We start from the raw sequence: 141,196 nt of genomic DNA, 5'->3' as shown, positions 1-141,196 counted from the left end.
AATGGCCCTCACTTCCTGTCCTTGCAATCACATTCAATAAATGTTTAGGGAACACTTAGTCAATACCTTCCACCCGTGAGGCCCAGTGCCAGCACCTCCCATCATCTGCAGCTCTGCCTGTTGTCCCGATCCTTGTGACCATCACTAGTCAGTTGCCGCAATACTCCGACCACCAGGAACTGCCCACAATACAGGCAGGCTCGGAGATCAGCCCAGACCAGAATCAGCCTCCAGAAGAGGCAAAAAACGTCCAGAAATAGCATGGTGAATGAAGGCCTAGGTGATTGGAAACTGAGGCCAAGAACAAGCAAGAGGGCCAGAGACATCGTGAGGTAGCCTGGACGTCATGGGGCCAAGCAGTGGTTCTCGGGAGTCCAAGGACCCTGCAATCTTCAGCACAACATTTTTAAAGCTGCATGGACCAGGAAAGTAGCTTGATGGTAGGGCACTTGCCTAGCAAGCCCAGGGCCCTGATTTCTATGCCTAGAAACAAAAATCTTACATAGGGTCAGCAAGATAACTCAGTAGGTAAAGGCACCTGCCACTGAGTCTGGTGACCTGAGTTCAGTCCCCAGAATTCACATAGTAGTAGGTGAGAGCTGACCCCAAGATATCCTCTGTCTCTGTCTCTGTCTCTCTCTCTCTCTCTCTCTCTCTCTCTCTCACACACACACACACACAGTGTAATCAAACTTTTATTTTGTTTGCTTTTTTGTTTTGTTTTGTTTTTCGAGACAGGGTTTCTCTGTGTAGCTTTTGCACCTTTCCTGGAACTCACTTGGTAGCCCAGGCTGGCCTCGAACTCACAGAGATCCGCCTGGCTCTGCCTCCTGAGTGCTGGGATTATAGGCGTGTGCCACCACCACCCAGCTTTTGAGAGAGGCTCTTACTATGTAACACCGGCTAGCCTGAAACTTGCTATGTAGACCAGGCTAGCCTGGAGCTCACTGAGATCCACCTGTCTCTTTCTGCCTTCTGAGTACTGGAATTAAACACCCTCACCACCATGCCACACCACTGCATTCTTTTGTGGGTTCCTCGCTCTGCCATAGAGGCACTCTAACAAACAGCCGGGTAGGGCCTAGTTAGTATGTATCCCACACTGGCAGGAGAGGCCAGAGATAGACATGGGACAGCTATCAGAGAAGCATGCACCAAAGGGAGACTAGCCTGGAGGCTCTGCAGCTCACTGCTTTGGGAAAGGTTCGTGCAGGCCCTTGGGAACCCACAGGGAGAGAAGAAGGGACAGGTCTGGAAGATGAAGAGGACTCAGGGAGTTGGACAAATGGTCCCTACAAACGGAATGCAAGCCCGATCCTACGACTTCCTGGCTATGAGCCTCCCTTCCAGGCACCCCTTACTGGCCCACGGGAAGAACGCCCATGCCTGTGCCCAGGTGTTTCATCCGCTGTCACAGTGAACACACACAGAAAGCATCTGCCCCTTAGGCAGTGGGGAAGTATCCCAAGAACAGGAGCAAGTCATTAATTGGGAGGTACAGCTGGGAGGACACCTAGGTGGCCACTCATCCTGGGGGGTCTCTGCCAGCCAGGTATCCTGAGTCCACAATGCCCATTTAGACCCCTCAGTTCCAGCCTGCCACTTCTGGAAAGCTCCAAGCTGGGAGAGGACTGGACAGCAGGAAGGCTACACAGGCTGTCCAGGCCTTCTTTCTCCTCACAGAGGACTCCACTTCAGTGGGAGCCAAACTTTTATGACACATAACGTCTAAGTTCATAAAACAACTGAGTAATTCGGTATGTGAAAATGGTCTCCATTGCTTCAATTTTACATTTCTAGAAAAAAATGAAAACAAGTCAGCCAGCAGAGGCATTTCCACTTGAGGCAACACAAGCAAAATTATTTTAGGATCCTGTAAACTTTCTAGATATGGGCAAGGCTGAGGGGGCCCCAGGTCTGCCCCATGCTAGACCACAGGAGAGGTCATGGACAATTAAACCCTACCCCTGTCTCCTTCTGAGAGGTGGGGACAGTAACCCCTCTGAAACAGGTTTCCCTGACACTGTGAGGCCCAAACTATGAGAACAAGGATGAGTGGACATGAACTAAAAGTTGTACCTCAATGTCCCCCTCTGGAGGGGAACTTCTGTGTGTGGTACTCCTGGTATGGGGTACTGTTAAGTACACCGGATACACCTATTCACATTTCCATGGCTAGGGGCTGAGGGAAAGTACTTGCCACAAAAGTATGAAGACCAGTTCAATCCCTAGTAGCCATACTTTTAAAAAAAAAGCCAACACACAGTACATGCACACTGCCTGTAATCTTAGTGCTGGGAGGCAGGGATGGCGGATCCCTGGAGCTTGCTGGCCAGCCAAGCCAAGTCCATAGCTCAGAGTTCAAGGAGAGATTTTATCTAAAAAAATAAATAAGGTGGTTGGGGTCGGAGTAAGGGTTCAGCAGTTAAGAGCACTGACTACGGTTTGGTTCCCAGAAGTCACATGACAACTCACAACCATCTGTAACTCCAGTTCCAGGAGATCCAGTGCCTTCTTCTGGCCTCCGGGAGCACCGGGCACACATGTGGAGCACAGATATACATGTAGGCAAAACACCCACTCACATAAAATAATATTTTTTTTAAATTAAAATAAAGTGGGGTTGTTGAGGAAGACACACAATGTCAACCTCTTGTCTTTACACGTAGGCATATATGCATGCACACCAACATGAATATACTTATTCAAATTTCCCCTGGAAGACGTGCACATCCAAGGAGCTATGTGAAAGCAGGCATCAGCAGCACAGAGGACTTTGGTCTGAACTGAGGTTAAAAGCTGGCATTGTGGAAGAGGCATACAAGGAAGTTGCTGATGGGCAGGAAGGGGTACTAGGGGATGAAAACTGAGCTGTTTGAAGCTCATCTCCAAGCTCTTAGGCTACAGTATGGGGGTTCAGATGGACCCGTCTGTAAAACAAAACAAAACCAAAAAAGAGTATGGCCAGGCCAAGACTGAAGAGAACCCTTGTGAGCAAAGCTAGAACAGAAGAGAGATATGCCTGTGTGGGGTGTCTCAGGAAAGGGCTCCTAATGTCTTTGTCGGCCCCTACTTTCCATTGTAGATCAGGTCCTTTAGGGTGGACTTCTGCTCCTAGCCCAGAGGCCTGCCCAATCCCTTCTGGTAAAGCTATCACCTATGGCACTGCCAGGCAGCTCCCCCGATTCATCTCATCAACAGCTCCTGAGTCCTTTTCTCTTTCATCAACCATCATTATTAGGCACCTCCTGGATGTCTGTCTAGGTGTCGAAGATGGTGTGTACCGCCTCCCATTAAGAGCTCCTGTTAACCAGGGCTGGGATGATTTACCTGCATCAACACTCATCACCAGGGGTTTTTATTTTACCAGACAGCCAGATGTTAGCATACCCATCTCCCCTGGCTGAGTGATGACACAGAAAGGCGGGCTCTTGACCATAGGAACACTCACAACCCATGGGACAGGCTGCAAAGTTTCCAAGGCTCCCTCTGAGAGGGCGCAGTAAATGCCCAGCAGAAATCATACTAAGCTGCTCAAATGGTAACATACGCATTGTCCCCATTTTAGAGACAGAGAAGCTGAGGTCGGCGATATAGTCACAAAATAAGAAGTGGCAGAGCTGGAATCTTAACCCGGCTGCTGGATCAAGAGTCTGCGTTAAGTAGTTATGCCTGGGTTCCAGGCGTGCAGCACAGGGCTGGGACTGATGGGACGTACCGCCCAGTTAGATGTTAATCTAAGAAGGTCTATCTCTTCCCAATCCCTACTCCTCAGCTGAACGAAACATGTTTCTTGGCCTGGATGTCTGAAGAAACTTCTAGAAGAAAGCCAGGGTCTCCATGTGGAGAGTTAGACTTGGCTTCAGGAAGAGGGAAAGGATCATACAGTATGGGGAACAAAAATCATTTGCACTCAAGGAACAGCGCGGTACCCCTCAAGTCTCTTGCTGGGAGAGGACGTACATTGTGGCGGGGACCAGAGGGACCAGAAGACTATCTGCAGACCATCCTCCTGCCAGTCATTCCTCACCACTCACCTCCCAGAATCCCAGAAGAAATTCCTGTGCAGTTCCCCAGCGAGCCCTGGGCTCTCCCTTCCACACCGGTCCTCCCATGATCCTCAGCACAGTCTGCCCTCCCCACGAAACTGGCCTCACAGCCAGCTGGCATCAGATGGCCTCCTTTTACAGGTAATAATACCAACGCAGCGGCCAGCAATTTCCAACACAGTTCAGGTGCCAGGCATCCTCCATGCCTCATCATTTCCAATCCTCTCCAAAGTCCTGGGGGGTGGGATTCTCTCCACTCGACGGAGGTGGAAACTGAGGCTCAGAACACCGACTTCCTGGAGTGAGGCAGCTACTACAGCAGATGGGCTGACTGATGGGCAACGAGGAGTCGACCACAGGACACACAGACAGATTCTCCAAGGAGGCAGCTGAGGCAGTTTGCTCAATCCCTGCCGAGGACAGCTCCCTGCTGTCCTCAGGAGTTAGTACCAGCTTCCTGGTGTGACCTTCCACCTCTTCTCCATCTGGCCCTCCTGTCCTGAAGCCTTGGCTTCCCTCTCCAGCCCCTCCTACTCTCCAGCTCATTTCTCATGGTGGTCCAGTGTCCCACTATCCTGCACCCCATCTCTTATCACACCAGGGATTCACACCTCTAGGCCCTTGCTCTTGCTATTCCTTCAGTCCTGGGAACTCTGCCAGCTTCCTGTCTTCTATTCCAGTAGGTTCTTTCTCCCTAGGGCAGAGAGCCCCTCTTTCCAACTTTCCCAGGACCCCTGCTTATCTCCTCAGCATTGGGCAGCACTAACCCTAGAGTTGCCAGCTCCTGGAGAGAGAGCATTTTCTTGCTCTCCCTACCATCTTCGTGCTTGGCTCAGTGCCTGGACCTTTAATAACTGTGTCCCTCCAGGTACAGGCCAATCCCCTATGAAGGCATATCTGGACCCATGTCCCAGGCATGTTAGAGGGCCATAGAAGAATCCCAGTAGGGAAATGTTCCTGCCTTCATCTCCCTTCTAGGGTGTTCTGTAGGGCAGGGAGCATCATCAGATCTCAGGCCATCAGAGCAGACTGGGGCGCAGCACCTCTGCTTGCTGCGCCCCAGCTCAGGCACACCCCTATACACACGCACATGCACACACACACACACACACACACACACACACACACACACACACACCCAGCACAACCAAGCAAGTTCCCCTCCCCACCCCCGGTTCCAGAACTATTTGCAGATATTTATAGCGCCCTCCCCCAGCCAGGAGCTCTCCTCCGCCCTGGACAGTGCAGTGCAAAGAGAGGAAGCACACCACCCCCCCAGCTCCCCAGTAAAAGGCGGGGAGGGGGCTCCCTCATCGTTCGCTTTTGCCTGCTCCCCGCTAAGGCAGCTGTAGTTACAGCTCCAGCCACAGCCCCCGCACCCGCCCAGCACCCCGACCGACCGCGCCTGGGCCTCCGCCAGCCACCGCAGCAGCCGGGGTCGGGGGTGGGGAAGGCAAAAGCTGAGGCCTCGCGCCCCCAGCCCCAAGCCGCGCGGGAGGTGGAAGGGAAAGGGCGCTGCACAAAGCACGGCTGGAGCCCTGCGCCTTGGGACGCCCCCACCCCACCCCCAGTCCAGTCAGAGGAGGGGGTCGCCGCGCCAGGCTCTGCCCTGCGGCCAGGGAGAGCTGCGGAGAGCAGGCGAGTGGGGGCAGGGGGCGCCGGCTAAGCAGCCCCCCACATCTCGTCCCTCCTTGGCTCCAGGTCCCCGGTCCCGGGGCTGCGGGCCCCTCGCGGGGGGCGGCGGCAGGGACCCGGAGGCGAGGCCTGGGGCGCGGAGGATGCAGGACTGCGGCGCGGGTCCCTGGCTCCAGGGTCAACTCACCCATCGCCCGCTGGGTCTTAGCAGCAGCGGCAGCAGCAGCGGCGGCGGCGGCTCCGCGGCCCCCGGGGCCCCCGGCGGGGAGATGCTGGCGTCCGCCGCAGCCTCTCCTCGCCCCATCCCGGGCTCCGGCGGCGGCGGCTGCGGCGGGCGCCCGGCATCGCAGGCAGCACGGCTCCGGCCCGGCCCGATCCCCGCCCCCCACCCCACTTCCACCCCGTCCCGCGGGCCCCGCGCGGCCGCTCGACTGCACCCTGGGGCGGCGGCGGGGGCGCGGCGGCGAGGCCGAGCGCTGCGCTGGAGGTGCCCGCTCCCGCCGGCCCCCGCCCCGCCCCCGCGCGGCCGCGTCCCCTCCCCCTCCAGCCGGGCTCGGCGCGCTCGGGGCCGGGGGCGCCTGGACCGCGGGCTCCCGCCGCCTCCCCGCGCCTCGCGTGTGTGCAGCGATCGGATGCGCGAGTGTGCGCGTGCCCTGCCTGTGACCGTGCGTGCGCCGGCCCACGACCCTGGCGTCCTGTGCGGGTGTGTGTGTGTGTGTGTGTGTGTGTGTGCTGTGTAAGATGGGGCTGGCCAGAGTCCGTGTCCGGCTCTGCGTGTGCGTGTGCGTGGACCTGTGTGTCTGCGTTCTGCAGCGGGTGGCAGGTCAGCCCCTGTGTGCGCGATGGACGTGTAGATAGATCCGTGTTGGGGTGTGATTGTGAGCACATTGTGGCTGGGGGCACAGGCCTCCTGTGTGGTGGTGTGCACATGGTCCTGACCACTGTGACTAAGTGTACATACCACTGTGACCTTATGCAGAGGCCTGGTGGTGGGCAAGTGTACAAGACACAGTGTCGCCGCCAGTGTCCGGGCTGGTATGTGTCTTTCTGTCTTTCTCTGGCCTCTGTACGCGGGCTTCCATCCTTCTGTCCCTGCTTCATCAATGGTGTGCACAAAGCCACCCATGATACCCTCTCCAGGTGAGCCCCCCCCACAAGGGTCGTGGTGAAGGTAATGGCAATGTGCTGGATCTGGAATTCACCCCCAGGCTTGGAGGATTTACTCTTTTTCCCTCCCTTTCCCAGGATGTTCACAATTGGCAATCTCTAGCACTCAGGTTGCCCGTGGTAGACTATTATCTACTTACTTATTTAGGTTTTTCAAGTCAGGGTTTCCTCTGTGTAGCCCTGACTGTCCTGAGACTCTCTCTGTAGATCAGGTTAGCCTTGAACTCAGAGATCCACCTGCCTCTGCAGCCCACCGCACAAGTGCTGGGACAAAATGCATGGCTTACCACACCTGGCTTGTGGTGAACTCTTTCTTCCCAAGACAAGACCTGCTCCCCAAGACTAGGTGCTCTACAAGTCTGGAATAACAATGTGCCTTTTTAAAAACCATTTATTTAGTTAGTTTATTTTGACGGCTCTCATTGTGTAGCCAAAGTTGGCCTCTAATTTGTGATCATCCTGCCTCAGTCTCCCAAGTTGCTAAGTTTGCAGGCTCATGCCACCAAACTACTTATGTCCTTTCTTTTTTAATGTCTTTGCATTTCTAACAATTATGGTATGTGTGGGTGTTTTGCCTGCATGTATGTGCACTACCTGCATGTAGTGCCCATTGGATTCCTTAGAACTGTAGATGCAGACAGTTGTTAGCAGCCATGTGGGTTCTGGGTTCAAATCCAGTGTTCTTAACTGCTGAGCCATCTTAGCACAGCCTCTAATTAGTTGTCTTACAACATTTTTGTTTGTTTGTTTGTTTGTTTTTTTTTGTTTTTTCGAGACAGGGTTTCCCTGTGTAGCTTTGTGCCTTTCCTGGAACTCACTTGGTAGCCCAGGCTGGCCTAGAACTCACAGAGATCCGCCTACCTCTGCCTCCTGAGTGCTGGGATTAAAGGCGTGTGCCACCACCGCCCGGCGTCTTACAACTTTTTAAAAGATTATTTATTTTATATGAATGTTTTGTCTGCATATATGACTGGTGCCCATGGAGTTCAGAAGAGGTTGTAAGATAACCTGGTACTAAAGTTATACATGGTTGTAAGCTGTCATTCGGGGGTGGGAACTGAACCTGAGTGGGTCCTCTTCAAGAGTAACAAGTGCTCTTAACTGCTAAGTCATCTCTTCACCCTCAATTTTCTTCTTATTATTATGTAAAGTGATTTTTTTTTTCAAGACAGGGATTCTCTATGCAGCCTTGGCTGTCCTGGAACTCACAGACATCACCCTGCTTCTGCCTCCGAAGTGCTGGGATTAAAGGCATTGTGCCACCACTGCCTAGCTGTGATTTTATTTTTCAAGAATCCAAGACAAATTGTGCTACTAGGTCAAACTCATTTCCAACTAGGAAGGGGGACCCTTTTTGTCTTATAGTGATAAAACAGTCTTTAAAAGCTTTTGTTATGGCAGAGGCAGGCAGATCTCTGTGAGTTGGAGGCTAGTCTGGTCTACAAAAGTGAGTTCCAGGACAGCCAGAGCTATGCAGAGAAACTTTATCTCAAAAAACCAACCAACAAACAAATAAACAAGACAAAACAAAACAAAAAACCCTTTTGTTATTACTGGTATGTGTACACTGGCTCAAGAGACCATGTTTATTACCCTTGGCTTCGCACACAGGTCAGAGGGCACCTTTTGGGAGCTGGTTCTTTCCTTCCACAGTGGGATCTGGGCATCAAACTCAGGTTGTCGGGGTTTCACAGCAAGTGCCCACTGGCTGAGCTACCCTCAAATGTTCCCCAGGTTTTTGTCATTTTGTTTTTCTGAGATAAGGTCTCTTGTATCCCTGGCTGATCTAGAAGTTAGCGTATATCCAAGGATAAACTGGAACTCCTGCTCCTCTGGATTGCTGTGATGAACAAATGTTCAGCAAGATGTGGTTTTCTGTGGTGCTAGAGAACCAAGTCAGAGCTTCTCACATGGCAGACAAGTGTTCTACCTGGAGTTCATCCCTAGTTCCAAGTCCCTTCATTTCTGGATGACTTTAATGGAATAGACTATTGCTGCTACAGTGTAAACGGGAAAATTATCAAAAGGTTGTTTACAAATGGTTATTTTCTTTCTTCTTTTTTTGTTTGTTTGTTTGTTTGTTTTCTCTGTGTAGTGTTGGTCCTGGATCTCACTTTGTAGACCAGGCTGGCCTCGAATTCACAGAGATCTGCCTGCCTCTGCCTCCCAAGTGCTGGGATTAAAGGCGTGTGCCACTAATACCAGGCTCCAAATGGTTATTTTCATTGAACAGGAAGCCCACCCATGGCTCCCACCTCTAGGGTCCCTGTAAGTATCAACTTTATGATACAATGCTTTCTTTTAGGGGTAGAGTCCTCTCAGAGGTCAGAAAAGGACATTGGGTCCCCTGGAACTGGAGTTAGGGATGGTTGTAAGTCACCATGTGGGTAATAGGAATCAAACCCAGGTCTTCTGCAAGAGTAACAAATGCTCTTAACTGCTAAGACACCTCTCCAATCCCACTTCTTTTCTTTTTAAATATTTATTTTTATTTATGTTTATGTGTGAGTGTGTGCATGCTGTATGTGGATGCAAGTGCCCTCAGGACCAGAAGAGGGCGTCAGACCCCGGGAACTGGAGTTACTGGCAGTTAGGAGCTGCCAAATATGGATGGGTACAGGGAATTGAACTCAGATCTTCTGGAAGAGCAGCCACTGCTCCTTAACCACCAGCCCTTGTGACACTTGATATGAGGCATTTTGCTGTGACCTAAAAACCCAATACACCATCCCTAAAGCTTGACACTCTCTTGGATTATCTATTTTTGAGACAAGGTCTCTCTGTGTAGCCCTGGCTGTCCTGGAACTCTCTCTGTAGACAAGACTGGCCTCAAATTCAGAGAGCAGCCTGCCTCTGCCTTCCCAGTGCTGGGATTGAAGGCGTGTGCCACCACTGCTTGGCTGGATTATCTACTTGTCTGTCTGTCTAGTTATCTATTTATTGTTGTACTGTAGATGGATCCCAGGACCTCCCATATGCCAGGCAGGCACCCTACCACTGAACTACAGTCCACACACAACTCCCACGGCCTTTGATTTCAATACAATGCAAAAAACACTCACATCTGCCTGTCCAGAGCCTTCAGCGTCAGCTCCCAGAATGCAGTGAGAAGTGTGCTCTCCTCCTAGCACTACCCCAGACAGTTATATGGATGACAAGAGTGAGATAGCTCTGCCTTGCCTTGCCCTGCCCAGCGCTGGCCACTTCTGGAAGCTTCTGGGGACCTGCTGTTTGCTCTTTGTCCCCCACCACCACCCTGGAGTCTGTTTTCCTGCCTTTTCCAGATTCCCAAGCTTCTTGGGAGGCCTCTGGGAGGGAGGGGGAGCTGTCTTGGTTAGGGTCATACCAAAGTCCACCTCCGTTTCTCAGCGTTTCTCTCACAGTCTGTTGGAACAGTGTGGTGAGTACGGATTTTCCCCGTCCTTCAGAGACTGGCAAGTGACTTCCTGGGCCACCTTCAACCAGGCTCCGGTACAGCCCAGGACAGCACACGCCCCACCCCTTCTCAGCCTAGGCCCAGTGGGAGGACGAGCCCACCTCCTCAGAGCTGGCAAGGAAGAGAGAGCCAGCCTCTGGTTCCCCTTCCCCAGTCACCTTTCCGTTCCTTCCCTCCGGCAAGGGACTCCCACTGGGCAGCTGGAGGCAGGGACTATGGGCTTATTAAAGCTTGGGTTCTAGTCCTGCCCTACTGTGCACCCTTGACCTACACACACAAGTTTCTTCATGTGCAGAGTAGGATGTTTACATCCATCATCCCACTGACATCAGCAGCATCTGGCTCCCCCCCACTCCAGTCACTTCCTGTGTGTAGGCAGGGAGGGGCTTGGTAGGTGGTCCTCCTCCCTGCCCCCTCCTCTGGGGACTGACTGATAGGTTTGGAGGCTGTGGGAGCTGGAGTTAGGAGACGCCCAGATACAAGATTAGCCTGCCCCTAGCATGTTACATGGTGTCACCTTACAGCGTGGGCCGCCTCTTTGTTTCTGGGGCTGTTTTGGCTCTGGGAACAATTGCAGGGTCTGTTAGCCCAGCATAGGCTCTTCCTGCTAGGCCTCCCTGGGTCACCTCACCTGGCCTCCCGGTCTCCAGGTGAGGGCTCCCTAACTCATTCTTCTCCAGGCTTTCTGGCTTCCAGAGAGCTAGCCCATGTTTCATTTAGAGAGTTCCCACCTGGGTGACCCTGAATAAGTCTCCTCTCTGCAAGGCTCAGTTTCCACTCTGGTCAAGCCAGGGCAATGGAAAAACAGTGATCCATTATTGCAAGGTATGGAATGTTCCAGAATTCTCATTCTCTCTCTCTCTCTCTCTCTCTCTCTCTCTCTCCCCCCCTTTTTTTTTTTTTTTTTGCCAGAGCTGAGGACCGAACCTAGGGCCTTGCTTTTGCTAGGCAAGCACTCTACCACTGAGCTAAATCCCCAACCCCCAGAATTCTCAGAAGCATGTGTGCTTGTGAGCATGTGTGCATGAGCATGTGGGTGTGACTTAGGCCTGTGATGTACACACACACACACACACACACACACACACACACACACACACACACACACATAGGTGTGTAGACATGGGCATGTGTTCGTTCCTGGGGAAGGGCTCAAGACTACTGTTAACTTCTTAGGAGTCAGGAACCAGATTTAGGAATCCTAGGCTCTTCAGCATCTCAGGAACCATCCTAGGCCCAGCCTCCCTCTTGCTCCTAAGGCTCCTATTCAGCCTCTGCGCACACACCAGGTTTCTATCATTATGCCGAGCATAGCCTCCCTGGGCCCCTGGTCTGCCCTTCTCCTTCTTGTCTCCCTCTGCGTCCTCCCCTCCCACTTCTCCTTCCCATCCATGGACTTTTCACCTGCAAGCGTAGCAGATAATTCACTGTGTTTGCTGTGGCCTAGCTCGTCTCCTGCTGGGAGGGCAGAGAGCTTTGCTGACTTTGCTTGTGCCCAGCACAGCCTGGCACATACACAGCAGGAGCTCCACAAACATTGCCAAATGGCCAGGAGCCCCAGGCACCCTCCCTGGCTTCTGTTGTCTACTTTTTGAGGCATGCCTCTCAACAGAAGGGTCTGTAGGGAGCTAGAAGCAGGTTAGAGCACAGATAAAAGTGCCAGCCCCTTGATGAAGGAGGCCTCTGTACTGGAAAGTTCGAGTGCGTGCGCGCGTGCGCACGCGCGCGCGCGCGCGCGCACGCGCACACACACACACACACACACACACACACACACACACCGAGGGCCAAGGTTGCTATGTGCTGACAGCATGTGACCTAGGATAGCAGTATCCTTCTTACCCTGCAAAACTCAGGCCCCTGCTCTATCTCCAATCGCAACTAGGGCACCCTAGTCCTGTGCCCCCCTGGGCAGCCCAAGACCCCCATTAGGAGACAAGCAAGGCAAGAAGAGACTGGTGAGGTGTCTGAGCAGCAGAGCCAGAACCCCAGCCCAGGTTCCAGATCCAGAGTTAGGGCTCCAGTCACCAGGTCAGTTCCAGAGAGAACACTATAGCCTAGTCTTGGACTCCAGGCTACCAGACAACAGAATGAGTGAGCCTCTCTGGGTGGTGGTGGTGCACGCCTTTAATCCCAGCACTCAGAGGCAAGGCAGGTGGATCTTTGTGAGTCCGAGGCCAGCCTGGGCTACTGAGTGAGTTCCAGGAAAGGCGCAAAGTTACACAGAGACACCCTGTCTCTCGAAACACCTCCCCGCTAAAAAAAAAAAAAAAAAAAAAAAAAAAAAAGAATGAGTGAGCCTCAGAAAAGCAAGGGATGCTGGGCAGCAGCTTAGCCTGGCCTTGGAGGTCAGGGCAGATGTGGAAACATAGTATTGGAAGCAAACAGCATCCAGGCCAAGGAATATCACAAGCAAAGGCAGGAGGTTCACTGTGCAGTGCGATCCACAGTCTGGAGATGGGATTGGGGGTGTGAGGAAAGGAAACTCAGATTGAAGACCAATGGAGCTCTGAGAAAGCCCCAGATGCTAGAGTGTCTTCGGAAAATTGATGAGCAGTGTGATATCTCTTACTGGCCCCTGAGGACTGCTTTATCAGGAGGCCAGATGACTGTGGGGAGTGGGCTGAGTCACACCAGTGTCCCCAGCACCCTTGAAGAGAAGCAGGCACACCCACTGCTGTGTGCATACGTCTGCAGACACCCAGAGACCAAGCCCTGACCTGTCCCAAGCTGCACCCACTGGGTATTTCCTCTCTAGTGCCACACACTCATTGTGTCTCATAGTCACATAGCCTTGTATACACAAATACCACATGTGCACACCCAGGACAAACCCTAGAGTCCACAAACCCTTGCTGGGCACTCCCCAAAAACCCATACCACAGCATTCCACAGGGTCACCACAGGGAGGGAAATGCTGGGAACCAAGCATGAGGCCCTGGCAGGGGGTGGCATAGAGTTACCTAGAATTCTTCTTATGTTTCTATGTCCCTCTTGTATGCACAGCAATGCCGGCTTCAGGGAAGGGGCCCCATGAATCAGAATCGGGACTCAGGCCCAGGATGCTGACTGGGGGCCCGGCCACTGCTCTCAGCTTCAGCAGCTGGGCTGGCCAGTGATGTTCAATGTCTATCCTTTTGATCACTATGCTGAACTTCACCCAGTATCCTGATGTCTCCAGGGGGATGACTGGGCTGGGTCTGAAGACAACCTCAGAAATATTCACTCTGCCTTTGCTTATCTAAGCCTGAAAACCATGGATGGGCTCAGAGGTGGCTTGTGTGGCTCAGACACTTCCGATGGCCCACTTGATGAGCAGAAATATGACATGGCCAGATGCTTCTTTAGTCCTGGTCAAGGGTCCAGGCTGTGTGAGGGTAGAGCTAGAGGAGCAGCAGAATTCATCCATGAAATCCAAGATGGGCTACTAAAAGGCCACAGGGCCTACTGTCTACTTGGATTGACCTGTAACACATACACAGTCTGACTGTAGACTGATCTCACACCTGTGAACTTGGTGAGGACTTTGGGGGGGTCACCTTCTTGGGTCCCAGCCTATGTAGCTTTGCTTGCCACATCTTTCTTGCCACATGTGGAGCTCACTCTCAAAAAAAAAAACAAACCAAACCAAACCAAAAAAACAAAAACAAACCAAAACAAACCAAAACACACAAAAGACAGCTCTATTTACCACAATGGGTATGAAGCGGTTCACTGAAATTTCTAGAACCAGTTGCCTGGGGCTGGTCAAAGCAGGTCTGGTTCTTCCCTTGGTAGTTTGGCAAAGTCATTCCCCTTCTCTCTGAGGTTCTCCAACACCCTGTGATAAGGTTTCTAGACCTTTCCACCCCAGCCATTCTACCAGTGTAGCCTGATGGCACAGACACACAATTGGCCTGTCCCTGGTTAACACAGCCCTGCTTGGCATTTCTGGATAGCCACCTGCCGATGTGGCGGCCTATGGTTTGGCACCTGGAGAGGCTTAAAGGCTCCCAAACAATTCTGCTTTTGCTCTGTTTTGTTTTGAGACAGGGTTTTTGTATCGCTCAGGCTAGCGTGGAATCCGATATGGAGTCCAGGATGACCTTGGAGTTTGAATTCTCCTGGGATTACAGGCATGAACTGCCATTGCCCAGCAACAATTGTGGTCAAAACAAAAAAACAAAACAAAAACAAAAAACAAAAAAAAAACAAAGACAAACAAACAAACAAAAAATCCCACCAAACCTCAGCTAGAGGTTGAGGTGTAGTTTACCAGAAGAGTGCCTGGTAGGGGTACACAAAGTCCTAGGTCTCATTCCCACCACCAAACCCAGCTGCACATGCCTGTAATTCCAGCACTGTGAAGGCAAAGGCGAAATCTCAAATTCCAGGCCAACCTCGGCTGCACAGTGAGAAAACATGTCTCCCAACAATAACCAGGAGGGGAGGTGCAACACCATAAAGTCAGCATTTGGGAGGTAGAGGCAGGAGGATCAGGAGTTCAAGGTCATCTTTAGCTACATAGGGATTTTGAGGCCAGCCTGGAATATATGCAAATTTATCTCAAACGAACAAACAAGAAATCAAAACAAGGAACTATGTCGTCAGTCTCAGTCTGGAGCTGTGAGTGGAGAAATGAATTGAGGGTGGGCAAGATGGCTCAACAGATAAAGGAGTATGTCAGTGTCGTAGAGTTTCTGTTGCCATGAAGGGACACCATGACCATGTAACACAAATTGCTAAACCATCTTATTAATAAAAAACATGGAGCCAGGTATTCGGGTGAAGCTGAAAGATCAGAGAAACAGAATAAGCCACAGCTAACCTTACCTTGCCAATTCCTCAGCTGGTATAGTTTCCACAACTCCTCAGACTTTAAACCTTTGAGTCCTCACCCCTGAGGGTCTCAGTTGAACTGCCGCTAAAAGCTTCTAGTTCCTGGTCCTCATATACCTTTCTGCTTCCTACCATCACTTCCTGGAATTAAAGATGTGTGTCCTTCCCAAGCAAAGACATGGGATTAAAGGTGTCTGCCACCATGCCCAGCTCTGTTCCCAGTATGGCCTCGAACTCACAGAGATCCAGGCGGATCTCTGTTCTGGATCGCTGCCTACTGAGTTATAGGATTTAAGACGTGTGTGCCACCACTGTCTGGCCTCTACGTCTAATCTAGTGGCTGGCTCTGTCCTCTGATCCCCAGATAAGTTCTATTTGTTAGAGTACAAATAAAATATCACCACATGACCACGGCAACTCTTACAAAGGAAAACATTTCATTGGGACTGGCTTACAGTTTCAGCATGCTGGCAGACACAGTGCTGGAGAAGGAGCTGGGAGTTCTACACCTTGATCCGCACTGGGCATAGCTTGAGTGTAGGAGACCTCAAAGCGCACCCCGACAGTGACACACTCTAACAAGGTCATACCTACTCCAACAAAGCCGTGCATCCTAACAGTGCCACTCCTGCAGGGAGGGTAAGGACAGTTTTTTTTCAAACCACCACAGTCACCAAGCCTGAAGACCTGAGTTCAATCCCTGAGACCCACAGGGAGAAAGGAGAAAGCTGTCACATACCCCATTGCCATCTGAACCCACACATGTCAAAACTGGTGTGGCTACTTATTTTTCTACATTTTTAATGATATGTCCATCTGTGCATGAGTATGTGCATGTGGGTCCAGGTGTTCAAGGCCAGGTGGTTGTGAGCCATCGGAAGTAAGTTCTGGGAACCAAACCCAGGACCTCTGAAAGAACAGTACTGCTTCCTTAACCGCTGAGCCATCTCTCTAGCCCCTAACACATTTTACATTTCTATGTGTGTGGATGTTTTGCTTATATGTATGAAAGTGCACTACACTTACACAGCGCTCATGGAGGCCAGAAGAAGTCACCAGCTCTCCAGGAGCCGGAGTCACAGCTAACTGTGAGCGGCCCATTTGAGTGGTGGGAACCAAACCTGGGTCTTCTGCAAGAGCAGTGCTCCCCACCCCCCGAAACAGTTCTTGTAATTCCATTTTATTAATTGTGTTTGAGTGTGTGTAGGTCAGAAGACAATTTACAGAAATCAGTTCTCTCCTTCAACCATGTGGTTCTCAGGGATCAAACAGACTCATTGACCTTAGCAGCAGGTGCATTTACCTGCTGGGCCATCTCACTAACCTGAGAAATGTTACGAACAGGAGCAGGCCTGGTCTCATTCCTCACTGGGGCCTTCAAAGGTGACAGCAAGCAGGGTAGCTGGGATCAGTGAAGCTTGAAGGGGTCCAGAGCCTTTGATTCGCCAGGGCCTGGCCAGCTTAACTTGCCTGTCCCACCCAGCAAGGCTCTGCCTGCTCTTATATCTGCCCCATGGAAGCTGTCAGCGGCAGTGGAAAAGAGTCTGCCGAGCTAGCTGCCCATCAGTTCCTCCTGTGGCCACACCTCCCACAGCACCTCTTACAGTTCCTCCCAGAACCTGGGCTAGCTGTGACTTGATTTGATCACCAGTAAGGAAATGAGAGTGACCAGAACATTCCCAGGTCTGTGCCTCCAGGCCTCAGGGGACTGTTTTCTCCAGGGAGAAATGAAGGCATGTGGTCACTCTGCCACTGGGGAGAGGTCATGAGGAGAGCAGCCTGACACCCACAGGGCAGACAGTTGAGGGTATTGAGGTGCCAGTGTGCTGAGCTGAGCTCAGGCTGGCCCAGGGTTGAGCTCTGGAAACAGGAGCCATTTCTTCTTGTTGCTTGGTTTTTCGAGACAGGGTTTCTCTGTGTAGCTTTGCGCCTGTCCTGGAACTCACTCTGTAGCCCAGGCTGGCCTCAAACTCACAGAGATCCGCCTGGCTCTGCCTCCCGAGTGCTGGGGAGCCATTTCTATCCGCCACTTGCGGTTCCATGGAGGGGAGGCAACAGTCCTATCCTACCAGTTGATGGTCCCTTCCTATGACTGCTCTACAGACAGATACTGCCGACTTTCCCTTCCACTGACTGAGGATGATGCAGATGCAGAGGGAAAAAGTCATTCTCCCTTGTCCCCAACCCACCCTCATCAAAGACACCAGGCTCTGTCGGGCGGTGGTGGCACACACCTGGAATCCCAGCACTCGGGAAGCAGAGGCAGGTGGATCTCTGTGAGTTCCAGACCAGCCTGGTCTACAGAGGGAGTTCCAGGACAGCCTCCAAAGCTACAGAGAAACCATGCCTCGAAGAAAAAACAAACAAACAAACTACCACCACCACCAAAAAACCATTTCTCCAGGGCTAGGCATGGTAGAATCCACCTGTGATCCCAGCACTTTGGAGGGTGAGGCAGGAGGATCAACAAGTGTTCTCGGCTAGCCTGGGCTACACAGTATGATACTGTCTCAAAAAGAAAAAGCAAAAAAACCCATCAAAACAAAAATCTGGACATGGTGGCAGGGGACCGTGGCATGGAATCACAACACTAGAAAAAGAAAGATCAGGAGTTCAAGGCCAGCCTAGGCTACATAGTGAATTGAAGGCCAACATGGACTCCTTGAGATGGAGGAGCGAGGAGACAAAGACAAACACCCTACAAGGTGGCTCACACCTTTATTTCCAGCACTCAGGAGGCAGGGGCAGGCCAATCTCTGTGAGGTTGAGGCCAGCCTGGTCTACACAGTAAGTTCCAGGCCAACCAATGAAAAACAATAAAGCCAGGCCTGGAAGTTTCACACTTAAACTCCCAGCTCTTGGGAGGTGTGAGGCGGGACTTTTGCAACATATTGAAACTCTGTTTCAAGAAAACAAACAATACCTTTCCCTCGGATTGAACCAGGTGCACGCTTCCCATGGAGTTTAGCCGGAGTGGCAACAAGGGCTTCAGTTGCCGGGACAGGATGCTACTGTGTGTCAAGTCTGAACATAAACAAAGATGTTGCTTGTAAACCTTTCATGGCTCTCCTCTGCTGAGACTGCCCCCTACCCCTGATGCTGCCTACCCACCTGGAGAACCAATCCTAGAAGGCCCCTATTAAGAGCTCAGCTGGAGCAGGGAGGGATGACACCTTCCCTAGACACCAACAGCCACGAGACCTCTCCAGGCCCTCATAGGAGAGTCTGGAGTCCACAGGGTCCTCAGAGCCCAGAGAATGGACACTACCCAGCAAGGGAGTGGCCCCATTCCTTTCCTGTCTTCTATCCCTCCCCTCCCCCATCAGGCTGTTTGAAGAACCCTGGAACATCTGGGCTGAGGACTGTGAATCTAAATTTCTACAGATGAGGGGCTCAATGAGGAATGCGAACCCCCAGCAAGCATTTGATTTTGCTTGTTTTTCCAGACAGGGTTTCTCTGTAACAATCCAGGGCATTCCTGGATATCATTTTGTACACCAGGCTGGCATTGAACTCACAGAGATCCGCCTGCCTCTGCCTCTCGAGTGCTGGGATTAAGGATGTGCCACCATACCTGGCTCAGCAAGCAAGTTTTATTGTTTCTCGTGGCTGTTAGGATTCTGTACATGTGCAGCTCGGGGCTTGTCTGGCGCCTTAAATTATTAACGGGCGACTGCGCCCCGCCTTAAGAAGCCACTTATGGACCCCCAGGGTCTCTCTCCAAGCTTCTCTTCCTGTGTTTCCTCTCTCTGTCCCTGCTCTGTCCCCTCCTCCAGGCCTGGATCCTCCCCGCCCCCTTTCCCTCCATTAAAGCTCTAAAAACTAATATTGGGTTCTGCTGTGGCCGTGACTCTTCCCGCCAACCCACCAGCTCAGTTTATCCATTCAGTGGCACCTCGGATTAAACCCAGGGCTATGCACACCACAGTAGACAAATATTCTACCATGAAATTCTATCCGCAGTTCCTTTATTTATTTATTCTTTTTTCTTTTTTTTGGGGGGGGGTTTGGTTTTTCGAGACAGGGTTTCTCTGTAGCTTTGGAGCCTGTCCTGGACTTGATCTGTAGACCAGGCTGGCCTCGAACTCACAGAGATCCACCTGCCTCTGCCTCCCGAGTGCTGGGATTACAGGCGTGCGCCACCACTGCCCGGCTTAATTATTTATTCTTAATCTCCTTTGTGTGTTGAGGAGGCATGTGGAGATCTGGGGACAACCTGTGCAGAGTTAGTTCCTCCCTTCACTGTGTAAGTCCCAGGGATCAAACTTAGGTCCTCGAACTTGGCAGCAGGCAGCTCTACCTGCTGAGCCATCTCATTGGCCCTATTTATTAAGTCTCTTAGAGACCAGGCTGACCTTGTACTTGATGTACAGCCAAGGACAATCTTGACATTCTGATCTTCCTACCACCACCTCCTCAGTGCTGTTATATGAGATGCTGAGTGAGGTTTGAACCCGGAGCTTTGTGCATGCTAGGCCAACACACTAGCAACTGAGCTGCATCCCTAGCATTTTTCACTAGGTCTTAGGCTGCTCTTAAACATGGGATCCTTGTGCCTAGGCTAGCTGCCTGGGATTCCAAGGGTGTATTGCCATGCCTCTATCTGGCCCTTAACTTGCCTTTAGAGATAAGATGGTGATCCATGAGGTTCATGGGAATTATCCAAGATCACCCAGCAGCATCTAGGTGAAGAAATCTTGAGTACCGAACCAAGATGGCAGACAGGGAGTCAGGCATCTGTCGACCCAGCCCTCTCATGCACCTTCAGGTGCTCATGGGTCTCACTGGCATCCAGTGTATCCTCTCTCTGTGCTTGCTCTGCAGATCTAAAGTAGAGCCAGGAAACCATATTTTTAACAGCCACCCCCTCTTGGTTGCCAACGAACTTTGTTGCGTACAACCAGGCTGGGGCCAACAGCATAAGCCTCCCCCTAGCTAATGCCAGCTGGAATGCACCTGCTCATGCCCCACCTCCCAGACGACTCTTTCCAAAATCCACAGTCAGCTATAGGTAGTCTTCTGATTCTAGCCTGATTCTCACCCAGCTTTGACCTGAGTTAGGCACTGCCAGCTCCCAGCAGTCACCCTGAACACAGCAACCAGCATTTGATTGAGATCAGTGGGGCCCTGCAGTCTTGGGCCGCAGGGGCTACCCTCATAGGCGGAAGTGGGGGTGTTAAGGGTGGTGTGTTCTGCTAACCTATAGGGTTAGCACAGTGTTCATCCTGGCACATCAATTCACCTGATAAGCAGACTTGGGTTTTTTGTTTGTTTCTTGGGAGGTCGAGAGATGGCCTGGCAGGAAGGGGACTTGCCACCAAGGCTGACAACCTGAGTTTGTCAACCTGGGCCCCACACGATGGAAGGACAGAACTGACTCCCATAGGCTGTCCTCTGATCTCCGCATGTGTGCTGTGGCACAGACACATCCACACATTGTAGCTAGAGTTTTCTCTTTGGAGTTAAGAGTTTTCCTGCCTGGCCCACAGTCAGGACAAATCTCTCTTGCCCGCCAGTCCCACGGCCGCTTAGACCCAACCAAGTAAACACACAAAGACTTATATTGTTTACAAACTGTATGGCCGTGGCAGGCTTCTTGCTATCTAGTTCTTCTATCTTAAATTAGCCCATTTCTATTCATCTATACCTTGCCACATGGCTCGTGGTGTACTGGTGCCTTATATCTTGTTTGCCATCACAGTACTCCTCAGTCCCCTCTCCTGCCTTCCTGTTCTCTCAATTCTCCTCTTTGCTAGTCCCGCCTATACTTCCTGCCTGGCTACTGGCCAATCAGTTATTTACCAACGAATCATCCACGGCAACACATCCACACAAATCAACAGACCAATGTGAAAATAAATCATGAGACATCTAATTGAAGACCAAGCCCAAATTCTGGTCAAGGTGGGACAATTTTCTGTAGATATTCCCAGTAGCCATGTTTTGGGAGGTTGGCTCCGGATAGTTCATGCTTTTGTCTATCACTGTCAGTTTATTTATTTAGTTTTTAAACAGGGTCTCACTATGTATACAGCCTTGGTTGGCCTACAGCTCACTATGTAGACCAGGCTCGTCTCAAGCTCAAGAGATCTGCCTGCTTCAGTCTCCTGAGTACTGGGATTAAAGTCATGTGCTACCATGCCTGGCTACCTGACATTTGTCTTTAATATTTTACAATGTTTATTTATATGTGGGGGAGGGTAGCCCCTTGAGGAGTCAGAAGAGGGCACTGGATTCACCAAAGCTGGAGTTCCAGGCACTTGTGGGCTGTTTGATGTAGGTGCTGGGAACGAATATTTCTGGAAGAGCTACAAGCACTGAATATTGAGCTATCCCTCCGGTCCTCACCTGCCATTTTGGGGTGTGTGTGTGGGAGGTGGGTGAGATAGAGTCTATATAGCCCTTGTTGTCTTGAAACTCATTATGTACACCAGGCTGACCTCGAACTAGGAGAGATTATCTCTGCCTCCTGAGTTCTGGTATTAAAGACAAGTTCCATCAAGTCTGGCTTTTTTTTTTTTTTTTTTTAAAGTTATATGTATGGGTGTTTTTGTCAGCATGCCTATCCGTGCATCAGGTGCACACCTGGTACCCGAGGAGGCCAGAAAAGGATGCTGGATTCCCTGAGAGACTGGATCTACAGATGGTTGTGACCTACCATGTGAGGAACTGAACCTGTCTTCTAGAAGAACAGCCAGTGTTCTTAACTACTGAGCCATCTCTCCAGCCCCATCACCCGACATTTCTTAAATACTTCCCAGGTGGTCCTAGGCTGGTGGGATGTGTGGAGCAGAACTCAGAGCTGGGCGGGACCAGCAGGCTGACAGATGACTCCGAAAGCAGGTGCTGGGAGGCAGAGGATGGAGCCGTGGAAGGTTCTTGAGCTCAGCAACACTGTTGGACCACATGCAGGACCTTCACCATGGCGGGCAGGGGAAAGAGACAGACGTTTTAAGTCCATTCCTGCCCCAGTCCCCTCCAGACTAAGACAGTAAAATTGAAAGCTAGCTCAGGCAGTCTCCAAGGGCAGAAATGGACTCAGCCAGTGGGGTCAATAGTGCTCAGAGCTGGCTGCCAGGCAGTCTGTCCTCGATGAGGCCACCCAGGATTGCGGAAATGTCAAGAGCTTGTCTGTACTCTGAGCTGGCGTCACCTTTGCGTGGGAACAAAGTTGCATGCTCATGCTGAGCCTGGGGGGTAGTTCTTGTTTGGTTTCCAAACAGGGACCCAGAAGGAAGAATCGTGAGATTCCTGTGTCATAGGAAAGATTTGGGAGCCTGGCCAAAGGCGTCCATCTGGACTTGAGCTTAGAAGCCGCTGCCCCGCGTCTGGGCCCCTAGAAGAAACTGCAGGTGGTACTGGCCCAGCACCTGTGCAGCGAGCCTCTGGCTGAGTTACTACTAGACACGGTCTGTGTCTGGTACTTGGTAGATCTTGTCTGACGCTCTTGTGACCTGTCTCAGTCCCTGGCCCACATAGCATGGCAGGAGAGGGGTGGACTTACATCTCACTGTAAGAGTGCCCAGGGCGGTTGGACTGTCCTATTAGGAAGCCATCCCTATCCTCATTTGGAGGATAAAAAACTAAGATTCATTTCCGGTGCCCTGCCCAAGGTCACACAACTGTCCTTGCATTTGTCCTAACTGCTTAACCCCTGTAAGGGGCCACTAGGCACGGACCTCAGGGCTAGGCACAGCAGTGGATTTCTGAACGAAAGCTGACCAGCAGGTAGCAGAGGAGGGTGGAGCGGGCCTCTCCCAGGAGTTGGCATTTATGCTGAACCCCGTGTGACAAGAGGATCCAGAGTACTAAGCGATCATTGTTTTTCCCTTTGAAGTCAGTGGGTGGGATCCTCTGGGTGGGCTCTCCTCCAGGTCTGCTACCCTTGTCAACAGGGACATCTGAGAGAGTCTTCAGCCTGGTGGGAGAGTCAGAAGCCATGCCTGGCCACAAGAAGCCTGGTGACACCCAAGGGTACTCTGGAGACTTGACTAAGACCAAGAACACTAACTCTGAGGACCTGACTCCAGCTGGTCTGAGCCAGGTGTTTCAGGTAGCCTAGGGCTGAGTTCTGGGAGTGTGAAAGGTACAAAGTACTCAGAGTGTGAGTATCTCTGTCTGATCTAGCCTCAGGGAAGGTGAGACCAGGGGTGGAGAGAGCCCTAGACCAGCATAGGCCACTCGCCTACCTGGCCTTGACACTGCTATCTAGCTGCTGATGTATTTCTGGTCTTAACACTGGGCTTCTCCTCAAGTTCAAAGGCTCCCAGACTCTTCCAGTCTGCCCCAAACCATCTCACAGCAAAGGGAGCCTGGGGGTTGAAAAGAACATACTTCTCCCCATGAAAACAGGTTCACATAGAACAGTGGTACAAGCTGGGCGGTGGTGTTGCACGCCTTTAATCCCAGCACTCGGGAGGCAGAGGCAGGCGAGTTCGAGGCCAGCCTGGGCTACCAAGTGAGTTCCAGGATAGGCACCAAAGCTACACAGAGAAACCCTGTCTCGAAAAACCCAAAAAAAGAAAAAAAAAAAAAAAAAACAGTGGTACCAAAGCCAGGGTCCGATGGCACAGTGCCTCAGCCCTGTGAGACAAAGCTGGCCCTGAGCAGCATGTCTCGGGGTGTTGAGGGCCACAATAGTCCTCAGGACACCTGAGGGCAGAGCTGGATAGGAGGAGGGGAGCAGACTCTGATAGGAAGCTTTGCGAATACAGCCCTCTGCTAAGAGCCTCTGCCCAGCAGAGGGGGGAGAAGTGGGACCCAGTGACTGCAGTGAACAGAGCCTAGCTTTGTTCCTGAGCAGACACAGCTTTTTAGCCTGCAGGCAGCAATCCTGAGAAGGATGAGTAAAGTCCTCGGATGAGAAGAAACATGCTAAAGATATCCTTCAACCAAATAAAGCCAAATAAAACCAACCAGCTAGTGAGGGGCAAGGCCCCTGACCTGTGACCCAAACACCCCACCCCCATCCCTGGGCTCACTCCCTGGGGAGAACAGCAGCAGGGCCCTCTTTAGCTCAGACAGCAGGCCTGTGGCAAAAGCCATGCTCAGTGGATGAGGGTAGTGATGTGGCACTGCCATTTACCAGTGTGGTAGACTTGGTTCTCAAACCTCCTGAGCAAACAGGAGGCAGCCACCTCGGTGCTTAGGTTAGGAGACAGACAAGTGACACACCATTATCTTTAGTTTACTGAATTAGGAACATGGTTCTATTTCTAGAGACCAAACAGCACCACTTTCCTAGGAGAGAATCTCCTTTGTCCCAAGTCTGCGTGCATCAGCTGAACCCTGCTCACCTGCAGGGCAGGTGGCTTCCTAGTGGAGAAGAGCAAAGAAGGCCTCTTCCTCCTCCTCTGCTTCTACCCCCCCCCCCCGCAAAGAACCCCAGCTTCTCCTGGGCACTGGGGGGGCAGCCTCACTTTAGAGAAGTGCTCTGAACGGGCCATTGCCTACAGGAGACACAGGGACGCTGCCTAGTGGCTGCACACAGTAAAAAAGGGGCTGCAGAACACCACAGTCACAAGGCCACAGATTTGAGCCTGACTCCAGTCCTGATGGCAGAGCTCAGGCAAGGGAGCACCATGGCCTGCTTCCTCCTCTGAGCACGGGGGCGGCCACGCCGCAGGCAGCTATGTGGTTGCTCTCCTGATTGGAGGCAGGAAACTTCTGTGAAATGGTCCAATGCAGGGTCTGAGCGGCGCTATCTTTCCCCTTCATGTCCAAAGACATCTTCCCATCCTCAGTGCCAGTGGCCTTTCTGGGTGGGCAAGACTCAACTTCTTCCTCCCACAGCCACCTTCTACCCTTTCAGGGGAGCAGCCAGAGTCAAGCAGCTCCACCATGGGCATGAAGTCACTGCATTCAGCACTCCCCACCACAGTCTCCCCACTACCAGCTGGGAGGAGGGCTAGTGGGCATTTGCTTCAGACTTGGCCTGCCCTCACCATCTGCACCCCGTTGGGAAGCCGACTCCCTGGGTTAGCTCAGCTGCCAGCTGGCTGTCCTGCAGGCCAGGACTCACATTCCTTGGCCAGCTCTCTCTGGTCCTCCCCAGTCCTGCTCTCCTGTGGCTGTTAGAGGCCCCACTGCTTCCCTGGCTTTCCTAAGCTTCTCCAGTGACAACCAGGGACAGGCACCCACTCCAACTGTTCTCTACTCTGGATCTAGGAGTTTAGGCTGAAAGATGGGAAGGGGACAGCCATCCAGAGGCAAGGGGCACTAGCAGGCGGAGGTCACGGGCTATTCCAGGGGAGGTAGAGGCAGGGAGGGCAGTCTTGAGGGAGCAGTGTCTGTCAGGCCTATGGTAGGTGGGGTCCACAGGACAGCTTCTTGCTATTCTTTGAACATGTCGGGAGGCACTCTTCATGGCTTGCCAGCCACCTGCAGCTTCCACACTGGGCCCTGTCTAAGGATGCCTGTGGTCTGGCCTCCAGCCGCTGTGTGGACCAGCAATGCAGTCTGCACTCAGGCAGCCGCCCAGAGTCATGGTGTAGAACCTGCAGCATGTCAATGACTCGTTGCCCACTGGTTCCACGGCACCTGCAAAGGTCAAGAAGCTTGTCCTGCCTTGGCACTAGCCTTCTGTGCCTACACAAAGTTGCGCCCAGACTGCACTCTTAAGGCCAGACTAAGGTGCTGTCATCACGCTCTGCTCGCCGTGGTCCACACTCCAGAGGCGGTAAAACTCAGCAAAGTCCACATAGGGCTCCACACGGCCGTCCTCACCGGGTGGGAGTGAGTGAGCAGGTCTGGAGCGGAAGAGGCCCCCATCGGAGCTGGAGCTGCTGCTCTGCGTGTGAGTGTTGGTGGACTGGAGGGTCAGAGTGGGGCTCTGGCTGCAGAAGAAGAGGGGAAGGAAGGATCAGTGTGGGGCAGCTGCAGCAGGGACCCCAACTTCCAACCTAGAGACAAGAGGGGTTCTTTAGCCACAGACCTCTCTGACAAAGATCTCACAAAAGCCAGCTAGATCGGATGTTCTTAGAGACAGACAAAAGGGCAAGTGTACTGATTTGTTTGTTTGTTTTTTTGTGAGAGTCTTGCTATATCGACAAGAACTCTTGATCCCTTTTAACTCTCCCAAGCGCTGGATCACTAGCATCCAATATGAACAGCCTTCAGACATCGTTTTTCCCCCTTTTCTCTACGTGGGGCAGAAGGCAGCATCTGACCCACTGGAACTGGAGTTACAGGCGGGTGTGAAAGACCTGATATGCGTGCTGGAAACCACTCAGGCCCTCTGCAAGAGCAACAAATGCTCTTCTTCACTACTGAGCGATCTCTCCAGCTCACAGTGTTTCCACAGCACCCTTAACACTACGGTCGAGGAATGCTCTTGGAGATTGAACCTAAGAGTCCATTCAGGCTAGTCCACTGCCTGCTCACTAAGATACATCCACCAGTGGCCCACCTTTCTTCTCAGAGCTTGCTATATGACAGCTCAAGGCTGGCCTAGGTGACAGAATAAGGCTCAGAACCAGCAGAGGAGGAGATCTGAGAGGCTCGGGGAGTCAGACAGAGAAGCATGAACTCTTGCCTGGCTTTGTGGACACAGCTGGTGGTTTCCTGGGGAAGCCTGGCGGGGAGGAGAGGCTACCCTGATTGTGCTGGGACAACAATCGGCTACCCATGGTTCCCAGATGTCTATCAGCCCCTTCCATCCACAAAGGTGGCTGCAGGAACAGCAGCAGCAAAGACTTAGGGACAGGAGAAGGGAGGCCCTCTGAAGAGGCAGAAGCAAACAGGACACTCCCTCCCTGCCAGCCCTTCTAATTGGCCACATCCGGCTAAGCTCTATCCATGTGGAGGGGCTGGGTGTGGCAGCTGTATTATTCCATCCATGTAGGCCTGGAATGTGGAAACCAGATCCCCCTGGAGGGGCAGGGTGGGGGCAGGGTGCACAGTCACAGAGATCAAGGGGGAGGGTGGACCACAGACCTGTCAGGCAGGTCTGCACTTTGCCTCTCCTCTCAGGCCATGGCCTCCAATCCCCAGTGCCCTTTAAACTAGACAGCCGACAGGGATGGTAATCAGTGAGAGAGCAGCAGCTCTGAGGTGCCAGTACAGGCCAGGCAATGTCCTCAACTACAGATGCATGAAACCAGTGACCGACCCTATGTTACAAGCTCCAAAACAGGAGAAAAACCAGAGAGGCTGCCCCACGGATGAACGCTGGCCCGAGACACCATCAGCCAGCTGCCTCGCTCCTTTCTCAGGCCTCCTTATCTACCCTGGCCTAAACCCCCACCTGTCCCAGGTCTAGTTTTTCGTAACACCTACTAGAACTAACGAATGTATAGCTCCTGCCTGCCTGGGTGGAAGTCCAAGCCTCCAGGGTCCCCAGGCCTCAGGGCCTCCCTCATCCCACCCTGCTGGGCCCCAGGGCTTGGTTGCACAGCGGTCTCTGTCCAGGTACCCCCGACTCTCTGCAGAGTACAGCAGCTTACTTAGTGAGGGTGGGAGTGGCTTCGTCCAGGGTGGAGGCGCTGTGGGCGCCGTTGACCATCTGGCCCTGAGAAGGCATGACGAGGGAGAGCGTCACACTGGTCTTGCTGGTGCTCTGGGCACTTGAGTAGGGCACAGAGACAGGGTACACACGGCCGCCTGCAGCGGGAGAGAGAGAGAGCGGGAGGGGTGGAGGGGAGTCTGGGGGGAAGTGAGGCGGTAGGTCTGAGGCTGCTCTTAAGTGACAAGGGCTAGGTGAGGGCTAAGAGGCACCTAGAGCCCCAGCATGGCCCTCCACCCTTGGGGTGGCCAGGGTAGACGTCCTGGATGGCAGTCTCTTCCTGGATGGCAGTGGGACCTCCCTCCAGCAAGGAAGCCCAGTGAAGATGGAGGCAGGAATGGAAGGAAACGCTGTATGCCCTAATGAAAGGGTCACTGCCTGGCTTAGTCCAGAGGGTAGTCTGTTTCTAGTTGAGGCTGACCCAATGAAAATATGGCTGCAATCACAGGCCAGAGGGACTCCAGGAACCCGGGCGTCCATGGGAGAGCAAAACCGTGCGGAGGCAGGAGCTCCAGAGTTTGCTTGTTTAAAAACAGAAGGAAATGTAACCCTGAGGACCAGTACAGAAGGTCTGACCTCTGTCCAAGCAACTTTATTCAAGGACTAAAGAGGAAATAGGGAGAGAGTGAAATTTCTTCTCAGCCCAAAGTGGTCCGACACGGTGCCAGGTTCTGGGGTGGACCATCTGTCCCCACACCTGACCTCATCCAGGTCCCATCATGCTAGAGCCTTTCTCTTTCCTATTAGGGTTGCTAAAGAGGGTGAGAAGTGACCACGCTCCTGGCAGGGCACAGGCTAGGAGGCACCCCACCATCAATGGTGGCAAGAATCACCTCCACTACCTGCCTTTGTGATGGTACTCAGTGTGCTCATGTATCAAGACTGTAGGGGTGGCCCAGGCAAGTGATATTATCCTCATTGTACAGACAAAAGGACTAAAGATGGACTTTCAGCTCAGAGTCTACACACCTGGCTGCCTGTGCTGAGCAAGGCCAGGCCACTGGTTCCACCTGCATTCCAAGCAGTGAGCTCACCTCATCCCACTCTGCACTGCCTTGAGCCCAGGACTCATCGTAGGTGCTCCTGTCTATCTAGCAGATGGCATACATACCTGGGGCTGGGGTCGGTGTAGGCTGGCTCATTTCACCCAGTGGGTAGCCAAAGTTCCTCACCAGCAGGGTCATGTCTTCATGCCTTGGGCAAAACTTGGCACGCTCCCCACCACTGGCAAAGGTGTCACTGTGGATACGTTTTACACGGTCTACCACAGCCTGGGCCACTGCATCCAGGGAGGTCTGCTTAGCAAATTCGGTGTCAATCATTGCTGCGATCTCCTGGGGGTGTGGAGGGAGAACTTGGTGGGGAATGCAGGGTGGCCCAGGGGAAGGGGCCAAAATTCCAGGGCCCAGTGTAGGAGACTTAGGGATCACTAGCCTGGCAGGTGAGGGAAGGCTCTGCCAGTTAAACTGTAATCTGAGCTTTTCAAACTGTTCAGGATAATCCTTCTGGAACACACTGAGTAGAAAAGGTGTGGGAGCCTGTGATCTCTCTAGTGGCTTCCACGCCTCTAAATGGGAAACATCCACCTCAGTGGGATTATATAACCTAACGGATGCAAGGGCACTCTGAGGACTGCTAAGAAATGCAAGGCAAAGGCTGTGACTGTGCCATCTTCCCGGAGAAAAGACCTATTCTACGTGCAAGGCATTTTGTCAGGAACTGCCCTCCAAGAAGTCTGGTGTATTCTAGAACCTAATAGATGTAAAAAAAAAAAATTACACTGAATGATCAAAAGCTCGGCAGATGTGGTGGTATATGTGTTTGTACCCCAGCACTCGAGAGGCAGACACGGGGGGATCATTGCAAGTTCCAGGCCACACACAGTGAGACCCTGTCTAAAAAACAAAAATGAACAAACAAAAAGACCAGAAGCACAAACTCAAGTCCTCTGCCTGATGACTGGCTATCACATCCTAGAAGCAGCAGCATAGGGGACCGGAAGGGAAGGACCAGGACCTGGCACTGAGGCTTGGCTGTGTCTGGCCAGCCACACCACCTGAGACAGGACCCTAGACTTCCTCTGTGAGGAAGTCACCACTGGCCCTCCATACTACAGGCCGCTGGAATGAAAGGTGAAATATAATGGGCAGGAAACCCTGGACACAGGGACTAGGTGACAGCCAGGCTTTCGTGAGCAGAGGAAGCGAACTGAGTGCTATGGGACACACCTGTGAACCCCAGAACTCAGGAGGCAGAGGCAGGAGGTTTCCAAATTTAAGGCCAGCCTGGACTACACCACTAGTTTTAAGCTAGCCTAGGCTCCAGAGAAAGATTCCATCTCAAAATGGAGAAAGGAAGGAAGGAAGGAAGGAAGAAAGGAAGGAAGCATAGCAGAGCAGAAAAGGATAAAGGATTACCTTCTTACACACACAAGAACTATACCAAAAAAAGAGGAGCAGGCAGATCTGAACTCAAGGTACAGACAGCCCCCCTCAAATGCTAGCCCAGCACTGTGTCACAGGCCTGTATTCCTTGCTACCTGAGGAGCTGGGGCAGGAGGGCGCTGTTTGAGGCCTGCCTAGTTTACAAAGTAAGTTCAAGCCTAGCTTAGGTAACTGCTTGTCTCAAAACAAAAATAAAATGGGCTGTGACTGTAACTTAGAGGCCCCGAGTTCAGTACATGGAACACATGGAACCTGCATGACACCCTGGAAGTCTCTCTGACCGCCACTGTCTGTCTGTCTTGTATCTCTAAGGTGTAGAGAAATAAGGAGCTCCCAGTGGCTGAGTAATGTTGTCTTCTCACCCTTGAGCTCCCCATAGTCCTTAGAGGGAGTATCTGCCACGTGGGAGGGAAAGGTAGTCCTAGGCCCGGTGGGAAGGGAAATGAGACCAAAGCCTGGCAGCATTCTGGGCAGCATGTCGTGGCCCTTTCTTTTCAGTTTGTTTATTTTATGTGAGTGCTCTATCTGCACATACACCTTGTGCCACAAGAGGGCATCAGATCTCACTAGAGATGGTTGTGAGCTACCATATAACGGGATGCTGGGAATTGAACTCGGGACCTCTGGAAGAGCAGCTAGTGCTCTTAACCTCTGAGCCATCTCTCCAGTCCTGTCAATGCCCTTTCTGACTCTTTCCTGAAGCCCCAGGGGCAGTACAGTTCCTATCTTTTTGCTTCAGGCCCTGGCTTTGAGCCAGGTGACAGTACTTTAAGACTTGAGAATCAGGGCTCTGGGTCACCAGCACACTGCCCATGGGTTGGCCTGCTATGTTCCACGCCACTTGCTTGCCCTACCCCACTCACCTGGTTGGCCTGCCCGGGTCCATGGGCTGCCTCCAGGGCCTTGTACAGTCCCTCGGACATCAGCACCAGGAAGCCTGTCACGCCATCCAGAGGCTGTGCGCCATGGATTTCCGGCTCGGCGATGATGGGTTTGGACTTGGCAGCACTATGGGAGAGTGGATTGAGGGCTTGGTGTGGAAAGGCCCCCAGGGGGCACTGCTTCTGCTGAGGGTAAGAATCTACACTCAGAACAGAAAACATTGGACTCGGTAAGAGGGAAAGCAGAGCTGACTCCTCAGGGCAGCCACTAAAGTAAAGCCCAGGGGCCATGAAGACAAAGGTCAGATGGTAGATCTGGGCTCCACTCTGCTTCCTGCCACAGCCACAGGCTGGTTTGCGGCAGGGCGGGGTGGGAATGGAGCATCGAGATGGCTGTGACTTCTGTACGCATTAACTGATAAGGGGAGTAGCCTCCCCTAATTTACAATCATGTAACCAAGGATGACTTTGAGCTCCTAATGTTCCTGCCTCTACCTGTCAAGTGCTGGATGACAAACCTGGACCACCACGACACCTGGCTGGGAGGTTATCTTTCAAAGGCCTGTATGTCAGCGGGGTGATGCCATGAATGCCTGTATTCTCAGTACTCGGGCAGCTGGGACAGGAAGAGGATGTCAAAGTCAACACAACATAGGCACCACTATGGGTCATCTCAGTCTGGGTCACTAGTAAGAGACTATTTTGAAATAAAAATAAATTTAAAAGCAAAGAAAAGCCCATCTTCTTGCTGTAACTTGACCTCTGCCAAGCTTAGCGTCTATTTCAGCTAAGATCCCATCTAATACCGTGCAGATGTGTGTCAATCATTATAGTGTCAAAACACTCCAGCACATGTGTCCTGTGAGGACATTTTTGACAAACACTGAGAGGAGGGAAGTCTGGGAGCATCCTCAGTGTCATTACTCAGGGGCTGCTCAGGTAGATGCTGACAGAGCCATCTGCTGGAGTCATAGTGTCTGTCACACGGCAGGACAGCAGCTCAAGGCAGGTGTGCACGGGTGGAGGGACAGACACCTTCATGGAAGCAGAGGCACGTGACCTGTCCTGACCACACTGAGCTGCTCCTTTTCATGTCGACAGAGGCAGAGCTTGTGGGTGCACCCTAGCTCCCATGACACACATAAGACATCTGGAAGCAAGACACATAAGGGACGAGCAGCCTCTGGGTGGGGTGGGTCTGCTTGGGATGGAAGGCTGCACGCCCCTTTCCGAACTGTTTTAAGTCACAGACCTCCTACCCAATGAAGTAAACAGAACCCTGCGAACCAGGGGCAAAGCTTTCCAATACCGGATATTCAGATTCTGGGAGGAGAAGGACTCTTAGCCAGGAAGCCTGGCCTTGCTGAGGGAGTCTCTGGTAAAAATGTTCTGGCTGTGACACAGTGCGGGAGTGGAACACACAGGCACTTGTGAGAAGTTCCCCACCACAGCTAGCTAGAGGTGAAGGACCAAATTCAGACTGCCTGGGCCCATCACCAATACCATGACTGGCCAGGTCCTGAATGTCTCCATGCCTCAATTTGCCCTCATGGACATGCCTGTGGGTTAATGACAGGACCCAGCACAGAGGGTCTGAGTAGGAGGTGAACAAGAGGTCATGCATAAAGGGTGAGCACACTAGACACAACAAAGGACCATCACTGCCATGGGGACTTGGGTAGCCCCAGAGGGAACGGCCCTGGAAGGGAATGGATGAGTCATCCCCCAGCTCTACCTGGCCTAAGTCACAGACAAGGACTAAGAGCCCTTTGGTCTTGTCAGTTCCTGTTCACGCTGGCACCGCACGCTGTCACGAGACCCTCCCACCAGGCTCTGTGGCACTTTTGCTGTCCTGGACTTGGTCAGTTCCCTCCTCGACCCTTGTGGGCCTAGATCACAGGACCAGACTGCTGGTCTGGGCCCACTCCACACCCAGCTCTCTGGAGGCAGAAAGTATCTTCTGGGGCCCATAGCCCCCCCCCCCCCCCACTGCAGCCTGGGATCTGTTTTGACCCCAGCTCCTCTGGTCTCACAAATGGCTGGGGCTGCGGGGATGACCACCTACCTGAGCAAGTCAATGTCGGTGTAGGCGTATTTGACCTTGTAATCCCCAATGCGCCTGGTGCTCTCCTGTCCACAGATGGTGCCCACCTGCTTGACCTTTCCTGCATCCAAACCTACCGAAGAGAGGACAACTCAACAGGCCCCTTTCTCCTCGGTGAAGAGTGGAAGGGGATGGTGATGAGACAGCCACACACTCGGTGAGTGAGGACAAAACAAAGGGAAACGTAAAGGATGCCCAGGTACCACAGAGCACAACAACCCAGTGTCCCCGTTCTCAGTCCCTAACCTTAATGGAACAACCCTCATTCAGGCCCTGCTATGGTTGGAAGGTGTCATGTCCCCATGGCCTCATGTGTCTGAACACTTAGCTCCTAGCTGGTGGTGCTGTTCTGGGAGGCTCTGGAACCTTTTAGATATGGGGTTTAGCTGGTAGCAGGACTGCAGAGTGGGCTTTGGAAGGCATAGGCTAACCAGCTTCTGGTGCTCTCTTCTCTTCCTGATTTGCCAAGATTTAATAATTAACTGTCACAGAATCCTGCCACCACTCAGCCACCATGCTCTCCCATCATGACAGACAGTATCCCTTTTTAGGATTAGTAAAAAAAAAAACAAAAAAACAAAAAAAACTCTTTCTTCAGCTACTTCTGTCAGGCATCTGGCTGCAGTAAAGAGAAAAGTAACTCAATACAGGCTTCTCCCTGCAGGCACTGTGGCACTAGTCAGTGTGGTCCTGTCTGCCTCTGCTCAAAGCCCAGAAGGCGGCCATGTCTGCAGGGCTGGGAGAGAAGGGAAGGCTCCAGCAACACTGGGATTGCAGGACTTCTCTGCTCTCTTGGAGTCTCACACAAACAGGGACATGCGCCTACTACGAGCCAGATGCTCCTCTGGGAAGCAGTTTGCATTCACTAACTCTCCAAAGGGGGTGTTACCATTACCCTCACCACAGATGAAGAGGTTCCCAAGTCACAACGGTCCAGCAGCAGATCCAGCCCTGGCTACAGGCCCAGCCCTTCTGGCACGCACCTCCCTCTCCCAGTTACCAAAGGAAGGCACAGAGGGAGCCCAGGAGCTGGCCTCCCTGTCCCCACAGGTCTCTGAGCCCCGTCTCCCCTACTCACCCAGTTGTGAAAGGCGAAAGAGCTCATCCTCATTCTCCGTGGTGTGGTCCACGTTCAGCTGTGTCACCTGTAACCCATCTACTGTAGATTTGCACAGAAGGGCCCGGTTTGTACCTGCAGCAAAGTTTGATCAAGATTAAGCAGAGGGAGAAACAGGACCCACAGACACAACAGGGAGACAAGCAGACGTCACACACCAAGGAGCACGGACACGGGGATGATTCGCCAAACAAGGACAGCTGAGTCAGTACGGAAGCAGGCTATATGTTACAGAGTGCTCAGAGGACTGAGCTTACTAAGACACTTGTCCTTAGGGACCCATACCAAGTCTTTAGATCATCACGGCACAGTATCTGTGGTTGTTGTCAAACCATTTGGGAAGAAGGGGCTCCAGAGGAGACAAGACTGGCCACAGGACAGTAACAGCCGGGGCTGGTGTAGGGCATGGAGGTTCACTAACTACTATTTACCAGCCGCTTTACATCCTGCAAGTTGATCCCTAAGGAAATCTTAAGAGAAGGAGGAAGAAGAACTGGAAAGATGGCTCAGCGGTTAATGGCACCGGCTGCTCTTCCAGAGGACCCGGGTTCAATTCTCAGCACCCACATGGCAGCTCACAACAGTCTGTAACTCCAGTTCCAGGGGATCTGATATCTTCACACAAATGCACATAAAATAAATTTAAATAAATTATCTTTTAAAAAAAGGAAGGAAGGAAGGAAGGAAGGAAGGAAGGAAGAAGGAAAGAAAAGGAGGAGGCTGGAGAGATGGCTCAGAGGTTAAGAGCACTGGCTGTTCTTCTAGAGGTCCTGAGTTCAATTCCCAGCAATCACATGGTGGCTCACAACCATCTGTAATGAGATCTGGTGCCTTGTTCTGGTGTGCAAGCATACACACAGAACACTGTATACATAATAAGTAAAATCTTGAAAAAAAAAAAAAGGGGAGGAAATGAGCCAGGGATGCCATGAGCCCTTATGGTGGTTAGGAAGAAAATGGCCCCCAAAGGGAAAGGCACTAATGGGAGTGTGGCCTTGTTGGAGGAAGCGTGTCACCATGGAGGTACGCTTTGAGGTCTCAAATGCTCAAGATATACCCAGTGAGACAGTCTACTTTCTGTTGCCTTCTGATCAAGATAAAGCTAGCACCATGTCTATCTGCATGCTACCATGCTCCCTGCCACAATGATAATGAACTAAACCTCTGAACCGAAAGTTGCCACTCCAATTAAATGTGGTTCCTTTCTAAGGGTTGCTGTGGTTGTGGTGTCTCTTACAGACCTCACAGTGACATGCATCCTGCACCAGTTCTTGGGTCCCCTGATGGCCCCTCTTCTGGCCTTAAATACAAATGTCCCTATCACTCAGCTTCCTGCTCTTTTTGAGAGTGCAGAGCAAGCCTTCACTCTAGGTAACTTCTTTCAAAAGAAGCCATGGGGCGGCAGATGTTGGGAGCATAGAGGTTCTTGCAGTCATAGATAAGCACTAGGGAAATCAGGAATGTTAGACATGCAGGGCTGTCTCCTCAAAGGAACAGACACATAACCTGTTTTCCACCCAGAAAGCTGGAAACGGAGGTACTTAACAGTCTAGACGACCTCTGTGCTATCTTTAGGGCCAGGTCACATGTGGCTCCTCCAGGCTCCCACAAACAGGACCTGACTGAAGTGGTTAATAGCCTAGGTGACCTCTGAGCCATCTGTATGCCCAAGATCATACCAGATCTAGATCCTTCCCTAGGTCCTTAACAAATGTAGTCGATCTATAGAACACATTTTCATAGAAGAAGTGACTTGTACTTGGAAAAGTTTCACTGGGTAATCCCAGCACTCGGGAGGCAGAGGCAGGGAATCCTCTGTGAGTTCGAGACCAGTCTGATCTCCACAGTAAGTTCCAGGACAGCCAGGAGAGACCCTGTCTCAAAAAAAAGGAATGGAAGAGTCCTGATATAATTATGCTTTGCTGTGCACATGGGACTGTGTTATACTTGGAAACGTCTCTCCAAACTGTAGTGTATTTAAATATGTCTAAAATAAACTGCCCGGTGTCAGACTCTAGCACAGTGGTTCTCAGCCTTCCTAATGCTGATACTCTTTAATACAGTTCCTCAGGTTGTAATGACTCCCAACCATAAGATTATTTTATTGCTACTTCATAACTGATTTTGCTGTTATTATGAATCATAATGTAAATATCTATGTCTTCTGATGGTCTTAGGCAATCCCCGTGAAAGGGTTGTTTGACCCCTAGGTTGAGAGACACTGCTCTAAAAGTTTGAACCGACGACGACAGGCTACTGAACCATGTTGAACTGGATTTGCCTCACAGGGATTCGATCATTACTCTGCTAGCCCTGGTGTTTGCAGAGAGCCCACACAGAGATGGCTCAGCAGTTAAGAGCACTGGCTGCTCTTCGGAAGGGTGTAGTTCTGTTCCCAGGACCCACGTGGTGGCTCACAACCATCTTTAACTCCAGTTCCAGGGGATCATATGCCTACTTCTGGCCTCCACAAGCACCAGGCACACATGTGGTACACAGACACACATGTAGACAAAACACTCATACACGTATCTTAAAAAACAAAACCAAAATGGATGCAATTCATGCAAAGCCAGGACATCTGCCCTTGCCCTGCCTCATCTGCTCGCCCTCCCTCTGGGACTGACACATCCAACAGCGTGAAGGGGAGACAGGCATGCAGGACGCAGGCGGGTGTGGGGCGGGTGGTGGCTCACCAACATTGGCCACATAGAGCTTGTTGTTGAGAAGGACTGCCACGACGGCCATGGCCCCTCCCGAAATCTCCCTCTCCAATGCCTTGAGTCTCTCGAGGATCTTCTGATACTGGGGTGGCAACTGGTGCTGGGGTACACCCTGCAAGTCATCATCAAGAGAGGTCAGAACAGCACAGGGCTTGAGGGCCATCTTACCAATGCTCTCCGCCCCTGAAGATAAAGACAGACCGATGACAAACAGCAAAGACACAACCAGGCTGGATACCTGGAGGACGCCTGGGAAGGCCGCTGGTGTTTTAACCTGAAGGTGATCCTGGCTCTGGCCTGAACCAGACAACAGAACCTAGAAAGGCCTTTCCTTCCACCTACTTCTGCTACCCAAAGATGATCCTCGGAAAAAAGCTGCCCACCGATGGCCAAGAGTCCCCACAGGGATACACTCACTGCCATCCCAGCCTCCCCAACAGGACGCTGCCTCAGGATTCCTCCTGCAGGCCTTCTGTGCCCGTGGGCGACAAGCGACACAGAGGATTAGTGTTGGTACCCAGCGGTACAGACAGGCCATTACCTCTGGCAGCTGGGACTGGAGGCTGGCTTTCTCAGCCAAGGCGTCATCGATGGACTCCAGGAAGCTCCTCTCTACCACATCGAAGGCCTGAAGGGACACAGGTCAGGGCAAGGGCTGGCTCAGACAATACCATCACCTCCTGCTAAATGTCCCTATGGAGAGTGACAGAGCCACGGCATCCACGGCAGATCCCCTGTGACGACGGGTGAGTGACACACATCATTTGTGCCTCACATGCGGGCCTTCCTGTCCAGTGTTTGACAAAGACCTTTAGCTGTGGGATGGGAGAAGGGTGCTACCTAGGCAGCCTGCAAAGGAATCAGAGAGGCGGGAGCAAGGGCCAAGTCCTGTGCTCAAGACCGGAGAGGTGGAAACCCTGTGCTGCACACTGGGCTTCGTGGAAACTGGGAGAATCTACCCATGGCACCGGGCTCAGAGGGGTGCCTGGTCAATGAGAGTCTGTAGTGACGTGGAGACCTCTGCTGAAGAGGCCTTGGTCAGGACCTGATGGACACTGGGGAAGCAGAAAGCTTCCCCTGGCCTAGGAGCCCCGAGGTCATGGAGAACAGGAAAAGGCTGGGGCAATTTCTCAAAGACCAAGAAGCCTTCCTGGGTAGAGGAAAATCCCAGCACACCAACAAAAGAAACACAGCCCTGGCCAGTGAGGTGTAGGCCAGAACAGGAGTGGGGATAGTTGCTGAACACGCAGGGTGCCGTCAGCACTGGAGAATGAGCACCTAACCACATCCCAAGCAAAGAAGTCACTGTAAGGACCTTGTCCCCACAGGGCCTCCATTCTCCATTCCAGGTGATGCCTCCTCCCAAGTCAGTCCTGCTACCAATGGAAAAACTGCTGCTCCCTGCCTGCCTTAGACTCCTGGGGGGCAAGGAACCCTTGCTACAATCAACTGTACCCAGAACTGATCTTTGGTAGGGGATGAAAAAGTAGGTAATCGTCAAATCACCCTGTCCACATTTAGAGCTGCAGGGCCCAAGTTCTAGAGAAGAGAGACCACTGGCAGCCAGCCCAATGCCCTTACCTGTAGCAGGACCCGCCGCACATCAGCCTCAGTGTGTTCAGTGTGGAGCTGACCCAGCAGAAGCTCTGCAGAGAGCCTCTGGGCCACAAAGTTGGTCACCCGGGTGCCATCATAGCCATTGAAGACCCCGTACAGGAAGCAGTTGTTTTCACTTCTAGCAGAGGGAGGGCAGGAAGAGGGCTGAGACCAGGGCCATGAAGGTGATGGGGAAGAAGGAACGGAACTGGGGAGGGGCTAAAGGCAGAAAAGGCTTCAGGTATTCATCTAGGCCCCACATGGTGGCCATCGTTTCACTATAAAAATGACCTGCTTGCTGATCCTCCCTCTCAGCCTACTCCATCCCTACCCCATAGCAGGCCCTTGGCTTAACTAGACATGGAAAGGGCCACAGTAGTGGTCACGTCCCACAGGCCCCACTTCACAGGCAAGCCTCATACACAGCAGTGGCAAGGCAGAATCTTTTCTTGCTCTGTCCGTACAGCAACGCCACACATACCTGAACTGAAGCCAGTTGTCCTCTGGAGGGTGGCTCTCGGTGCTCTTACCATCAGCAGAATAGCTGCGGTTGGAGGCTGAACCGACTCCGGAGAGGTGACAGAGGGGCAGGTCATCCGTCCAGCTTGGCTGCTGCTCCTGGGAAACACCAGGCAAGTGTGACAGCCCGCCATCTTCCCCAGATCCCATTGCACCTGCTTCTCCAAGTCCCACAAGATGGTTTTGCCTGGGAAATGACGCTTCTCTGAAGAGACACAAAGCTTTCCTGTTTCCGTGGTGTACACACAAACTGGTTCCCATGGAAATCCTAAAACGGCAGCATTCCCAGGTGGAAAGCTCGGGGTGGCTTCTCAGAGAGAGCTGCACTACAAGGCGGGAGTCACACTCCTCCCACAAAGGTCCTGACCATGCAGCACGCAAGGAAACCAACTGCAGCATGCTGCCCCACCGGCACAATGCCTGACCTGGGTGCAGCCAGCTGGGTTGTCTGTGCTAGAAACAGCTTCCCACGCTTGCTCTCAGGAAGGCAGCTGGGACCTGGCCTTCAGAAACTCCTGCCTGCAAGTCAGTCTGTCATCCTTCCTGATAATGGAGGCGGCCTCTACCTGTGTCCCTTCCCATCCCCCACCACATCTTCTCCAACAGCTGGGGCTTGAAGGACCACGCACACCCTTTTTCTTGTCCACCAAGTCTTCTGGGATCGCCGACTCAGGGGTCACTGCCTTGTGTACCTGTACTTCACCCTGGTCCCATCTCTCATGCCCACAACTGACTTTTATCCCCTCCTACCAGATCTCAAACCAGGATGTTTTGCACAATAACTGCAGATACACACACACACACACACACACACACACACACACACACAGTCCAAGTAGTCTTGGCCTAAACATCCAATTCTTTTTTTTTTAATACAAGATTTCTCTGTATAACCGCGACTGTCCTGGAACTCGTCCTATAGATCAGGCCTGCATCTGCCTCCAGAGTGCTGGGACTAAAGGCATGTGCCACCACTGCTAGGCAAACATCCCAACTCTTAATTTTGTAAGGTTCCTAGTGGTGGCCCCTAAGCATCTGTATTTTCTTTTATTTCCTTCTCTTCCCCTTTCCTTTTGGACGTAGGACTTAGTAGTAGGCAAGACACAGCAGTAGGAAACAGCACAATGGAAGTCCTTGTGAGTACAAGACTCAGGACTATCTGACCCCATCCATGGTCACTGGGGATGGGTTGCTTATCAGCCATGTCTTCATGTTCATATGCATTAAATTTGAGAAGACCCTATCTGGCAGGCAGGGAACTTGGTCTTGTGTGAGGCCTCAATTATACATTCTCTATTCTGCAGTTAGGAAGGATGGACAGAAGCACCTGGCTAAGGTAAACAGTGGCCAGTGTGCCCTGAGGCTCCCAAAAGCACCCTGCATATGTAGCTAAAGCCAAGACTGCAACAGCGTAAGATTAAAGACACAAACACCCACTGGAAGGCTATCGCAAAGGTCCAGAAAGCAAGTACCCACATGGCAGGCATCAGACCTATATGTAGTGCACATATATACATGCAGGCAAAACGTTCATACACATAAAATACTTTGAAAAAGTTGGAAAGTGTTTTTTTTGTTGTTTTTTGTTTTGTTTTTTTTTTAGTTTTTCGAGACAGGGTTTCTCTGTGTAGCTTTGTGCCTTTCCTGGAGCTCGCTCTGTAGACCAGGCTGGCCTTGAACTCACAAAGATCCGCCTGCCTCTGCCTCCCGAGTGCTGGGATTAAAGGTGTGCGCCACCACCGCCCAGCAAGTTGGAAAGTTTTATTGAAATATTCAACAATTACGACCACCAGATGCAATTTCTTACATGCTAATTTTCAAAGAAGGTGTAAAACAGCTGGGTGGTGGTGGCACATGCCTTTAATCCCAGCACTTGGGAGGCAGAGACAGACACAGGTGGATTTCGTAAATTCACAGCCAGCCTGGTCTACACAGAGAAACCCTATCTCAAAAAACCAAAGCAAAAAAAGGAAAAGAAATGAAAGATAAAGATGTAAAACCACTTCAGCTGGCTGCCCCAGATATGGAAAGAACTAGCTTCTGTGGCAAATTTCACCTTCTGCTATTTACATAGTGAGAAGTCAGTTTATAGACATACACATAATCCAATTTTAATTGCTTTTATACCACATTTGTCTATTTTAAGGCTTTTGTTCAGTACTTAGTGCCCTGGAGCCACTGTTGCAGGGTGTGGGAGTCTATTTTATTTTAAATGATCATGTAGTTAAGTTGATCTCTTTGGGTGTGCAGTCCTGCTGATACACTAGAGATCTGTATCTCTAGATACCTGACCTCTGGTCAGGACACAGAATGCCCAACATTCCAAATGCATTGCTGGGGTGGGAGTTTGCTCCACCTACCCCAGGCCTGGGGCATACTGGCCTGTTCTTCATCCTGTGGTTTTGCCTTTTTTTTTTTTTTTTTTTTTTTTCCAGACAGGGTTTCTCTGTGTAGTTTTGTTTTGTGCCTTTGGAGACCAGGCTGGCCTCAAACTCACAAGAGATCCGCCTGCCTCTGCCTCCCGAGTGCTGGGATTAGAAGCATGCGCCACCACCGCCTGGCAGTTTTGCCTTTTTAAGAATGACGTCTGACAGCGGGGTGGTAGTGGCGCATGCCTTTGATCTCAGTACTTGGGAGGCAGAGGCAGGCAAGTCTCTGTGAGTTCAAGGCCAGCCTGGTCTACAGAGCTCCCAGGACGGCCAAGCTACCTGTCAAAGCATGTGGTGTACAACCCTTTAAGACTGGCTTCTTTTGTGCATCCTGCCCTTGAGATTCAGCCACACTGTTGCTTGTATGCAGTAATAACTTGCTCATCTTTCCCATAGTTCTCTTTTCTCATTGTTGGACAAAGAAGGAGTCTGCTTATCCCCGCATGCTCTGAAGGATGACATTTGGGCAACATTCATGTGCAAGCTATTATCTGAGCTTAACTTTTCACTTCTTTTGGTAACTACCTAGGGTTTGAGCTGCTTGGGTCACAAACATCTACTGGAAGGCTGACATGCATGTGGTACACACACATACATGCAAAAACAAAACACCAGGTCCAAGTAAACGGATGTTTAGCTTTTTCTTTTAAATTTCTTTATAGGGCCAGGAGTGATGGTATACACCTTTAGTCCCAGTACTTGGGAGGAAGGCCAGCCAGAGCTAGATAGTGACCCTGTCCCAAATATGACAGAGAGATAGGTTGATACTTACTATTTTATGTATTTGTGTATGCTAGCAAATACCCTATGTGTATGGCTGCTCCTGGAAGCCTGAAGGGGGAGCTAGAACCTGAGGCTTGGTGAGCCCCTGGACAGGGGTGCCAGGAATAAAACTAAAGTCTTCTGGAGAGCAAACAGGGTTCCTGACTGCTCCAGCCCCTGGGTGTGCAGCTCTGGCAGACGAGGCCAAAACATCTCCCAAGCAGCTGTACCACGTGTACTTTGGCCAGCAGCAAGTACTCCACTGTGTCGTGGTCAGCACGAGGTATCTATCACCTGACTGTTCTTTACTTCAGACACTCTAAAGTATGCCTGAGCTTGTGGTGTAATTTGCCTTCCCTGATACTTAATGATACTGAACATTTTTTCAAGTGTTCACTTGCTACCCGCAGGTCCTCTCTGGCAAGCATTTATTTATTTATTTAGTTATTTATTCATTCATTCATTCATTTATTTATTTATTATTTTTTGTTTTTGTTTTTTTGAGACAGGGTTTCTCTGTGTAACTTTGCGCCTTTCCTGGAACTCACTTAGTAGACCAGGCTAGCCTGGAACTCACAAAGATCCACCTGCCTCTGTCTCCCGAGTACTGGGATTAAAGGCGTGCACCACCACCGCCCGGCTTTTTTTTTTTTTTTTTTTTTGGGTGCATTTTATTTTATGCCTCCTTTTAAACTGTGTTGTTTAACAACAGAGTTCTGAGAGTTCTTTATATATTTTATAGTACAGTCCTTTGTTGACAACATGATTTGTAAATACTTTCCCAAGTCTGCAGCTTGCCATTCCATTTATCTCATATTAGTTTTGGTAGAATAAATATAAATTTTTTTCCTATTTTCTTTTACAACTATTCATTCATTCATTCATTCATTTATTTATTATGTATACAATATTCTGCCTGCATGTGTCCCTGCAGGCCAGAAGAGGGTACCAGATCTCATTACAGATGGTTGTAAGCCACCATGTGGTTGCTGGGAATTGAACTCAGGACCTCTGGAAGAGCAGTTGGTGCTCTTAACCACTGAGCCATCTCTCCAGACCATAAATATAAATTTTTGATGATTTCAATTTTATTGATTTCTTCCTTTTACGGTTTGTACTGAGTCATATCCAAGAGCTCCCTGAGCAGCCCAGGCCATGAGAACCTCACATTCACTAGAAATTTTACAGTTCTATGTCTACATCCAAGACCTCTTTTGAATTAATCTCTGTAGCAGGAAGCTCTAGGTCAATGTCCCTCTGCATATGGCTGTCCAGTGGTTCTAACACCACCTTTGAAGATCAGCTTTCTCTACTGAGTTACCATCAGACCTCTGCTGTTTCTGGACTCTGTTCTGTTCATCTCTGTGATGCACATTTTATCCCTTCAGCTTTGTGATAGTCTTAAATTCACTTACAGTACCAGTGGTTCTCAACCTTCCTCATGCTGTGACCCTTTAATACAGTTCCTCGTGTTGTGGTGACTCCAACCATAAAATTATTTCATTGCTATAATTTTGCTAGTGTTATGAACTGTAATGGAAATATCTGAGATGCAGGACCCACAGGTTGAGAACCGCTGACCTAGGATTTCTCATACTGTATTATTTTTTTCTAAGACTGTTTTAGCTAGTCCAGATTCTCTTCTGCCTTCCCATATAAATTTTAGAGTTACTTTGCGCGCACACACACACACACACACACACACACACACACACACACACACACACACACAGGTCTTGTTGGGAATCCAGGCCCTATGGGTGGATACTCACCTGTAATTCCAACATTTGGGAAGCTGAGGCAGTAGGATCACAAGTTTGACACCAGGCTGGGTTACACAATGAGACCTTGTCTCACAAACAAATGAATAAATGATTGCAATTACTTAAATCACAGGCCAGCCTGGGGAGAACTGACATCTCCACTCCACCAATTTCTCTCTTCCTCCCTCCCTCCCTCCCTCCCTCCTTCCTTCCTTTCTTTTTTAGCTGAGGATTGAAAACAGGGGCCTTGTGCTTGTCAGGCAAGCACTCTACCACTGAGCTAAATCCCCAACCCTCCACCAATTTCTTGATCCATGAATATGGTATGCCTCCACACTCATTCATGTTTCCCTCATGGGATATTCACTTTAGTCACAATTTCACCCCAGGATATGAAGTCTCTGGGTCTCCTATTAGTCTCTGAGGACTCTATCTAAAAGTTACCACTGGAAATGAAATGGCTCAAGTTCTGCTTAGCTCCGGTGACATTAGGCCAAGTGAGAGCAAAAGGCAATCTGCTTCCTGGCAACGAAACACCTTCTAGCTCTGTTCTTGACTTACATCACTGTAGCCACATGTATTATGTGATTGTTGTGTATCTAGTTAACATACACACTCAATCTGCAACTGCTTAAAACCTATCTGCAGGCATTACTCAAAGTCCCAGGAACAACACAACACAGCAAAACAAGGAAACCAGTGGTTTGAAGCTTCCCTACTAGGGGAAGAGAGACACCAACCATACAATACAATAAATCGGCATGACAATTCTGCCAGGGATATGGGCTGTGGAGAAACACACTACAAAAACCAGACAGAAAGTGATGGGGTGAGCTCTTAGATGAGGTGGTAGGAAAAGCAGGTGACCTACAAGCCAGACCTGAGTGGCTGGAGTACTGGTCTTTCCAGAGAGTGGGACAGTATGTGCAAAGAGCCTGAGGTAGAAGAACGTACCTGACTGAAAGACACATGAGGCTGGTGTGGTGTGCACAGTGAGCACTGAGCATGAGGGAAAGCAGCTGGAGGCCTGAGGGTCTGTACAGATGTACAAACACAAGGGCACCTTTACACCAGGAGTATCCTGGGTCCTCGAGGAAGGACGGCAAGGAGGTACGTAATTCAGCACCCTACAGGCTGCAGACGGTTTAAAGTGTGGACGATGGTTTTAGAGTCCCATCTGCATTAAAGATGAGCTTAAGATGGACTGAACTCCTCTAACATGAGACAGGTGTTGGTTAAGGCTGGTTAAGTGGCAGCTCTTGAGGCCATGCTGGCAGAGGAGAGTGCTGATCGGAAGAATCACAAGCCATGGTTACCTTTTTAGAGCTTTATAGGGAGGGAGGGAAGGAAGGAAGGAGGGAAGGAGGGAAGGAGGGAGAGAGAGAGAGGGAGGGAGGGAGGACAGACGGAAGGGGAAGGAGAGAGAGTGAAGAGAAAGGAACGCACAGAGGGCCCACCCGCTTTTTAGGCTGGGCCACTGTCACAGCCTGGTGATTATTAATTAAAGACAGAATCCTTACAACGGGCAATACCAAATGCCATCTGTGATGTAGACCACCATTCCAATTAATGTACTTCCTTGGCCATCATCTAACCCACAAAAGGACAGACGGACACAGGATTCCAGGGACTAGAATCCTTTTAACATCCATACTTAGCAGAAAAAAGTAAGTATTACCCCAGCAACTAATTCAGGGTTAGAGATACAGTATTAGGAAGGCTAGTGGTGGGGCTGGAGAGATGGCTCAGAGGTTAAGAGCACTGGCTGTTCTTTCAGAGGTCCTGAGTTCAATTCCCAATAACTACATGGTAGCTCACAACCACCTACAATGAGAGCTTGTGCCCTCTTCTGTCCTGCAGACAGAATACTATATACATAACAAATAAGTCTTGAAAAAAGAGCTGGGCAGTAGTGGTGCATGCTTTTAATCCCAGAATTTGGGAGGCAGAGGCAGGTGGATCTCTGTGACACAGAGTGAGTTCCAGGAGGGCTCCAAAGCTACACAGAGAAACCCTGTCTCAAAAACAAAACAAAACAAAGTCTAGCGGCTGGGCCTAATGGCATACACCTGTAATCCCAGCACTGGGGAGTCTGAGCCCCTCAATAGCCCTCTCCCAGGGCCTGGGAAGAATCTACAACCAGCTGATATTCAAGGAACCTACGTACAGGATGAAACTCTTTCGTTTTCTCTCTCCACAGCTCCTCTCTGTTCCTTCTCCTCCCGTCCTCACCTTCCCTTCCTCTCACTGGTCCTTGTCTTACCAGCTGCCTGACTCTTACCTATTCAAAGCAAGGCTTCCAAGGTCCCCACAAGAGCATGGCAGTCAGCTTCATTTGCAACCCAAAGGGGAGTGAAGAGAGGATGTAGGGCAGATAAGGCCTGGAATAAGCCAGAAAGGGAATTTATGTGCTCAAAATATATTCTTTTTTTTTTGGTTTTTTGAGACAGGGTTTCTCTGTAGCTTTAGAGCCTGTCCTGGACTAGCTCTGTAGACCAGGCTGGCCTCAAACTCACAGAGATCCACCTGGCTCTGCCTCCAGAGTGCTGGATTACAGGCGTGCACCACCACCACCGGACTCAAAATATATTCTTTTAAGTGGTTAGGCAAAAGGTTATGAGTCTATCATAAATGTGCTCAAACTATGATCTTACAGGTGGTTAGGTAAAAGAATTTATAGAATCACTAAAGTAAAACTGCCTCTATTTTCCAAAGCTGCCATATACTGGCTGGGCTGGGTAACTCTGCTAGGAGCTAGGAATTCTGCCTCAAAGCTACAATGTACCTGGTATGCAAAAAACCCTTTTGTTCTGAGTCAGTTGCTCTGGAATGCCATTTGGGCTGTGAGAGAGGAGGGTCTGATCTTCAGTTGCACAAGAAACAAAGCTATGCTAGAGAAGAATTTCAGGTCAATGCACTGTTCTTGGAAGCATACATAGCATAACAAAAAAATCACTGCAGGAACCAGCTAATGTATACAGAAAAGCTAAAACACCACCAAGACTTCTTAAGCTATCTTGGGAAAAGCCCTTGACCTTTCCAAGCAGTAGCTGATAGTGGATTCCATACATTTTCCTGAGGCCTGCAGCACCACCAAGCCTAATTTTCTGGATTTGATCCCAGGACTCAACATGCATGTCTGCAAACACAAATACACACACACACACACACACACACACACACACACACAGAGGGGAAAATTTTTAAAGAAAAAAGCTAGCTGCTACCATGTGCAAATAAAGGACACATACTCTGATTGGAAAACCTGCCTTGGTGTTACTCAGGAAGCAATGCATGGTGGGAACCCAGGAAGATGCTCTGGGTGGGCCGATGCTGTACTGACCACCAAGGCCATATTTAGCTGATGAAGGAATAACAAACTCTCCCAAATCAGAAACCTGTGAGCGTAACAACATCAATGTACTCAGTTGGTACTTTGACCTTCAGTAATTACAATTACTGTCTGGAAACTCATACACTATATTTTTAAAAATCTCTTTTTCAGGGGCTGGAGAAATGAATCAGTGGTTAAGAGTACTGACTGTTCTTCCAGAGGACCCAGGTCCAATTCCCAGCACTTATATTGTGGCTTACAACCCTGTGTAATTCCAGTTCCAGAGGCTCTGACTGATGCCCTCTTCTGGCACCCACAGGCATTGCACACACAGTGCGCAGACATACTTACAGGCAAAGCATCCATCCACAAGAAATAAAAATAAACATTTTTTTGTGGGGTTTGAAACTGGCCTTACTGGGTAGCCATGGAACTCCTTGCTATGTAGACGAAGCTGGACTTGAACTCAAAGAGATCTACTTGTCTCTGCCTCCCAACTGCTGGGATTAAAGGCATGTGCCACCATGCCTGACTCTAAATAATTGTTTTCTTTTTAATTTTATTTTTACAATGTTGAGTCAGTAAATTCTAGAGATTTATCCTTTTACTAGCTGGCAAACAATATTTTTATCAAGACTCCAGTGCCAGTGTGCACTTACACAGTCTTTGTTTACCTTGAAAAAAGCACCCCCAAAACCACATTTACTGGTTTTCTTTTTGTATGTGTACAGGGTGAGTGTATGTGTATTCACATGTCTGGGTGTGTATGTGGCAAGGGGCTAAAACTGACATTGAGTCTCCTTGATTGCTCTCCACTTTATTCACTGATGCAGGGTCTCTCACTGAACCTGGAGATGGACAATTCCAGCCAGTCTTGTTGAATGCTGGAATTACAGGTAGGTCAACACACAGCATCTGGCTTTTACATGAGTGCTTGGGATTCAAACTTTGGTCCTCTGGTCCTTGTACAGCAGAGCTACCTCCCCCAACTGATGTTTGTTTTTTGTTTGTTTGTCTTTCCTGAGACAGGGTTTCTCTGTGTAGCTTTGTGCCTTTCCTGGAACTCACTTGGTAGCCCAGGCTGGCCTCGAACTCACAGAGATCCGCCTGCCTCTGCCTCCCGAGTGCTGGGGTTAAAGGCGTGCGCCACCGCCGCCCGGCTCTGATCTTTTCTTAACACGTTGTAAGTGTGTACTTTCGGTCTGTCAGAATGTCGATGCCAGCATCTCATTTAGTGGGTAACTCAGAGAGGAGCAACTTCCATTTTCATTAGCACACAGTGAGGCGCCTACTTTCTGCATCAACTCAACATTCAACTGGATGTGTGAATGCAGACAAGGCAAGAAAAAAGAACGACAGGGTAGAATTTGAAAATAAAGAAATAAAGCCTTTTCTCCCTGCAGGTGACATGGTAACACTACTGAAACCCCTCAAGTGTAATGCTAAAAGTAAAACAATGGGGGGGGGGGTCAAGCAGCAAGATAGGAAACACACTCCGAGTGCAGTGGCGCATGCCTTTAACTCTGGCACTTGGGAGGCGGAGACAGGGGGGCCTGGCCCACATCGTGAGCTCTAGCACAGCCAGGGCTACAAAGAGAGAATCTGTCTCAAAAAAAAAAAAAAAGGCAACATATGAGAAAGAAGAGCTTTGAGTCAGGAGAGGCAGCCAGCCTCCCAGGGGAAGCACACACCCACTGTCAGATAAAGCAAGTCCTTCCTGAAAGGTCTGGCAGGTTAGTGTCCCCCAGTCACACTCCTGTGGAAGACTTTTAAACCTACATTCACATAGTCACATGAGACCTTAATAGTCCGTCCAACCTTCCAGAGTACTGACAGAGCTTTGAATCTCACCCTGTCAGGCCAACAATCTCACACAGCTGTGAAGTTTGTTCAGCTAAAGCCTTCCATATAGCACTTCAAAATGAAGTCTAAAAAACTGCCGTGACAAAAGGTATGGGAAGTAAACTCACTTCTGGCAGAAGGGGTACACCAAGGGTTTACATTCCTTGAAAAGTCCAATACAGAGCTGAGTGTGGCGGCGCACGCCTTTAACCCCAGCACCCGGGAGGCAGAGGCAGGTGGCTCTCTGAGTTTGAGGGGTTAGAGAACAGCAAGGATTATTTAAAGAGATCCTGTCTCAACAAAAGACAAAAATCAAAAGTGCAACAACAAAAGAAAAGCTCAGTACAGGGCAGGCAAAATGGCTCAGTCCCTTGTTTCCAAGACTGAAAACCTGAGTTTGATCCCAGAATCCATCCACATGGTGGAAGGAGAAAAATGACTTTAAGTTGTCCTCTATCCTCCACATAATATTCATGTACCCCATCCCACCCCTCATTCACAAAATTAAAAAGGGGGGGAGCAAAGCGCAGTATATTGGGGCCTCAAATGAAGAGGCTTCTGGTCTTACTGCCACAATCACAGAGATGAGCACACCCTGAAGGCAACTACTTATGCCAGTGCATCTTGCTAAACAAGTCCCACTTACTTTACATTGGCCATCCTTTTGTTTGTTTTTTGAGACAGGATAACCCTGGCTATCCTAGATCTCGCTCTGTAGACCAGGCTGGCCGCGAACTCACAGAGACCCATTTGCCTCTGCCTCCCAAGTACTGGATTAAAGGTGTGCACCACCACCACCACCAGGCTCTACATTGGCCATCTTTAAGCAGTAAGTTCCTGGCCAGTTTGCCTTGGCTTACTAGTGAGATAAAGGCAAAATTTTACCCCACAGGCACAACTGAAAGCAAGCACGGGAGGCAACATTCACCTGTTGGTATTTCTATCTTATCCACCCTCCAGTCCTTGCTCCAATCCACCTTGGGAGTCACACATCGTCCTCAATAAATTATATACTTCCAATTTCACATCTGACCTCTGCCAAAGGCTGAGATCAATCTAAAAGCCATCAATCCACTTCCAATTTTATCAGTTTCTCAGATGACTTTGTTTTGAATGCAAGCTTTTCCGGTACTATAATAAGTGGAAAGCCAGTATGACTTATGGGATCTGGAAGACAAAAAGTGAAAATCTACTTAATCTACTGCTTGTCACAGACTCTGGAAGAGCAGCAAGTGCTCTTAAATGCTAAGCCACCTCTCCAGCCCAATTATCTAGGTTTTAAAAGAGATTAGCAGCTAGATCTAGCACTCAGGAGGAAAAAGTAGAAAGATAACCACCACAAATTCAAGGCCAACCTGGTACAGACTAGCCAGGGCTAGCCTTGAAACTGCCCCCTGCTCAAAAGGGGGGGAGGCGAGCTCAATGTTGCCCTTCCAGAGGACCCAAAGCTCAATTCCCAGAACACAGGATGACTCAAAACCACCTGGGGATCTGACACCCTCTTCTGGACACCAAACACCTACACCTACACCTACACACACACACACACACACACACACAAGTCTTTTTTTTAAAAAAAGAGAAAGAACAGCAATGTCATCAGAGTAACAAGAGCATAAAAAGAGCAAACTGAGCTCTCCTCTTGACAGCACTGGAGTCTGAAGGGAACTGAAGAGCAATTGCCTTCCCAATCAGTAACCATCTCTTTGCTGCTTTTCCAACACCTACCAAACCTCATGATGCACGGGCTCCAGGAGCACACTGCATAAGGTCCCAGATCCTGCTTCCAGTGGCTTCAGCATGAGTACTGGGCATTCCACTATCAGGTCACCAAGCATGTGGCCTCTGGCCACTATCATGCTATAACCTGGTACTGTTAAATGGTTGACTACTTGAAAGCCTGCACTACTCAAGTGTGATCATTTCTGGAGATGGTGCTACAAGGTAATTAATGTGCTTTTCCTTAGTAGTACAGGAAAGTTTTTTCACCTGTAGTACATTGGCCTCAAACAGGGCCTTAGGCCTTGTGACAAATGGGCAGTTTCTCCTGAACTCTGGGTGCTCCTTCAACAGGCGGCCAGTCACCTTGGGCCTCAGACACTGATTTAATAGCAAGTAGCCAGAAACTGCCAGAAGGCTGTGCCAGTGCGAGCCAGGGGATATCTGGTCCTCCCTGACTTTACCGACCCACTCAAAAGCATTCTTGCTGTGCTGTGGCTGAGTGAGCTCTGGGCGTGTTCTCCTATCCCTCTCCCATTCTGCCAGGGACTATCCATGAGAAGCATCCCCAGCGATTCTATTAGCATGTCTGCCAAGTCTCATCCTTCCTCCACACTGCTGAACAATTTTTGGAAAGGTCACATATTTGCTACTCACACAAACCACCCACTCCTCCGCCCCTGTACTAACTGATGCATAGTCTCTCCCACGTCCCCAAATGCCAGGCCTATGAGCTCAGGGGGTGCTAGCCTTGGGGAAGCTGAGAAGGGGGTGTTTCACACTCCAAGCCCTCAGCACAGAGCCATGTACACACACACACACACACACACACACACACACACACACACACACGAACCATGACTCCTCCATCATTCAAAAGAGCTGTTCATAAAATTCAACGGAAAACGTGCCAAGAGAGACCACTTCAAAGGATCCAATCCCAGCCTGACTTTGGGAGGGTGTCTCCTAGTCTTGTGACGGTTTGAAAGGTGACCCTTGTGTGGGTAGGAAGACTTCCTCACATTCTCACGCACCTTATCGAAATCAGGGGAGGGGAGGAACCGTCCCACCCGGACTCCTCTCAAAACTCTGGGCAGACAAGTGGACAAAGCCCCGTTCCCAGTTCAGGCCACAGCTTGAATATCAAATTATGGTATGAAAAGGCTGAGTGTTCTGTGGTGAAAGCAACCCATTGCTAAAGAGACCAAAAGGAAGCTTGGAAGGGAGAACAATGTCCCTGGGAAGATGGCTTAGGGTGGGGGACAGCAGTTTCTTCTCTCCAAAAACACCTGTGTGACCCACTTCTCCGAGGCCAGCTCACTCCAGGCTCCCACTGCCCTCTAGAGCTCCCGTCAAATTCTGTCTGTGCTGCTGCCAGCCTCCATGATACATGCTCAAAGGACTACTACTAACGGTGGTATGGCCTCTGCAGACCTCGGTCCTGACGGCCAGTGAGCAGCTACAGGTGACGACCTAACCAACTTGGTTCTGTTCTTCCCTGCGCCCCTCCCCAGCCCCCAGCCCCAGGGTCTGGGGATGGTCCCAAGGCCTTGTGCACACCAGGCAAATACTCTTCCACTGAGCTACATTATCAGCCCTGGATTTTTTCTTCTTCTTCCTAAATAGATGTTTTCATTTCAGTGGACAAATTTGTTTAGCAACAAGGTCTCCTGTAGCCTGACCTTTCTGCTTCTGCCTCCCAAGTGCTAGGGTTACAGGCTTGTGCCACCAACCTCAGTTTACTGAGGTGCTGGGAATCAAACCTAAACACTCTACCAATGGAGTACACCCGCCAGCCCAGTACTTATTTGAGGTACACCAGAAAAAAGTATCTAGGTAGCACCTGTGATTTAGTAAATATAATTGCTCAGGACAAATCTAAGTCTAAAAATGATTTCAGGTTGATATTCTTTTCTTTTTTAAACTTTATATCTATATCTATATAATATATATGTATATATATATATATATTTTTTGTTGTTGTTGTTGTTGTTGTTTTTGAGACATCATCTTACTATGTTGCCAAGGTTGGCCTCAGACACCTGGTCTCAAGTGCTTCAGAACTTCCAACTCAGCCTCTGAGAAGCTGGTATTACAGTCATGTGCCACAGTGACAAACCAAACCCTCAGTTCTCCTGACACAAAGGCATTCCTTCTCCAGGGCTCTTTACTCCACGTATGGCACAGGTGATGCTCAAACAGCTCCTTGGAGTCTTTGGCTCATCGGCCACGTACCTCACAGGCAACTCCATTCACCAGCAACCGTCAGCTGTCTCCAAAAGGCAGCCACACTGATATTTCCCACCCACTCTATCATCCCGGGCAAACCAATGTCCTCTCTCACACCAGGCAGATGTTCAGCAGGCCCCAGGCTTCCCCTCCTACCACTCAAACCCAGGAGGATTTTTTTTCTCTAATCAAAATCAGAAGTCATCAGGCCCCTGCTGAAACCCCTCAGAAACTTCCTGTCACCTGCAGAATCTGAAGGCTGCAGCGGCAGTCACTAAGCCAATAGAGCCTTTAGACTATGGTTGTCATTTCCCCAAGGGTTCCGGCCACTCTGGCCTCTTTGGGACTCCTGAAAACGGCAGGCTCTCAAATACTTTATCCTCTCCCACAGTCCCACCTCTACCTCCACAAGTATTGAGATGTTATCCCTACCACCCTGTTGGAAACAGCCCCTACCCTTCTGTGTCTGACTAGATATTATAAATCATACATAATCCGTGTTCGCTGTTTACCACCTGGCTCCTTCACTAGAATATAAGCTAAAGAGGGCAGTGTCCCCAGCACCTGCACAATGCCTGCCACAAGAGAACCCTCAGACACTTCAGGGGATCACTCTCGGCAGCACTACGGCAGGAGTTTGTGGTTGAGAGTGGAGGGCACAAAGTCCCTGTACTCACAGATGAGCACTAGGGAGACCAGGAATGTTAAACATGTAGGGTTGTCTCTTCACTGGAAGGGCTGTAGACCAGTTTCTGCCTGAAAAGCTGAGAATGGATGTAGTTGAGAGCCTGGTGATCTGTGTCATCTGTAGGGTCAGACCTCAGCTCAATCTCCTCTCCAGACTACTGTTTATCCCAGACTCTTCCTCCCTAGACCTTTATCCTCAGCACTGTTCCTCAGCCAGTAGAACTCATTCTTTTTTTTTTTTTTTTTTTTTTTTTGCCGAGGATCAAACTCAGGGCCCTGTGCTTTTGCTAGGCAAGTACTTTACCACTGAGCTAAGTCCCCAACACCAGTAGAACTAATTCTTAGGGACTCTGCCAAGAGTTCTGACGTCGTCACTCCTTGAGCATTACTGTGATAACTGTCACCAGGAAACTTTTTACCAAAGTTGATCTGTACTTAAATATGTCTAAAACAAATTGCTCAGTGTCAGACTCTAGAAGTTTGAACCCACACCAGTAACTAAGTCCTGTTGAAGCAGAATTCCTTCTTGCTTCACTAACTCAGATGGTTACTCTGCCGGGCCTGGTGTCTGCAGAGCCCCCACAGCTGAGGGTAACCAAACCTGGAGAGTACTGTGACAGTTCATTTAATAGTATCAATTCTCCGGGCAGCCCTTCTGGATTGGAGAAACTGCTATAAGGGACTTGGTTTTTTCAGGCCACAAAGGCTGGGTTTTTCTTTTCTTTCTTTTTTTGTTTTTCGAAACAAGGTTTCTCTGTGTAACAGTCTTGGCTTTCCTGGAACTCATTTTGTAGACCAGGCTGGCCTCGAACTTACAGAGATTCACCTGCCTCTGCCTCCCAAGTGCTGGGATTAAAGGCGTGTGCCACCACCACCCAGCCAGGCTGGGTTTTTCTTTTCTTTTTTTGCCAGAGCTGAGGACCAAACCCAGGGCCTTGCACTTGCTAGGCAGCACTCTACCACTGAGCTAAATCCCCAACCCCAAGGCTGGGTTTTTCTAAAGCAGCTTTTTCTCAACCTGTGGACCTTGCCGTGGGTCTAAGGACCCACAGTGGTTGCATATCAGATATTTACATTAAGATTTATAACAATAGCAAAATTACAGTTATGAAGTAGCAATGAAATAATTTTACGGTTGGGGGGAGGGTCACCACAACACGAGGAACTGTATTAAAGGGTCACAACATTAGGAAGGCTGAGAACCACTGGTCTAAAGTTTCCTTTAAGACCACTTTTCTTAGCTCAGTGTGGTGATGATATATTTAATCCCAGCACTCCAGAAGCAGAGGCAAGATCTCTGAGTTCAAGGCCAGCTTGATCTCCATAGTGAATTTGAGGCTAGTCAGTGCTACATCACTATGTTTGAGTCTCAAACAACCAAAGAAACAAATTCTGTACTAGAGGGATGGTTTAATAGTTAAAAGCACTTGCTTTTATTCCAGAAGACCCAGGTTTAGTTCCCAGCACCACATGGTGACCTACAACTGTCTAACTTCAGTTCCAGAGAACCTGGTGCCTCCTTCTGGCCCCCACAGGCACAAGAACACTTACATGCAGGCAAAATACTCGTACAAATAGAATTTTTGAAAAAATTAATTTAGTCAGGCAGTGGTGGTGCACAGCTTTAATCCCAGTACTTGGGGGTGCAGAGGCAGTTCAAGGCCAGCCTGGTCTACAAAGTGAGTTCCAGGATAGCTCAGAGCTACACAACTACCTTGTCTCAAATAATAATAATGAGTTAATTTAAAACAAACAAAATATACATACACAAAGCTATCAAAACACAACAAAACAAACAACCCTCTTTCCTTCAAAAGACCTTTTAAAATACCACACTGCCAAGAGAGGGTAAGTAAAATCCCTTAGCATACCTTTCTGCCAGACACTCTACCAACTTGCCAAGTATGAGCCCATTACCAGCCTATCCCACAAGCCTCACTACCTCTCAACACACAGAACTATAGCACTGAGTTGTATCTGACCATGAAGGGCTATATATAGACACCTCACACACATATTTAAGCCTGCATTTCCTTTAAAGGGTGTTCATCCTCTACCATCTTGCAAAAACAGCATCCTTTAATGCCTCTTGGGCTCTCTGCTGCCTGTCCAGGGCTCCTGATGGAAGTCCACACTGACTATGCCTTACCCACTATGCTATGGCATATGCTCCTTTTCCCAAGCTGGGCTGAGAACATAGCGAGGATGGGCAGCTGCCTATGCATCTTCCCACCACCAAGGCCCAAGAGTCGGCGAAGACTAGCCTCTTTCAAGGCCATCTGCAGAACACATATGTTGGAACTGCTCTCACCAGATTCAGGCCTGGCCTAGACACTAAGATACCCTTGAGGATAGCAGTTATCTTTACCTGCCCCTTCCCTTGCGTCAAGATACTATGTGTTAAAACCTATCCACTCCCTACCCACTTTTTTTAAGTCCACCAGCACGCAGAGAACACATTCTGGTGCTGGGAAAAGTACCTTCCTCCTGACTGGAGATCTTTGGGCTCCATCACATCTAGGAGACAGAGAAGCGATCTGACCCAGGTGACTATTCTCTGCTTAGCAAGCCAATTCAGCATGCATCATTTACTACTTTTTTCCCAGCCCCTCTTTCTCTCGAGACCACAACATATCAGTGTTCCTGGGATGCTTCCTACAATGGAGACATTTATACAAGGGCCTTGCCCTCGGGGACCCAACAAAGCAGAAAGCCAGACCTCCCGCTTCCGGTTTTACAAAGGCCTACACAGGCATACAATAGTAAAGGTCATCCCTCGCCCTCCACTCTTCGCTTCTGACCCTCAAGCGCAAGAGTGCCATTTCCCCTCATCCTTGCAAAGCCACGGCCTAGTTCCAGACCAATCTTCTCCTGATGTTACAAACACCGACCAAGCACCTTGCATGCAAGAGTGGTCAGTGGTGGAATCAACACGCTAAGCAAGGGGTCACGAGTCCCTGTCTTCAAGGAACCCACATTCTAGTTCAGGAGGCACAGACATCGGCTCGGGGATCAGCGTCCTGGCCGACCCAAAGACCTGTGCGGCTACCACGCATGTGTCACTGTGCACACGTGCGGGAAAGATGCAGGAAGACTGCCTCAAACCCGTGGAGGTCCCGACTACCGTGGAGGGGTGGCACTCTCACCTTAGAGAAAGGACTGTGAGTGAGGCCAAAGGGGATCTGGTAAACTGGGGGGAAGAACCAAAACTCCAAGTCACCACTTCTTGGAGTCACCTAAAGCTTGGGGGTATTTCTAGAAGCAGACTGATTTTAACCCTGCCTCTGCCGTTCACCAGCGGTGTGGCCTCGGTTTCCTCCTCTGTAAAAAAAAGAAGTGTCTATTGTACCTAGCTATCCTCGGGTGCTGCTGCGGAGCTTATGAGTGTGAGGCGGTCAACACAATGCCGGAGACCCAGCGCGCCTTACATAACCGGGGCTATTTATTACTACTCGTGTCCGCGCTCCGGATGGACCGCACCGCGGAGCCACGTCCCCTTCCGGCTCCAGGACGCTCCCACTCCGCAGGACCCCGGCGCCCTTGACCCCCAAAGGCCCGGACCGCAGCGCGCACGCGCAGAGCAGGCGAGGCGCCAGCCTCCCACGGGCTGCGGGCGCGCTGCGAACACCCACGGATCTCTGGGGCGCGGAGGTCCGCACCCTGCCACTTAAAGACAACCGCTCTTGCACCGAGGACACCCCCGAGCTCCCAACCCTCCCAGCCCGGAGAGCGGGTCGGTTTCCTCACACTCTGGAGCAGGCTCCTCCTCTGCGCCGCCATCTTGGAGGACCCCGCGGCGCGGCAGTCTCTCCGAGCAGCGAAATGGGTGGCTAGAGCGGCCCCGACGGCGACTCACTCCCCCCCTCCGCCCCGATTTATCCACAGCGCCCCCTGCGGAGCGGAGGAGGTGCAGCAGAAGAGCTTGTATGCAGGCGCGGTTTTCTGCTCTCGTCCTCCCCCGCCAGCGGAGAGAACGCGAAGCACCTTGGCAATCTTTCTTATTCCTTGGGGTCGTTATATGTGCATGAGATCCTATTTAAGACGCTTTGTCAGGGAGGGGGCAGGGGAGAGCGAATGATTCAGTCTACAAGAGCCTTGGGTGACTGCTTGACCTTAGTGGAGGCCACACGGAGCCAAACTAGTTGACATTAGCGTTGGGGAAAACTGCAATTCGGAATAGTTGTTAAGTGCTCAGGAGTGAAGTTTATGGACAGTAGCATGGGAGTGTGGCGTCAGCTGGCACCTGACAGGTACTGCTGGTGCTCAAAGCAGGAGTATGTTTGTTCAAGAGCGGTGCAGAAGCTGGATGTGGAGGGTCGAGTCATACCTGTAATCCCAGAATTTAGGAAGCTGAGGCAGGAGGATAAAAAGTTGGAGGGTAGCCTGGGTTAGTTCTGGAGGGGACTGACAAACAGGCTCCCAAAACTAAGACATGAGAAATAAGGTCCTTCAGCTGAGCCAGCCCCTGAAACAGGGTGTAAAGATAATGGTAGGCTGACACTCAAGACATAAAGACAGTGACAGTGATCGAACCCAGATGGGCCAGTTCAGGAGGCCATCAACGGGATGTAAAGAATGGCGAGTGACAGTGGTGGACCTTAACCAGGTCAGATCAAAGCAACCTTAGGGGACTTCCTCTCCAGGACAGCAGAGGTCCGTTACCCTCTCCCCTAGTGAACTTTTCTACTTTAAGCCTCAGACATCTTCTTCTTTTGTGGAAATGCCTGCCCTAGGGGAGGGATAAGGAAAAGAGGTATGTAAGCATCTTGCCTGCTAAGATCGATCAGGGCAGTTGATGCTTGGGTTCACTCGCTCTTTCTCGTATCTTCTTCCTTGCTTGCTCTAATTAAATTTGATTACTATGTCCGGCCTGAATTCTTCTTTCCCAAGAGCATAAGAACCAAGACTGCAGCTGGGAGAGACAACAAAGGAAGCAGGAGACCTCCCTGTAGCAGGAGACCTCCCAGTAACAACTCTGTAGCAAGATCCCGTCTCAAAACCAGTTACAGCAGAAGCACGGGGCCCAAGGGCTGAATCAGATGGAGGCGGAATGAAGAGAATGTGGCTGCAGGCTGGAGTCGGTGTTCACTTGGAGGTCGAATGGAAAGTTACTGGGCTATATATATAAAGAGACTCTGTCTCCGAAAAAAGAAAGAAAAAAAGACAAGAAAAAGAAGTTACTGGTTGCTAAGCCAGCTGTTGACATGGGCCCATTGGTTCTCTGACTACCAAGAATAAAGTTTTATGGAAACTGAATGGGGACAAAAGGGTCAAGTAAAAAGGACTATTGTAGGGCTGGAGAGATGGCTCAGTGGTTAAGAGCACCAACTGTTCTTCCAGAGGTCCTAAGTTCAATTCCCAGTAACCACATGGAGGCTCACAACCACCGGTAATGAGATCTGGTGCCCTCTTCTGGCCTGCAGGGACACATGCAGACAGAGCACTGTATACATGATAAATAATAATAATAATAATAATAATAATAATAATAATAATAAAAAGGACTATTGTAGGGGATCAATGATAATGGTTGGCTTGGCTGGTGGTAGAGGGTAGATTTTATTTAAGGTATAAAATCACTGAGGCTTGGGTATTGGTTTGGGATAGTCTGAATTGTGTATTCTTAAAGTTCAGTTCTTGGAAATGTAAACGTAAAACTCATCTAGTAGTTGGTCATGGTCATTGAGGAGATGAATACATTAAGATCAAATGAGGTCAGGACCCATGATGCAATTTGTAGTGACCAGATAACACACTTACTCCTTCAGGTGATACTCTGCCATGCCATGATGAAGCAGGAAGGCATCGGATGCAGGTGCTGTCTTTTGGACTTCCCAGCCTCTAGAGCTTTGAGCCAAACACGAGTTCCATTTTTTATATCTTATCCAGTCTCACCAGGCATGGTGAACACTTACCTGTAACCCCATCCCTTGAGAAGAAGAGACAAGAGGACCAGAAGTTCGATACCAGCCTGGACTACATGACACTCTATTTCAGTAAATAAATAATCCAGTATCAAGTAGTTTGTTAAAATAACAGAAAAAGGCCTAAGGCAGTGTGATGGGAAGAGGTGTCAGAGATCCCTGCAGATTTTTCGCAGGAGCAGGTAGGATTATGGGGAGAGAGAAGGGAGTGAGCTCCATTCTAGCATGCTGAGTTTGCTGTGTTTTGGAGATGAGAAGTCAAGTCAATGGGAGGCTAGAGCTCAGAACAGAAGCCGAGCCTGCAAAAACACAGATCGTGCAGCTGAAGGGGCAGGATGGCAAGGGTAGGCAGGGTCCAAGGAGGAGTGAGCAACAGTGTGAGAACTTTGGGAGAGGTCTGATTGGCAGATAACTCCATTCAATTTAGAAGCCCTGAGCTGAGATCATTCAGGTGGAATAGTGTGAGCTGCCATGCCTCGGGGACTGGTTGAGACTAGACATGGCGACCTCAGAGGAGACATTCTTGAGTTTGTGGATGGTGAGTAAGAGACAGGAAAGGAATCGTGAGACTGAAGGGGGACTTTTATTTATTTCTTTTCCCCAAGACAGGGTTTCTCTGTATAGCCCTGGCTGTCCTGGAACTCACTGTGTAGACCAGGCTGGCCTCGAATTCAGAGATCCACCTGCCTCTGTCTCCCAAGTGCTGGGATTAAATATGGAAATGTGGACACCACCACACCCAGCTTATATTTGCTTGTTTGGTTGGTTTTGATCCTAGGTTTTCCTTCCTTCCTTCCTCCCTCCCTCCCTCCCTCCCTCCCTCCCTCCCTCCCTCTCTCTCTCTTTTTAAGATTTATTTTATTTATCATGTACACAGTGTTCTGTCTGCACGTATGCCTGCAGGCCAGAAGAGGGCACCAGATCTCATTATAGATGGTTGTGAGGCACCATGTGGTTGCTGGGAATTGAACTCAGGATCTCTGGAAGAGCAGCCAATGTTCCTAACCTCTGAGCCATCTCTCCAGCCCCCCGATCCTAGGTTTTCTTAAGGCTTAGCAAATGTTTGCAACATCAAATTAATTAAAGGCCCAAGCAGAGAGGAATCAGTATGTTGACAAATGAAGGAAACTGAGGCATGCCAGTCTCATGGTCCCCAAGTGATTAAGTGCACAGCTCGGAATACAGCTTGGAGCTCTCTAGCTCCCCACAATTATCTCTTCACACCAGACTCCGTTTCTCCAGAGATGGTGAAGACAACCCTGGACTCAGCATAGCACTTGAGAGAATGAGCATTAAGTCAGTACCTTCTGTTTGCCAGGTTCTGAGCTTCCAAAGACTGGATGATTCATATAAGGAGGTCTGCTGCCCCTCTGTATGCCCATAAGCCATGCTCTAAAATGGGTCTTGTTTTCCCCAGGACGAACTGATGTATCACACTTACCAGTCCTAGATAAGCTTCTACTGCAGTTGCTGGATCTGAGAACCATTTAAGGCTGGCTCACAGTCTTATCATGGGTATCCAGATGGGCCAGGCTGCCTTTGGGCGCACACATTTTCTAGAACATCCCATAACTGCATGGTGACCTCCCCACCCCTGACAGCACACAAAGCAGGCAGCCTTACAGCAAGTCAGGCCTCCTGGGATCAGAGGGGGGTGTTGTAGAATATTATTTTATGATGTGTTACATGTTGGGCGGTGGTGGTGCACGCCTTAAATCCCAGCACTCGGGAGGCAAAGGCAGGTGGATCTCTGTGAGTTCAAGGCCAGCCTGGTCTCCAAAGCAAGTTCCAGGAAAGGTGCAAAGCTACACAGAGAAACTGTCTGGGGGAGGGAGGGGATGGACTTCAGGGGCCAGCCGCCCAGCTATACAGCAAGCTATGGAGTAAGAAATAATGATGGGTTGGGGATTTAGCTCAGTGGTTCGATCCTCGGCTCCACATACAAAAACAAACAAACAAACAAAAAAAACAAGAAATAATGAAAAGTATACAGAAATAGCCCAAGGGCAAAAGGTAGATTGGCTAATTTAAAATTAAGAAAAGCTGTCAAGCTTAGATGCAAGATTGTAAAACATCAGAAGCGAACTTCCGCCCTCCGGGGTTCTCTCATTGTGCTGTAAGCCTGTATTTAAGACCTCCTCTCCCTCTTTCAGAAACGGCATTCAGCATTAAAAAAAAAAGAAAGAAAGAAAAGAAAAGCTGTCAAGAAACAAGCCAAGCAGAAATCACCAGAATCATAAGCCTACACTACACCGACTGAGAACAGGTAAGCTCTCATCTCCAGACCAGCAGATCAGGTCTCTAGGCCATAGGCCCTACCCATGGGAGTCCCAGCGACCAGACAGTTACCTTTCCCTGCTCCCTCAACAACAACAACAAAAACCCAAAAACAAAAAACAAACAAGAAACAAGCCAAGCTAAGGGCAGGCATTTATAAGTAAGAATAAGCCTCCATGTGATTTATTTTGGAGCTGGTTGGTGGGCCCCTCAAAAGAGCAAAGAACCAAAAGAGTTTAAAAAAAAAAAAGCCAGGCAGTGGTGGTGTATGCATTTAATCCCAGCACTGAGGGGGATGGGGGGGGGCAGAGCCAGGCGGATCTTGTGAGTTCGAGGCCAGACTAGTCTACAGAATAAGATCCAGGACAGGCACCAAAACTACACAGAGAAACTCTGTCTCAAAGAAAAAACAAAACAAAACAAAAACCTGGGGGTTTTTGCTGGAAGGCTGGTAAGGCCTCAGGTCAGAAGTCTGCACTGAGGTCCTCTGTGCCTCTGTAGCCCCACCCCACCTGTGGATTCTAGTCAATCCCTGACCTGGAGTTCTGCAGCTGCAGCTGCAGGCATGCTTCAGGCAGATGTTGGCTTGAGCAGGTGATATAGGGACCCTAGACAACATTGAGATGAAAAAATAAAAGACTTGCTATCTCCACCCCGATCCCCCTGGATTTCCCCATTTTTGTCTAGGACCCCAAGCAGGTATTGTAGCCTTGTTGCCCAACAAGGGGGCAAGTACCACTGTCCAGGGCTCCTTTCCTTTCTGTATCTTCTCTGTTGCAGGATTTTGCCATGTGCTTGGGTGGTCTCAGTACTGGCTTCCCCACCCCACCCCCCACCGCCCAAGACAGGATTTCTCTGTGTAACAGTCCTGGCTGAATTTGCTTTATAGAGGCTGACCTTGAAACTCACCAATTGCACCTGCCTTTGCCTCCCGAGTGCTGGAATTAAAGGCGTTCACCACCACACCCAGCCAGTAGTACTGGATATATATATATATATATATATAATTTTTATGTGCATTTGTGTTTTTGCCAGGGGTGTCGGGGTCCCCTGAAACTGGAGTTACAGACAGGTGTGAACTGCCATGTGGGTGCTGGGAATTGAACTCGGATCTTCTAGAAGAGCAGTCAGTGCTCTTAACCTTTGAGCCATCTCTCCAGCCCCATACTGGCCACTTTAACAGATACATCTATTCTATTCATTACTGGAGATGGTGGATAGGCAGACATGCCTCCAGTACTATAACCAGCCCCACAGCAGCATGATGAACTATTAGGAGGGGACTGTTAATTTATAATACTTCAACAAAGGAAAGGACCAAGACGGGATGGAGCCAGTGGAGTCAAAACGTGATCCCTAAGGGATCTGGGCTGGGATAGAGATGGGATTTCACATGGCAGGGCTCTTTGGTTGTATGTATTTGAAAAATTTCAGAGCCAGATATGGTGGCACATGCCTGTTTTTTGAGACAGGGTTTCCCTGTCCTGGATCTCACTCTGTAGACCAGGCTGGCCTCCAACTCACAGAGGTCCACTTGGCTCTGCCTCCAGAGTGCTGGGATCAAAAACGTGTGCCACCACCACCCAGCCTAAGATATATTTTTTTTTCCAATTACAAAGAGAAATGAAAACAGAGTTATTTCCTCTCAGGGAGCCTACAGTCTAGCAAGGAAATAGAGAAGACTGCAGACCCTGTCATGGTGCCGTGGGAAAAGACTGGGCTTGGGAAAGCACCCCATCAGAGGTGGCACCTTCCCTGAGATCTGAAGGTGCACAGGAGGACACGGGAGTATTAGCGACATTTCTCAACGCTGTGACAAAAGTGCATGAGGAGAGCAGGGCTCATTTTGGCTCACAGTTTGGTGGGCGCAGTCCATCAAAGCAGGGGTGTTGTTATGGCAACAGGAGCATCCAGACTCAGGAAGCAGAGAGTGCTGGTGTCCAGTTCACCTTTTCCTTTTTATTCAGTCAGGGACCCTAGCTCAGGGGTTGGTGCCACCTACATTCAGGGTAAGCCTTCCTTCTTCAGCTAAGTATTTCTAGAAACAGCCTCAGTGACCCACCTAGAGGTGTTTTTCCATGGTGATTTTTTGTCTGTTTGTTGAGCTGTTGTTTTTGTTTGTTTGGAGACAGGGTTTCTCTACATAATAGCCCTGGCTGTCCTGGAACTCACTCTGTAGATTCATCGGGCTCTGCCTCCCAAGCGCTGGGATTAAAGGTGTGTGACACCACCTCCCGGATCCCTATTTGGAATTTTTAATGGATCCACTTTTCTTGTTCCCTACAGAAAGCTCTTAGGAAATTCATTTAGTGAGTGATCTCTTCATTCCTCCACTACTTTAAAATGCTATCTTGGTTTTTGCAAATTTTGCACACTAGAATTTACATTTTAAAAGTTCCCACCTCTGCGGGGATGTTCTGGTTATTAGATGCAGAAAGCTCAGCCTTGCTGAGCTCAGAAACACCAGGTCTACTCTGAGCATCTCTGTTCCCTTCCCCTCCCATGCCATCTGTTTCTATCATTTCAGTGACACCTGCGTAGCCCAACAGATTGCCAAGTATGCCTGGGACTTGGGTGGCCATGGTGGAAGTAAAGAGGCCAGGATAGAAGAATCTGGCAAAGTATGTGCAGAGACCAATCATGCACAATGAAAGGGAGGCTGAATACAGCTTCGAGGATTCTGTCCCAGGCATGCAGAAGGTGAAGCTGCTGTCTGCTCTGCTGGGGAAGCTGGGGGAGCCTTACCAAGGAAAACTTCAAGAACTTGGTCTTGAGCACATTAACTTGCAGATGCGGGACGACTACCTCGTAAAAAGCAGCTGCAAGTCCATGTGCCTCTGGTCAGAGGTGAACATGGAGATCGGGGAACAGACAAGTACAAAGTGACCCTGGAGTTGAAATGGCTCCCTCTGGTCCTAACCCTGTTTTCTTTGAGCTCTAACTAGATGGCAACATACTGGGATCATTCAGTGACATCTGGCCTGGGGCTTGCTGAAGTAGCGATTTAGGCAGCTAAGGAACAAGCATAGACAGCTACATCCTAGAAGAAAAGTAGCAGGCCCTGTTTGACATTTCTACAGTCATTGGACAAATCAGCTCCTAAAATCTGCAGCCAGCCTTGTGTGTTTTCCTGGTTCAACTCATTTGCTCATTTTATTTTTGGTTTTTTTGAGACAGGGTTTCCCTGTGTAGCTTTGGGGCCTGTCCTAGATCTCGCTCTGTAGACCAGGCTGGCCTCGAACTCACAGAGATCCACCTGCCTCTGCCTCCCGAGTGCTGGGATTAAAGGCGTGCGCCACCACTGCCCAGCTCCTGGTTAACTCTTATATGAACTCCAATCCTGGACCAGTGAGCTGGTAAAGACATTTTCTGCCGAGCCTGATGGCCCACGTTCAGTCCCTGGGACCCACATGATGGAAGGGGGTAATTCCAGCCTTTAACAAAAGAAAGCCCATGCCTTTCTCTGTGGAGAGGGGTTTGATGCTTTTGTGATAGTGGTACAAGTCTTTGGCTCCTGTAACTCCGATCATAGTTTCCACCTAAGAAGTGGTCAATATATATATATAAAAGAAAAAAAAAAAAAAGTCAATATAGATGAACTTTTTCTTTCTTTCTTTCTTTCTTTTGTTTTTGAGACAAGGTCTCTCTGTGTAGCTCTGGCTGTCCTGGAACTTACTATGTAGACCAGGTTGGCCTTGAACTCACAGAGATCCACATGCCTCTCTGTCCCAAGTTCAAGTTCTGGTATTAAAGATGTGTGTCGCCATGCTCAGCCACATAAAAACTTAAAGATGTGAAACCAAAGCTGGCAATGTGACTCAGCTGGCAGTATCTGCCTGGCATGCCCTGAGTTCAACCTCTACGTAAGCCCTGCATGCACCTGTCATCCCAGCACTTGGCAGGAGAATCAGAAACTTAAGTTCATCCTTGGGTTCACAGAGTATATAGCAAGGCCAGCCTGTATTGGGACACGGAAACCATGGGACCAGACAGGCTGGTCAGGACATGTGTAAAAGTGGAGAAGAGGCCTAAGAAGTCACCTTGTCCTAGAGAGCACCACCTGGCCCAAGGAAAGTAGGTGACAAGCCTAAGGAGTTTGAATCATCTTGGAGGAAATGGCTTCCCATTTGGTCGGGAATCTCTGAAATGTCTGAAGTAGCATTTCTAGGGTATACACATGGGACACAGCTTGGGGAAACATTACAGTTGGGGGAGCAAAGAAGACAGATAATGAGCAAGGGAGAAATCCCCAGTCCAGAAACATACAAAACATACAAGAGCAGGCTCTAAGGGGCTGGGATGTGGCTCGGTGGTATGAAGGAAGCCTTGGGTTTTATCCCCAGCACTGTCAATCAGCACACCAAAAAGCAAAAATAACTAAACAGGCTAAGGATAGAATGAACTTAACAGGAAGAAGCCAAGTCCCCAGCAGGTTTCAAAGCAGGACCAGAGGGTGGGGTCAGGTTCTGCTCATGGCACCCTGTGCCGACGCCCAGCTCCTCCTCTGTAAAAGGACCTGTCGCAGATGTTGGAAGATGTGAAGTTGATTATGCCTTACAAAGCGCTTGGCATAGCTCTAGCGCACAGTCGGGTGTAGCTCCCTGACAAGGGGATGAAAAGAAGAAAATGAAGGCCTAAAATGGCATAAAGGAGAAATGGAGGGTCTGGAGTTAACATTCTGAGCAGGGACAGATTTGTGGGCATGCCACCTGTGTCGTCAAACAGGGTCCTGCTCTCAGAAAAAGTCTGGGACTTGATTCAGCACCCTGCCTTAGCCATCCTGAGATTCTAAATAATTTTATGCACACGAGAAAGCGCATGCAGGCCCGTGTGCCCATGCTCATCTGATTTTCTATGTGGAGACCTAAGGTCTTGGGTGTTAGGTGTCCATTCCTCAGGAGCTGTGGACCTTGTTGGTTCTTTCACTGATTTTGAAACATTCAGCTAGACTGGCTGGCCAGCAAGCCCCAGGGTCCTCCAGTCACCATCTGCCTGAAGCCCTGAATACAAGCCATTAGTGCCCACAGCCACACCCAACCTTTTCTCGTGGATGCTTAAAATCAAACTCAGGTCATGCTTGCACAACAAGCTCTTTACCAAATGAACTATCTTCCTGGCCTCTGATTTTTACCTCCGCACTTGTATTTTGTAAGGAAATCCAGTACACGAGGCAGTGTGCCGATGAGCAGGGGAGATATGCCAGATGGCACTCAGCAAGGCTCAGGCCAGCAAGCGTGGTAGGTGGTGGGCAGCACAGGTGCCTCGGATTGGCCTGCCCGCCTGGCATGCACTCATGTGGCTGAGCAGTTTGTGCCCCTGTGGAGCTGCAAGGGAACGGGGAGCAAGGATCTATGGAGAGTAACCAAAGACACGGTGTTGGCAGAAGCCCGCTTAGGCCACGGCAAGAGAAGGGATTTCATGTGGAAGAGCGTGATCACGTGGAGTGTGCACAAATGCAGCTCTGGTGTCTAGGATCGGGGAGCACAAACAGCATCCCGGCAGGGACTTTTCATAACAAACAAAAATAAAAGGTGTACCTGACAGTTGCATTAAAGCCCATGGTTTGATTCAAAGAACCAAAAAGGGAAGGCTCTTTAAAAAAAAAAAAAAAACATGTATGGGTATTTTGCCTGCATGTTTATCTGTGACTCACTTGCATGCTTGGTACCCAGAGAGGCCAGAAGAGGGTGTTGGATCTTCTGGGACTAGCATTATAGACAGTTGTAAACTGCCATGTGGGTCCTGGAAATTGAACCCGGGTCCTCTGGAAGAGCAGCCAGTGCTCTTAACCACTGAGCCATCTCTTCAGCCCTGGGAAAGACTTCCTAAAGGAATTTATAACATTATAAAACAAACATCAGACAGAAATCAAACTAAAAGTTCACCACAGTGAACTATATGTGTTCTCAAGATGTTTCATCATTAACAAAGGCCATTTTACAATAACATTTTCTTTGTAATTGAGGAAGTCAAATTGCATAAGCAATTTGAGGGCTGGAGAGATGGCTCACCAGTTGAAAGTATTTACTATACTTGTAGAGGACCTGGATTCCATTCCGGTACCCACAAAGTAGCTCACAGCCACAGATAACTCAAGTTCCAGGGGATCCAATGCACTCTTAACCTCTGCACAGACTTCATACACATGATGCACCATACAGACAGACAGACAAAACATTCACACACATAAAAATGAATAAATATTTATAATTGCATTAACAAATAATTAAAATATTTACAATGAGCCAGGCATGATAGCACACTCCTCTAATCCCAGCAATCAGGGGGTAGAGGCAGGAGGACCCTCTGGGTGTTTAATGTCAGCCTAGTCTATGTAGTGAATGTCAGGCCAGCCAAAGTTGCATAGTGAGATGATCCTCTCAAAAAACCAAAACTCAAACAAAAGAAGAATCTAGTTGGAGTTAGTAAGCTGGCTCAGTGGGTAAAGGCACTTGCTGTCAAGACTTACGACCTAATTTTTTTGTTGTTATTGTTTTTTGTTTTTTCCAGACAGGGTTTCCCTGTGTAGCTTTGCGCCTTTCCTGGAACTCACTTGGTAGCCCAGGCTGGCCTCGAACTCAGAGATCCGCCTGGCTCTGCCTCCCGAGTGCTGGGATTACAGGTGTACGCCACCACCACCCGGCTCGACCTAAATTTAATCTTTAAAATCCACATGGTAGAGGTAAATAACCAGCTCCCAAAAGTTGTCCTCTGACCTCCACATATACTCTAGGCACTCTCCCCCCAGTAAATATTTAGAAGTCTATTTGGGCTGGGAATATAGCTTTGTCTGCACAGGGCTGTAGTGTATGCAGAGCCCTGAATTCTCTCTCCAGCACCACATAAACTAGGAGTACCTGCATATGCTTATCATCCTAGCACTTAGGAGGCAGAGGCAGGATCGGACAGGTAGACAGCTGTTATCTAACAGCTGGCAAAGTGTCTGTTATCTAAGTATGAGGATCTGAGTTTGGATTCCCAGCATCCATGTAAAAATCGGGCTTGGCAGTGTGTCTATAATCCTGGCTCCAGAGGTGTAGACAGGAGGATCCTTGGAGCTCTTCCCACTATTGATCGGCTAGTCTTTGCTGAATTGGTGCACTCCAGGTTCAGTGAAAGATCCTGTCTCAAAAAACGTAAGGCAGAGGGCTGGTGAGATGGCTCAGTGGATAAAGGTGCTTGCCGCACAAACTTGGCTATCTGAATTAGATCCCCTGAACCCAAGTAAAGGTAGAAGAAGAGAACGGACTTGACAAACTGTCCTCTGATTACCACTTGCACATCAGGGCATGTGTGTCAAACACACACACACACACACACACACACACACACACACACACACACACACACGAGTTCATGGTCAGCCACAGCTATATAGCAAACGTGAGGCCCGCCTAGGATACATGCAACAGTGTCTTGGAAAGAACAAGCTAACCAAACAATAGTAAACAAATAAAACGTGGCCCAGGTCAGAGGAGATAGAGGGATAAAGAAGCCGAAGCCATACTCAGGACCGACAAAGAAACAGTCGACAGCCCACTGGTGAGTTGGACGTCTTCACTTTATTACTACGTCACCAGAAGTCACCACCTTCACTTGGTTCACCACAGATGGATGGATGTCATAGAGGAGGATGCCACAGGGCCACTGGATCCACTCTGGAGAGGCTTAACCAGGTGGGGGAGGGTCTAGAGCAGGGCCCAAGGTGGGGGCCGCCCTTCACCGCACACACGCACGCGCACACACACTCACAGATATATTGTGGAGCCTTATATTATACATCTTATATATAGAAAATATATATATTTATACTATACACAGGCAGTAACGCTGCGGGAGGGGCCGGGGCACCCAGACAAGAGAGCCATGGGTGCCAGGGGGTGGGAGTGTCAGGTCAGGGTAGCACTAGGAGATGGCCAGCCCAGTCCATCCTCCGTGAACTCTGGGGACTCCTGTTCACGCGCTTTAGAGACCAAAGGGGGTGTGGATCAAGGGTAGGGGTGCCTCAGGGGTAACAAGTGGGATCTCTCGGTTACATGGGGAAAGCCTAGAACCCCAAGAGTCTCTGAAGATCAAGAACCATTAGGGACAGAGGGAGCGGAGACTGGTGCCAGTCCCCTGGGAATTAGCCCCTTGATTGCTACATCCCAGGTGGATTTGGGAGCACCCAGGCAAGATGGCCTGGGACTGCAGGTCATGTCATCTCAGAAGGCAGAAGACAGGGCTCCCAATCTCTCACTCTGTGCTTGACCTTGGATGAGACATGAGTCTCTTGAAGGACCCCGGCAGCTATAAAGTCACGTGGAACCCATATTTCCCAGACCTTCTTTTGTGCTTGACAGGGAAAAGGGGCCCCAATTCCAGCTGTGGGGGGCTGTCTCCAAGAAGAATGTGGGAGAGGAAAGCAGAGACAGTGGAGAGGGCAAGGAAGTCATGGTGCTGCTGGCCTGGGTTCTCCCAGGGCTATGCTCTGTCCAAGGAGGTGTGGGGTGGACCCCTCCCAAACCACTGAGTCAGAAGCCTGGGTCTTACTCCAATTCTCCTAGGCTTCTCCTCCACTGTCTGACATCACTACCAGGGTGGTGGCATGCATCTGGAAAAGGGGGAGGTGTTTGCAGAGGTCCCAGCAGCCCTGCTCCTGGTCCTGTAAACCTCCCCAGCCTGAGGATTAGGGTTTATAATAGACACCCAAGGCTGGGCAGAGTTTAACCAGCACTCTGCCCGCCATCACCAGCTGCCTGGTGCTGTCCAGGGAGAAACAAATGGGCAGTCCTTGTGTCTCTAGTGCTCACCAGCAGGAGTATTGAAGGCCAGGACTCCTCACCGCCCCTTGGTGGCACAGAAACACTCCTGTAGCCACACTGTCCCCTCTGGTCTGGAGCCAGTCAAGTCACCCAAGCTGTCCCTACCTGAGCCAACTGGCTGGGGCACGAGGGGTGTACACAGAGCCCCTTCCCAGGTGTGCAAAATGGAAGTCAGCAACAGCCAGCCGTCACTCAGCTGCCTGGGGTCCTCTCCCAACACTGTGGCCCCCTAGGGAACTTGGAAGACCACAGTTTGGATCCAATCTCCAATGCTAACTCTCCATGCTCACAGAGACTCAGTTTCCCCTTCTGTTCAGGAGGGGTGGTGGAGTCCCCTCCTTGACTGACTTCCCTAGGCCTGTACTCATACCATGTTTCCTACTGTAATGGGTCCTGTACCTCTGTGTGGTCCACAGGCCCTTAGAGGACACCCTTGGTGACGCCACCCCAACATGGGTACCAGAAGAGCAAACTATGTGTCCCTGGTAGAAATAACCCCAAAGCTACAGTTTCTCAGCCGCAAACAGTAGGCTCGCACTGTGAACACACTGCAGAGATCCTGTGTCATCATTAACCTCGCTGACACCCTATGACACACATAGAGCAAATCTGCCTATCTGCGTCCTGGAGGGCATGGAGTGAGATGGTGGAGACACCCATCGTTGAAGCTGACCCATAGCCCACTGCCCTGCTTCTCAAGGAACCAGCTGGTATATACCAGGACACACAGGAAGATGGCACAGACCCTCTCCCTCTGGGTTCCTGCTGTGACAGAGAGGGGAGCGCCTTCTGTGAGAATGTGTCCCCGTTGTCCCTTTAGACCCCACCCATTCTCCTCTGTCTCTGAGATCACCTGGTATTCTCTTTCCTGTGACCCAAGGTCTCCCTGAGCCTACCCTGCAGTGTATCACTGGTGAGTCATCAGGACAGTGTGACCTGCACTCAAGCTGAACCTGTAATTGAAAGCTCCTAGCCTGGCCTCCTACTCCCCCAGCCCTGAACCCTGACTGACCCAGACAAGCAGAGAGAGCACAGTGTCCCAGGCGGTGACAAGGGTGGAGTCACCTGCTGGATGGTGGGAGTCAATCACCTTAGGCAGCAAGGCCAGCTCTACGGCTTCCTCACTGGGACCTTGGGCCACTCTCCACCCCCACCTGGCCTCCCGTCTACCCAGCCATGAGCAAAGGCTCAGTGAGGCCTCTGAGAGGCAGGGACGGCCTCCACTCCTTTGGGAGACTGCACAGGAGGTTGCTGGCACACCCCCAAGGAGTTCCCTGTGGGACCTGTTGAGCTTGGAACAACACAAGGGGCCAGGGGCAGGTCTGGGGAGCCCTCTAGAAGACCAGGACTGAGGAGGGGACCCGGATGGAAGAAAGCAGCTGAGGCAGAGGAGGTCCTTGGTTTGTAGCAGATCATGGTGTCTCACTGGACTCAAGTCCTGAAGCACCGCCCCCCTCCCCCCTAACCAGAGTAACACTGAGTGGCAAAGCCTAGGTGTAGGAAAAGGAGAAAGAGGCAGGCTGGCAGGAGCTCTGTATCCGGCCTACCCTGATGTGGCCTCATCATCAGCTGCTTGAATGACCTTGGACAAAGTACTCTGACCTCTCAGACCTCAGTTTCCTCAACCATAAAATGGAGATAGCCCTGGCAATCCCAGGAGGACTGTTATATATCAAGGATTCTGGAGATGATGACCCACATCTTGTGACTGACCACACTCACCTGTGGCTGAGCCCCCTGCAGCCAAACTTCCCAGTATCTGTCTGTCCATCTATCTACCTTTCCTGTACCTGGAGCGGGGGCTTCTCAGTCTACCTTCCCTCCCCCTTTCTCCCACTCCCCAGCTGAGCAAGGCCTGCCTGGTAGGTGCTCAGTGAATGCTCAAGGACATAATGAATGACTGTGACCCCTGGGCCCCACCCTCTAGACCCTGGGCACACGCTTGCACACACATGTGGGACACCCCCCACCTGGCTCCCCGATTCCCCACTCCAGCGGCACTGGGCCTCAGTGGAGTCACTTGGAGGCTGAGCAGGCGCTAGGCAGGGTCACCTGGGAGGGGACAGGGTGTTTGGAACGGGAGCTTGGATGAAAGGACAGGGACAGGGTAGGCGGTCACTGTCACCACCATCATGGGGGCTCAGTAGCCCTGCGACTGGTAACCCTGGGGTTCAGCATCGAAGGCGTTGGCTGGATGCTGGTAGGTGCCACCCATGCCAGCAGGGTCCGGCCCAGCACTGGGCTCCACGTAGGGTGCATAAGGCATGCTGGAGTCCTGGCTGGGATCCATGTAGTCCTGGGAGAAGAGGGCCGAGTCGGCGCCAATCTGGTACCGCTGGAAGGCCAGCACAGCCTGCCCTGCCTGGGATGGGAGCAGGCAGGGGTGAGGATAGGTGGGAGAAATGGTTAGGGGAGAGACAGACAAGAGCATTGGGTTAGTAGAGGTTAGTTGACAGGATACAGATGGTTACAGATGTTCGATGCACCAAGCCTAAGGGGAAGGACTGTTCACACCCATCCATAAAGAACCTCAGAAGTCCCTGCCCCAGGTATCCCAAGCCGAGACGACTCCACTTCAGAGGTTAAGATAGCCCAAAGGCCCCACAGCCTGCTCCCAAACTGTGTTCTCAGGGCTGTTATGTGAAATGGGAGGAAAGGCTGCCTAAACCTGAGAACTACTCGCATCTCCTAAAAGCCAGCTTTTTCTTTCTCTTGCAGCCGGGCACAGTCATGTGGTTAACTTCCAGCCAATGAGGCACAGCCACATTCTATGTCCCACTCTCAGGTCTAGTACCTGGAAAACAGCTGGAGCTCTGGTTGCTGAAACACAGTAAGATGAGTGACAGGTAAGAGATAAGGATGTGCCGGGTGGTGGTGGCGCACGCTTTCAATCCCAGCACTCGGGAGGCAGAGGCAGGAGGATCTCTGTGGGTTCAAGGCCAGCCTGGGCTACCAAGTGATTTCCAGGAAATGTGCAAACTTACACAGAGAAACCCTGTCTCAAAAAAACAAAACAAAACAAAACAAAACAAAAAAAGAGATAAGGATATGTCTAATCACCGAAGGGACACCTAGATCCACTATGCAAGCCCTGCACTATCTCTCCAGACTTGGAACTTGTTTGAATTACTATTATTTGGAATTGAAATCACTTGCCACTAAAGCTAATTCTAGCGGAAACACATGGCCGGACAAGTTTGGGAAATGAAAGGAAGCAGTAAAACACGTTTCAGAAGCACAGGACTCATCAGAACCTTGACTGTCCCATACATGCTGGGTCCTGTTTCTCTCAGCATGGAGGACAGGAAAGGTCTGACTGCAGCCACATGCAGAGCAAGGATGCTGACCACAGAGACCTAAAGAACAAATCGGCTCTGCAATTCACAGAGGAAGCCTTCCCTAGACCTTGCTGGCCCGCAGCCCTAGGTCACGGCTAGGGAGATAAAGGCAGAGAGTGGGAGGACCCATAGCAGAGTGCCCAAACTCAGCCCGGAACACAGGGGCCCTGGCCTGTGAGACACTGAGGAGTGGTCAGGGCTCCCTGGAGCTGTGGTTAGAGGGCAGGAAACAAATAGGATGACCACATCCTTGAGAGGTATGGAGGCCAGGCTCTCCCTATACTCCCTGGCTTCATGATGCCTGTACAGAGGCAGGAGACTGGAGTAATGACTTCCACAGACCCTTCCAAGGGAGAGGCCGCTAGCTAGAGCAGCGGTTCTCAACCTGTGGGTCGCCACTCCTTTGGGGTCACGCGTCAGTTATTTAAATTACAATTTATAACAGTAGCAAAACTGTAGTTGTGAAGTAGCAATGAAATAATTTTATGGTCGGGGGTCACCACAACATGAGGAACTATATTAAAGGGTTGCAGCATTAGGAAGGTTGAAAACCACTGGGCTAGAGGCACTGGAGACTGTCTGTGGCTAGTCCCCTGGCCGAGTCAATGTCAACCTTGGCCGGCCAGTACAAAGGGCCACATACAGGAAAAGAGAAGGACCTGGCCCAGAGGTTATGAGGGTGGCTGAGGGACTCTGTTCAGCGCTCTGGGCCCTGCACTCCCTCACCAGGCAGCAGGCTGTGTGTAATTGCATGCTTCCAGAGCCTTCTGGTTAACTCTCTGCATTCAGCTACAGCAAGGCAGAGGCAGTTCTCTGGGGTCCGCTTGTCCCCACTGCATCCCGAACCCCCACAGAGAGGACAAGCACAGGTGGGTGCTGCCCAGGCTCTAAGGGCCCAAAGGAGGCAGTGAGGAGGATCCGAAGGCCACAGTCTTTTGGCAGAACAAGTACTGACTTGCAAGACCCACTCCCAAAGGAGGGCTTATGGAGATGCACCTTACTCAAGGAATGAATGAATGAATGAGCAAACAGATGAACAACAAAACGGACATTTATTGAGCATCCTGTGCCAAGGCTTGTGTTGGCCCTTGTTCAGCCTGCTCAGCTGCCTGAAGAAGTTCATTCATTATCAGTCAGGCTGGGACAATTGACCAAGATTTAGAGAGGTACAACAATTTACTTTCGGTCACACAGCATAGGAAAAGTGAGCCGGGCCAAAGGTCCTCCAACATTCCAGGCCAGTCCTCTGTAGGTAGTCACCCCAGGGGGATAGGAAGCTGGCCTTTCACGACACAATTATGGACAGCTTATCACACTGTCAACCCCCTTCCACAGAGGCACTTCAGACCCTCTAAGAGCTCACCCCACTTTGTAGAAGTTTGGCTATCTTTCCCTCCCTGGCCTATAGGTTTCTGGGACCAGGGACCTGTCTAATCCACACAGGCACAAAAGAGTTGCTCAATAAATGTTTACTGAAGGAACAAATATAAAGAATAAACCAAGGAAGCAATGCATCATGGGTGAGGCAGTGGTGAGCCTTAGCTGACTCCTCCAGCTAGCCTCATCCTGTCTTTCCTGTCCTAGTGGTCAGGCATCTCCAGCTCTGGGCCATTCCTGCAACTGGGCCCCGCTGGGGCGTGGATTCCCTGCCCTTCAGGGGCTATGGCTGTGCTGAGTCGGGGAACAGTGAGTTGTATTCCTCCTGGAAGGTAAGGTCCTTGAGTCTGCGTGTGGCCAGGGCTGCAGTCAGGCTCTGCCGGAGAGAGGAGTGAGGCCACTGAGCAGGTGGAAGGGCAGAGCTGCCTCAGGAAGGCCAGCGGTGGCCAGCGGCACCAGTCCGTCAGGGGTTTCCCTTCAGTCCAATCACTAGGTTCCTGTCAGCTCTGCCCATCTCAGCCAGAGTCAGGGGTGGGGAAGGCCTACTCTCCAGGTACCTTCTTCCCAAATGAGATCCTCTGGGGTCACCCTGATCTTCCTGCCCAGTCCTGAAGGCACCAAGAGCTATGGTTACCATGGCTGGCCTCTGGGAACCACAAAATTCTAGCTCCCAATACTGGGGGCTGCTAAAGGCCCCAGAAGATGGGTGTTGGGGTCCTCAAAAGAAAAAGAAGTCACTCCAGGGGGTGTGGGGACAGAGAAAGCTGTGTGCAGCTCAAGGGGTTTCCTGAAGAATGTGGGCTTAGGACAGTGCAGTGGGAGCAGGGAGGCCTTGGGAAGAGGGAGCTGCTGAGACCCAACCTCTCAACAGAAGGGAGATAACAGATATGACCCAGACCCATGCAAAGAGGGGCTGGCTTTGCTGTGGCACGTGGAGTCCTCGAGACCTTGGGCTAGCCCCACAAAGAACAGGCTCCAGCATGTTGGACCCCTAAATACGATTTCCTCCATATGCAAGATTTTTATTTTTGGAAACAGGATTTCTCTGTGTAGCCCTGGCTGTCCTGGAACTTGCTCTGTAGCCCAGGTTGGCCTCAAACTTACAGAGATCCACCTGCCTCTGCCTGGGTTTAAAGGAGTATGCCACCACTGCCCAGATTATTTTCTGTCTTTTTTAAGGAATTTTATTTTTAGGCTGGGTGTATTGGAACGACTTCCAGGACAGCCAAGGCTACAAAGAGAAACCCTGTCTTGAAAAACAACAACAACAACAACAACAACCAAATAAACAAACAAACACATCGCTAAGTGTCTGAGCCTCAATTTCCCTGTTTGGAAGCAGAGCCAATAGGAACCTTCCTCCTGAAGTGTGGAACCCCCACGAGTGAAAATTCAGCATTTGAAAAGAAAACAAACAGGGTAGCAAAGGCATGGCGTGTGTTCAGACACACACAGGAGGATCTTGAGTTCAAGACCGGTCTGGGCTATACTGCGAAGTTCAAGCCACACCCTCAGGAAACTGTTCCACATCAAGGCAAGGGTTTGCCTTGCTCAGGGAGGCTGCGCTGTGGGTGGTGCTGGTACGAGGTTCACTCCAGGAAGCAGAGCTCAGCCTATCTACTCATCAGGCCATAGCCTGGGGTGTGGCTGGGGCAAGCGGGGACTCTACAGGCTCCGTACTCACCCAAGTCAAAATGGAGAAGAAAGAGAAGGCGATGGCGGCCCGGGCTGCGTCCGTCCCTTCATTCAGAGGGTTGTCCTTGGGCTTGGAGACTTGCCACTGGTTAGCCAGGAAGCAGAAACCCACGAACCAGAAGAAGGCCCAGAAGGCTGGGGTGCCCAGGGCCAGGCCAGATGTCAGTGACACACACAGAGAAGGGGGAGAAAACAGGGTACCCAGGAACAGGGGGACCGTTCAAGAGCATGCTCCCATGCTCCCCGACCCCCAAAATGATGAGCAAGGAGGTAGAGCACAGAGAAGGAGAAAGGAGAAGGTGCAGATTGGGAATGACAGAGTTGGGGTGAGGGGTGACCACAGACAGGGCAGGTCAAAGGCAAGTAGATGCACAGGGCGAGGAGCACAGAACAGGGCCATGGGGTGGGAGGATGATGGGGAGCGGGTGGGCAGCCAGCTCAGGGGTCTCTCTTAATGCCTGCCACCTCCCTGCCTTGGTCTGGGAGGCCAGCTGCTAATGCAGAGGCAGGATGCAGCGGCCCTGCTCAGACTTCTGGAGAACTAGGGGAGGGGACATCTGGGACAAGGACAAGAGTGGCTGGCTGCACAGCCTAAGGCCTGGATCTCCACTTCCACATGTGTGCAACTTCCAGAAGCCTCCCCCCGGGCCCCCTTTCCCCCCTGCCCCCCCTTCCCCAAGCAAATGGAGCCCCTCTGAAGCCGAGATGTGTGGGCTGGATAGAAGATCAACATCTATGGGTACCCAGGGTCTCCCCGGAGCTGTCTGGGACAGAGCCTGGGAGGTACCAGCCTGCCCTTGAGAGGAGCTTCTGGGAACCCCATGGAAACTGGGGAATAGTCATTTAGTCCTAGTTCCTTCTGGAAGGTCAAAGGGTCCCCAGTCCCTTTGGAAGCAGGGCCCATAGTCCTAATCATGCCCAAAGTGCCTACCGGGCTGACTCTGGGACTCCCAAGGGCGGAAGACTAGCAAAGGGTGGTAGTCCTGCCCAGGACCAAAGGAAGGAGGGCTCCGGGACCCCCAGGGAGCGGTGCAGAAGGGCATGGAGCCCAGAGCTGACTTGAGACCCTCCCCTCATCAGCCTTGGCCCCTCCTAGAATGTTGCTTCACCACCTATACTTCAGGCGAGGTAGAAGAAGAAACTCGCCACATGCCGTTAAGGGGGACCACCGAGCAGGCTCACCCGAGACACCGATGTCGGACAGCACAGCCTTCTTGCGATCCTTGACGCTGCTGATCTGTGGGAAGTACACGTCCAGCGCCAGGTAGAGCAGGCAGGTGAGGAAGGCCAGCACGCCCACCGTCACGCCGTAGCGGCAGGCATTGGGGTTCCGGTTGTAGATGCAGAACTCTTCCTCCTCCTCCGAGTTGTTGAGGTAGCCCTCATTCACGATGGAGCCAAAGACCACAATGGAGAAAACCTGCAGGGGAGGAGCAGGTGTGATCACCGGATCCACTGTGGACACACGGCAGGGAAGTATTAAGCAGGAAGGCCAGAGAAGGAGGGCAGCTTGCTTGAAGTCACAGCACAGTTAGCATCGACCACTTCCGAACAGTGCTACAGAGCTTAGGGGCCCTGACCGCACATTCGGCCCCTCCTGCCACTGACACCAAGGGTCCCCAGGCTAGCTTGGACCCCAGAGTGGGGAACTTGGGTCCCCCTCAGTCACAACCCTGCCAATCCCAGTCCTCCAGGTCAACATCTACAGGTCCTAACACCAGCCCAGCCCTGTATTGTGTTCCTCTCTGAACTGCCTAGGGCTGTCCTAGTCTGGTATCTCAGGCCACAAGTCCCGGTCTTACCCCAGGTGAATGAAATGACAAAATCAAAAACTCACAGTGGTAACAATCCTGCCAGATGTAGCCCATGAGGCACCTTACCTACAGTCTGGACTGCACAGCTGGACTGGCAGCTAGCTCAGGCTGTATTGACCCTACCTTCTGCTGGCCACACTCCATAGTGACTGGACCCAGTGATCTGCTTCTAATAGACAAAATGTGGTTAAAGTGTCTGGGCAGAGCTGGGACTGGTGGCGCATGCCTTTAATCCCAGCACTCAGGAGGCAGAGGCGGGTGAAACCTTGTCTTGAATCTGGCCCCCAAAAGTCTGGGTTTATGAGGCCCCACTGTGCTCCAGTGGTTGCTGCGGGAAGGGCATCTACCTTCCTTATGATGAACTGCCCCTGCCAAGAAGATAAACCCCTACTGTGCTCATGCACGCAATCTTTTTTTTTTTTTTTTAAAGATTTATTTATTTATTATGTACACAGAAGAGGGCACCAGATCTCATTACAGATGGTGGTGAGCCACCATGTGGTTGCTGGGAATTGAACTCGGGACCTCTGGAAGAACAGACGATGCTCTTAACCCCTGAGCCGTCTCTCCAGCCCACAAGCAATCTTTTAATGCAAAGACTCAAGGCTGGAGAGATAGCCCAGAGGGTAAGAGCGCTTGCTACTCTTCCAGAGGTCCCGGGTTCAGTTCCCAGTACCCATTTCGGGTGGTTCATAACCATCTGTGATTTCAGCTCCAAGGAGATCTGATGCCCTCTTCTGGCCTCTGTGGGCACTGCACTCACATAGCATCCATAGACAAATGTGCACACAGACATACATAAAACAGGAATACTCAAAGGCACAAAGGTAAGAGCTTGTTGAGAAGAAGGAGCTTGGCAGAAGGGAGATGAAAGATTAACTGGGGGATATATGATCAAAGTACATCATATAAGTATGAAATTATGAAAGGATAATTTAAGTGATGAGGTATCGCTTCTGGCTCCCACATCACTCACTCCTCTCTGGTCCCCCATCCCTGCCTGCTCTACTGGAAGGCAACTGCTGTGACAAGGAGCAGAGGGACATCTCCGGCTGACAGCTAGAAGGGAGCCGAAGCCCTCCATCAGCAGTCCATTGAGTGGGGCTGGGCTGAAACCTGCAGTACCATGCTTGTGAACTTGAAACTGACGGATCCACAGTAGGGCCATCACATGAGACCACGGCCCTGGCTGACTCTGTGGCTTTCGCCGGTGAGAGACCTGGAGGCAATGACATCCACCTTAGCAGATTCCTGACCCACAGAAACTGAGACAACGTAAGATAACCGCTGTTTTAGGCCATACATTTGGGGGCAATTTATTATGTGGCAATGGCTAGCTAATATAGTAGTATCACCATCAGCAATTTGTAGATGAGGCTATTAAAGGCGCTGGTATGAAAGAATGTCCTAAAGTTGCACAACTGGTGAGTGACAGGACCGGGCTCCAAACTTTCGCGCTTCCTCCTTGGGCTGCTCTTCTTCCAGGGATGGGGAAAGCTCAGATCTCAGAGAGACACTGAAAAAGGCTTGCACCCACGTGAGGTAAGCAGGAGGCAGAAGCTGGAGGGACTGCTGCTGTCCAGTCCCGTCTACTGTGACTCTGCCTCTCTGTGTGTATGTATACGCACACATGCGTGTGGAGGCAGTGTCTGGTCTTCCTCTATTACACTCCACCTAACTTTCAGAAAACTCGGGTCCTCATGCCTACATAGCAAGAACTTACCAGCTGAGTCATCTCCTAAGCCCCTACGTTTATTTTATAAGTACTTTTATTTAATAAATATTTTATTTGCATGGATATTTGTCTATGCACCAATGCTTGTGGCGGCCACAAGAGGGTGTCCGATTCCTCCCAGGACTGCAGTCACAGATGGTTGTGAGCCTCCAGAAGAGCAGCAGCCAGTGCTCTTACCTGATGAGCCGTCTCCTCAGCCCCTACTTTTCATTTGTATATAAAGAACTATCTTTCAGGCTGGAGAGGCGGCTCAGCGGTTAAGAGCACTGGCTGCTCTTCCAGAGGTCCTGAGTTCAATTCCCAGCAACCACATGGTGGCTCACAACCATCCATAATGAGATCTGGTGCCCTCTTCTGGCCTGCAAGCATGTATGTAGGCAGAACACTGTATACATAATAAATAAATCTTAAAAAAAAGAAAAAGAAAGAGAGAGAGAGAGAGAGAAAGGAAGAAAGAAAGAAAGAAAGAAAGAAAGAAAGAAAGAAAGAAAGAAAGAAAGAAAGAAAGAAAGAAAGAAAAAGAACTCTCTTTCAGTATAAACCAGGCACGCTCTCTGCCACAGCGGACAACCCAGGAGGATTAGTAAGGCACAGATGATACGGAACAGGGAAAGAGCCAAGGACCGTTTGCAATGTTTCTTGTCCTGCCTTCCTGCATGTCTACACCATCATACAACAGTGGTCCCATTCAGCTGCTGCCTCATGACTCCTTCGAGGTCTCAGCACACTGTGATGTTTGAACTTCCCAGCATGAATCTCCGCTAAGTGGCTGCACTTTACAAGATTCTAAAGGGTGCAGATCACAACAATATACAGCAGGCAGGCAAAGCTGCACTCAGAGGACTCATGCAGGTCTTTCCTGGGGAGAAAGAACAAGCTTGAGACCACTGGTTCAGGACACAGAAGATGGTGGCCTAAATGTACATTGAAGGAAAAGTGAAAACAAACCAGAGCCCTTCACAGGGTGGATTCTGATTTGGCCATAAAAAGGAACAAAGTACTGAAATAAGCAATTAAACCAGACACAGGACTGGGGTGCAGTGGCAGACATATGCTTAGCATATATTCATGTTTAGCATGACGAGGCCCTGGGCTTTGTTTGTTGTTTTTTCAAGACAGGGTTTCTCTGTGAAACAGTCCTGGCTGTCCTAGAACTCACTCTGTACACCAGCAGGCTGGCCTTGAACTCACAGAGATCTGCCTACCTCTGCCTTCCGAGTGCTGGGATTAAAGGCGTGTGCCACCACCGCCCGGCTGTATGTGATTTCTTTTACCCACTGGTTTCCCCCGAGGCAAAACAGCAACACAGCAGAGGGTGGGGGAATGGGGGAATAAAAGTGATCACCTGGTAGGCACTAGGCAATGCCCCACAACGTGAAAACACTAAAGGCAGCCCAGCAGTGGTGGCCCACACCTTTAATCCCAGCAACTGGGAGGCAGAGACAGGTGGATCTCTGAGTTCGAAGCCAGCCTGGTCTACAGAGTGAGTTCCAGGACAGTCAGGGCTACAGAGAGAAACCCTGTCTTGAAAAACAAAAACAAAAAGAATGGAAGGGCTAGGTTTTGGGTCAGCCCCAGGACTGCTCGTGAAGGGTTTCCTGGCTCACTCACTGCCTCTGCATCCTTACCAGAGCCCACGATTTCCAGAAGGTGATTTAGACTGGCTGGCTAACAGAAAAGGTTAACTGAGACTCAGAAGGCCAAGTGACCCTCTGGAGTCTAGTGGGCCCACGCTGACACCAGCTTCAAGGGGAGGACCTGAAGAAAGAGAGGGCGGGCTGCCAGGGACCCAGGGGAGCAGGTGGTGAGGTGTGGATAGGCTAGCAGGCAGCTTTGGTGTAATTTGCAACTTGAATACAATGGCTAAGGCAGCAAGACCGAATCCATGCTGGTGCTCAGGGGAACAGCAGGAGAGTGGCCTAAGCTATTCAGTCTCTGTGCACCACCATCTGGGGCTGGCAGCTGCAACAATCCAAGACTTCTTGCAGCAAATGGCCCAGCCCCAGATGCCACCCAAGAAGCAAGAGTGGGAAAAGTCTCTTGATTGGAGAGATTTCAGACACAGGGGGTCAGACAGGCCTGCTGCATTCAAATCTGAATTCAAATCTGGACAATGGTCTTCTGGAAAAATTATCTGTAGCAGGAATCTTAAAGAGTCATATTAATAAAATCAAACCGAGGCCAGTTATTGGGGTGAACGCTGGAAGATCAGAGAAGCAGAACAAGCCACAGCTACCTCACCTTGCCTCTTATCTCTGGTGAGAAGGCTCGGAGGATAAAAGCACTTGGGGCACAAACTGGGTGACCCGAGTTCGATTCCCGGGACCCACATAAAAGCAGGAGAAAAACAACTCCACCAAGTCGTCCCTTGTCTTCCACGTGTGCGCGAGGCACACTCAGGCAGACACATCTATACCCAGGAGATGCAGTTCATTGGTAGGTCTGGTGCTTACCAACCTGGCACTTTAAAAAAAAAACAAAACAAAACACTAACCTCTCCTCTTGGGAAGGTTTGCACACCAGTACCCAGAGCAGGGCATGCCTCACAAGATTAAGAAAGAGGTCCTTTCAGGTGGCTTTCCTTCCCTGGAGACTATGGGCAAGAAGGACCGCCAGAGGCCTCTGTTGAGCAATACCTACCGCCTAAGAGATGCATGCTTCCTGTGGCCGGAAAATGTGCCACTGCAGCAGGAGCTCAGAACAACACTGGGCCCCAGTTGTCAAAACAAGGAAAATGGGCTCCCCAGAGGCTGGGAGGAGGAGCTGGGAGCGGAAGCAGGCAGGTGGAAATCTGGGCCTTGGGGAAAGCTGAAGAACCATTAAGACTGGGTCTCTAAGGGGAACCAGGTAGGGAGTCCTTGGAGAGGCCAGGAAAAAAAAAAGGTTGGAGACATGTGTCCCTAGGAGGGTGAGGAGGTCCCACAGCAGCAGCAGGCTCCAGCTTTGGTCAGGCACTCAGCACAGACTGTAGGCTTCTTGGTGCCTGGAACCTTGCAGAAAGGGACATTGAGGGTACTAGGCCCCTCCTGTGGGGAGGCTGGAGGTGGACCGTGGACCGAGGATATGGTGGAGGAGCGGGAGGGAGAGGGGCTGATGCAGTGATCAGTTGGGCACAGGCCTGATGGGCTGTGGGGTGGCCACTGTCTCTGGGTGTAACAAGGATGGGATTCTGAAGGAGCTGGGTGACAAGGCCCAGCTCTGAATCACAGAGCCCTTCCCGTTAGCCCCGCTCACTCCAACGTGTCCCCACCCTACAGTTGGAAGGTCACTTCTGGGGCTCCTCTCTACCATCTGGATACGTCCTGAGTTTCTAGGTACAGAGGCCAACTGGGCACCAGCCCCATTCACTTCTGGGGCTCCGCTCCCCCTCAGCTCCGTGCTTCTCTTCCTTCCCCTGTCACGGGCCCCTTTCTATCTTCCTTGGAGACTGTTCCTAGCACAGGTCCCACCCAAACTTAATGCTGGTCTCTGTGACAGGTTCAGGGAGAGCACACAAACTGTAGGGGTACACTATTCGAGGAGCTGACTGCGTCACACACACCCAGATCTGCACTGCATCGAGGTGGGGCCTAGAAGGCCTCTTCCTAGAGGTCAGGATTTAATTCACTTAATGGCAACTCCTGAGCACCTCATAGGTGCGCCCATACCAAAGCCACAAGGCAGGCAAGGTCCCTGTTCACAATGAAGGAGACAGACATGTATGGAAGTTTGAAACAGACCATGAAGAAGCATTAAACGCTATAAGAGGAGACAGACTGGGTGGCTGATGAAGTGAGCACTGAGCCAGGCTATATAGCAAGGACCTGGGACCAACGGGCTATCTCAAAAATGATGAACCACAAAGTCCCTACGGTGTAAACGAACTCATTGTGTGAAGAGGAAGAGGGGGGAAGCTGATACAGAGCCAGAGGAAGACATCCGAGAATTAAGGTCAGCAAGATAAGAAAAGGCTGCCCCCCCCCCCCCGGGTCAAGGTGGGTCCAGGAGCCAATGCAGACTCAAGCAGTTGAGCAACTGACCTGCTCTGACCCGTGTTTGCAAAGAATCCGCTGCGCAGCTCAGAGAGACTGCAGGGAACTCCTGAGGTAGCCAGGCTGGAAATTGGCCTGCAAGGAAGGTGCCGTCTGCAGATGTGCTCAGATCCCACATGGTAAAAAATACTGACCCGAAGGGCGGACTTGACAATAACTGGAGAGAGCGAGGTGAGGTGTGCACTGGAAAACACCATACACCCTGCAGGCCCAGGCCTACCGGTGGACAAACTGTCTTCAAGGACCTACATACAGCCTCTGGAGGTTTCCAGAGCCCCCTACAGGGTTCCCTCAGCCTCACATGCGGCAATGATCTAGATTCTCATCTGAGTGGGGACCCAGGGGTCGCTGCTCAGCCTCTCACAGATACGGGGAGAGAAAGGGTCTACAGTGTGTACTGATATATGCTCAGACCCACCAGACTGATATACCTGATCCTATCTTAGGGCTGTGCCTGGGGACTCAGTAGGTCACCCAGGCTGTGGTGGAGCCAGCACTGGCATGCCAGGCACTCTGAATCCAAACTGGTGCTCGGTGCCAGGCAGCCTCCCTGGGTAGCTTGTTAAGGCCAGATCTGTAACAACCGCAGGGAACATACAGCGTAGCGTAAGCAGACACCGGAGAACCGGAAACTAAACCAGAAGGAAACTGTATATGCATCCCGCGGCAGCCAGGACAAGGGAATATGCATTATGGTGGTTGGCTGTGCTATGGGGAAGGGAAAAAAAGGTCCTCATAGGCAGAATCTGGGGCCAAAAACAGCAGAGGACCCAGACAGAAGGAGAGGTCCCAAGGTGGGGTGCCTGACCATGGCAGGTTCAGCATGAACCTTCTCCCCACTAGCTGGAGAAAAGGGTAAGGAAGGGCTGGTGGGTGGTTCAGCAGGTTAAAGGTGCTTGTTGTCAAAGCCTGGAGTCCTGGGTTATATCCCAGGATCCACACAGTGGAAAGAGAAAATTGGGCCTTTAATCCCAGCGCTCGGGAGGCAGAGGCAGGTGGATCTCTGTGAGTTTGAGGCCAGCCTGGGCTATAGAGCGAGTTCCAAGAAAAGCGCAAAGCTACACAGAGAAACCCTGTCTCGAAAAACCAAAAGAGAAAATTGAAGCTGTCCTCTGACCTCCACATGTGTGCTATGGCAGTCATCCCTGAATACAATAAGAAAACAGAAAGGAAATGCCCAGGTGAACAGCATGCCTCTGCCATGGTTTCCACCCGCTTCTGAATCCACCCATCCCATCTTTAGAAACAGATCCCAGATGGTGCTTGGTGTAGACCCACAGCCAGCTCAGAAGCAAGCCAGAAGAAAAATCAGATTAGAGAATTTCAGGATACTGGACTGCTAAATTCAGAGATGCAGAGCCAGACACCCCAGAAGTCCTGAGCCTCTGTGACCCCTGACCTCTGTGCTCTGTCAGCATCTGGAGGGTAGGGATGGCACTGCTGCAGGGTGCTGGAAAATTCTGCACATGCTGTTCCCCTTCGAACACCGTTTCCTTCCTTATTTAATCTAACAGGAACAAGGCAATGTCTTCTCACTTTGGGAGACCCTATTAGGATGTGGTGACCCTGGCAACCTTCTGGACACCTCCTTCTTGGTGGTTCTCCCCATGAGACTCTGTACCAGCCTACAGCTCCAGAGGGCCAGAAGCCAATAGAAAGTACCTCACAGATTTGACCATTAATCTGCATTGAGACCCATACAGCCCAACAAAGTAGCTGCTACCCAATAGGACAGCTGAGGTTCAGCTGGAGGTGGCGCATGGCCTCTGACCCCGCCTGCCCCTCCAGAGCACTCCAGGACAGAGCCAGCTGTTTCCAAAGAGGGACAGATTCCAGACCCCAGTTCCAGGGCACCATGATAGCAACCTGTCCAATTTCCAAAGGGACCAAATGGCCAAGACCTGCCTGGGCCAAATGCACGACCTTAAGATCAGCTCCCCTTCCCAACCTCTCCCCCAGCCAGCAAGGGACATCAGAAGTCATTGTTGCCTTAGCAACTCCAGAAGCCCTAGCTATTTTATTATGTATTTATTTATTTACTTACTTGTTTGTCTGTTTATTGAAGGCAGCGTTTCTCTGTGTAGCTTTGGAGCTTATCCTGGAACTCACTCTGTAGCACAGGCTGGCCTTGAACTCACAGGAATCCATCTATCTCTGCCTCCCGAGTGCTGGACTAAAGGCGTGCGCCACCACCGCCCAGCCAAAGTCCCAAAGTCCTAGCTACTAAAAGTAGGTTTTTTCTCCCCCTCCCCCCTTTTTAAAAATAAATCTGTCCTTCCTTATGTTTAGGTTTATTTTTATTTGTGTTGGTATATGCCATGTGTGCGCAGGTGCACAAGGCAGCCCGAAGATGGTATCGGGTCCCCTGGAACTGGAGTTACCGGCAATTGTGAGCCACCTAACATTGAGTGCTGAGAACTGAACTTGGGTGGTTCTCCAGAAGAGCAGCAAGTGCTCTTAACCTTTGATATATTTCTCCAGCCCCTTCTTTTTTCTTTTTGAGACAGGGTCTTAACTAGGACTTGCTTCTAGTAGCCCAGTCTGTCCTTGAACAACAGTCGCCCTGACTCAACCTCCTGAGTATTGGGACTACAGGCATGTGCCACTACACTAGTCTGGAAAGGTCTTTAGATAAATGCCAGGTTTACCCAGCTAAGCTGCAGATAGCATCCGGTAAACACCTCTGCCCGTTAAGCTCCCAACGACACCTTCCTCTGGCCCTGCACAGACACTGATTCCTCAGCCAGGTGGCTGGGAGGAGCCTGGTCCTCGGCCTTTGGTGCAGGCAGCCAGACAGCCTGCTCACCACCTCAGGGCCTTCTCTAACTGAGCCCCAAGCCCCAGACGGCTAGGCAGATATCACTCGTCCCAAGTGCCCTCTACATCCTCGCCCCTAGCCTCTTCCAAGACTCCCATCCACCACTCACACACAGGGTCCCATTTACCCACCAGATCCCAGACCTGGGCCGGAACTCAACCCCCAACCAATCTGGCCACCTGGCCTGTTACTTCAGTCTCCCCACATAACTCTGCAACACTTCACGTTACCACCCTGGATCCAGGCCACCTCCACAGCTCTTCAGGCAATGACGATCACACCAGATGTTCTCTTTAAACCTAAGTATGTCCCCTGCTAAACTGACACTCACTTACCCAGGAAGTGAAGTCACCCTTCCCACTGTGGCCCTTACCATCTTCCTCTGACTTCTTATAAAGCTCACCCTCCTGAGATTATAAAACCTCAAGGCCTTTGCCCTTGGCTCAGGATGCCTCACTTTCCCCAGATCTTCCCAAGGAGGCCGGTTCCTCTGCATCTGAACCTCCACAGGAACCACACCACCCCAGGAAGCCCTCAGGACGCTCAGATCCAGGGCAGCTTCCAATCAGCGTCCTTGGTAACATCATTACATAAGTTGTTCCCTATAGCTCAATTGTTGGGTTCAGTCTCCCCAGAACCAGCAGGAAGGTCAGGAGAGGCCTGGAGGGGAACAGGAGCCAGTGTGACAGGCACAGGCTGGCACAGAGCTCCGGGAAAGAACTCAGTATCTCTGGCCGGTAGTACCACGTGCACACACAAGGTGCTCACTCCCTAAACTTACTATGAGCTGAGGCTGGCTTCTGGCCAGCATCAGGGGCTGCAGCCCCCTCCCTAGCCCCAAGTCTGCCTCCTGGGCCCTGGCCAGGAAACCATACAGAGATGAGTCAGGCTGCCAAGGGCCCTACTACAGACAAGTCCACAGCCCACAAGATCATGTGAGGGAAACAGAGAAGCCAGTACAGGGACGCGTGACAGCAGCAGCTCCGATGCCTCTCGAGCCTTAGATGTGGCCACTGGGGATTAGGTGGTAATCTTCCCACAGACTGTCCTCACGTGGTCCCAGTAGTGGGGGGTAGGCTGGCTGGGCAGGGCACAGGGGCCAGTCTCAAGGAGTGCTGAGATGTGAACCAGCATCCCCCTCCTGAGATTACACAGGGTCCCCGAAGCCTCACCAAGGGCTGGCTGCCTTGACTGGCCAGGGCTCCTCCATCAGTGCCACCTCTGCCCCTTCTGGAAGGAAGCAGTGGAGATGTCTCCACACTGTCTGACCCATCACAGCTGGGCCTAAACACCCAGTCCACCCAGCAAGGTGGGCCCTGGTGAATCCACTTCAGAGATGGGACAACCGAGGCTCTGGAGCTTCTCGGTCAGCTAGTGAGTTCCTCTCACCTTGCCAGGATGCCAGCCCCAGGCTGACACTGCCGTTTCTCCTAGCCTAGGCTCCCCTCTGGAGACATTCAAAGTGGAAGAGGCTACAGCTCTGCCATTCCTCAGCTATGGCCCAGTGGACAAGGGCGATGAGGAGCAGGGAGCAAGCTGAGGAACCCAGGAAGGCTTCACAGGGGAGGTGACAGTTCTCATAAAATGAGGGAGCAGAGTAAGACAAGTCCCACCTCACAGACCCACAGTGTGGAGTCCTCCCAAGAAGCCAGCCGTCACCCCAGCACTGGGAGCTCTGACAGATAGATTCCCTGTCCCCAAGGCTTCCAGCCCAACTCGGCTCTGCTATGCCCCTACGCCATCAGCTCCTGGCTGGTTGGTTCTTATCCTGCTAACTCGAGTGTCACCTCCCTGTCTCAAAGCCAAGGTCTGCATTTTCTCCTGGTTCTCCACATTCACCACATTTTTAACTGGATTCTGGACCGTAGTTCCCTCATTAGTGTGGAAGCCTTCATTGCTGGCAAAACACACCCAGAGTACTGGTTAAATCAGAGGACAGAGTGTCCACATCCGATGCATCTGGATTCAGTGGAAGGGCATGCAGAGGCCCTCGCTGCCAGCCAGGCACCGTGGAGATCCATTTATAACAATCAGCCACAGGATTTGGCAATGTGAAGGTCATGGATGAGCCTGACCAGAGGGAGAGGTGGGGGCGGGGGGGAGCCTGCTGAATGCTACACCAGACTGAGCACTCTCAGCCCTGCAAGGGACCAGGGAAATGGGGAGGGGGTGGCTTCCCACACTGAAGAGGGGGAAAGGACAGGCAAGAGCAGAGAGGGGAACCTGAGGGTGGAGGGGAGAAGCTCCTGATGCAGACACAGGAACTTGAGCACGTGAGAGGGACAATATCCAAGAGCCTGGGCCAGCAAACAGGGAGCTGGCCCAGGGCAGAGCTGGGAAAGGGGGCTGGGTTTAACACAGCTGTGGCAGGTGAGCGCCACTGCACAGACGTGCCAGAGCAGGGACACATAACTACTGAGGGCCCGAGGGAGAGAGACAAGAAAGTCGGGGGATGAGGGTGAGGGTCAGTGGCTCCCAGGTCTAAGGTCCGAGATGACAGGAATCAGGTGAGGGAACACACAAGAGGGCTGAGGACAAGTGGACATGGGATGTGGCTGGTGGCTGTGGCTGTGGCAGATGAGGATGAGACATGGAGGAGGGGAGGTGAAGGTGTGAAAAGGGAGAGGGGGAGAGAAGCAGGCCCAGTGACCAGTGACCAGAACTGAAGAGCGGCAGGCCAGGGGTGGTGTGTGAGATCCGGGGAAATCACTTGGAACTGGCGGGTCAGCGGGAAAGGGAGGTCTCAGGGCTGAGGGTCGTCCAAGCTGGAGGAGGGCCTTCAAGTCCAAGAGGCTTCGGAGGACAGAAGGACCCTGAGCCTGCTCACCTCAGGCCTGACAAAGGGAAGGCGGGAAGAAGAGAACGGCCCCCACTGAGTGGCTTCAGGGTCCAAGGGTTGGAGGGCAGACCAGGTTACAGAGCAATTTCCGTGAGGTCACTGGTTAGGACTTCAGAAGGGATGGGGAAGCTGAAAACCCAGGGCACAGTCCATGTCCCTTTGCTCTGTGACTGTAGGTTACTTGAGAACTCTCGCTTGTTGGGGTTCCTTCATGGTCCCAGCCTGGCCTGACAGCTTGGAGCCCTACCAGACAAAGAGCTACAGCCTCCCCCAAGTCACCTCCCTTGCACCTGCCTCCTCAACAGAGGAGAGGAGCCAAACTCCGTGCCTGGAAAAGAAGGCTGCCCCAGAAATAAGGGGGTATTGTCCCCCCTGCTGAGCTCCAGCGACATTCTGCTCTGCTCACATGTGTGTACCAAGGAGCCTCCCTCTGCTGCACTGTTTGTGTGTGTGCATACATGTGGAGGCCAGAGGTCAGCACAGGGTGTCCTCCGCTGTTGCTCCCCACTTTATTTTTTTGAGGCAGGGTATCTCAGTGAGCCTACAGGTCAATGACTCAGCTAGGCTGGCAGAGCTCCAGGGACCTGCCTGTGTTCTGCCCACACCCAGTGCTGGGGTTACAGGCACATGCTACTACATCTGGCTTTTACAAGGGTTCTAGGGATCCAAATTAGGCCTGGCACAGCAAGCATCGCACCAACTGAACCATCTCCCCAGCCTTTTGACATTGCTTCTTTAAGGATGGGCATACCATGGGGCTGGAGAGATGGCTGGCACAGTAGGAACCTTTGCAGAGGACCCAGGTTCAGTTCCCAGCACCCACAGGGCGGCTCACAGCCATCCAGAACTCCAGTGTCAAAGGATCTGATGTCTTCTTCTGACCTCCACACCGGGCACACAAGTGGTGTATAAACATACATATAGGCAAAACACTCATACATATAAAATAAAATAAAATCCAAGCCACTGTCCTCCCCCTACTTAATGAATGGGGAAACTGAGGCTCACAGAACACCTTGCTCTGATCACACAGCCACTCTGGCTGAAGGAGACTTGCCCTGTGCCCTGCTTACCTTCTCTCTGACCAGGACAGCAGGTTTTTCAGGTCTGGCTTCCAAGCGTGGCTTCTCCAACTACCTTGCTATCTGCTCTCCCTTCCTCCCTCCCTCCTGGCTTCACCTCTCTGTCCTTCTGGCCTTTCCCCCAGGCTCAGCTTTGCTTCTCTGGGTCACGGGGCTGAGGACTCACTCACCTATCACAGCAACCCCAGTTACTGGCTCTGGGCTTTAGCTGCCACCTGAAGTGGGGATAAAACTGGACTGCACACCTCTAATCCTAGACATTGGGAGACAAGAAGATCGAAAGTTCCAGGACATCCTGGAATAAATGCAAGCCAGGTAGTGGTGGTGGACACCTTCAATCCCAGCCAGAGCTACACAAAGAAGTCCTGTCTTGAAACAAGTGCGCGTGTGCACGCACACACACACACACACACACACACACACACACACACACACACACACCCCTGTCTCACCTAAAAAGTTAAAAACTGGGGCTGGAAAGATAGCTCAGTGGTTAAGAGCACTCACTGTGGTGGTGGCGGCAGCGGCGGCAGCACGCCTTTAATCCCAGCACTCGGGAGGCAGAGACAGGCTTGGATCTCTGTGAGTTCGAGGCCAGCCTGGTCTACAGAGCTAGTCCAGGACAGGCTCCAAAGCTACAGAGAAACTCTGTCTCTGTCTCGAAAAACCAAAAAAAAAAAAAAAAAAGCACTCACTGCTCTTCCGGAAGACCTGAGTTCAGTTCTCATGACTCACATACAATGGCCAAGAGATCTGATGCCTTCTTCCAGCCTCTGTAAGCACCCCTACTCACATGACATGCACACATAAGCACATACACAGATGCATAAATAAGAATTAACCTTAAAAAAAAAAAAAAGTTACACCAGGCGGTGGTGGCACATGCCTGTAATCCCAGCACTTGGAAGGCAGAGCCTGGCGGATCTATGTGAGTTCGAGACCAGGCTGGTCTACAGAGTTCCAGGATAGCCAGGGCTACACAGAGAAACCCTGGCTTAAGAAACAAAGAAAAAAACGTTAAAAATTGGCTGAAGGTAATATACAGTGTTAAAGCACTTGTCTAGATGCATGAAGCTCAGGACTACAAAAACAAAATAATAATAATAATAATAACAACAATAATAATAACAATAATAAAGCGGGGGGGAGACCAACCAAGCAAGGAAGATCTTCCCACTGCCACAAACCTTCCAGGGTCTCCAATCCCAACCATGCCATAGTTGATGATAGAGGCTAGAAAAAAGATTTGCTGCTAAGGATCTCAGGCCCCTCAGGCCTCAAGCTACACACCAAGGAAAGTACCAAAATACACATCAGAAACCCATGGGCCCAATTTTTTACAAGCCTGTGTACAGTTCACCACATCCCAGACCTGAGACATAACAGAGCAAACCCAAGAGTGGCCCAATCACAGAGGCCAGGAGGGCTCCAGGATGGACAGTCATAAATGTCAAGCCTTCCTATCTAGGTGCCAGAGCTGTGCCTAGCGCTGGGAGAAAGCAGGCTGGAAATGACAACATACATCCAGCCAGGACACCTGTCCCAGAGGCAACTGCAAGCCAGGCCTCCCAGAGACATCTGCAGAGAACACAAGAAATATAAAGCCCTGAAGCTTGGATGTTCCTAGACCTGGAGAGTCACCTGGCTGAGCTTGCTGTTGTAATTTCAAAAATGGGGGAAAGAAACCTGGCATGGAGGTACACACCTTTAATCCCAGCAGAAGCAGACAGATCTCAAGACCAGCCTCGCCTCAGACACAAAGTAAGTTCCAGGACAGCCAGAGCTATACAGAGAAATCCTGTCTCAAAAGAAAAAAAAAAAAAAAAAAGGGGGGGGGACCCCCACCATACTTACAGAACTCTCCCTGAATCCTCAAAAAAATCTATCTGGGTGTGGTGGCGCACACCTTTAGTCCAGGTGGATCTCTGGGTTCAAGGCCAGCCTGGACTACAGAGCAAGTTCCAGGACAGCCAGGGCTGCACAGAGAAACCCTGTCTCCAAAGAAAAAAGGGGGAGGTACAGGAGAGACCACTCTACAATTAAGACAACTTGCTGTTCTTTCAGAGGACTGGTATTCTGTTCCCCAAAACCTGGGAGGCTCATAATGCCTCTAATTCCAACTCCAGGGTATTAAATGATATCTTTTATCCTCAGCCCCGCCCCCGAAACCTCCCCCAGAAGGTACACACACACAGAGAGACACATAGACATCAAAAATTACACTTTAAAAACATTTCAAGGGGGTTGAGGATGTGGCTTAGTTGGTGGGGGGCTTGCCTGACATGCATGAAGCCCTGAGTCCCATCACCATCACTTAACAAAAGCAGGTTGAGGATTTAGCTCAGTGGTAGAGCGCTTGCCTAGCAAGTGCAAGGCCCTGGGTTCGGTCCTCAGCTTTGGCAAAACAAAACAAAACAAAAACAAAAGCAGGTGTTGTGGCACAGCCCTAGAGGGAGGTGGAGTCAGGAGAATCAGTTCAAGGTTATCCTCAGCTACATATCAAGTTTGAGGCCAGCTCGAGCTAGAAAAGACCCTGTCTTTTAAAAAATAAATAAATAAGTAAAGAGCAGATGGAGGCAACAGCTTGCAGTTGCTCTGGACAATGTCCCAAGCCAGCCTTCCCCATCAAGTGCAGTGTGGCCTTGCCCAGCCCCGGGGGAAGGAGCGACAGGGAAGAGTAGAGACAGTAGAGACAAGCAGGTTCTGGGAAACCCTGCTTCTTCTGTCCCACTGGGTCAAGGGGCTCCAGGGACTCAAGGTCCACAAGTTCGAGGTTGAGTGAGGCCCCGAGGCTTGTACGGTAAGGGTCTGAAGGCCACCTTTTGGAAAAAAAACAACAGAAAATGTGATCGTGGTGGTACAACCTCTACAAACCCACCAGTCTGTGTGCCGGGACCATGGCTATGGTGGAGTGCTGGGTACCAGTGGCCCCAGCCAGTACGGGACTGAGTGGCCTGGGAATCTGGGGCTATGCTCAAGCCAGGAAAGTTCCAGCAAACCTGAACAAATCGGTCACCTGAGACCCAGATCGCAGGCTCCCTTAACTCCATGGAGAAGTCTGGGGCTGCCAGACCCCACAGAAGAGGAGAGAGGACATTGGGGACCCACTCCAGAATGTGCTAAGATGTCTTTACATGTCACAGACTATTCAAAAAGATGGGATGGAAACAACACAGCATGACATGAAACCTACCCTGCTCTCTCCTTTCTTTTCCTTTTTCCCCCAGGACCGGGGTCAAAGACCAGGGCCTTATACTTGCTAGGCAAGTGGTCTGCCACTAACCACACCCCCAGCCTCATCTTAACCCTTTCTAAGAGTGAACTTCAATGGTATGATGTATCCCATGTTGTCCAATCACCAACCGTGATTTTTGTGTTATCCAATAACCAGCAGGTATTACTTTAATGATTGGGGGGGGGGGTGTCTTTTATCTTCTTTTTAGACAGTCTCATGTAGCCCAGGCTGGCTCCAACTTGCTATGTAATTGAGGCTAGCCTTGAACTCTTGAGCCTCCTGCCTCAACATACTGAGTACTGAGGTTACAGGCATGGGTCACTCACTCAAAGCTTTTTTTTGGTGGTGGTGGGGGGGGATGTTTCTCTGTGTAGCCCTGGCTGTCCTGGAACTAACTCTGTAGACCAGGCTGGTCTCAAACCCACAAAGATGCACCAGCCTCTGCCTCTAGAGTGCTGGGATTAAAGGTATGTGCCGCCACCACCACCCAGGAAAGATCAAGGCATTTTATCTAGATTTTAAAAACATGAAAGCCTTTGGGCCAGAGTTGGACTTGATCACTCTATTAGAAACTACAGGATTTGCAATCTCCCCTGGAGCAGAAATCCAGTCCTTTGGACAGGAAGACTTGGATTTGAATGCTTGCCTGCCATTCTTAAGATCAGTGAGTGGGTGCTAGACCTAATTAATCTTTTCCCTCCTGCTCAGCATGTCCTCCTTTTACCCCAATGGATACAAGTGCAAGCCCTCTGCATCCTACCAGACCCAACATGACCACCTCTATGAAGGACCTCAATTCCACAGCAGGGAGACCCTGTCCTGGCTCCCTCCCCAGTGGGACTGTGGGCTCCCTGAGCCTCGGGGCTAAGCCTGAGTCACGCTGCCTTCCCTTTGGGCCTGGCAGACTCAATAAAGCTTTGCTAAATGAAGCCATCCATCCCCGGTAGAAATGACCCAAGCACAAGCAACGCCCACGCCCCCTCACAAAGCGTGTGCTTTCCCCAGCTCCCGGCCAGGTCCCCAGGGAGGTCAGCACACAGTCAACCCACCTGACCAGGATTCCCACTTTACCCAGTGGCCTGTAGAGACTTCTGCAACTTAGGGAGTGCCAGGAATAAATAAATTCAGTGTCACAAATCTTCATGGATATATCTGGGCTGCTCGGCCCTAAAGAGTGCCGGAAACAAGGCTCCCCATAAAGGAGGGCATTTAAACATTCCCTAAGACCAGAATAAATCCCAAGCCATCCCACCCATCAGATCCCGATATGGCCCTGAAAAACCAGGAAAGGGCACCTCAGCAAGCCTAGGTCACAGCTGACTTCAATCACAACCCCCACGGGTCCCTGACCTGTGTCACCAATCCAGGCTCTTCTGGTCTTAGCCCTTTAGGAGTGAGCCCCAGATCTGCAGAGGCAAAACACTCTTCCACGAAGCCAGCCAACCCCAGAGGACACCAGAGCCCATAGGCTTCCTCTCCCTCGGGTGCAAAGCCCCAAGAGCCTCTCCCTTCAAGCTGTTTTTGATCCACCACCCCTCCAGGTTGGCGCTGAGCCCCACTCAGCTCTTGGGGTCCTGCAACCGACAGACCAACCTCCCTGCTCTCCACTGCGTGGAAGGGACCTTTCTCTAGACAACATCTAGGTGGCCACTCAGGTGTATGCTGGGGTTGGGGGTGGGAGTACTGCCGATTCATAAAATGTCAGAGCCCAAGGGGGCCTCAAGGAGGCTCCTCCCACCCCTATAAATCGAGAAACTAAGGCATGACAGAAGAAGTGACGCTCCCCACCCAGCTCGGAACTGAATCCCTCGTTTCCCTCATCTTTTCTTGGGTGGTTCCCTGCCCAAGGTCACGCGGCGAAGCAGATGCGGGGCTTGGCGGAACCCAGGTATCCAGCTCCAGACTCAGGGCTCTGCAGTGTGCCTGGTGAGCAACAAAACCTGGTTCCAGGTCCTCGCCCCGAACGCGCGTGGCAGATGCGGCGGTGCGCCCTAGCGAGAAGATCCACACCCTAATCCGCGCCCCCCGAAAAGCGGCCTTGAACTCGGGCTCCGTCCCCACGGACACGCGCGCGAGCCGAGCCTCTAGCTGCAAAACAACGACAGCCTGGAGGTCACGGCGATGGGGCTGAGGAACTCGGCGGCAGGGGCCGGGGAAGCAGCGTGCGGCCGGGATCCGTTGCACCGGCAGGGCCGCCCCGGCCAGGTGAGGTCGCGCCAGTCCCCCGCGCCCCGCGCCCCAGCCCGCCTCGCTACGTCCTTACCCACGACACGACGCGCAGGATGGTGTGTGGCTGCCGCACCAGGGTGTAAGGGTCGAAGGCGCCCCCGGCTTTGCCCGCTCCGTACGCACCCCCTTCCATCGTGGCTGCACCGTGCGGCGCCCCCCGCTCGGCGCGCGCCGCGGACCCGTGCGCGTGCGCGGCGCCCCCGCCCCCTCGCCTGCGCGCGGGCCGGTGTGGTTCCGGGCTCCCGCCAGGGGGCGTGCGTGCGCAGCAGGCGAGGCTCTCGGAAGCGCGTGCTCGGGGAGCGTGCGCTGCCGAGCGGGTCTCGGTGCCCGGCGCGCTCCTCGCCAGCCGGATGACCTACCCCCCGCCAAGTGGCACGGATCAGGGGTGTGGACAGAAAAGTGCAGACGCGTCCCCGCCTTCGCGTGCCCTCCAAGCTGTCGCTCTTCGGGAAACCCTCTTCGTTGATTATTTTGGTTTATTTATTTGCCTCTCCTGTCGCTGTCTGCCCTAAATAGAGTGAAGGGGCTCCGGTTCGACAGTACGGGGCTCACTGAACGCGCAGCTGAATCGCAGGCTTCAGGAATGACCCTCTCTAAAAAGACCTGCAGAGGAGCCTCCGGTCCCCAGGACCACCTTGCCTCCTAGCTCCATCGATGACGTCATGCATGCGCACCCCTACCTGAAGGGAACTGTAAGGGAGGCAAAAGCTGGGGTCGAGGGGGAACCACAGACCTTGTGAGGTTCCCTTCCCCCTCCGCCACCGCTCCCTGCCTCTTTCCTAAATCCAGTAATTAGTTATGTAATTATTTCTCCCATTGTCTCCTCTGCTTGTCTATGGGCTCCAGCTGGCCAGGTTTTGTCTTGTTTGCTATATCCAAAAGCCTCACAAACAGTAGGTGGTCAGTAAATACACCCTAGCCCTCCTCTTCATCATCCTTCCTCCCCCCTCAAATCCCAACACAGTTTGTCCTCAGGGCTCCGGGGTTTGTTTGTCTTTGGAGCAGACTCTCTTGTATTCTAGGAAGGCTTCTGGGACTCACCATGCCATGTGGACAGGGATGGTTTTGAACTTCCAATCCTGCTTCTTTATCCCATCTATGGTGTTTCAGGCTGTATTACCATACGCCTCTATAATGAGAAATCTCTGATGCAGCCATTACACTATGATTCTATAAAATTGCTAGAAGAAAACAAGAGAAAATCCTTGTGGATAGGCAGAGTTTTTTTCTTTTTTACTTTTTGTTTTTGGAGACAGGGTTTCTCTGTGTAACAGCCCTGGCTGTCCTGGAACTCACTTTGTAGACCAGGCTGGCCTCGAACTGAATGAGAGCCGCCTGCCTCTGCCTCCCAAGTATTGGTGTTAATGGTGTGCGCCACCACGGCCCGGCTCATTTTTTAATCTTTATTTTGTGTTAGCATGGGCCTTCATGTTTCTTTGTGCACCCTATAAGTGCAGTGCCTCGGGAGGCCAGAAGAGGGTGTGGAATCCCCTAGAACTGAAGTTACAGACTTTTGTGAGTCATTGTGTGGGTGCTGGGAGCCAAACTTGGGTCCACTGCAAAAGCTCAGTCGGTAAAGCATGAGACTCTTAATCTCAGGGTCGTGGGTTCATGCCCCACGTTGGGCGCCAGATATTGGTGAAATTATTAAGGCCACTCCACGGAGTAAAAAGGGAGGTTTATTTTGTGGGGTAACTTACAAATGAAGGGATAAGTTGTAGGGTCTGGCAAAGGTGTGGCGCAGTCCGGCGGTGTTCTCTGGAGAACTGCTCGGTCTACCTCCAGCGTCCAGGGTCCTGGAACCAAGAGAGGCCTCTCCTCTCGATCCTGGGTCTTCAGCTTCCTCCCTCAGCCCTGCCTTGTGGGTGTGACCATTACCAAAGCCTCAATGGGGGTTGAAACTTCCAGGCCAAGGCTGGGATGGCTACCCACTACAATATATATATGGTTTATGAAATGAGTACAGAGTTTAAAAGGCTGCTGCATCGTTGACAAGGTTTCAGAAGTGGGCCGACAGAAGTGCAAATAGAATCTGCCTTAATCAGATAAGGAACCCAAGCAACCTCGGAGAAGAGGGTATTGCTTTAGAGATCACTGAGAGTGAGGATGAAGCCGGAGCTACAAGGATGCCAGGACAAGCCTGGGGAGAACAGCTCCAGCTCCAAACCTCCAGGGAGGTCGACAGGCACAGGAGTCAGCCATGTCCACAGCAAGGGACTGGGCTGCGCTTGAAGCCCAGGAACAGCTATTCCGTTTATTTTTAAAGATTTATTTATTTATTTATTATGTATACAGCGTTCTGTTTGCATGTATGCCTGCAGGCCAGAAGAGGGCGCCAGATCTCATTACAGATGGTTGTGAGCCATTATATGGGTGCTGGGAATTGAACTCGGTACCTCTGGAAGAACAGCCAGTGTTTTTAACCTCTGAGCCATCTCTCCAGCCCCGTTTATTTTTAATTAAAGCTTTTTGAACATTTTATTTATTCTTTTTATGTGTATGGGTGTTTTGCCTGCATATATGTCTGGGTACCCCATATTGCAGTGCCCACGGAGGCCAGATGAGGACATTAGGTTCACTGGGACTCAAATTACAGGCCACTGTGAGCCACCATGTGGATGCTGGGAATCCACCTGGGTCCTCTGGAAGAGTAGCCAGTGCTCTTAACTACTGAGCTATTTCTCAAGACCCTATTTTTAATTTATTATTATTATATCTATTGTGTATGTATAAATCAGTAGGCAACTTGTGAGAGTTCTTTCCTCCCATTAAGTAAGTTCTAAGGATTGAATTCACGTCATCAAGCTTGGGAAGTGCCTCATATTTTTATTTGCCAGCCTTCATATTTATTTTTTTTATTTTTGAAAGTTGAACAAGTAATTAATGGGAGTACCTTCATTTTGTATTGTGTCTTCTTTGGAAACAGGATCTCACTATGTCACACTGGCTGCCCTGGATCTCTCTCTGTAGACCAGGCTGGCCTGAAACTCACAGAGATCCGCCTTCTTCTGTTTCCCCCGAGTTGGGATTACAGGTGTAGATCACTTTGGGAAGAAGACAGCAGACTATAAGGGGCTGTCTGGGGGTGCCTTCCCACCCACCTACTGCACTCCCACAGGCATCCTGCCCCAGCCAGCGGGGTCTTCATCGGGGACCTGAAGGCAGGGCCGGCGAATGAGGGGAACAAGAGACACAAAGAATGAGAGCAAGACAGGACGTCTGATCAAGCTCCAAAATTTTATTTTCCTCTTAAGGCATATATAGGCGGGGGCAAAGGGGGTGTGCAAGCAGGGAGGGGACTTCAATCATAGGTTGTTCAGCCAGCAGGGAATGTTGCTCTGGGGTTATCTATCTACTCTTGCCTAACTGTAGCACAGTCACCTGATTTCTGAGAAGAGGTTCTGGTGCTATGGAGACTTAAGCAAGGCCTAGATCTAGAAAAAGAGGAGAGAAGCTCAAATATGGCGGCATGTGTGTCAAGAGTCACTTAGGCTTATGGCTCCCATCACATTCAATGTGACAGGCCCCTGCCAATCAGCTAGGGATGGATGGATTCCTCATATGTAGTTGGCCCTGGCGAAATAGATTATGTGATTCGGTGTATATGTCCTGGTCCTGCTTCCTGGCACACAGCCCCTAAAGCTCTTGAAATCGCTAAACTGATGTTCCCTTTCTGTATGCTAATGAACCTTGGCCTCCAGCCTGCACAGAGGTTTTGGTAATCCTTATACTGAAAGGTCCTCTGGGAGGACATCCGAATAGCAACTCTACTCACCATTAGATCAACACCATCTTTGTTATTAAGCACTGTGGCAAAAGATGATAGTTTCAAATGTCTTCTGTAACTCTAATTTCTGACCCAGGTTGGCTGTTACCCTAGAATTTGGGAGGTAGAGACTGAAGCAGCGGTTCAAGGCTGGCCTCAGCACTTCAGTGGTTCAAGGCTGGCCTCAGCACTTCAGTGGTTCAAGGCCGGCTTCAGCACTTCAGTGGTTCAAGGCCAGCTTCAGCACTTCAGTGGTTCAAGGCCGGCTTCAGCACTTCAGTTCCAGTGTCAGCCTGGGTTACTTGAGACTGTCTCAAAAGAACAACAAACAGACTGGAGAGAGGGGGCTCAGAGCAAATGCTGCTCTTGCAGTGGGCCAAAGTTCAGATCCTAGCAGTCATGCTGGGTGGTTCCTAACCTATAACTCCAACTCCAGAGGGATCTGTTGCCTATAGCCTCCTTGGGCACCTGCATTCCAGTGTACATACCCACACAGAGGCACATACATATAAAATAAATGAATAAATAAATAAATGAAAAAAATTACAAATAAAATAAATCCTCCTTGTTTTTGCCTTCAAAGGTTTCCCATTAAGCCAGGGATATGACTCAGTAGGTAAAGTACTTTCATTGAAAGCATAAAGACCTGAATACCAATCCCAAATACTTCCACTTAAAAAAGTTATATATAAGCCGGGCGGTGGTGGTGCACGCCTTTAATCCCAGCACCCGGGAGGCAGAGGCAGGCGGATCTCTGTGAGTTCAAGGCCAGCCTGGTCTACAGAGTGAGATCCAGGAAAGGCACCAAAATTACACAGAGAAACCCTGTCTCAAAAAAATGAAAAAAGTTATATATGGTAGAACACACCTGTAATTCCAGAGTTAGGAGGTAGAGACAGATAAATCCTGAGGGCTTACTGGCCAGCCAATATAGCTACCCCAAATGGCTTCTGTCTCCAGGTTTATTGAAAGACTGTCAAAAATAAAGTGGAAGTCAGAGACAGGCATATCTCTGAGTTGGAGGCCAGCCTGATCTACAGAGTGAGTTTCAGGACAGCCAGGACTACACAGAGAAACACTGTCTAGAAAAACCAAACAAATAAGGTGTCAACAGCACTGTGGAGACAAGTGGATCTATGTGTTTTAGAATAGCCCTAGTCTACATACTGAGTGCAGGCTACATGGTGAGACCTTATCTCAAAAGATAAAAAGTAAAATAAAATAAAAAGAAGGGCTGGTGAGATGGCTCAGTGCTGAAGAGCACTGGCTGGTCTTCCAGAGATCCTAAATTCCGTTCCTGGCAACCACATGGTGGCTCACAACCATCTATAATGAGATCTGGTGCCCTCTTCTGGCAGGCCGGTATACATGCAGACAGAACAGTATACAAAAATAAATAAATAAATCTTTAAACAATAAAAATAAAAAGGGGCTGGAGAGAGGGCTCAGCAGTTAAGTTGACTTGCTGTTCTTGCAGAGGACCCTAGTTCAGTTCCCAGCATCCACACTGTGACTCACAACCATTGTAATACCAGTAATTCCAGTTCCAGAGGATTTGATCTCCTTTCTGATCTCCCCAATTATCTTGCAAGGAAAACACACACACCATATATACATACACATACTACTAATAAAAATAATTTAGAGGTGGGTAAGGAGCAGCATTTAAAAAATTAACTAAGCTGGGCAGTGGTGGTGCACACCTTTGATTCCAGCACTTGGGAGGCAGAGGCAGATGGATCTCTGTGAGTTCGAGGCCAGCCTGGACTATAGAGCTAGTTCCAGGATAGCCAGGGCTACACAGAGAAACTCTGTCTCAAAGAACAAAAAACAAGCAAACAAATGCTAAAATAAGGAGTAGTGAGATGGCTCAGAGGTTAAGAACACTGACTGCTCTTCCAGAGGTCCTGAGTTCAATTCTCAGCAACCACATGGTGGCTCACAATAGTCTGTAACTCTAGATGCCTTCTTCGGGCCTCTGTATGCTCAAGGCACACACAAACAGATAGGCAAAAGCACAACACTTAAATAGTAAATACAGGGCTGGAGAGATGGCTCAGAGGTTAAGAGCACCGGCTGTTCTTCCAGAGGTCCTGAGTTCAATTCCCAGCACCCACATGGTGGCTCACAACCATCTGTAATGAGATCTGGTGCCCTCTTCTGGCATAATAAATAAATAAATCTTTTTAAAAAATATTTCCTTTAGAAAATTAAATAAATAAAATAAATAGTAAATACAATAATAAAAACTAATGTGAATTGGGCTAGATATAGCTCTTTAGGCAGAGGGCTTCCATAGCCACCACAACCACCACCACCACCACCAAACCCGAAAGAAAGCCCTCTTAGGCTCAGGAACATCACGAAAGAGAAAGAAGGCAGACAAGACTGTAAGAGTTGAAGGCAGGGGTGGAGTATCCGAATGCTGTCCTCCAGGAATGACGTGGACGTTGCCATCTTAAATTCTCTGTGATTACCTGCACAAGATTTGACCTGTCACCGTTCAATTACAGGAAGAGCAGGGGAGTTCACAAACGCCCATCTTCCCAAGAGGACCTAAAGGCTGCTAAATGGTTGCTAGGGGAGGGACAATTTTTTTCAGCCACCGGAAAGATGTCCAAGCTTTGCCCATAAACAATGCCTTACCCGTGACCCGGAAGTAAATTTCTAATAAAACTCACTGACTAATCACTAACTATTAGAACAACAGGAACGACACGAAAGCTATCTGGGAAGAGGAAGGTGATCAACAGAGTGTGTGTGTGTGGGGGGGGGTCCAAAGAGGGTAATAAGGGGTATGTCCAATTGCAGCACGTGTGTAAAGATGTCACAGCAAAGTTAACTAATGCATTGGGCAGTGGTGGCACACGCCTGTAATCCCAGCACTCCGGAGGCAGAGGCAGGTGGATCTCTGTGAGTTTGAGGCCAGCCTGGGCTACAGAGCGAGATCCAGGAAAGGCTCCAAAACTACACAGAGAAACCCTGTCTCGAAAACAAACAAACAAAAAAAGTTAACTGATGCTAATAGTTAATAACATGCTAATAGCAAAGTTTTTTCAAAAGTGACCTGAAAAGAAAATCATTCATCATCTCATGGGCTGTCAACAGCCCAGAGAGAGGGGATTCAGGGCAGTGGCAGTTTTTTGAAAGTTCCTGCTTAAATCAGCTGAGAAGATTAGATGAAGTTTTAGTTTAGTTTTGTCTTCTCCTGCAGGTGCTATGTGTCCAGATTTTCAAAAAAGTATTTGTGTGTGTCACAGTGCTTGTGGAGTTAGAAAACCACTTGTGGGGTTGCTTTTGAGTCCCTGGGATAGAATTCAGGTCTTCCAGAACGTCCGCACTCTTTAAAGCCTGTGCCACCCTGCAGAACTTGTCCAGATGATCTTAGCTGGACGTTTCTGTCACCGTGTATTAAAAAAAGTCATTTCTGGCTCTACAGAGACAGCTGAGTATTGAGGACTATAGGGTCCAGCCCCTCCATAGTCCCCTCCCAGAGTCTGGGAAGAATCTACAACCTGCTGATAATTAATCTTTGGTGAAAAGAAATGAATCTAAGTACACGAAACTCCTTAGTTCATACACTTTATTATTCTGTGATGGTTCTCTCTCTACACAGCTTCTATTCTGCTCTCATGTCTAGCTCCTTTCTTGCCTGATTTCTCTCTCTAGTTATCTACTGTCCCCTCTAGGTTCTGTCTTAATTCCTTCATCTAGTTCTGTCCCTTCTAGGTTCTCATCCATCTAGTTCTTTCCCCTATCGGTTCCTCTCCCATCTCCTTCTCTCTCATCTTGTTCTTCCTCATCTTGTTCTTCCCCATCTGGCTCTTCCTCATCTTCCCATCTCGTTCCTCTAGTACTCTCTTCTAGCCCTTCAATCTAGTTCTTCCCCATCTCAGTTTGTTCCTCTCAAGTTCTTACCCATCTAGGTCTTTCATTCTCTTTTCTCTTCTCTGTTCTCTGCTCTGGAAGTCCCGAGCTAAATTGTGTAAAGCTATTACTTAATGTCCACCTGACCTAGGTGGTGTCCCCTTCTGGAATTTACCTTAAGTCAGAAGACTTGCTCATGGGGTGCTATCACTGTTAGTCCTTGAAAGTTGGGCGCCCACCCGGGCAGTGTCTCCTTGTGGAATTTAAGTCAGGAGACTTGCACGTGGGCTGTTATCATTGTTAGTCCTCAGAAGTTGGGCACCCACCTGGGCGGTGTTTCCTGTAGTCCTGAAAGTGGCTAAGGGAGATATCTGATTCCAGAGGAAGCCTTTCCTGAGGCTGTTTTCCAAATTCCTGGAATGTGTATGTCCAGAGAGTGATCAGTCAACACTGTTAGCCCTTCTTAGGGAATAGTCAATTGGGAAAACTATGAAGGCACACATGATTTTCATAATAGAAGACAGCTGATATATAACAAGTCAAGTAATGCCAAAATCTCCTTGGGATTTGGCTTCCTCTGGAGGAATTCCCTGATCCCTCCAGGTAATGACTTTGCCATAACCAGCTGAGTTCTTATGGTATATTCCTGTGGCCTGCAGCAGCTGAGAGGGTTTGCTTGCTTAGCAGCTTGGGCTTAACAGACTGCTTGGGCTCAGTTTACACATTTATGGAGGATGTGAAACATACCAACCTGTAGAGTTAATATTTACAAAGCATGTGATGTGGCCTCTGCCTGATACATAGAAAAATAAAAGCCAGGCATAGTGATGCACACCTTTAATTCCAGCACTAGGGAGGCTGAGGCTGAGAATGTCTGTGTGTTCAAGGCCAGCCTGGTCTACAGAGTAAGACCCTGTCTCAAATAAATAAATAAAATCTACAATATCTTGTGGTGAAATTTGTAATTTTGCTGGGGGGGTGTAGCTCAGTGGTAGAATGTTTAATTAGCATATATGAAGTCCTAAATTCAATCTCTAGTACCTAAAAAAATTCTTAATTTTGAACTTGGTAGTGGTGGTACATGCCTTTAATCGCAGCACTCGGAGCCAGAGGCAGACAGATCTCTGTGAGTTCAAGGGCAGCCTGGTTTACAGAACTAGTTTCAGGACAGCTAGGGCTGCTACACAAAGAAACCCTGGAAAGAAAATAAATAAAAGACAAAACAAAAAAAACTTAATTTTGATACAATCAAATATAATTACTTTATTCTTTATGGCTTGTGTTTCTAAGATCCTGGGGTTAAAAGTATTTGACTTGTGAAGGGAGGCTGGAGAGATGGCTCAGTGGTTAAGAGCACTGGCTGCTCTTATAGAAGACATGGGTTCAATCCCAGCACTCACATGAAATGGCTCACAACTAGCTATAACTCCAGTTCCAGGGTATCTGCAGACACTGAATGCATGTAGTATACAGACAAGAATGTAGGCAAAACACCTATATACAAAAAATAAAAATAATACCACCACCCCCATAGTGTTTCTCTGTGTAGTTTTGGATCTCACTCTGTAGACCAGGCTGGCCTCAAACTCACAGAGATCCACCTGCCTCTGCCTCCCGAGTGCTGGGATTAAAGGCGTGTACTACCACTGCCCGGCCGAGTCCACCACCTGGCAGAGTCCTAAGTTATTTAAGTGTTAGTTTTTTGTTTTATTTTCTTGAGACAGAATCTCACCATAAAACCTTGGCTGCCTTAGAGCTACCTACATAGACCAGATTGGCCTTGAACTCACAGAGACCTGCCTGCCTCTGCCTCCCAGGATTAAATAACTTCTTAAGGAAATTCTGCACTTGTTACCCCTCCCACTTTCTGAAATATTCTTTCTTTTCTTTAATAAAGCTACATTCTCACTCCTAAAAATATATATGTTTTCTTTATCTGGAGAGATGGTTCTGTAGTTCAGAAAACTTGTTATCCCAGGGGAGCAGGGTTTGGTTTACAGGACTCACTACTATCTGTAACTCCAGTTCCAGGGGATCTACACACCCTCCTCTGACTTTCACAAAAGCCAGGCACACCGTGCAGCACATACATACACCCTGTCAACATACCCATACACACATAATAACATGAATAAATCTAAAAATTAAAAACAAAATACGGGGGCTGGAGAGATGGCTCAGCGGTTAGGAGCAGTGACTGCTCTTTCAGAGGACTTGGGGTTCAAGTCCAGCACCCACATGGCGGCTCACAACTGTCTGTAACTCCAGTTCCAGGGAATCCGTCTCCCTAACACGGGCAGACAGGCAGCCGTGCAGGAAAAACACCAATGCACGTTAAAAAAAAAAAAAAATATATATATATATATATATATATATATATATATGAAAGAACAAAACGTGAATGGGACAAGGCATCTAGGTACTGGAATGGCAGAGACAGGATTTGATGGAGGTGTGCCCGAAATCATGGCGTTTTAAAGCAATCGATTGTTGCACTAAAATCACTGACTAGGCAGAGAGCAAACGAGTTTCATCCCGTCTTTCCAACTTAAAAGCTCGCGAGAGCAGTACATGAGCTCCAGGTAACTAAGGCTGCTTTCACGAGATTGCTTTCGATCCTGTGTAGGGCTGAAAGGGTTAGTACGGGATGACTGAATTCTAGAGGTGACGGCGTAGCGCACAGACACAAACAATGGAGCCATGTTTCTTCATTACCATCAAGTTTGGCTGCTACAGAACGCCGTAGATTCATTACATTCGGCACGGCAGCGTTTCCGAGGCTTTTTTGAACCCAACCACTTGCCGTACGGACGCTACTGGTCAACCCCAAGTGGGCGGGAAGGTGACGTACGACGCGCGTCCTTCGCCCCGACGTCCACTGCGGCAGCACGCTCGCACGCTGAGGGGGGCGGAGCCAGTCAGTGGCTTTATATAGTCTGCACGCGCGCCGGGCCGGCCTCTATCGGCGGCGTGCGGCGGCGAGATGGTATGTGAGTCTATGCGGGCTGTGAGCTCCTTGTTCTGGGCCACCTCGGCCTTCTCCGCCCCGCGTCGGCGCCATCGCGGCCTGCCCAACACGGAGAAGCCGCTCGAGGAGCCCAAGGGCCATGGCGCGGGCCGCGACGTGTGCGGAGCCCGGCCTGGGCCTGTGGGAGAGCCCACGGGCTGGGCCCAAGCCTAAAGCCCTCAATTTCAAACGGCCTATTTTGTTTTGTTTTTGACGCTCATTTTATCTTGGTTGAGCATTCGGCTGGCCTGATAGAAGGAGGCCGCCATCTTGGGTTTGCATTGGCTAAGACGAGAGCCATTGTGCGAAGCATAAACGAATTTCCGTTTTGGAAAGTGCTTCCTCGGAAGCGGGTCTCCGGAGTTCCCAGAAGCCACAAATGATGAACCTTCTGACGGGCGGACAGAAACCCTGTGCTGATTGTCATGTTCTGATTTGGCGTTGGGAATTCCAGAGGCCTATCTGAGAGCGTCACGTGGCCAGTTAGCAACGAGTCAATAAATACTAACACATACAGCAGCTCGTTTAGAAACTTTCAGTAGCGGAACTGATTATGGAAGTCCTGTTAAGGTCTATTGTAAAATGGAGTCAGAGAGACATGCTGTCCTGGGAAGGATTGATCTGAGCGGTTGAGAAGTGCCTATTGTAATGTTGGTGTTTTTCTCCTCCAGTCTCACAGGAAATTCTCAGCTCCCAGGCATGGGTCCTTGGGCTTCTTGCCTCGGAAGCGCAGCAGCCGGCACCGAGGGAAAGTGAAGAGTTTCCCCAAGGATGACCCTTCTAAGCCTGTTCATCTCACGGCCTTTCTCGGCTACAAGGCTGGCATGACCCATATTGTCCGGGAAGTTGACAGACCAGGATCCAGTATGTACAGTACTTCTTTGTCCCTACTTGGGCCTAGGTATACATTCCGGAATGGCTGATACCTGGGAAATTTGCAAAGTCAAAACATGTTCCACCTTGGGTGGTTTGTCCTATTGAGTCTGAAACCGGTGGCCTGGGTGACAGTGCCCACTTAATTAATGGTGTAATGTGCTAAGCAGTTAATGGGGCCCTGTGTAAAATCCTGTGGGTCTGGAGCTAGTTGGTCTTTCCCACCCACGTGGATGCCTGAGGGTCAGAGCCTAGTCCTCAAGTCTTGGATGAAGCATGTGGCATTTTGCCAATGCTTTGAATGCTGGGGTCAAAGGTGATAGTCACTACCTGACTTAATGTCTGTTCTAACAGCAAGCATGCAGAATGAGAAGTGTAGGGTAGATATTGTGAGCCACCTGGGAACTTAGGGCCCAGTTGTGATAAAAGCTCCCTTTGGGAGGTCTGGAGCAGTCCTAGAAGGTCAGAGAGGGCCAACTAATCTGGCAGGCAGAAAGCCTTTTGTGGATCCGTGGGAAAGCATTTGAATGTGTTGGTAGTTGTCCATCCACTGGTGTCCGTTTGCCTTCACAGAGGTGAACAAGAAGGAAGTTGTGGAGGCTGTAACCATTGTGGAAACACCACCCATGGTGGTTGTGGGCATCGTGGGATATGTTGAAACCCCACGAGGCCTCAGGACCTTCAAGACAGTATTTGCTGAGCACATCAGTGATGAGTGTAAAAGGCGTTTCTACAAGAACTGGTAAGGAGGGGAGAAGCCAGGGAGCTAGAATTTATGATCCCCCCCCCCTTTCAAGGCAGGGTTTCTCTGTAGCCCTGGATGACCTAGAAGTAACAGACAAGGCTGGCCATCCATTTGCCTCCCAAGTGCTGGGATTAAATAAAGGTGTATGCCTCCACTTGGCTTGTACTGGGTTTCTTAGTGCAAGTACATTGATCAAAGGTTTCTGGAGACAGTCATTGCTTTCTTTTGTTTTAAAGCTAAAATCTGACTCCAAGCCTCATGTTAGTGTTTTGATACTGAGAAATGGTAGGTGCAGTTAGGAAATAATAGACAAGCCTCATTCATTGAGTTTGTCCTTTGTGGTTGGAGATTGAACAGGATCCTTGACTGTACCAGACGAGTTTCATGCCTCTGGCCTTTGTTCCTGGGTCCCTGATACCATTACTGTGAGATGTTTTCCCAGGTAGAGAAAGGGAGGTTCTGGTGCCCTGGAGCAAGAGTTGTGTGTTCTGTTTGTGTGGCTTACATTAACTTGTGGACCTCTGCTCAGCTCCGCTCGGCTCTGCCCGATGAGCTCCATCCAGGCTCCGCTTGCCGGTGGAAAAGGCTCCTTAGAAGCCGGCAATGAGCCCCATGCCCACATGGTGCCAGTCTGCCTTCCTCTCACTCCTTGCAAGGGTGATGAAGGCCTGCACCGGGCCCCTCCCCCAACTCTGCTCTGCTCCTGAAGGCACAAATCTAAGAAGAAGGCCTTCACCAAATACTGTAAGAAATGGCAGGATGACATGGGCAAGAAACAGCTGGAGAAGGACTTCAACAGCATGAAGAAGTACTGCCAAGTCATCCGCATCATTGCCCACACTCAGGTGAGCACCCCTGTGACCTAGGACTAGGGAGGCTTTTTTTTTTTTTTTGCTTTATTGGCTTTTTATTCAGTTTGTCATTTCACAGGGATTTGGGGGCTCGAGGACATTCAGGTGTCTTAACAATTCCTATAGAAAGCAGCCAGTCTGCAGCTTACTTGCAGCTTAAGCATGCCTCTTGGCCAGTGGTAGTGCTAGTGCTACTCATGGTGTCTGACCAGCAGAGGGCAGTGTGGCACTTCATCTAGGCTTCCTGTGATCACCTCACCCATCAACTCTGAACCTGATGGGAGTATATATAGTAGCAAGGTGCTGGCACTGTGCTGTGATGCCAGAAGTCCTGTAGTGGCATGGTTATTGGAAATTTTAACTCATTGACATTGAAGTGATGGTGTGAACTTGGGTTCATGTATTTTGTTTTCTAAACAGATAGCTCATTACATGGATCACAGGAACCATTTAAAAATCTTCCTGTCTCAGGGTATAGGCTACTTAGCTCATTTTGACAGCCAGCCAATCACTATAAGTAAAAGATTGCTGACAACCTGATCTGAGCTTTCTCCTTTCTTCCTAGATGCGTCTGCTTCCTCTGCGCCAGAAGAAGGCACACTTGATGGAGATCCAGGTGAATGGGGGCACTGTGGCTGAGAAGCTGGACTGGGCCCGGGAGAGGCTGGAGCAGCAGGTTCCGGTGAACCAGGTGTTTGGACAGGATGAGATGATTGATGTCATCGGGGTGACAAAAGGCAAAGGCTATAAAGGTGAGCTTTAGTAGTGGTTTGTGATTCTGTGGGTGGGCCATAGGATCAGGACCTGGCTATTCTGTGATGAGGCCTTGGAACATGCTGGACACAGCACCCGAGTAACACTGCGGAAGCATTTCCTGTTGCCTTCCTTCTGAGAACAGCATCCCTGGTCAGCATGATTGAGGTTCTAGGGATTGGGGTGACGCTGTGATTTACTTCTGGAAAATAAATGTTAAACTGCCTTAAAATCAAAGACATGACAACCTATGGCCTCCACTTACTGTGTATAACATGCAGAGTTGCTGCAAATGCAAATACTTGGGGCCAAGGACTGTTTAACGTCAGACACCCATCCAGTCTGATTTGAAATATGGGGTGGTATTCAGGTCATCTTAATTCACCCACTGTGTAGTAGGTAATTCAATAGTCAATGATTTCATCACAAGTACCTTAAGGTAAATGCTAGTTGGGCACTTGCAGGGAAGGAGAGAGTTGTGCCTGGACCCTTATAATGGTGATATGTTCTCTCCAGGGGTGACCAGTCGTTGGCATACAAAGAAACTGCCCCGCAAGACCCATCGAGGGTTGCGCAAGGTTGCCTGTATTGGAGCCTGGCACCCTGCCCGTGTGGCCTTCTCTGTGGCTCGAGCTGGGCAAAAAGGCTACCATCATCGAACAGAGATTAACAAGAAGGTAAGGCTGACTGGGATCCCTGCAGGTGGGAGGCTCTCGGTACCATGGGACTGTCGGTGGAAACCTGTAGCTCCAACCCTTTCCCAGGGAGATCTTTTAAAGGTTCACATTATAAAGTGTTTCTGCTTATTAGATAGATAATTGCTGCATGGCATCGGTTCCTTGGGGTTTTTTTAAGTCAGGCTCATGTAGCCCCAGATGGTTGGTGACTAGTTGGAGAGGGCTCCAGGCCTTTGACTTTCCTGGGTCTATCCTGAGTGTTGAGACCAAAGCTTGTGTCTAGCAGTAGCAGTGTTTTTGTTCAGGTCCATCTACCTGGAAAAAACACATCTGTTGACTCATTTCCAGACTGGGTACCAGCCTAGTTGCTGCTCCACCCACCTTTGGGTCTTTGGACTGTCTCATCAGTTACTGATGTTGTGTTTGTTTGTCAGATTTACAAGATTGGTCAAGGCTACCTCATCAAGGATGGTAAGCTGATCAAGAACAACGCGTCTACCGACTATGACCTGTCTGACAAGAGCATCAACCCTCTGGTGAGTGCTTCTGTGGGATGGCACTCTCCATGGCCCCTGTGCTAGCTGTGCTTGTGCTGGTGGGGTGGTAAGGAGTGGGGTTCCAGCTGTTCTGTGATGAGGCTCTGGAATGTGCGCTGGGCACAGCGCCCGAGTGAGACTGAGGAACCATTCCCTGTTGCCTTCCTTCTGAGAACAGCTTGCTGATCATGAATGACTGCCTGTGATGCAACCAACTGGCTACACTCTTAATTTGCACTGACCAATAACTTCACGATTCTCTAGGGCGGTTTTGTCCACTATGGTGAGGTGACCAATGACTTCGTCATGCTCAAAGGCTGTGTGGTGGGAACCAAGAAGCGAGTGCTCACTCTGCGCAAGGTAAGCCTGACCTAGGCCTAGCTCATTCTGACGGAGCAAGGCCCTGCCTGAGCTGTAGAAATAAATACTGGCCTGTTTGGGGTTTGAGGTCCTGGATGGAAGAAGGGAGTCTGGCCCTCCCTCACATGGCAGTGTCCATAGCTTGCCTGAGTTCTGCCATGCTGCTGAATGTCAGTATAGTGCTTTCAAGCTGGCTGGGTGTCACTGACCCTTTTTTTTTTTGGCCATAGTCCTTGCTGGTGCAGACCAAACGACGTGCTCTGGAGAAGATTGACCTGAAATTCATTGACACCACCTCCAAGTTTGGCCATGGTCGTTTCCAGACCATGGAGGAGAAGAAAGCATTTATGGTGAGTACCTGCATGTCCCATTTTGTCTTGGCTGTTTGTTTGCCTCCTTGGCTGTATGCAAGGATATGGAGACTGACTCCTGCTGTTTGTCTTCACAGGGACCACTCAAGAAAGACCGCATTGCCAAGGAGGAAGGTGCCTAATGCCAGAAGCACTTTGCGCAGCTGGTGGGGTCTCAATAAAAGTTTTTCCAGTGACATTGATTGGCTCCTCACTTTTCTGTAGGTAGGGCAATGGTCAGTCAGTACTGACACTTCAGTGAGAGGCCTAGTGCTTCAGCAACACTTAAGACTGTTAAAATGCTTGACTTAATGACTGAAGGGCAATATGTCCCTCCTGTCTCTTCTGGCTCTGGAAGGTCTTTACAGAGCTTGGGTGACACTGGGTTGTTGTGGCAGGTGGAAGTAGGATTTGCTAGGCCTATCACTTGAGGCTTTGTCTAATGCTTGAGTGCCAGCAATATAAAACTATTTAGATTGGTACAGGTCCCCACAGTTGTGGTATGTCACACCCAATGGAACCCTACATTGAGCCCTGGAAGTCCACGAAGAAGCTGTGGTCCAGTGGTCACTTGGTGCTGTTTGGCAATTGAGCCTGAACTAAGTCCTGGGCCACTAGGGGGTGGGTGCAGCACACGGCTAACAGCCCAACTCCAGTTATCCAGTTGGCCCAGGTACATAAGATCTCAGGTTCTGCTTTCAGGAATAAAGGATTCCTGACCCTTCTGCCCACTAATCCCAGGTCCTGGTTCAGAGAACAAAGGTGGAAGTGGCAGGAGCCTGAGGGTGGAAAGTTAACAGCCCTTGTGGGGGTGGGTGGTCTCAATTCGCTACTTCCACCACTGGGCCCCTGTAATTGCCTGCCACCATAGGTGAGGTGGCTTCTGAGACTAGTCCTGGTGGTCCTAGGATTTCTTCATGTAGACTAGGCCACTCAGATCTCCCAAGTGCTGGGATTAAAGAGCTGGGCCATCCTGTCTCAAACATTTAGTAAAGCTTATATATTTAGGCACCACACGCAAGCCTGGTACCTGCAGAACCAGAAGAGGAAACAACTGGGCTTAAGGATGACTGTAAGCCCCCATGTGGGTTCTGGGGACTGAACCCTGGTCCACGTTCTCCAGCTCCTCACCCAAGATGGCCAGTTTCATGATGACACCAGGGAGGGAAGTGAGACCGTGTAGAGAAGGGGTGCCCAGTAGGTGCATAGAAGGCTGCAGTTTTTTAGCTTTTTTTTTATGCTTGGGTGGCATAGAAATCCATTCCCAGCCTCTCTACCCCAGGTGTGGCCTCTGGAAGCTGTTTGCAAGGACTGGAGAGACATGTACCTTGAGGCTAATTCTCTCAGGAGAGGCAGATGAGAAATGCAGACAGGACCGTTTGAGAAGTGATTAACAGAAAACAGTCTGGCTACCCGGTGATGGGGCCTCTCAGGCTTGAGAAAAGGATGCCTCAGGAGAAGCTCTGTAGTATGGGCACTCAGGTAGAGGAAATGGAAGGTGCAGAGGCTCCAGCCCTGAGACCACCTGGGCTCTGGTCCCAGCTCCTGAGGGAGGAGAGCCATAAAAGTAGCCTGTGCCTGCTTAGTTACCTGCAGATTCCTGATCTCTCTCTAGGACACAGCTTGGTACACAGTAGGTGCTCAGTAAATTTTGTGGAGTATTGCATCTGTACCTGAGCGGGAGTCCCCAGCATTTCTGCAGGCTACTGGGTCATTGCCTCTCCACACCCATCTCCCATGACTGTCTCTAGTTCTTCACGCTTCCCTCTCACCAGAACCCAAAGACAGGCCTCACTGGAATCCTGTGGTGGCAAAACAAGGAGTCGCATTCCAATCCTGAAAAAGAATACCTGCTGGGAATTTCTGAGCAAGTGGGAACAGGGAGGTAGTGGCAGGAGCCGCCATTGCCTTAAAAGGCATGACAAAGCCAGTGTCTTTACCAGTTACTAGGATGGCCAGAGGGGGCCAGGTGGCTGCACCTCCCTCAAAGTGCTAGCCTGGACCCTGGTGACAGTCTTGCTGGGGTGGGGATGGGTCCCCAGGCTGTCTCCTTTCCCCAGTACTACAGGCAACCTCATATCTGCCAGCTCTCAGCACGCAGCTACTTGTCTGAGATGCTTGTGGTCCCCCTACCTGCCCTGCCCTCTTCTGAAGACCTGCCTACCTTTCTACATGAGGGGCCTAGTCCTTGGTCCAGCCCCTGGCCAGCTTCCAAGAGCCTGGTAACTCCTTTTTTTTTCCTGCCTGGCCCTGAGATCTTAAGAATCTTTTCTTGCCGGGTGGTGGTGGAGCACGCCTTTAATCCCAGCACTCGGGAGGCAGAGCCAGGCGGATCTTTGTGAGTTCGAGGCCAGCCTGGTCTGCAGAGCGAGATCAGGAAAGGCACAAAGCTACACAAAGAAACCCTGTCTCAAAAAACAAAAAAAAAAAAAAAAAAAAAATCTTTTTTAAGATATAATTATCTTATGTATGTGAGTACCTTATCTGCAGGTATGATTTTATGCCAGAATAGGGTGTCAGATCCCACTATAGACTTGGGAACCACCACGTAGGTGCTGGGAATTGAACTCAGGTCCTCTAGAAGAGCAGCCAGTACTCTTAACCGCAGAGCCACCTCTCCAGCCCCATCTTTAGAATCTTCAGGGCCACTCCTTGAAGTGGGTTCTGTTACTACCCCCTGGTACAGATGCAAAGCTGAGGCCAGGATGGAATAAGTAGCATGATTAAGGGTGCACAGTGACCAGCCGTGGGGTGGCACTGCTGGGACCGAGCCCAGGCATCACAAAGAAGACCCAGATGTGCTAGGAACAGCTGCAGAGCCAAGACCAGCTGCTGGGGGGAGCAGAGAGCCTGTCTGGTGAGTATCTCCTGTGCATCACGCCTCCTGCTGACTCAGCCACCTTTTTCTGTTCCTAGAACTGTTCCCATTTCACAGACGGAGAAGTGAGGTCAGAGCTGCTACTGAGCTTCTTTGGGTCACACACACATCACTACGTGATCCCAACAGCCTACAGAAGGAAACTGAGGCAGCATGAGGCTAACCATCCCTTGGTGAATCTCCCAGCAGCAGGGAAGCCAGAGGCAGATGCTGGCTGCCTCAGGAAGCTAAGCTCTGGACCACTGAGTCCATTGCCCACAACAAGCAGGGCCACCAAGGCTCCATGAGGGATGGAGGGATGTGAGGATGCAGTCCCTTGAATCCCTCTGTCCTTTTCCCCTCCCCAAGCTCATCCTTGGGCTCTGCTTTCCTCACAAATGGGGTGACATGGTGCTCACCCCAATTGTAAGCACAGAAGAATCAGACACCACAGTGGGTGCCTGGGTGGCTATGGTGGCTCCAGGTCACTGGCTTCATGTGACTATGGAGAAGTGGCCCTCCTCCCTCTCCCCGCTTGAGCTCTGCTCAGTCTGGCAGAGGCAAGGCCGAGGGAGGATGCTAAAGATAGTTGAAGCAGCCACTTCCCCATCACCACAGTCGCCAGTTGACCCTCCAGCAGTCTGCCTGGCCAGTGCCCAGCCTGGGGCATAGCACAGGCTACGAGGTGACAGTGACTGACCTGTGCCTCTGCAGAAGCCTTACCCTGTCATTCCACAGATGGCAGTCCTGGCAGAGAGACAGCAGTCCCCATGCGCACACAGTGTGCACCTTGAGACTCATACCACCTACCTTTCTCCACACCAGTGCAGCAGGACTAAGGCTTGTTAACCAACCAAGCCAGTCACCCGTTCCTCCATGGCAGACCTAAGCCCTTCTTCTGGAGAGCTACCATCTCCCAGCTCACCACTGACCTCAACTTTAGGTCTTGCACTGGAGACTCCCAGAGGCCCAAGCCAACTGGAAGTGCAGAGCAGGTTAGGCAGGTGCTGTTTCCTTTCCTTTCTTTCTTTTTTTTTTTTTCAAGGCGGGGTTTCTCTGTGTAGCCCTGGCTGTTCTGGAACTTGCTCTGTAGACCAGGCTGGTCTTGAACTCAGAGATCTACCTGCCTTCACCTGCCCAGTGATGGGGTAGGTGCTGTTTCTAGAAGTCAAGGTTTGAGGCACAGAGCAGGGATTTGGAGTGGGGGGTCAGACCCAGGGTTGAGGATCTCTTCCCTGTAAGCACTTTATTACTCATTTCTTCCCAGGCAAGGCCTTCTGACTGGAGGGCCTTCCATGGTTCACACCTTGCATGTGTCAATGCCATTTATGAAGCACCTACGATGTGTTGGCCTCACAGCAACGTCCTTGGCCCCATTCTGTGTCTCTAAATATTTGCCAGATGTCTGTACAGCCTTACAAGAAGATGACTTAGTTCTTTTGTCCAGACTGTAGAAGCAGGTGTGTGAGAGGTAAGCTGATGCAGGGCTGGGGGGGGTGAGGGGTGGGGAGGGAGTGGGGGATGGGATGGGGGACACAGGGAACAGCTCTCCTCGACCTTATACCCCAAATGTTTTTATTTGTAGATGGGGTTACCCAAGTTGGCTTGGAGCTTACTATGTAGCCTAGACTAACCTGGAATCCTGATCCTTCTGCCTCAGCCTTCCAAGTGCCAGGGAATTTCAGAGCTTTTGATCTGATTCACAAAATTAGAGGTAGCACTTGGCATCTTAGGCAGGGCCAGCCCAGGCCCTCCACACCGCAAAATAAAATTCATGGAACCGGTCCTTTGCAGTCACCTCTGACTCAGAACTACCTTCCAGTCTTCCCTGGACTGTTCTGTGTGGTCACAGCAGCCTGAAGCTGGGCCAGTGTTCTCTGCTGTCTGCACCTGTTGCTTGTCCTGCCTGGTGTCCAGACCGGCCTCCACCTGCAGGCTGGGCTGTCTCAGAGCACTTTGTGCAGGGCCTGGCACATGGTAGGTACTCAGGAAGACAGGGCCAAATGAAGTGCCTACTGTTCACCAGCCTGAATGAGCTGGGGTTTTTTGTTGGTTTGTTTTTTACTTTTGGTTTGTTTGAGACAGTCTTGGATAGCCCAAGCTAGCCTGGAACTCTTTACATAGCTGAGGATGACCTAGAAATTCTGATCCTTCACCACAAGCAGAGAACCAACTACTATCAGCTGTCCTCTGACTTTCAAATGCACATTGTGGTACGCCTCCAACACACACACACACACACACACACACACACACACACACACACACACACACAGTAATAATAATAATAACAGCAAACAACCTGACAACAGGCAGAGAGCCAGGGGTGGGAACTAAGAGTCACCATCTCCCTGCCCCGATCCAGGTTCTGTATCTCAGTCCACACAGAGCCCTCTTCTCAAACCAGGATGAAGCTGGACTCCTCCCTGTTAGGCTACACTTGGCTTCTGTCTCATACAGTCCCATCTACTCTCATTTCTGGGGAAGCAGATGCTAAGGGAACCCCCATTTCACAGCAGAGAGCCAGGCTGAGTGAGTACCAGTCTCCCCTGGGCTCCTTCACCTGGGGAGGGAAGCAGGTGGTCCTGTTTCCTTGTCTGGATGCTTTTCTCTTTTCCACATTGGGAAGGGGGCTCACCCTGCTGACACCTCTGCAGCCCCTCCTCCTGAAACCTGCTTGAACACCCACTGCTCCAGAGTCCCCATGGGCTTTGCTTTCTAGGCTCCTTCACCCCGTGTTCTGTCTGTCCCTGTGTCTCTGCGTTTGCTGCTGTCAGCTCTGGGTCGGAGCCACACACCATCTCCTGGAGTCAGGGCCGGCTGCTGTTTTTGTAAAAGCCTCAAATCTGTTGGAAGACCGGTAGACTGAGGCATACATAAAGAAGCTGAAAACTGAATGACATGATACTGTCCCTGCCCTAAGTGATGAGCACAGCTAACTGTGCCTCGGGGCCTCCGTACTGGCTCTCCCTATTCCTCAGCCTTTCGGTTCCTTAGAAATGTGAAGAAATGACATGTCCACTCCAGAGGCTGATCCCTGCGCTCTGCCCTGCACACCTCTTCTCTCCCGTTGCTGGTATCGGCCTCTCTCCGGTTCCTTGTCACCCTGCTGCCCTACAGGGCAGGACCCTGTGTTTGGGTCCCCATGATCCAAGCTTCCAGAAAAGTGGGGGTGGAAAAGGAAGCCATTGGGAGTGCGTGTGAGAAGGGGCAGCCACCGTGACTTCCGTAAAGCAAAATTAGGAAAAGATGAAGTGAAAATGGCTTTGGGCAGCAGAGTGTTCTTTGTAACCCAGCCCAGGGGTGGGGGTGGGGGGCTGTGTCTCTGGGTGTCTGTGTGACTTGGGTGGGGGTGTGTTTCTGGAATAATGGGCTTCTGGGTCTTGGAGATGAGGGTTACACTAAGGCCTCTCTAGCCCGGATGCCCTGAGACTCCAGGGTGGTGGGGTTTGTTTCTTCTGTCTTTCCTTCCCCTGAAAGGTCCCAGTCCCAGCTCTGGTACCTACTGTGTGACCTTGAGCGAGGGACTGAACCCCTGGACCTTGGTCTCCCTGCCCAATCTAAGACCAAGCCAGGCCGTGTTCCAGATGACTCCTGGACCCGGTGACCAGGCAGAAGCAGAAATGCCATCAATGTGGAGCCCAGGGTCACTAGGTGAGGCTCCAGGAGGGCCATGGGAAAGGCTCTGGGGAAAGCTGGTCAGTGAGGAAGGAGAGCGGAACCACGGAGGTAGGTAGGCAGAGGACTCTGGGGAGAGACTAGGTGTGAGCAGCCACAGGAGGGAGCTTGCACTTCTTTCCGGGGTAGCAGGGAGCCAAGGCAGGAGTGGAAACAGCTTAAGGGACAAAGGGGCTTGGGAAAGGGTGAGGCATGAGGGCTTCCTAGAGGAGAGGGCCTGAGCATGAGCCTTTGCAAGGACAGTAGGAGAATGGTAACTGGAGTCTTGTGGTGTACTACTGTCAACCTCCATACTTGGAAGGATCAGGTCAACCTCAGCTACATAGCCAGCTTGAGTCTAACCTGGGCTACATGAGACCCTGCCTCAGAATAAGGTGGGAGGTAACTACAAAACAAACAAGAAACAACCCTTAAGCAAAAACCAATTGTAAAGAGAAGCATGCTGGTGCACTTTGGGTAAACTACTTCTCTCTCTGGTCTTAATTTCCACCTGGCCTGCCAGGTGCTTACCTGACCTGGTTTTTGTTGTCGTTTTGTTTTGTTTTTTATAACTTTTTTTCCCGGAGACAGGGCTTCTGTAGCTTTGGAGCCTGTCCTGGATCCACCTGCCTCTGCCTCCCAAGTGCTGGGATTAAAGGCATGCACCACCACCACCTGGCTTTTTTTAATATTTTAAAGATTTATTTATTTATTAAGTTTACAGTGTTCTGCCTGTATTTCTGCAGGCCAGAAGAAGGCACCAGATCTCATTACAGATGGTTGTGAGCCACCATGTGGTTGCTGGGAATTGAACTCAGGACCTCTGGAAGAGCAGTCAGTGCTCTTAACCTCTGAGCCATCTCTCCAGCCCCTTAATATTTTAAAAAGATTTATTTTCTTTCTTTCCTTCCTTCAATCCCTCCCTCCCTCCCTCCTTCCCTCCCTCCCTTTCTTCCTTCCTTCCTTCCCTCCTTCCTTCCTTTCTTCCTTCCGAGATAGGGTTTCTCTGTGTAGCCCTGGGTGTCCTGGAACTCACTTTGAAGACCAGGTTGTCCTTAAACTCAGAGATTTACCTGCCTCTGGCTCCTGAGTGTTGGGATTAAAGTCGAGGGCTGCCGGGTGGTGATGGCCGCACGCCTTTATTCCCAGCACTTGGGAGGCAGAGCCAGGGGGATCTCTATGAGTCCAGCCTGGTCTACCAAGCAAGATCCAGGACAGGCACCAAAACTACACAGAGAAATCCTATCTCAAAAAACAAAAAACAGAAAAATCAAAAACAAACAAACAAACAAACAAAAAAAGGTGAGCGCTACCACACCCAGCTCACGATTCTTTTCTTTTAATATTTATTTATTTTTATGGGTATGGTGTTTTGCCTGCATGTATGTTAACCATAGATGTGTCTGGTTCCTAAGGAAACCAGAAGAAGGAATTGGTTTCCCTCAAACTGGAGATACAGATGGTTATGAACCTCCATGTGTGGGTGCTGGGAATTGAACCTGGGTCCTACTGAAGGACAGTCAGTGCTCTTAACCATCTCTCTATCTAGCCCCTCTCACAGTTTTAACACTGTATATGCTAGGGGTAGCAATAACTGGAATCTTCCAGAGGATGAGTCAGATTCTGAATTTAGCCAGAGGCCCTGCCTGCCTGCCTGCCTGCCTGCCTCAGTTTCCCCTCTGCACCAGGCTAGGGTGAGGCAGGGAGGATAATAATGGTGGATTGTCAGAAACCATACAGCCTCAGGGGCCAGATACCAGGGATTGTTTTCCACTCACTCCTAGGAGGGTGGACCTCCCCTGCCAGGAGAAAATTCCAAACTCTGCAGGGAAAGATCTTGCCGCCCCCGTGACCACACACCCTCCTGCCAACCCCTTGGCATCTGCACGCTCCTTCTCTCCTGCGTCTCTTCTGCCTTGTGGAGGAGCCTCTCAGGTGGGGAGGAGAGGCCTCCAGCACCCTGCTTTTGCTCACAAGGGCCCTGTCTCTTTCCTGTCCCATCCTGTCTGCAGCCCAGGCTCGAGGTACGGGCCTAAAGTTCCCAACCAGCACTTGCCCTGTCTTGCTGGAGCTTGCTAGTCTGGATGGCTGGAAGGTCGGGGGGCTCCTTAGTGGAGCACAGGAATTACGACTGGGAGATTTCAGCTTCGAAGAGCTGTGCTCCCCAGATCCCCAGTCCCCAGATTTCCACGGTTCTAATCCTTGTCTGTAAGACTCCGAGCTTCTAGACTTGGCCAAAAGGTCAAGAAGAGAAGCGACACCAGGCTTCTGAGAGTGGTCAAGTCTCGACAATCTTGGAGACAGAATGGAAAATGGTCCAGCACTGGGTGGTCCTGGAGTTCCTGGGTTGGAAGAACTTGGGTTAGAATGTTTGCAAAGGCATTGTGGTTCCGGGGCCACGCTGCAGGTGGGAATGGATGATGCTGGCAGGCCAGGTGCACTGGTGTGGGCGTTGGTGGCAGCCTGGGTGCTGACAGCGGGGCAGGGGCTGTCATCTGAGCCTATCACACCTGGCCCTGACCCAGGGAGGGGAGTGACAAGGACCAGGGGCCCAGAGACCAGAAGGGAACCTTTTACTCGCTCAGCCGTGCATTTGCTCACTTGGGACCTTCCTCCTCCTCTCTTTCTTAATTTTTAAAGAATATTATTTTTAGCCTGACAGTGGTGGTGCTGCACAGCTTTAGTACCAGCACTCGGAAGGCAGAGGCAGGCGGATCTTTGTGAGACCAGCCTGGTCTACAGAGAGAGGTCCAGGACAGCCAGGACTACACAGAGAAATTCTGTCTCAAACAAACAAACAAATAATAATAATTATTATTTTATGAGTGTTTGCCTGCATGTCTGTATATGCAGTTTGAGCATGCCTGGTGCTTGAGAAACCTGGAAGTGGGCATCAGATATCCTGGGACTGGAGTTACAGATGATTGTGGGCTACCATGTGGATGCTGGGAACTGTACATGGATCTTCTGGGAAAGCAACCAGTGCTCTAACCTCTGAGCCATCTCTCCAGCCCTTTCTTTCCTCCCCCACCCTCCCAAGACAGGGTTTCCTCTGTGTAGCTCTCAGAGATCTGCCTGCCGCTGCCTCTCAAGTGTAGGAATTAAAGGCATGTGTCAGCACCATCCAGCTTGGTTTTTGTTTGTTTGTTTTGTTTTGTTTTTTGCTTTGTTTTGAGATAGGGTCTCACTATGTAGTCCTGACTGTCTTGAAATTCAATATGTAGAGCAGGCTGGTTTTGAACTTACAGAGATCCACCTGCCTTCCACGTGCTGGGATTAAAAGCTTGCACCTGGACCCTTCTTGCCACGGATTGTACTATGACTGAGCATGCTAGAACCCTTTTGGAGACACTTCTGAGTAAGTGGGGGCTGAGGTCCAGCCAGTGGTGGGTTAGTCCTTGTCCCATTGAGGGCAATGCAACAGGGACTTTCTAGGGTCAGCCGGGAGTCTTCCTATGGGTCTCATATTAATCAACACTTTTAGGGGTTGCTCTTTTCCTGGCTGTTGGTGTCTGATTACAGTGTGACACCCACATCTTGTCTGCCTCTCCCTGGGGTTGTCATTGCCTACCTCTGCTACATTCTATACTTGCCTGTCTTCTCAATGCCCCCTCAACCTTCTAAGTGCTCCCCTGCTCTGGGGGAGCACCCAAACATCTTGGCCCCACTTGGGCTCTGCACAGGGCTGTGGGAGCTGGAATTTGGAGCATCTCCTGGCATAGTCATACTGTTGCATCCTGCCAGCCTGCTGGGGCACCTCTGCTGACGCCGGGCCAGGAATCCCTCTTGATTACTCCCCACAAACCCTGGGGCAAGAGGTTGCTGTGAGAAGGGCTAGGCAGAGGCTGGCAGTGGGGATGGGAGCAGGGAAGAGGAAACTATGTCCTGGAGATACTTGGCAGGTGAGTTGGAGAGAGACGGGTTCTGGCTTTGTCCCCTCACCCTTACCTACTCGTTCACCATTCCAGACCTTCCACGGGAACAAATTACCAAAGCTTGAGTCCTCTGTACCTTTCCATGGAGTCCATGACATACCCATTCCACACATTATTGAACATTTACATTCTGGGCCTGCCCGGGATGCTGGGATGTAAGCCTGAGAGACAGAGAGAAACCCCATCCACACAGCGTCATCTTCCATGGTGAGAGCACCCCGTATTGTGGAGAAAAGCACTTAATGGGAAGATATAGCCAGGGGATGCTGGTGTGGAGAGTAGACAGGACCTGCTTCATGAGGGAGATGAGAGCAGAGGGTCTCCTGGAGGAGATGCCTTGCCGAGGAAATGAACGATGGGGTTGGGAGGGAGACGCAAATGCCTGGACCAGTCCCAGAGAAAGCATAGAGCAGGCAGAGACCCGAGACTGGAAGACAGAGAGCCAGGCAGGATCCAATTTTTAGGTTTTGTTTTTCATTTTATGTGTATGGGTGTTTTGCCCTGAGTTTATGTCATGTGCATGCTGGTGCCAGCAGAGACCAGAAGAGGGTGCTAGATCCCTTAGAACTGGCATTGTAGATGGCTGTGACCCACCACGTGGATGCTAGAAATCAAACGCAGATCCTCTGCCAGAGCAGCCAGTGCTCATCTTAACCATAAGCCATCGCTCCAGGCCCATCTTTTAAGTTTAGGAGGATTTGGGGGCTACTAGGTGGAGGATGGGCTGGGAGGAGATGGGGAGGGGAACAGGGTACATGGGACAAAGGAAGAGGATGGACCCAGGAGCGACAGAGGTGGCCGCTTCTGGAGGTCTCTGGAGAGAGAGAGGGGGGAGACACAGAGAGACAGAGAAAGATTGCCCTGCACTTAGCTTGGATGTGGGCAGAGCTGTGCTGGCTAACGTCTGATCCCTGGTGGGAGGCAGGAACCTGGGTTTATAGCATTTGCCATGTACTGTGGCGTAAATACAGCATGGTATAGTTCAGTGCAGTTCCCATACCTGTAATCCCAGCACACAGGAAGTTGAGGCAAGAGGAATAATAGTTCAAAAAAAAACCCAGCTATGGCGAGATTTTGTCTTAAAAGATAAAAACCTAAACTTAGTCAGGTGTGGAAGGGTGCACCTGTAATATTTATTTACTCATTTATTTTGGTTTTTCGAGACAGGGTTTCTCTGTGTAGCCCTGGCTGTCCTGGATCTCACTCTGTAGCCCAGGCTGGCCTCGAACTCACAGAGATCCACCTGGCTCTGCCTCCTGAGTGCTGGGATTAAAGGCGTGCGCCACCACCGCCCGGCTTATTTCTTTACTTTTTTACTACTGATGTGTTTGTTGACACACACTTGGCCCTGCCTCTGCTTACTCAGTCATCCAGCTGTGCTATGATGTCACCAATGGGGAGACAGTGACTTCAGGTGGGGTTTACCCTGCCCCAGGCTCTTCTGGCTCAGTGCGAGGAACACTTCTTCCTGGGAACCTTCAGGGGCTATTCTCCTTTCTGACCATTTAACTGTAGCTTGTACGGGGGTAGGGACTGTGGTCCAGGCCCTTCTCAAGCAGACCTGGAGCACCTAGAGAGCAAGGAGGACAGGAGTCTCCAGGGCAGACATGGACTCTGTCCTCACACCTGTATGGCTTTGTACAAGTCACTTTTGCTCTCTGGTCCATCCCAAGAGGGTGCTCTGTGCTCCTCCTAATGAAAGGAGTCAGGACCCCCGAACCAGAGTACATGGCTCTGGAGCTTGAAGCAGCAAGTGATACTGTCAGCATTGTGGATAAGCATTATGGATGACTGGACTTTCATGGCTTTAAATGACACCCATGCCCAGATAGTACACTGCTCTCGTCTCTATCCCAGTCTTGTGGAACAGCCCTGGCTGTCCTGGAACTCGCTCTGTAGACCAGGATGGCTTCAAACTCAGCGTCCTGGGCCCCTGCTGCCTCTTGCCGCCTCTCAGAAGCTGCCCTGGGCCCAAACAGGACAGTAGCTTCCTTTTTTCCCCCCTTTTTTTCTTTTGGATTTTCTAGACAAGGCTTCTCTGTGTAGCCCTGGCTATCCTGGAACTCACTCTGTAGACCAGGCTGGCCCCAAACTCACAGAGATCTCCCCACCTCTGCCTCCTGAGTGCTGGGACTAAAGGTGGGTGCCACCGTGCCCAGCAGGACAGTAGCTTCCTGGTGGCTGGCACTGCTCTCTGCTGGCTGCTTAAGTCAGACCACAGTGATATCAAGTGCAAACATAGTGACATCTCGCCCAGTGCAGAGAGTCAAGGGGGATGGAGGATCATGTATACCCCGGTGACCTCTCCCTTGGGCCCCATTTCTGTGAAGGTCAACGGAAGTTGGGGCTTCTGGTGAGAGAACCGGAGTGGATGCCCGTGGGTCAGGGGTGGTTATACTCATAGTGCCGTCTCTGGGGTAGAAGCGACACGGACCAGTTTTTTCAGGTAAGTGGAGTTAGAAAGAGACTCATCAAGCTGAGCGGTGGCGGCGCACGCCTTTAATCCCGGCGCTCAGGAGGCAGAGGCAGGTGGATCTCTATGAGTTCAAGGCCAGCCTGGGCTGCCAAGTGAGTTCTAGGACAGGCTCCAATGCTACACAGAGAAACCCTGTCTCAAAACAAACGAAAGAAAGAAAGAAAGAGCAGTTTTGATTCTTCTCATCCCTTCCCATCCAGGCTGCACACATATCTGTCAGAGATGGCAGTTGACAGACCTGAGCACAGGAGGCCCATGATGGGGACAGGAGCTGGGGGACACTGGTGTTGGGATGGGTGCTAGGTGGGAGTACTAGGTGGGGGAGGGAGGTGAGTACTGGGGTAGGTGCTGGGCGCTATTTGCTCCCAGGTGCTGCATATGCACTGGGTACTAAATGGGCCTGCTTGTGGGGCGGTTCCAGGCAGCTGCCAAGTGCTGGAGGGTGCAGAGTGTTGCTATTTTACAAGGTAGTCTAGACTGATAGTTGTTTTGTTTTTTCAATTTTTCGAGGCAGGGTTTCCCTGGCTGTCCTGGAACTCACTCTTGTAGACCAAGTTGGCCTTGAACTCACAGAGATCTGCCTGCCTCTTACTCCCGAATGCTGGGATTAAAGGCATTTGCCATCACTGCCTGGCTCTGATTAGTTTTTTTTTTTTTGGTTTTTCGAGACAGGGTTTCTCTGTGTAGCTTTGCGCCTTTTCTGGGAACTCACTTGGTAGCCCAGGCTGGTCTCGAACTCACAGACATCTGCCTGGCTCTGCCTCCCGAGTGCTGGGATTAAAGGCATGCGCCACCACCACCCGGCTTTGATTAGTTTTAAAGGAAGTGAGAAGAGTTGAGACTATCCACTGGAAGGGAATCCAGGGAGGGAACTGTAAATTCGTGGGCTCTTGGAACAAAGGCAGACATATTGGCTAGGTCAGCCATGAAAACATAATGAGACTGGAAGGGTAGGGGGCTTGATGGCTTGTGCTGAGTGGCCTTTGCCACCTGTGGAGTACTGATCTGACCCCATTTCCCCAGTCCCTAAGGCGGGGCAACACTGCCCGTTCTCAGGTGTCACTGATCCTAAGTGGAACTGTGTCTGCACCCTGGCCAGGCTTGGCATCTGCTAATGTGTGGATAACTAAGCATGCCTGTCCTGGCCGGCTTGGCAAGCCTGCCCCGCCTCAGTGTGTCAAGCACTTCCAGCCAGGCTTGATTGGATCCACTTTCTTCTCTGACTGCTCCGAGGACCTTCCACCCCTACATTGTTCCCCGCAGGAGGTGGAAAGAGCGTGGGCTGGGGATTCACGCTGTTGACCTGGGCTAGATCTCAGCTGCTTCCTTTCTGGGTGGCCTTGGCAAGGGTTCCCCTTCCTGAGTCACACTCCTGGTCTGTAAAACAGAGGTATGCACACGTGGGCTGGGTTGTGGGGTCGCCAATGGCCGGTGAGGCAAGAGGTACAGGGAGCCAGCCTAAGCTGGCAAGAGGTCATCCCCAGCTGGGTGGGAGAAGGCATAATTGGGAGCAGGGGGTGGGGTGGGGCAGTGTCTAGAGTTTCTGGCAGTCTGAGTTGCCTGCTGCAGACCACTTTCCTTCTCTGACCTTTGCTTGGTTCCCAGATAAAAGGCATCACTTGTCTTTTGGGGTCGGGAACTAAGGGATGGATGTTGGGACTTGTGGGGCCCCACCTGGGAATGGGAGGATGTGGGGAGGTGTTGGAGGCCGGAGGCAGCGGCAGCTCAAAGTGTCTGGGGCAGACAATGGGCACTGTGTGCGGGGCACGGGTGGGGCATTAGGGGGGCAGAGTGACACCCTGGCAGGAATGTGCCAGGCTTGTCTGGGAATGCCAGCACAACATTACTGCCCAGGGCTGGCTTCCCTGCGGTGGGCTCCCTGCTCTGGCAGCCCAAGCACGCAGAACACTGTGGGTCAAGGATCAGAGTCTAGACCAGCAGAAGGGAACGTGAAGGTGGGGAGAGTATGGAGGCCTTCCCAGGTCCTCCCAGGCCTAAAGCCATTTCTCTGCATCTGGGAAGAATAACACAGGGAGAGGCATCAGGGTGGGTGTGCTGCCGCCTGGCTGAGGCACATCAGTCAAGTTCTTGCCTCTCTCTGGGACTCAGTTTACCGCCTGTGCAAATGCCCTCTGATCACTCTGTGGGGTCCTCTGGTAGCTGAACCACCTTCTCAATTGATCTCCCTCTTCCCTGTAGAGTGGCAGCTTTGCCTGCCATGACCACCACAAGTCCCAGGGCTCACCCACGGAGTGAGAACATGCTGCCTGAAGGCATTTTCCTCTTACTGAGGTGAGGTCTGCTTGCAGCTCCTTCCCCACAGGGCCCTGGGGGATGGGTTCCCACGGCAGACGAGTGGGCAGACAGGCTCTTTCTGCTGGCTTCTCTTTGTCCCCTTCCCTGCCACGCTGTAGTTCTCTGGTGGCCTTCTTCCCTTCTTCCCTTCCTAAGCTTTCTTCCCGCGGAGGCTTGCGTGTGATTCCCACCTGGGCGCGATGCCTGCACTTGCTTGTTCTTCCCCAACCACCAGGCTAGACCGTTCTCATTCCTGTCACTCTATAGAGGGGGAAACTGAGGCCCAGGGACGCGATGGCAGCTGAGGTCCGACAGCCGGAGGTGCTGGGATTTGAACCCTTGTCCTTGGTACTCCTGTGCCTGGATCTTGGTCCTGATGCCACAGTCAGTAAAGCTTAGACAGCTCAGCAGGTAACACAAATGACCGGCCCCTGCCAGGTCCACGCCCTGGTCAGGGCCTCCATCTGATGTCTAAGGAATTTCCTCTTCTCTTCAGGGCAGCTGGATAAAGGAGATGGGTAACCTGAGCCTGTTTGCTTAAGGCCACATTTTGGGGTCAGGGAGTTCAGCCAGGGTCTGGAGCCTCTGGGACAGTCCCTGTCTACACCAGTGGGGGTGTCCCTCTTACTGTCAGGGGAGCAGACACTACCCTTCCCGGGATTCCCCAGCCAGTGAGTCCAGAGGTTGTCTCATGAGCCCCCAAGGTGGCCCAGGCTGCTGGATGACTTCATGGGTCTTTCCCACACCTGAGTCACTACAGCTCACAGACTGATGATGCTATGGTACCTTTGGAGGAATGGGAGTGGGGTGGGGGTGGGGTGCTGGGCAGGTCTGGCCTCTGCTGAATAGAACAGGGGAGACAGAGGGAAGCTGGGGGTGTCCCAGCTGGTGTAGTCTAGGGAATTCCTGTCTCTCTCTGGGCCTTAAGTCATCTGTGGTTCCCCCACCCCACCTCTCTGCCTCCTAGATTCTCCAACTAGGGCCTGTGGCTGCACCAGTCAATAACAGAGAACATGCCTGTCTGTCTCCTCTTGGCCCCACCCCCTTATACAAGTGGACTGGCCTGGGGGAGAAAGTTGACTCACTCTTCCCACGTGAGGAAAGGGCCATTCTGTCTTCTCCAGGGCTTGGAACTGAACTTGGCTGCTAGTCTTAGAAGAGAGTAGGTTGCCAGAAAGTGGAGTCGGGCGACTGTCACTGAATACCTAAGTATCAGGTTCCTGACATCTACTCTGTAGATGTTGTTTCCAATCCTTATCCCAAATTCTCAAAAGTGAGGCCCGGTTGAATCCACAGCACCCACGTAGAAGCTAACAGCCACCTGTAACTTCAGTTCCAGGGGATCTGACGCCCTCTTCTGGCCTCCGAGGGTGCCGCGCCTACATGGTGAAGAGACATAGATTCAGGCAAAGCACATAAAAAGAAGTCTCTAAATTCTCAAATGCACATAATGAAAAAATGCCTTTTAGACATGTAAAAATAGCTTAGTCAGGAATCTCACTATACCCAAGGCTGCACCTGATAACCAGAACTCACTCAAGATGACCAGACACAGTCCTAGAGCCCCATGATGCCCACTGGACAGTATACATAAGCAGAGACCAAGAGCAATGCTCTGCTCTGCACATCTGGAGAGATGCTACCTTGATCTGCCCTGCAGCTGCACAGTCTCCCCCAGGATCCTGACCTGTGAGTCAGATGCTCCTGTTAGAGACTGGACCTGACCTTCAGCCAAGATATGTCACATAGGTGAGCAGCCTTGGGGAGTTAGGCTTAGGACCGTAGTTAGGAATTGAGAGTGTGAACCTTGTGTGATGACTGCCAGCATGATGAAATATAACTTTTGTTGTACCAACTCTGCATAGCTCATGACACAAAGCTTCCCATGTCTCACTCTGTAGATGTGGAAACTGAGGTTCAAAGGGGAGGAGAGTCACGCAGCCCTGGTCCAGTGAGGTCTGCCCAAGGCCAGAGTTCTTGTTCTTGGTTCCCTTTGGTCCTGACAAAGCAGCAGGGGCTTGGGGACAGGCAGGAGGGGTAGGGAGGCAGAGCTGGTCTCTCTCTACTCTCCGCTCCAGTGCCATGGTGTCCAGGGGCTCCAGTAGCTGAGTAAGCTCCATACCCCCTTCCATGTGCCCCTCACATTGGTTAAACGTTTTGCCCACTGCTCTTGTAAATCTTTAAACAGTCTGATGACTAATTACCCTGAACCAGGGGTTCACTTGAGAGCACCTGGTGCCTGAGGCCAGAGTACTCTCTCCCTTATACCCCAGACCCCCTCCCCCACAAATCCCCATCCCCAAGAGATACACAGACATGGCCTGCCAGATGTATAGAGAGATGTATTGACACTGCCTGACAGATGCAGACATGGGCCTGGCCATCATGGTCATGGAAGACTTACTCTGTTCTGGGCTGTGGGCCACAGCAGCCCTGTCCACTGTAACCTGTCCACTTGACTCAGCTGGCTAGCAAGCGTGACAACCCGACTAACCCCTGGGACCCACAAGGTAGATGAGAGAACAGACTTCCCGAAGTTGTCCTCTGATCTCCATACAGGAGCCACTGGAGAGCTCTCTTTCTCACCAACACATACCCACACAAATAAATAAAAATTCAAGATGTGGGGGCTGGAGAGATGGCTCAGAGGTTAAGAGCACTGGCTGCCCTTCCAGAGGTCCTGAGTTCAATTCCCAGCAACCACATGGTGGCTCACAACCGTCTATAATGTATTCCAGTGTCCTCTTCTGGTGTACAATGCAGGCATACATGCAGGCAGAACACTGTATACATAATAAATAAATCTAAAAAAAATTCAAGATGTGTTTTTTTTTCTTTTTTTTTTCTGAGACAGGGTTTCTCTGTAGCTTTGGAACCTGTCCCGGACTAGCTCTGTAGACCAGGCTGGTCTCGAACTCACAGATATCCACCTGGCTCTGCCTCCCGAGTGCTGGGATTAAAGGCATGTGCCACCACCGCCTGGCTCAAGATTTGTTTTTAAAAATTCAAATGAGAGCCTAACATGGCAGTGTATATGACCATGATCCCAGAATTGGGGAAGTGAAGGCAGAAAGATCAGGAGTTCAAGGTCATCCTCAGGTACAGAAGGAGTTTGAGGGAGGCTAGCCTGGGCTACATGAGACCCTGTGCAAAAAAAAAAAAAGTAACTCTCAAAAAACCCCCAAATGGTCAGGTGATAGTGACACATGCCTTTGATCCCAGGACTCAGGATGCAAAGGCAAGAGGATCTCTGTGAGTTCGAGGCCAGCCTGGTCTACAGAGTGAGTTCCAGGACAGCCAGGGCTACACAGAGAAACATTGTCTTAAAACAAAACAAAAAACAAAAACAATACCAAACAAACCAACCAAACAAAAACCCACCACTGAACTGGGCATGGTGGCACACACCTTTAATTACAGCACTCAGGAGGCAGAGGCAGGTGGATCTCTGTATAAGGTCAAGGCTAGCCAGGGCCTCATAGCTAGAGCTGTTTCAAATAAAATGAAACAAACAAACCCCAAGCCTCAAACAAACTAACAAAATATGTGCTCCCCCTCAACAAAACAAAACAAAAACAAACAAACAAAAAAGACCCAAAATTCTAACAAGGAGCTCATGCACTTGGCAGGCTGAGGCAGGAGGATCACTGGAATTCAATGTCAGTCTGGGCTACAGAATGAGATCCTGTCTCAGGACATATAAATAAAATGTAAATGACGGACATAGCTCTGGGGAGAGTGTCTGCTCCCTGTGTGTCTGGCCACCCGCCGTGTGAGCCCCAACAGAGCAAAAAGAAAAGAAAGCCCCGACAGGCTTTCCCTCCACGCAGAAGAGAAGGTCCAAGGACCGTTCAGGCATGTGTAGTGGGCCGACTAGGGTCCCCCAGGTTCCTGCCTGTCCAGTGCCTCAGAATGTAACCTTATTAGGAGTAGGGTTGTTCTGGCAATTAGAGGAAGGATCTCAGAATGAGGTCATCCTGGGAAGGGAAGGACTGAAATCCAGGTAGTGCCCTTATGTGAGGAAGGAGTGGGATATTTGAAAACCAACCCAAGGGAAGGAAGCCACGTGGAAAGAGGTAAAGGCTGAAGCTGAGTGGCCAGAGCCACCAGGAGCAGGGAGAGGCCAACTTTTCCTGAAGTCCTTGGGTGCAGCACCCACTTGTCAGCTGCTGGTTTGGGACATCCAGTGTGCAAAATTACCATAAATGTCTGCCGTTCAAGCTTCTGTGTGTGGTCACACAGGAAACCAGCGCACACTCCGTCACCCAGCCCTTCCCAAGCCGGCTGTGTTCCTCAGCTTGCCTACATAGCTGTTGAGTGCGCATGGAGGCTTGTTTATTTTCTGGTGTGTGCATGAGTGTGCATGTGCACACGTGTGTTTATACTTGTGGATGTCAACCTCCCCTGTTGTTCTTCAGACACAACCTTGCAGGAATCCCTCTACCGCAGCCTCCTAAGTGCGAGAATGATAGACATGTGCCACCATATCTACCTAGCTTGACCTAGTTCTTTACCTGCTTGAGATATGTGAATAGAAAGGATGCAGAAAAGGGGCTGTAGTGGAATTGGGGATTTAGCTCAGTGGTAGAGTGCTCACCTAGCAAGCGCAAGGCGCTGGGTTCGATCCTCAGCTTAAAAAAAAAAAAAAAAAAAAAGGTGGCTGTGGAACCTTGGGGTCTTTCTCCAAAGTTCTGATGAGGGCCAAGAGGGTACCCTGCCCAGTTTGAGTACCTTGTTTCTCCATCCCCTTGGGGCTGCCCTCTAGCTGAGGTGCCAGGCCAGTGCGGCCTCTGTAGTCACACAATGGTCCCTCTGTGCCCGGTACAAAAGAAAATGTGAATGGAAAGGGCAGGGGTGAGGGCAGAGGAAATACAGCTGCCTGTACTAGAACAGAGTTTTGGCCTTGGCAGAGGTCTGGGGTCCAGGACTGGGCATGAGGCTCTGGGCTAGACATTAGTTCATTGCTTTGGGGCTACCGGCATTGTCACTGTGGTGATTTCTGTTCGATCTCTCCCCCCAATTATTTGCCCACTCCTGACACTGAGAGATGAGGATCACATGACTTTCCCTGGCGTCTGGGCTCTCTTTGTAGGTGGATACGCAATGATAGTGGATAGGTTTCTGGGCTCAAGAAACTGCAACTTCAGGGGCCAAAGAGATGGCTCAGAGGATAAGATTGCCTACTGCTCTTTCAGAAATCTTGAATTCTGGCTGGAGAGATGGCTCAGCTGTTAAAAGCTAGGCTCACAACCAAAAATATAAGAAATCCTGAATTCTGCTTCTAGACCCCACATTTGTTGGCTTACAACCAACCACTTGTAACACCTGTAACTCTAGCTCTAGGGGATCTGACACCTCTGTGGGTACCCAAACACACACACACACACACACACACACACACACACACACACACACACACACCATATGCACATATAAATACAAATATATATATATATATTTTTCTGAGACAGGGTTTCTCATTGTAGTCCTGGATGTCCTGGAACTCACTCTGTAGATCAGGCTGGCCTCAAACTCAGAGATCGACTTGCCTCTGCCTCCCAAATGCTGGGATTAAAGGTATGCACCACCACCGCCCAACACAAATAAATCTTAAAAAAACAAGCAAACTGTACCTTCCACTTTTCGGCTCTTGGGAACCCAGCTGCCATGTTCTGAGGAAGCCCAGCAGCTCCAGAAGGCCCACATGGGAAGCAGCAGTGCCCCAGCTGTGAGTCCTGCAGCGCTAATGGGTTATTAGCCAAGCCAGGGCCCTAACTGATGCTACCTGGAGGAGAGGCGTCTGCTGAGCCTAGCAGCTCAACTTGCAGATGTAGGAGCCAGAAGAATGCTTGCTTTAGCCGGGCGGTGGTGTCGCACGCCTTTAATCCCAGCACTTAGGAGGCAGAGGCATGTGGATCTCTGTGAGTTCGAGGCCAGCCTGGGCTACCAAGAGAGATCCAGGAAAGGCGCAAAGCTACACAGAGAAATCCTGTCCCAAAAAACCAAAAAAAAAAAGAAAAGAAAAAAAAAAGAATGCTTGCTTTAAAAACAAAAATGAATCAAACAAAACCCGTGTGTGTGTGTGTGTGTGTGTGTGTGTGTGTGTATGTGTGTGTATGTGTGTGTGTGTGTGTGTACACAGGCTCCTGTGAAGGTCAGAGAACAATCTCAATTGTCATTCTTTATTTTCTTTTATATTCTACCTTGTTAGAGACAAGATCTCTGTTTCCACAGACGAGTACATCAGGCTAGCTGGCCTAGGAGCTTCTGGGAAAATCTGTCCCTACCTCTTCTTTCTCCACAGGAGTACTGGAATTGCAGTCAGCACTGCTATGTCAGGCTTTTTGTGAGTGCTAGGAATCCAACCCTGGGGGTTTATACTTGTATGACAAGCATTTTAACCACTGAGCCATCTCCCCAGCACCTGCTCAGCCTAATATTTAAGGCCTGTATCTCCATAGCGACAGACAGATAATTGCAGTTCTAGTTGGGTGTGGTAATGCACACCTTTAATCCCAGCACTCAGGAGGCAGAGGCAGGCAGATCTCTGTGAGTTTGAGGCCAGCCTGGGCTACTAGCCTTGGCTACATATAGAGAGACTCTGTCTCAAAAACAAAAGATGGCAATTCTTCCATGGCCGATAATGTCACTATTGCCTGTAAGCTGGTGAGAGACATGGGCTTTGTGGGGACACTAATCAGTGGGTGCCAAGCCCCTCTCCTGGTCCCGCTTCTGGGTCTGCAGGTGACAATTGTAATAGTACTCACTTCATGAGTGTAGTTGAAGGTGAGATTGAAGACAAGGGACTTGGTGACATGGAAGTGCTCCAGCAATAGCCATTGTTTATTATTATTATTACTTTACTTATTGTTGTTATTCCTTTCCTTTTATAATATTTATTATTTATATTATATAAATAATATTTGTTTTTATGTTATATAAATAAATACTATTTATTTACTTATTTATTTATATGATTATTATTGTTGTCTGGGCTTCTTGTTTGATTTTCTTTTAGACTCTCTCGAGCACTAGAATTCCAGTCATGCACCCTGGCACCCGGGTCTATGCGGTGCTGAGGACTGAACCTGGGGCATGCTGGGAAGGCACCTGACTGTATCTCCATCACCATCATCTTCGTAAGTATCAGAAAACTCCTTTCTCCAGGCAAATTTTCACTGCTCATTTCTTCAGGCCCTCTTCTTCCAAGAAGCCTTCCATGGCCACCTCCAAGCACATGGCACTGGTACCCTGTGCCAGGCCCTGCAATAAGGGTCCTTCTGCATGGCCACTGCTTATCTATAGCCACCACACTGACACCGTCTTGTGGGTGGGTATCCTTCGAGAAGCCAGCCAAGGGCTAAAGTCTCAAAGCTAGGACAGAGGGCATGGACACACTGATGGGGGGCAGGTTCTGAAGATTTGATATTTTTGTTTGTTTGTTTGTTTTTTGAGACAGGGTTTCTCTGTGTAGCTTTGAAGCCTTTCCTGGAACTCACTCTGTAGACCAGGCTGGCCTTGAACTCACAGAGATCTGCCTGCCTCTGCCTTCTGAGTGCTGAGATTACAGGCATGTGCCACCACCACCACCGCCCGGTTCGATTTTTTTCCGTTGTTTTCCTGGAACTCACTCTGTAGATCAGGCTGGCCTTGAACTTGCAGAGATCCTCCTGCCTCTGCCTCCTGAGTGCTGCCTGGGCTGCCTACCTCAGAGTGTTCAGGTCTCTTTGCATATAGGCATGCTTGCTTGGGTTGTGTCAATATAAACATGTGCACACATGGATGCTGTTTTGGCATCTACAGGAAAGGATGGGTGTAGGTATGGCTACACACTACCATTAACTGCCATGTCCACGTATATACTTGTGGGCATGGGTGTATCCCCATAACGTGCCCCGATGATGGGGCATGCCTCCGTGTGCCCAGAGCCAGGCTGTGGCAGGCTAAGTGTAGCAGCTGCTACATCCAGGTTCTGCCATTTCTCATTTGGAAACTAAAAATAGCCAGTGCCCAGCCCTACCCAGGAGGCAGGGACCAACAGGCAAGCCTCACAGGACACCTCAGACAGGCTGTTTGTGGCTTTGTCCCTTCTTAGGCTACTACACTCTCTGGCCTTCTCTGCCTTGGGCTCCCATGACCTCATGCAAGCCTTGCTCAACCAGGGCCATGGGAGGGGGAAGGGCCAAGGCCCTGCCCATGTCTCGGCAGCTGGACACAAGCAAGGCCTGATAAGGTCAAGCAGGGATTGGGGTCCACCCCCGCCTCCGGCCAGGGCCAGGCAGGAGGACATGAGTCAGCACAAGGGGCAGCAGCAGCCCAGGCCTGGTCACAGGCTGGTGACAGAAGGGTCTGAAGGTGGACTGTCTTCCTGGGAAGGCCAGGGATGGGTGCGGAGGACTCACCTGACCTCTGACCTCACTTTCCAGCTCCTCACCTCCACTTGCACCCCAGAAGCCCTTTGCTGAGCCCTCCTGCCCTGCTGGCTCCCTGCCAGCTCTGGTCATACCCTTACCCTGGAAAAGTTGATGCCCTCTTTCAGAGGTGCTTCTGGCTTAGCTTAGGAAGTGCCCATGCCTGCCCTCCCTAGGCGGTCAGCATTGCCTTCAGGCTCAGGCTCCGCCAAGCATCTCAGAGTCCCCGACTTTGGGAAGTCAAGTCCTTTTCACAAACATCCAGTCTCAGGGCTTCAGAAGGCCCGGGCAAGTCTTTGGAAGCTCTGTCCACACAGTGTTTCCTCACAGGGTCCAGTCACAGGCCAGGAGGTGTCATTGTTGTCCTCCTTTACAAGGGACAAAACCACAGCGCTGTAGGACAGATGCTGGCTGGAGACTGGCCAAGCTTCCGATTCCATGTGTGCTCCAACATCCATTGGCTGCTCAGCTGTCTGCTGCTGGAGTCCTCGGCCTCAGAAGTACTGACAGCCCAAGGTCAGGGGACCTGAACCTGGAAAGACGCACAGCTAGAGCTGAGACCCTTTCTCGAAAAAAAGAAAAACAAAAACAAAAACAAAAAAACCCAACCCCCCAAAAAAACAAAAACAAAAACAAAAAACCAAAAACTCAAAATGAAACAAAACAAAACAAAAATGTTTAAAGCTGGGCGATGGTGGCACTTGGGTGGGAGGCAGAGGCAGGCTGATCTTTGTGAGTTCAAGGCCAGCCTGGTCTACAAAGTGAGTTCTAGGACAGCCAGGGCCATACAGAGAAACCCTGTCTTGAACAAAACAAAACAAAACAAAACCAAACAAAACAAAAAAACCATGTACCACTCTTGCAAAGGACCTGAGTTCAGTTTCCAGCATGCATGTGAACTGTTCATCACTCAAGCTCCAGGGGACCCGACACCCTCTTCTGTCCATCAAAGGCACTTGTTCTCACGTGCACATGTCCCCCTCTGACCCTATTATACACATGATTAAAAATAAAAAGTAAAATTCTTTGGTTTTGTTTTTTGTTTTTAAGACAGGGTCTCATTATGTAGCCTTGGTTATCCTGGAACTCACCACCTAGACCAGGCTGGCCTTGAATTAACGGTGGTCCACCTGCCTCTGCCTCTGGAGTATTGAGATTAAAGGCATACTCTATCACCACCAGGCTGAAAAATAAAATTCCTTAAAAAGACAACTGATAACTGAACACACTGCTAAGTGCCTGAGCCTCAGTTTCCCTGTTTGGAAGCAGAGCCAATAGGAACCTTCCTCCTGAGTGGGGAGGCCCCATGAGTGAAGATTCAGTATTTGAAAAGAAAACAAGCACAGCAGCAAAGGCTTGGCGTGTTTCATAGCCATGCCCTGCGCATCAGGGCTTTGTTCAATTTATTTTAAAAATGTAATTAATGAATCTTTTTTTTTTTAAGATTTTTTTTATTTATTATGTATACAGTGTTCTGTCTGCATGTATCCCGCAGGCCAGAAGAGGGCACCAGATCTCATTACGAATGGTTGTGAGCCACCATGTGGTTGCTGGGAATTGAACTCAGGACCTCTGGAAGAGCAGCCAGTGCTCTTAATCTCTGAGCCATCTCTCCAGCCCAGTGAATCATTTTTTAAAGACAGAGGCTCATGGCTAGGGAGATGGCTGTCAGAAAAACACCTGCTGCATTCCTTAAGTTTAAGGAGCAGAGTTCAAATCCCCAGAACCCACATACATGCCATATGGGCGTGGCTGTCCACTTGTAATTCTAGCGCTGGGAAGACAGACAGCGATCCCCACTAATGAACTGGCTAACCAGACTAGCCAAATCAATGAACTCTGGGTTTGATTGAGAGAGGCTGTCTCAATGAATAAGGGAAGGGAGCAGTGGAGGAAGACTCCTGACCACCTCAGGAGTGAGTGCACATGTGTGGTCATGAGTGTGCCGGCATACCCATACACATACTGGCAGAGAGAGAGAGAGACATGTACACCTCATACGTTTACATTCAAAGAGAGAAGGAGAGAGAGAGAGACAGAGATAGACAGAATATTTTACATAGCCCTGGCTGCCTTGAACTAGCTGTGTTGATGAAGATAAGATTTGAACTACTGATCCTCTTGCCTCTACAATCCAAGCATCGGGATTACAGGATTATGGGCCTGCACTACCGTATCTAGCCTTTTGTTTTTATTTCTCTTTCTTCCTCTGGTTTTTGTTCGTTTGCTTAGTTTTGAGTCAAGGTCTCACTATGTAGCAACGGCTGCCATGTAGACGAGACTAGCCTTAAAAATCACAGAGATCTGCCTGCCTCTGCTTCCCAGGGGCTGGAATTTAAGATATAAGTGCTTGGAAACCTGAGCTGAGCACAGCAGACACCGTCCATGCCTCCTGGGAGGTAGAGAGCGGTCATCCGGACAGCGGTGTGATATGTCCAGCGGGGGATGTCTTAGCTTGTTTCTGTCACCAGGACGAACATTGTGAATGAAAGCAACTTGGGGAAGAAAGGGTTTATTAGGCTTAGATGTCTGGGTCACAGTCTGTCACTGAGGGAAGTCAGAGCAGGAACTCAAGCAGGAGCAGAGGCAGAGCCATGGAGGAAGGCTTCTGGGGTCTGCTGGGATCTGCTGGGGTCTGCTGGGGTCTGCTCGGGCCTGCTCGGGCCTGGTCAGGCCTGCTCCAGTTCACTTTCTTATACCTACCAGGAATGACTCTGACCATAGTGGGCTGGACTATATGTTCAGGTTTGTGCCAAGTTGACAAAAAAAACTAACCAGCATAATGTGACTGTTGGGGACAAGTCAAGTGGAGGAGAGGGCAGAAAGCCAAAGGGTTGAGAGCATCCCTTGAAAAGCTTGCCTCTTTACCAGGCAGATGTATTCTTCTACAGTCAAATCTGAACTGCTGAAGTCTCTTTACTGTGTAACTTTAGGCAAAGGGCTTAAACTCTCTGGTCTTTTCACTAAAGGAGTCAGTCAAATGGTGATCTATCTGTTCCTGGGCCCAAGGGACACCATGAATTCCCAAGATGCCTCCTACCTCTTGGGCAAGAGGTTCAGGGGATGATAAAGTCTGGCTGGATTGTAGCCAGTTCTTTGACCTGGGCTGGGGCATTCCCGGAAGGAGCCCAGCTGCTCCCAGCCCAGCTGGACAGCAGGAGTGTGAGGTATGGAGGAGCCGGAACTGCCCCCTGGCTCAGGGAAGGAACCTGAAACCATTCTGGGCCGGGAACTGGACAAACCCCTGGGTGAGAATTCTTGGCTGAAAATGAGGAGGCCCCAGAACTTGGCCGGTCCCAGAGCCAGCTTCCTCAGCATCCTGTTCCTGACTCAGTTTCTTCCTGTGTAAAAATGGGGGTGACCACTGCCTGGCTTTACAGAGCTGTGTGGAGGACCCAGTGAGCAGCATGGTACAGTAGGGCTCTTCTGGGATCTCCTCCCCCACCCTCTGCACGGACCTCAGGGACACCTGCAGACCCCCTTTCATGTCCCACACTTAGATACCTAAACAGAGAGAAAAGGAAACAGTTAAATACAAATAAACAAAACAGCCGTTTTCTTGAGGAAAAGCTGCTGAAGTCACGTGGCCAACAATCAAAATGCGTCAAAAGGTTCCTGGGAAAGAGTTCCCCTCCTACTGTCCCAGTCCATTTCTGGTACATTCTTCCTGAGCCAGAGAGCAGATGTATGTATGCCAAGATGTATTTACCCCTTCCTTGGAAGCACACATTCCGGTCGGCCTTGCTCCTGCACCACGGACAATGCTAGATCAGGATCAGCTCATGAAGCACTTCCTGGTCCCTCCATGACTGTGATGGCCACGATATTGTTAATTAGCCAGACTGGAAGGAAGAGCTGTGCTGTTTTACAAGCCAGGGAATGGGGAGGCCTAGGTTTGAGTGTAGGGTTCTCTGCATCCTGCTCTGGGCACTGTGTACGTGTCTCTGCTTCTGCTTCCTTTTCCTCATCTGGAAGATGATGGCTGCGTCCAGAGGAGATCACGTGGTCCACTAGTGGCCCGCAGGCCGTATCCTGCAAACACATGTGTTTTGCTCACACAGCTTTCCTTAGAGCACCCCGGGGAATATAGCCTGTTGGCACAGTGCTTGCCTAGCATACGTGAGACCTTGGGTTTGATCCCTAGTGTCAATTAACCAGAGGTGGTAGCATATCCTTGTAACTCTGGAGGGTCAGAAGTTCAAGGTCATCTTCAGCTACATGGTGAGTGTGAGGCCAAGCTGGAATATATATTATTAAAAAAATCATTTATTTTTACTTTATGTGCGTTGTGTTTTATCTGCATGTAACTCTGTGTGAAGGCATCGGATCCCCTGGACTGGAGTGTTCTTAATTGCTGAGCCATCTCTTCAGCCCCAGAATTCTGTTTCAAAAACAGCCAAACCCCCCCAAAAAAAAAAAAAAATTTCACTAGATCTAGAGATTTTACATTGAACGCAGATTTCTGTATTCAGAAACAGGAACCCCAGTGTCTAGCACTAGCTGGCTAGAGACAAGACTGCATATCCTAAGACCCTTGGCCTCTGGCTCCATCACTCTCCCGTCACTCACTCACTTTCCTACTGACTTCCCAGGCCTTCTCCACAGGAGGAACTTGGCTTCTCCGAGGTCAGTGATGTGGAAGTATATGAGTGCTTGAAGCCCTGTACCTCAGCACCCTGCTTCACCCATTTGCCAGGGACTTAGAGGTTCCGGGATTTAGGATGAGCCAAGCCTGTGGACCCAGACCCTGAGTGGCTCCAGGATGTCTCCCCAACCAAAAGGGAAGAGGAAATGCTGGCACCAGGTCTAGGAGGGGCTGTGGGCTC

The 141,196-nt window shown here is 50.6% G+C and overlaps 4 protein-coding genes and 4 non-coding genes across 9 annotated transcripts in view; 5 read left to right on the top strand and 3 right to left on the bottom strand.

Moving 5' to 3' along the window:
- The window catches only part of Mgat3 (beta-1,4-mannosyl-glycoprotein 4-beta-N-acetylglucosaminyltransferase), a 24,366-nt gene extending 17,921 nt beyond the window's left edge, over window positions 1-6,445 (bottom strand). The window contains exon 1 of the mRNA XM_036208581.1: window positions 5,872-6,445. The gene's annotated coding sequence lies outside the window, so the exon portion shown is untranslated. The remainder of the gene's footprint in view (window positions 1-5,871) is intronic.
- Window positions 6,446-24,276: 17,831 nt separating this feature from the next.
- Tab1 (TGF-beta activated kinase 1 (MAP3K7) binding protein 1) lies at window positions 24,277-57,583 on the bottom strand. Its single transcript, XM_036208174.1, has 11 exons — window positions 57,504-57,583; window positions 38,954-39,090; window positions 38,458-38,611; window positions 37,418-37,504; window positions 36,850-36,988; window positions 34,115-34,228; window positions 32,998-33,109; window positions 30,915-31,059; window positions 28,719-28,941; window positions 27,549-27,705; window positions 24,277-25,940 (listed from the first exon to the last, which is right to left on the bottom strand). The coding sequence occupies exons 1-11, from the start codon at window positions 57,534-57,536 to the stop codon at window positions 25,733-25,735; spliced, it is 1,509 nt and encodes a 502-aa protein (XP_036064067.1). The 5' UTR covers window positions 57,537-57,583; the 3' UTR covers window positions 24,277-25,732.
- Window positions 57,584-69,500: 11,917 nt separating this feature from the next.
- On the bottom strand, window positions 69,501-97,150 carry Syngr1 (synaptogyrin 1). Of its 2 annotated transcripts, none has more exons than XM_036208175.1 (4): window positions 96,989-97,150; window positions 78,354-78,591; window positions 77,161-77,306; window positions 69,501-73,123 (listed from the first exon to the last, which is right to left on the bottom strand). In XM_036208175.1, exons 1-4 carry the CDS (start codon window positions 97,085-97,087, stop codon window positions 72,902-72,904), a joined length of 705 nt encoding a protein of 234 aa, XP_036064068.1. In that variant the 5' UTR covers window positions 97,088-97,150; the 3' UTR covers window positions 69,501-72,901. The 2 variants fall into 2 exon arrangements, with proteins under 2 accessions (XP_036064068.1, XP_036064069.1); XM_036208176.1 differs by lacking the exon at window positions 69,501-73,123 and adding an exon at window positions 75,133-75,852.
- A 10,344-nt stretch (window positions 97,151-107,494) lies between these two features.
- On the top strand, window positions 107,495-112,938 carry Rpl3 (ribosomal protein L3). Its single transcript, XM_036208989.1, has 10 exons — window positions 107,495-107,573; window positions 108,266-108,458; window positions 109,041-109,209; window positions 109,922-110,057; window positions 110,629-110,815; window positions 111,333-111,493; window positions 111,928-112,029; window positions 112,294-112,389; window positions 112,620-112,739; window positions 112,838-112,938. The coding sequence occupies exons 1-10, from the start codon at window positions 107,571-107,573 to the stop codon at window positions 112,880-112,882; spliced, it is 1,212 nt and encodes a 403-aa protein (XP_036064882.1). The 5' UTR covers window positions 107,495-107,570; the 3' UTR covers window positions 112,883-112,938.
- Window positions 107,969-108,032, top strand: LOC118597517. Its single transcript, XR_004946824.1, has one exon. It is a non-coding gene; the product is annotated as a small nucleolar RNA SNORD43 (small nucleolar RNA).
- Window positions 109,867-109,921, top strand: LOC118597532. Its single transcript, XR_004946837.1, has one exon. It is a non-coding gene; the product is annotated as a small nucleolar RNA U82P (small nucleolar RNA).
- On the top strand, window positions 110,871-110,962 carry LOC118597529. The gene has a single exon (XR_004946835.1). It is a non-coding gene; the product is annotated as a small nucleolar RNA U83B (small nucleolar RNA).
- Window positions 112,115-112,208, top strand: LOC118597528. The gene has a single exon (XR_004946834.1). It is a non-coding gene; the product is annotated as a small nucleolar RNA U83B (small nucleolar RNA).
- Window positions 112,939-141,196: the final 28,258 nt, after the last annotated feature.

The sequence above is a fragment of the Onychomys torridus genome, chromosome 16, assembly GCF_903995425.1.
Source record: "Onychomys torridus chromosome 16, mOncTor1.1, whole genome shotgun sequence".
NCBI lineage: Eukaryota > Metazoa > Chordata > Mammalia > Rodentia > Cricetidae > Onychomys > Onychomys torridus.
This window is presented reverse-complemented; position numbering and strand designations above follow the sequence as displayed.

What these genes read in the sequence shown, in the direction of transcription:
- Tab1 (XM_036208174.1), bottom strand. Translation starts at nt 57,536, where the DNA reads ATGGCGGCGCAGAGGAGGAGCCTGCTCCAGAGT. An exon ending in GCTCTATGTGGCCAATGTTG is followed by an intron (nt 34,229 to 36,849) that starts GTGAGCCACCAC and finishes ACTTTGCTGCAG; the next exon opens with GTACAAACCGGGCCCTTCTG. An exon ending in GCCACTCCCACCCTCACTAA is followed by an intron (nt 25,941 to 27,548) that starts GTAAGCTGCTGT and finishes CTTCTTCTGCAG; the next exon opens with CCAGAGCCCCACTCTGACCC.
- Syngr1 (XM_036208175.1), bottom strand. Translation starts at nt 97,087, where the DNA reads ATGGAAGGGGGTGCGTACGGAGCGGGCAAAGCCGGGGGCGCCTTCGAC. An exon ending in TCCTGCGCGTCGTGTCGTGG is followed by an intron (nt 78,592 to 96,988) that starts GTAAGGACGTAG and finishes CCTCCCCTGCAG; the next exon opens with GTTTTCTCCATTGTGGTCTT. An exon ending in TCTTCTCCATTTTGACTTGG is followed by an intron (nt 73,124 to 77,160) that starts GTGAGTACGGAG and finishes CTCCCATCCCAG; the next exon opens with GCAGGGCAGGCTGTGCTGGC.
- Rpl3 (XM_036208989.1), top strand. An exon ending in AGTTGACAGACCAGGATCCA is followed by an intron (nt 108,459 to 109,040) that starts GTATGTACAGTA and finishes TTGCCTTCACAG; the next exon opens with AGGTGAACAAGAAGGAAGTT. An exon ending in AGGAGAAGAAAGCATTTATG is followed by an intron (nt 112,740 to 112,837) that starts GTGAGTACCTGC and finishes TTGTCTTCACAG; the next exon opens with GGACCACTCAAGAAAGACCG.